We start from the raw sequence: 144,179 nt of genomic DNA on the forward strand, positions 1-144,179 counted from the left end.
CCAGCGGGCAGGGGCACTTGGGTACTTCTGCAACTCACAAACGGTACACTGAGTCGGGTAACAATAGTAAAAACATATTTAACCATCAGATCACAAAGTAATTTCTTCCTATCACACATTGATGGAATGCCATTATTAAGATACCAGTTCCAAGCTATATTTAATAAATGCATAACATCGGCAGGGAACCACCCCAAAGATTATGGGACACACTCATTCCGCATAGGCGCGGCCACGGAAGCAGCAAGAGCAGGACTGTCAGAAACGGAAGTTCAGAGGATAGGGAGATGGCGATCCACGTGTTTGGCGAGATACATAAGACCGGACTTGTTATCCTAACGTGGTTTGTTTCTTTTACAGGTGACGCTAAGCCAACAGTGTGGGTGATAGGCCATTCGTATATATATTGGGCAGAAAAAAGGGCGAAAGTCCGCCCAGGTGGGAGGAAATTAGAGTTTCATAACACATATTTCAACTGGAGAGGTATTAGAGGCCTGCTGTGGCAACAGGTACTAATGGAGGTAATCAAGGTAGGGAGAGAGGCAAGAGGTCCGGTCATCTTAGTTATACAGGCCGGGGGAAACAACCTAGGTCATCACAAGAGCGCATAACTAATGGCAATAATGAAACTAGACACTGAGCGCTTCAGAGAATTTTTCACAAAACTAACTATAGTATGGTCAGAGATTGTGCCAATAGCGGTATGGCAAGGTGCGCGAGACATCACGGCCATCGAACGGACAAGGCGGGTAATAAATATTCGGATGGCAAAATTTAGAAGAGACAGAGGCGGTGTAGTGATACAACACCGACAACTGGAAGGAGATAAAGCAGGCCTCATACGACCCGACGGTGTTCACTTAATGGATATTGGACTGGACATATTCCTTTTTGGACTCCAGGACGGAGTGGAACAAGCGTTAAGAGTGATGGATGGGGGTCAGAGTCCTGCATACGAGTACGCAGGATCCTCCGTGGCCTGGAAATAGAAAGGACATGTTGGAGAGTTACACTTGTTGGCCAACTTGTTGGTGTGGAGACCCAGAGCATGCTGCAACAAGCTGAATTATTTTAGAAATAAAATGCCTTTCTAATGGAATGAGTATAAAGAGTTAATAAAGCTGTGACCGATCCTCACCCATCCAGTTGTAAGAGTTACATTATTGTATTGTCAAGGAAAGGGTGGCGGTAGGGGGGCTGAGCGTCTGGGTTTGGTTGGGGGTCACCACAGTCTGCCTAGGCTAGATGCATTTAAAAATTCTTATTAGACACACAGGCGGTGCAGCTTGCTTCGCAGCTGGGCTACTACGCCCAAAGTATTGCCTAGGCTAGATGCAGTTAAAAATTCTACGCTGACTAGCAGACACTGAAGCTTTGGAGCAGACCTCTGAGTAAACAACTCTTCAGACTCAACCATCTGTGTTACCCCAAGCCATAGTGTATGTAGTTTCTTACAGTTAAAAGGGGGGGGGGGCGACCCCCAACCCACCTGGAATTGACGATGCCAACGTCACGTAAAACACAGCAAGGGGACTCCAAAAAGAGTCTCCACTTTTTCCAAAAATTGTGGCACAGACACCACTTAAGTAGCATCAATTGCCCCAGAGTTGATTAAAACGGTTGGTGAGGTGATTTTACCAAATCCTCAAGCTTTTAGTCTCCCCAGGATGACACAGGGGTAGAAAAGTCCTTGCGGATCCATGATTTGTTCATCTTTATGAACGTGAGTCTGTCTACATTCTCAGTGGACAGCTGCGTGCGCTTATCTGTCAGCACACCACCAGCAGCGCTGAACACACATTCAGAGAGAACGCTGGCTGCAGGGCATGACAAGATCTCCAAGGCGTGAGTGGCGAGCTCCGGACATTTTTCCAGATTGGAATCCCAAAGTGAGCAAGGGTCCAGTGACACAGTCATGGCTTCGATGTTCACTTGGAGATACTCCTGTACCATCCTCTCTAGGTGTTGACTATGTGTCAGACTTCTTGTCTCCTGTGGCCTTGCAAAGGATGGTCTAAAAAAGTGGTGAAACGATTCCACAAAATTGCTGTTACCAGCAGATACCGTGTTACTATTACGGTTTGAGTGATGAAGACTCGACAGTCCCACGGTTTGCAAGTTAGAACTGTGAGATTCACTATGTGCACCACTGGTGTTTTGTGGACAAGCACACGTAAGATTCTGCAACAGCCTCTGCTTATACTCCTGCATGCTTGAATCCCTTTCTATGGCAGGAATTATTTTGGCAAATTTACTTTTGTACCAGGGATCTAAGAGTGTGGCAACCCAGTAGTCGGGATTACTTCGAATTCTGACAATCCAAGGGTCATGTTGCAGGTAGTGCAGCAAGAAGGCACTCATGTGTCTTGCGCAACCAGGAGGACCAAGTCCTTGTTGTGTTGGTAGCGAGGTAAGAATCATGCTTCCTTCCTCTGCCCTCTCCCCCCAACCTCACACAACAGAAATGTGATCAAGGTCTCCCTCATCTGATGAGTCTTACATGCCCACCACTAGTTCTTCCTCCACTTCTTCCTCGGCTCCTGCACCTTCCTCAACAGATTGGCTGCTACCATGCGCCCTGGTTAATCCCTCTCCCCCACCCTCCCATGCCTGCCGCCTTGGTGCTGCCGACCGTCTGGACCTTGGAGATGTTATCCCTTCTGCATATGACTCCTCCTCTACTTCCTCCACCTCCTCTTGTGCCACCACCTGACTCTGAATTCTGTTTAACGTGTGCTCCAGCATGTAAATCACCGGAATAGTCATGCTGATAATGGCATCGTCAGCACTAAACATCTTCGTCGCCATTTCAAAACTGTGCAGAAGGGTGTGTGGCGCCCCTGAGGGTTCAGTCACCACAGAGGTACTGCATCTCACCCAGAGGTGTGGTATCTCACCCTCAGGTAAGAAAGGAGTATGGCTCGGGATCCTAACACCTGCATCCAACACATACCCGCAGTGGGGGTAGGGCGAGATTGCTCCTTAGGGAGAGCACAGTCCCAGGTCCCTAGCTGGCGGGAGAGTCCTATGTAGTGGGTGTGGGTGGAGAAAGCAGCTTAGGGGAGCACATGACAGGGAGAGTATAAATAGGAAGCCATCTTAGAAAGAGCAAGCCAGTCAGAGGAGGAGAAGTGACAGGAGCAGAGGCTCTGCATGAGCTCTGCTCCAGAGACGGGCCGAGCCTGGGAGGACCAGGACTGAAGGAGAGAAGAGAGGAGTGGGAGCAGGAAGGCTCCAGGAACCGAAGGGACCCTAGGGGTACGGACTGTGCAGAAGGCCACCCGTACGCCCACTGCTACCAGGAGGTAGAGGGGTCAGGTCAGATAAGGGGAACCGGTCCCTCAACTAGCGGAGAAACAGCAAGGCTCAACTAGAAACTGGAGGCTGCAGCATTTCATGTACTGCAGGCCAAAGTCCACACCAGTCTCACTAAGAAGGTAGCCACATAGGACCCAGGGGACGGAACACACGTTGCCCGCCAAGGCCCGAGGATACCGGATAGAAGTGTCACTGGGTGTGAGGTGCAGGGAGAAGGCCAGAGAAAGGACACACAGTAGGGGGTCCTGCTAAGTACTCCAGAGCTATCTGGGGGTGGACTGAGCCCCTCACTGAGTACGCACAGTACGACGTGGGAGATTGCTCTGGTACCTGTAATCTGGACTGCAACAACTGTGAGTAAAGATCTTGGGACTGCATCAGACGGACTCTGTGTTCATTACTGACTCCCTGCACTACAACTGTGGCACCCCAGGGGTCTGGTTGCCACAGTAATATAAATATTACGTCAGAGAGCAAGTGGGAGGTTTTCTCTGGTCAGGAGCCCTTAAGCATGCAACATCTCCTGCCCAAGCCTGGGAGGGGGGGAATCTGCCCTATATAAACTGGGTCTGGGGCAGGATTAGTCAGTGAAGTCAGAGCCTGCAGAACAAGCAGACACAGGGAAAGTTACAGCAGGAGCTCTGTAGGAGCAGTAGCTGAAGACCAGGGGCTGGAGCTGAGCAGAGCTCGCCCTGGCAGAAGAACCTAATAACCGGACGCCGGAGTCCGAGGCTGTGGGGACGGATATTCACCCAGCAGCAGAAACCAGCCGGCAGGGGATTCCAGGTCCTCTGGCCATAGAAGCCCGGAGGCTCAGTCACAAGGAAGGGACCAGCACCGCCATCCAGGAGTGGAGGCTAACAGAAGGCCCCAAGTCACCAGCCATACGGGTGAGCACCACACGGTATACTCAGGGACGTGGGCTACTTCTACCCGCTTACAGCAAGGTAGCCAGGAAGAGTGCAGATAGACGCGGAGGCCTACAACTCCACCTGGCCAGGGAAGCTCCTGCTTGCTCACAGACCGACCAGGCCCCTTATGCTAGCCAGTACTCCCGGGAGGGTCTGCCTTAATATCATCAGTAAAGACCCTGAACTGCACTGCAAAGACTCTGAGTCGTTCCTGCTTTCTCACCGCATACAGCTCTACTAGTACTGGGACTCCCATGCACCATCACTCCCATCATCCACATTCTCTGCCCTGGGGCTGCACTCTTCCCGTGGGGAGTCACACTACCTAAGCTGCACACACCATCAGCCCCAGCGGTCTGCCTTGCAGCGGCGGTCCGCACTGACCACACTCCACGGGTGGCGTAGTCGGACAATTAACCTAAAACCCCTAAAAAGACTGCCACTGGTTTGACCACCCTGAGCCACGGGAACGGGTCGCCGCCACGGAGACTACAACCCCCAGAGACCCGGCTCCGGGTATCCGACTCACGTGCACACGAGGCCCAGGGGGCGAGTCACAACCACCATCATCCACCCACACTGCCCTGAAGCTACACTCTTCCTGTGGGGAGTAATAATACCATTGCTGCAAAACCACCAGCTTCAGAGGACTGTTCCGCAGCGGCGGCCCCTTTGGCCGCACTCCACAGGTGGTGTAGTCGGACATTATAAAACCCATATATACAAATTACCCTTGGATTGACCGCCCTGGGTCACGGACCGGGTCACCGCCACAGTGACTACAACCCCCAGCGTCTACCAGCCCGGCTCCGGGTACCCCACGGCCGAGGGGACGCGTCAACTTCATAGGCCCCTGATCTGAGACCACTCCTGCAGCGTGATTTGCCCCACCTCTGGATCTCGTTGGCCGAGGCTATACGTCAGAACTTATTGCACCAGGGCTTGTCGGTGCTGCCACAGTCGCTGCAACATGTGCAGAGTTGAATTCCACCGTGTCGGCACATCGCATTTCAGCCGGTGAACTGGCAGACCCAAAGACTTCTGTAGAGATGTAAGTCGTTGAGCTGCGGGATGCGAACGGCGGAAGTAAGCACACAGTGACCGTGCCCTCTGCAGAAGGCCATCTAGTCCGGGATAGTGGGCTAAAAATTGCTGGACAACCAGGTTCAACACGTGAGCCATACAAGGCACGTGTGTGACATTGCCCCGGCGAAGGGCCGCACCCAGGTTTGCAGCATTGTCGCACACGGCCTTCCCTGGTTGCAGGTCCAGTGGAGACAACCATTCATGAAACTGGGTCTCCAGAACTAACCACAACTCCTCAGCTGTGTGACTCACATTTCTCAGATATTTCAAAGTAAACACCGCCTGATGACGTTGAGCCCTGCTGCCAGCATAGTAAGCAGGTGTGCAGGACAGAAAGCAGATGGCATTACCAGACAGGTTTTGGGTGCAGGTGGAGGACCGAGAGGAGGTTGAGGAGGCAGAAGCAGTGGAGGAACTTCTAGATAAAGAGTATTGACTCACAACTCGTGGGGACGGCAAGACTTGGACAGCAGCCCCTTGTCCTGCTGTCACCATAGTTACCCAGTGCCCAGTCAGCAACATGTAACGCCCCTGTCCATGCCTACTCGTCCAAGTGTCTGTGGTGAAATGCACCCTGTCACACACAGAGTTTCTCAAAGAAGCGGTGATGTTGTGTGCAACATGCTGGTGTAGCGCAGGCACACCTTTCTTTGAGAAGTAGTGCCGACTGGGCATCTGGTACTGGGGCACTGCGACGGACATAAGGTCTCGAAAATCCTCTGTGTCCACCAGGCGGAAAGGCAGCATTTCTGTAGCCAAGAGCTTGCAGATGGTGAAATTCAACCTCTTAGCTTTGTCATGGCTAGGAGGAAATGGTCTTTTACTTGTCCACATCTGAGGGACCGAGGGCTGGCTGTTGTGCTTAGACGGGGTTGAGTAGGGTGTCCCCGGTAAACTGTCTGTGAGGAAGATGCCGGTGGAAAAGTAAGGTTGCCTTGATCCAAAGGTGGTGCTCTCGATGTCGAAGAGCGCTCATCACCAGCTGGTGTTTCCACTTCCAAATGAAATGATGACCTGCCAATCACACTGGCTGTTGCGGGTAAAGAGGTGGCTGGTCTGCGTCCAAAAATATGTGTGACTGCTGTCCCCCCAGTCACAGAGGATGAAGAGGCCGCGGATGCACAAGATGGGGCAGATGGTGGTTGGCCCGGCCCGCTAGGCCGCATTGTAGCACAATGAGCTTCCCACTGCAACTTATGCTTCATATCCATGTGACGGTTCATGCATGAAGTACTCAAACTATGGATTTTTTGGCCTCTACTTAGCTTTTGGTGACAAATATTACAGATAACACGAGTTGGGTCATCCTTATCGATCTAAAAAAATGCCCAGGCTATGCAAGGCTTAGAGCCCATGCGACCTGAAGAGCCACTACGACTTGTGGTCAGAGGCAGAGTTGTGGTTGAGGATGCAGTTGTTGACATGCTTCCAGTACTCCGTCTCTGTCCAGGAAGGCGCAACCTAACCTCGTTGTCAATAGCATCTGTGACGCCCAGCTGCGCTTGGTATCACAGATCCTAGAAGAGTGCATTGATGGAATCCTCCACAAGAGGCCCCCATAAACATTCACACATCTCCACCTTCCACCTCAGACCAGCAGAGGGAGCTCGTTAGGGATATAAATAGGGAAGGTGGAGCTAGGCATTTCAGTTCCTCTGAAGAGTTCCTGCAGTAGAGAAGCCTAAGAGAGGTCAGTCTGCAGTGGAGCTCAGTATAGTCTAGAGGACTCAGTTAATAGTTCAGCAGTGGAGCGCGAGGCTCCTGCTAGCTAGATTCAGGGAGCCCAGTTAGAGCTTAAGGTGTGCCGGCGCCATAAGATCGGTGAAGCGCGGCAAGCTGCCGTTAGTGTGTATAGCCTAGTGAGGGCCCGAGTAGGCCGAAGGTGAGTGGAGAGTTACTACATAGGGGGCAGAGAAGCTTAACCAGCTCACCCCAAAGCATTTACCGGACACCGGATCCGAGCTTACCGGGATCTCTATGACCCAGTAAGGCATAACTGGAATCCCTGGAGAACTACAAGTCCCAGGATCGCTAAGGTGCTGATACGTAACAGAGCCAGGAGACGCTTAGGCCCCGCATACTGGGAGCGTGAACTCCAAGACAAGGCCCTACCACAAGGTCAGCCAGCGCAGGACAGAGACAAAGTTAGGCCTAGCTCCAGGCAGGTCAGAAACTTACTACGCAGAGGCAAGAAACACGAGGCCCTACACCCGCTCATTGGGGAGGATCCTGATATGCACCCTTCACCCTACAGTGCTCCGGGATGTGCCTGAATTTCCACCAGTAAAAGATACTGAAGTGACTACCATGTCCGTTCCCGTTCTTGCTCTGACCCAGCTGGGTCTCGCCTGTCCTGCATTCCCCCTGCATATGCTTTTCTGAGGCCTAGCTCCACCTGTGGGGAGCTATACCATCGAGCTGCCTTATCACTGGCTTCAGTGGACTGCTGCAGCGCTGGTGCTTCTCACTAGATACCACAGGTGGCGTCACGAATTCTTATAAAATTAACAATTATCCACCCTTTTAAAGAGTGACCCCAGGGTACGGGCCCGGGAGCCGACCACCGCGACATCCCCAAGGCCAGGCAAAGGCCCGGGTACCGAGTCATCCCCATCCCCTGGGCTAGTCACATCCTCCTCTACCTCCTCTGCTGACCTCATCGACTGGCTGACTGTGGGTTGACAGTAAGTGGGATCTCCAACCTCGTCATCATCACCCTGTGTGTTCTCACACCCGTCGTCCTCAGAGCCAACCTCTTCCTGCCCTGACCGAAAAGTCAAGTTGTCGCTATAATCAGGTATTTGAGTCTCATCATCGTCTTCATCATTGTCTCCACCAACAGGAGTTACAGTTTGGGAACGAGGGTCTACATTATGCTCAGAACCTTCTTCATCTGGTCCTGGATCCGACTCATAAAGATTCTGGGCATCAGTGCAGATCATTTCCTCGTCTGGATTAACAGAAGCTCTGGAGCAGACTTACGTTTCCCAGGCTATAGTATGAGTAAACAGCTTTGCAGACTCAACCATCTGTGTTACCCCATACTCAGACGGGCAGCTGGAGACTTGGGAGCTGTGAGGAAGCAAGTGCGATTGGGGTGACACCTCTGAGGACTGGAATATTTGTGATGTTGAAGTTGAGGTGGAGGAGAGCCCACTTGAAGGAGCACTTGATATCCGTTGAAGCACCTGCTGTTTTTGTGCCTCATCTGCAATTTGTAGCGATGGGCGTGTCCGTAAGAAAGGGATCGTATCACATTGTCCACGAAAAAAAGTAGACATCTTAGTTTGGCTGGAAGATGGTCTTTCTTCTGCAGATGTTACTCCCCCCCCACCGCGGGGGGGCTCGACCCACCAACGGACAGGCACCAGTATTGGGAGAGGGGGGCTGGCCGTCAGGGTCCACCGCGGCTCTGGCACAAACCCGGCGACACGGAGGTCGCACGGGCAGTAACGGACTGGCCATGTCGGCTTCGCACTCCAGCGTAGTCCCTCTGCCCGCTCGCACCCGTAACCTCAAAGGGATGCGCAAGCGGCTTTTCTTCCCAGGGCTGTTCCCCGCCCAGCAGGAACGTGGGGGGAGCTCAGGTCGGCCTTCCACTGTACTCCCTTACCTCCCTCGCCCTCTTTCCTTCTTCCGTTCTCCATTTAACCCCTCGGCTCTGTGGTGTCCACTCTCCCTTCAGCTCTCTCCTTCTCACAGGTGGACTACCGTGTGTATTCACACTGTGGCGAATCTTTTGGGCCCAGGCATAAGAAGTTGTCGAGGTAATGGATAATATGTGCCCCCTTAGAAACGTCCATTACAACCCATTCGAGGAAGCAACTAAACGCCTCAAATAGTGAGCAGGATCTGGAGCACCCCATGGGCAAACAGCGATCTATATAGTATGCTCCTTCCCAGAAGCAGCCCAATAGGTGGACACTATTCGGAGGCACAGGTAGTAAGTAACCGGAACGCCGCATCAATGTCTGTTTTGGCCATTAGGGTGACCCTTCCCAACTTCTTGATCCGCCTGATTGCCTTGTCAAAGGATGTACAGTATATACCACTGTACTTGGTTCCGCGTCGATGTTGTCATTTACGGACCTGCCCCTTGGATATGACAAATGGTGGATTAGTCCGAATGTATTGGGTTCCGTTTTTGGCACAACTCACAACGGGGATACCACTATGTCTTGTAAGGAAAGTGTTCTGAATAGAACCGCCATTCTACCTAAAGATATTTATTTTTTTAATTTTCTTGTCCCAACGTCTGGGTGTTGGTAGGCTGATTTTAGATTTTTACTCCAGCCTTTCTTGATATTAGAAGGGCATGACATGCCTATATCTGTGTCTCCCCCTCCTTTTACTCCTCCACCTCTTTTCTTTTCGCATGACTATATGTACTTGTCACTTTTCCATGTGTTAGTTGTATCTTCTGAGCGTTTTTTCAGCTTTTGGACACCTTTGAAGTGCTTTCTATGTGTTTCTATGTGTTTTTGTTTGCCTGCCATTGGTTTTAACGGTGTTCGAATGTGTTCGACGAACAGTTCGACGAACAGTTCGGCGAACATACGGGTGTTTGACGAACGGAACCGAACTCGAACACTACGGGGGTGGCTCAACACTTCTCAAGAATCTGCAAAAACCCTTGTTCATGCTCTTATCATCTCACGCTTTGACTACTGCAACCTTCTGCTTTGTGGCCTCCCTTCTAACACTCTAGCACCCTTCCAATCTATTCTAAACTCTGCTTCCCGACTAAACCACCTGTCCCCCTGCTATTGTCATGCCAGGTGTGAGTGCAACACAGAGAGTCACGCCAGGTATGAGTGCAACACAGAGGGGAAAGGGAGCCCAGACACTAGGAAAAGGGGGAAGAGATGACCTCCTAATCTGGACTAGCGTCACCCTGTCTCCCCCTAACGTCCATATAGAGCCTCCGCAGCTGTTGCCGATCACGTGCCTAGCCCTACTATCCCTAGTGTAAGTCTATAGCTGGGGGTGAAAGGAGATGAGCACTCGTCAACATCCGCTAGCATTCTAAAGACAAAAGGGGAAGACAACACAAGGGAATAACAGCTTAGCTTAGAAGAAACTCCAAGAGAGCACATGGCCTAAAGACTCCAGAGAGGATGTAATGCTGCTTCAGCCAAGTTCCAAGTAGAAATGAGTATAACCGGCGACGCCCACCTAGACACACCAGGTATATCTACACCTAGACTAAAGGGAGGTAGTCGCTGGGTCCTAAACACAGCCTCCTATCTAGGCAGCTGTCTGCATTGTCAAATGTGGAGATCTCCTGCAAACCACTGCAGGGCGACTGTCTGTGACCTCTGACACACCTATGACAGCTATTCCCTAGCCTTTCCCCTCTGTTAATCCATTCACTGGCTCCCTATTACCCACAGACTACAGTTCAAAACCCTAACCAATTCATACAAAGTCATCCACAACCTGTCTCCTCCATACATCTGTGAGCTACTCTCCCGGTACTTACCTGCACTCAACCTCCGATCCTCACAAAATCTCCTTTTCTACTCCCCTCTTATCTTCTCTTCCCACAATCACATACAAGATTTCTCCCACGCATCCCCGCTACTGGGATGGATAGCCTGGTTCTTCATCATTACCACATCACCAAAGATAACTGTCACACTGTCACAGAATACTGGAGGTAGGGGGCCTAAGCTGACCCTAAGCTGGGGCCCTGACTAATCCCTCATCCTGGAGGTACTGTTAAAGGTACAGAGGTCCAGGCCGCCAGCGTAACCCCTACCTCCTGAGGATCCCTGCACCACAGTAATCTAGTCCTGAGAAGGACCCCGATCACAACAATTGGGAACCAGCGATAATATGCCCACACACAGTATTTAGACGAACGAGACAGTACAAGGGAAAAACCAAAACCACCTTGCATACAACTTCAACAAAACTACAACAGAGGGAACACCAACGGGAAAGGAGATAAATGATAAAGCGAGGAAAGGGAAATAACACTTTCAAATACACTTATCTCAGCAACTCCAAACACCACGATCCGCTCTGTAAGTCTGAATGAAAAGCTTTCACCGACACCTCACAAACAGACCTGCAGGAATATAAAGGAGTCTCACTAACGAAGCATTGATTGCAGCTGGGCGAGGCTGGACCTCAGCTAGCCCAGAGAGAGAGAGAATTAACTCCTTCACTGCCGAGAAAACACAAAGCACCAACAAGTCAGCTGCGAGAAGTCAGGCTGTGTACTCGTGACGATCTTCGTGGCAACACACCCGTGACAGTACCCCCCCTTCTACGAGGGGCCTCCGGACCCTCAGGGCCAGGTTTATCCGGGTGAGTCGTGTGGAAGGCCCGAACTAATCGGTCTGCGTTAATATCCGACGCAGGAACCCACATCCTCTCCTCAGGACCATACCCCTTCCAATGAACCAAGTACTGAAGGGACCGGCGATTAAAGCGTGAATCAATGACCCTCGATACCTGGAACTCCAAGTTACCATTGACAACCACAGGAGGGGGAGGTAAAGGTGACGGTACCACCGGCGCCACATACCTCTTAAGCAATGATCTGTGAAACACGTTGTGAATTTTAAACGTAGGGGGGAGGTCAAGACGGAATGCCACCGGATTAATAACAGAACTGATTCTGTACGGCCCGATGAACCTGGGACCCAGTTTCCAGGAGGGAACCTTAAGTTTAATATTCCTGGTAGACAACCATACCTGATCGTTCACACTTAGGTCCGGACCAGACACTCTCCTCCTATCAGCCATACGTTTGTATCGGTTCCCCATAGTATTCAGATTCTTCAGCACCCCTCTCCATACTGAAGCGAGAGATGAGGAAAATCGTTCCTCCTCCGGAACCCCCGAAGAGCCCCCCCTACTGAAAGTACAAAACTGGGGGTGAAAACCATATGCCCCAAAAAACGGGGACTTACCAGTGGACTCGCTTCGCCTATTATTGAGAGCAAACTCTGCCAGAGGTAGGAAAGAAGCCCAGTCCTCCTGGTTCTCTGACACAAAACACCGAAGATATGTCTCCAAGCTCTGGTTCATACGTTCCGTCTGACCATTGGTCTGAGGATGAAAAGCCGACGAGAATGACAAATGCATCCCCCGCCGTGCACAAAACGCCTTCCAGAACTTGGACACAAACTGAGACCCCCGATCAGACACCACCTCGGAGGGTACCCCGTGAAGCCTCACAATCTCCCCAATGAACACCTGCGCAAGAGTTTTAGCATTAGGGAGAGCCGGAAGAGCGATAAAATGTGCCATCTTGCTGAACCTGTCCACTACAACGAGTATGACCGTTTTACCCGAAGACGGAGGGAGGTCCGTAATAAAGTCCATAGACAGATGAGTCCAAGGACGCTCCGGGATCTTCAAAGGTAAGAGGGCCCCAGACGGACGGGTATGTGAGGTCTTAGAGCGCGCACAAACCCCACAGGACGCGACAAAAGTTACCACCTCTTTATGTAAGTTAGGCCACCAAAACCGACGCGAGAGGAGATCCACAGTTGCTTTACTCCCCGGGTGTCCTGCAAAAACTGAGTTATGGTGTGCCTCGATCACCTTTTGTCGCAACTGATCTGGAACGAACAGTCTCCCCGGAGGTCCAACAGGGGCGTCCCCCTGAGCCTCCAATATCTCCTCCTCCAGCTCAGAGCATACTGCCGAAACCACCACCCCCTCCTGAAGAACAGGAATCGGGTCGTCCGTATTCCCGGCCCCAGGGAAACTACGAGATAAGGCATCCGCCTTTACATTTTTAGACCCAGGACGATATGTAACGACGAAATTAAACCTGGTAAAAAACAATGACCACCTAGCTTGTCTGGGATTCAGACGTTTAGCGGACTCCAGATATAGCAGGTTCTTGTGATCGGTGATGACGGTGACCGGATGAACTGCCCCCTCCAAAAAATGGCGCCACTCCTCAAAAGCTAACTTAATGGCCAGGAGTTCCCTATTGCCGACATCGTAATTCCTCTCAGCGGACGACAATTTTTTAGAGAAAAAGGCGCACGGATGCCACTTACCAGGGGACGAACCCTGTGACAATACTGCTCCCACCCCTACCTCGGAAGCGTCTACCTCTACAAAGAATGGCTGAGACGCATCAGGTTGAATGAGTATGGGTGCCGAGGCAAAACATTTTTTCAAGGAGGAGAATGCTTGACAAGCCTTGTCAGACCACCTAGAAAAATCCGTCCCCTTTTTAGTCATGTCTGTGAGAGGCTTAACCACGGACGAGAAATTACGAATGAACTTCCGGTAATAGTTAGCAAACCCCAGGAAACGTTGTAGTGCCTTAAGATTCTCCGGCCGATCCCACTCAAGAACTGCCCGCACTTTCCCAGGGTCCATACGAAAACCGGACGCAGAAACCAGGAAGCCTAAAAACTGGAGTTCCTGTACGGCGAACACACACTTTTCCCACTTGGCATACAGTTTATTATCCCGCAAGATCTGTAACACCTGTCTAACATGCTCCTGATGAGACACCAGATCCGGCGAGTAAATTAAGATATCATCCAGATATATGACAACAAACTGTCCCACCAGGTGGCGAAAAATATCATTAACAAAGTGTTGAAACACCGCCGGGGCATTAGTCAGACCGAATGGCATGACAAGGTTCTCATAATGCCCCTCCGGAGTGTTAAAAGCCGTCTTCCACTCATCCCCCTCCTTCATCCTAATCAAATTGTACGCCCCCCTGAGATCCAACTTAGAGAACCATTTGGCGCCCACGATCTGATTAAAGAGATCGGGAATAAGTGGGAGCGGATACGGATCTCGGACCGTAATCCGATTAAGTTCACGGAAATCCAGGCAAGGGCGTAGGCCTCCATCTTTCTTCTTAACAAAGAAGAACCCCGCGGCCACCGGTGAAGATGAAGGTCTAATATGCCCCTTAGCCAGACTTTCAGAAATATAATCCTTCATGGCCTGCCTCTCAGGACCAGAAAGGTTATACAACCTAGCTTTAGGTAACTTGGCCTCAGGGAGCAGTTTTACAGAACAGTCATACTCGCGATGAGGAGGTAGTTCCTGACACCCATTCTCCGAGAATACATCCTCAAAGTCTGCCAGAAATGGAGGTAAGACCCAAGGAGTAACCGCACCGATGACCGTGTTCATGCAGTTTTTATTACAGAATTTACTCCATTGGCTTATCTCTCTGGTTTGCCAATTAATAACAGGGTTATGCTTAGCTAACCAAGGAAGGCCCAACACTATAGGAGTGGGAAGACCCTCCAACACGTAGCAAGACAACAGTTCTTTATGTATTGCCCCCACTTGAAGTTTTACGCCATGCACAGCTTGCAAAAAACTTCCCTGACCGAGAGGCCTGGCATCGATCGAGAATATGGGGATGGGTTTAGCCAACTCACTCAATCGCATACCTTGAACCCGGGCAAACCGAGCATCAACCAGATTAGCCCCGGCCCCACTATCCAGAAGAACAGATATCCTCTCAGTTCTCGTACCCACCACCACCTCCGCCGGTACGAGAAACTGAGACGAACCTAGGGACGAAATACCTACTCCCAGATTGCCGTCCACCACACAACCTGGGATCAACAGTTTTTTCGACGACTCTTTACTCAGCAAGGGGCGGGATGGACACCCCCCAATAAAATGTCCCTTTTTCCCGCAGAGGAAACACCTTCCTGTCTTATGGCGCACCACCGGTCCCCTTCCCCGAAATGATGTCCCTCCTAATTGCATAGGCTCCTCCGGACTGACCAGGGGAACCACCATATGAGGGGACCTTGTAAGAGGTGGAGACATTACAGGGGGTAGAGTTATCCCGCACCTCTCCCGAAGCCGTCTGTCAACGCGAATAGCAAGGGCCATAGCGGCTTCCAGTGACGCGGGAGAGTCATACTGTGCCAACACATCCTGTAATTTGTCGGATAAACCATGACAAAACTGGCTCCTAAGAGCCGGGTCATTCCACTGGGTGTCCGTGGCCCACCTACGGAACTCCGAACAGAATTCCTCCGCCGGACGATCTCCCTGCTGAATCCTACGTAACTTAGACTCAGCAAGGGAGATCCGATCTGGGTCATCATATACGAGTCCCAAAGCAGCGAAAAACCTATCCACTGACTGGAGAACTGGGGAGCTAGGGGGAAGAGAGAACGCCCAAGATTGTGGGTCCCCTTGTAGGAGCGAGATGACAATTCCCACCCTTTGTTCTTCACTGCCCGATGACCGAGGCCGCAGCCGAAAGTACAATTTGCATGCCTCCCGGAAAACAAAAAACTTGTCCCGCCCCCCAGTGAACCTGTCAGGGAGAGCTATTTTAGGTTCTGGTCCGGCTTGCTCCAGAGGATGCAAAACCTTGGACCTAACGTCCGCCAGCCCCATGGACAAACTCTGCAACTGCTGAGCTAGACCGGCTACTGGATCCATGGTAGCTGGAGAAAAACTAAGTTGGTCGGTGAAAATGTCACACTGTCACAGAATACTGGAGGTAGGGGGCCTAAGCTGACCCTAAGCTGGGGCCCTGACTAATCCCTCATCCTGGAGGTACTGTTAAAGGTACAGAGGTCCAGGCCGCCAGCGTAACCCCTACCTCCTGAGGATCCCTGCACCACAGTAATCTAGTCCTGAGAAGGACCCCGATCACAACAATTGGGAACCAGCGATAATATGCCCACACACAGTATTTAGACGAACGAGACAGTACAAGGGAAAAACCAAAACCACCTTGCATACAACTTCAACAAAACTACAACAGAGGGAACACCAACGGGAAAGGAGATAAATGATAAAGCGAGGAAAGGGAAATAACACTTTCAAATACACTTATCTCAGCAACTCCAAACACCACGATCCGCTCTGTAAGTCTGAATGAAAAGCTTTCACCGACACCTCACAAACAGACCTGCAGGAATATAAAGGAGTCTCACTAACGAAGCATTGATTGCAGCTGGGCGAGGCTGGACCTCAGCTAGCCCAGAGAGAGAGAGAATTAACTCCTTCACTGCCGAGAAAACACAAAGCACCAACAAGTCAGCTGCGAGAAGTCAGGCTGTGTACTCGTGACGATCTTCGTGGCAACACACCCGTGACAATAACAGCCTAATATTTTTAAGAGTACAATTTTTATCATTCTATGATGACTTTATATGTTTTCTCTTTCATATGGACACAGCATGAAAAGCCATGGGATTTAGATGGAATAAAGCTTCTTTCTGGATCTCCCAAGTTTAGACTCCTAACTTCTGATATCTGACGTCACTTTTCGTTTGTCTAGAGCTATTAGGATAATGTCTAGCAGAGAAACAATATCATGTGGAAATTGTGTTAACAGAATCATTTTTTCATGCAGTCATTCTCTTTTACGTTGCAGCAAGTGGAGAGGACATCAGATTTTACAAAATTTCAAGAAAAAGCTTTTTGAAAGTTGAATAGACTTTTTTAATAAATTTGCAATAATTTCTACATTACTGGCTGTTTTTCAGTCAAGGTAGAGTGCAGAGTGTACTTTAATGAGAAAAAATGAACTTTTTAGAATTTACCAAACGGCTGCAATGAAGCAAAGATTGAAAATTTTAAAGGGGTCTGAATACTTTCCATACCCACTGTATATATATATATATATATATATATATATATATATATATATATAATATAATATATATATATATTGCCTAAAATACAAAGGAAAATTGTCATCTTTACCTTTAGGCTTTTTAAAGATCATTTCATCTTCAGCTTGCTTAACTGATCACAATAACAGTAATTTTGAACAGAGGTGCCCAAACTTTTACATGTTACTGTAGGAATGTATATATAATATATATATGTATATATATGTAGCGTCGGCGTCCCTGCCTCCTGCCAGACAGGGACGCCGTTCCCCTCACCTCCCGCTCTGCTGGCAGCGCGCGCTGCTTCCCGGCCTCTGTGCTTAGGGCGCGCCATCCTAAGGAGTCCCCGGCCAATGGCCGGAGGACCTCACCATATATAAGGCACCTCCTCCAAAATGGAGGTGCCCGAGCAATGTTGTTGCAAACCTTTCAACTCTGCTTCAGCCCTCAGGTCCCGTTACCAGTTACCTGCCAGTCACCTGCCATATACCTGCCTGATACCTGCCTGATATCTGCTTACCTGCTTGCTATCCTGTGGTCCGACAGTCTGCCTACCAGCACCTGCCAGTCTGTCTATGGATCAGTCCGCCTGCGGACCAGGAAGTACCTGCCAGATACCTGCCTGATACCTGCCTGCCTGTCCAGAGACTCTTACTCGCTCACCTGGGAGCGCTCACCTGCTACCTGCCTGCTAGCCTACCTGGAGGCTTAGCCGTCACTTGGTGTGACCACCTGCCAGTCCAGAGACTCTTGCCCGCTCACCTCGGAGCGCCCACCTGCTACCTGTCTGCTAGCCTACCTGGAGGCTCTGCCGTCACTTGCCGTGACCACCTGCCTGTCCAGAGACTCTTGCCCGCTCACCTGGGAGCACTCACCTGCTATCTGTCTGCTAGCCTACCTGGAGGCTCTGCTGTCACTTGCCGTGACCACCTGCCTGTCCAGAGACTCTTGCCCGCTCACCTGGGAGCGCTCACCTGCTATCTGTCTACTAGCCTACCTGGAGGCTCTGCCATCTCTTGCCGTGTCCACCTGCCTGTCCAGAGACTCTTGCCCGCTCACCTGGGAGCGCCTACCTGCTACCTGCCTCAAGAGACTGTCCCCGTCACTTGCCGTAACCTCCTGCCCTTCTACCCAAGGACTGTCCCCGTCACTAGCCGTGACCTCCTGCCCTTCTACCCAGAGACTGTCCCTGTCACTTGCCGTGACTACCTGCCCGCCTTCCCTGGGAGCCACCCGCTTCCTTACAAGGACTGCCCCTTTGTATAGTTGCTCTGAGGTTCCACCTCCCAGACCCGTTACAGTTTGCTCGGGCCATGGAACCCGGTGGCACCCAAGCTCCCTCGCTCTCGGACCTATGTCATGAACTTTCCCGTCAGAGGTCCCAACAGGAGTCCATCCTGAGCCACCTGCGTAGTGTTAACTCCCGCCTGGACACATTTACTGCCTCATCGGGAGCTGCCTCTACTCGCACACTTACAACCCTGGCACCACCGCTGCCCATCAATACCATGGCATCTCTTCCCGGTCCCCGCCTCTCCGCCCCGCCTCGTTTTGGCGGAGATCCCGTCCAGGCACGGGGCTTCATTAATCAGTGCACTCTGCATTTCGAACTGTTGGCACACCAGTTTTCCACCGACCGAGCCAAAGTAGCCTTCATCATATCCCATCTCACGGGGGAGGCGCTGGCTTGGCTAAATCCTCTATGGGAGAGAGGAGACCCCCTGGTGTCCAACCTGCCAGCCTTTCTCATGGCTTTCCGGAAAGTCTTCGACGAACCAGGACGGAAGACTTCATCCGCCTCATCTCTGCTACGCCTCCGTCAAGGAAGTCTCACCGTGGGTCAATATGCCATACGGTTCCGTACCCTTGCTTCGGAGCTTGCCTGGGATAACGATGCCCTGGTGTCCGTCTTCTGGGAGGATCTGTCCGGCCGTATTAAAGATGAACTCGCTGGTCGGGACATTCCTACCACTCTCGACGACTTAATTACACTTGCCACCCGAATTGACATCCGGTTCCAGGAGCGCACCAAAGAGGCCACCCGTGAGAGGAGGTTTCCACGCCTTGCCCCTACCTTCCAGAGACCCGTTACTTCCTCTGTTACTCCCCCGGCGCACTCACCTGAGCTTATGCAGGTCGACCAGACCAAGATGGTCAAGACCCGTCAAGAATTACGCCGTGCTGAGGGGAGCTGCTTCTACTGTGGCAGTAAGGAGCACCGGATCCGTTCCTGCCCAGAGAGGTCGGGAAACGCCTGTGTCTAGGGTTGCTCAGAGAGGTCGCCCTAGACAGAAATAAACCCTCTCCATCTCTAATGCTGTCGGTCTCTATCATCTGCGGGGAGAACCGTTATTTTGAACTGGCTCAACTCGACTCTGGAGCTGCCGGAAATCTCATTTCTCAGTCCCTGGTAGAGAAATACCGCATTCCCACCAAACCTCTGGCTGTACCCTTATCTGTCGCCGCCGTGGATGGAGGTCTCTTACCTCATCCCATCCAACTCATCACCGAATCCATAACTTTGCAGGTGGGAATGCTGCACTCTGAGAGCATCTTCTTTCATGTTCTGCCTGGACTCTCTCACGCCCTCTTGCTAGGCCTACCTTGGCTCCAGAGACACGCACCCGTGCTTGATTGGCAGACCGGATAAGTTCTTCGCTGGGGTCAGGACTGCCATAAGACTTGTTTAGTTCCCGTTCATCCTGCCCGTCCTTCTCCTACCCCAGCCAATCTACCCGGCCTACCGGTTCCCTATTGGTCTTTTGCGGACGTTTTTAATAAAAGAGAGGCAGAGACATTACCCCCTCATAGACCATACGACTGCCCAATTGACCTGATGCCCGGCGCTACTCCTCCCCGTGGGCGTATTTACCCTTTGTCCGCTGCTGAGACCCGGTCCATGTCTGAATATATTGAGGAGAATCTGGCCCGGGGATTCATCCGGAAATCTACCTCCCCGGCGGGAGCAGGCTTCTTCTTCGTCAAAAAGAAGGACGGCTCACTCCGTCCCTGTATAGACTATAGAGGCCTTAACCAGATCACAGTGAAGAATAAATACCCCCTTCCGCTCATTCCTGAATTATTTGACCGTCTAAGGTGGGCTAGAATCTTCACCAAGTTGGACCTCCGTGGGGCGTATAATCTGGTCCGTATCCGTCAGGGGGATGAATGGAAGACGACATTCAACACCCGGGACGGTCACTATGAATACCTTGTAATGCCCTTCGGTCTCTGTAACGCTCCCGCCGTCTTTCAAGAGTTGGTCAATGACATCTTCCGTGACCTTCTCTACTCCTGCGTGGTGGTGTACCTGGACGACATCTTGGTCTTCTTTCCGGATCTTCTCACTCACCGGAGGGATGTTCGTCAGGTCCTGCTCAGGCTCAGGCAGAACCACCTCTACGCTAAATATGAGAAGTGCCTCTTTGAGCAGACCTCACTTCCCTTTCTGGGCTACATAATCTCTCAGACCGGCCTACAAATGGACCATGAGAAACTGTCTGCCATCCAGAAGTGGCCCCGACCAGAGGGGTTGAAGGCTATTCAGCGGTTCCTGGGCTTCGCCAACTACTACCGCCTCTTCATTCCGCACTTCTCTTCCCGGACTGCCCCTATCTCGGCGCTCACCCGTAAGGGCGCTAACCCCAGAGAATGGCCGCCCGAAGCAGAGGAGGCCTTCCTTTCCTTAAAACGAGCTTTTTCCTCCGCCCCTGTGCTGCATCGTTTGGACGGCAACAAACAATTCTTTCTAGAAGTCGACGCTTCCTCCTCCGGAGCCGGAGCAGTACTTACCCAAAAGTCGTCTTCCGGAAGAATGGTAACCTGCGGCTTCTTCTCCAAACTCTTCTCCTCTTCGGAGCGCAATTATTCTATAGGAGACCGAGAATTGTTGGCCATCAAGCTGGCACTGGAGGAGTGGCGTTACCTGCTCGAGGGGGCTCTTCACCCGGTAATAATTTACACGGACCACAAGAACTTGGCTGTTAGAACCTTGCTGTTAGGTTTTTTTTCCTTTGCTGGTCACATGACCTTGTTGGCCTATTTAATCCTGCTCCGCCCTTCTGGCTTTGCTGGACTTCATTGTATATCTACTTTCTAGCTAGCCTGTGCTCTGTATCTAACTCTGTTAGTTTGCTTGGTCTACGGACCTCTATGTTCTATCTATTTTGTTTGTTCGTCTGTCTGCTACTATTTCTGTTAGGAGGTGTCCCATATTCCTCCCAGTCCTTAGTACTTGTAGGGATTCCCTCCCCACATCTATAGGTCTTCGTACAGACTAGATTAGGACTTTAGCAGGTCTGATCGCAGGATCAGGTTCCCTGTTACATCGTAGGGATTCAGCTGAGTCTCATAGTAGGGACAGATCTCCTCTCTTTCCTTAGCTTTGGTAGCAGAACATAACAGTAAGTCCAGCCAGCAAATTCTCTAAGGAAAGATTTTTCTGTTCCATCATGGTGTCGGTTCAGGATTTGGCTCATCGCCTGCAGGGACTCTCTCTGGAGGTGGCCGAGCTCCGTCAGCACGTGAGTAACTGTCCTGGAGCACATTTCTTGGAGCCTAAGGTATGTTTGCCGGATTTGTTTTTTGGTGAACACCGAGAATTTTTTCATTTAAAAATGCTTGCTTATTGTATTTTCGTTTGAGACCTAAGTCCTCTGGGGATGAATCCCAGCGCGTAGGGTTCATAATGTCACTTTTGCGCAAAGAGCCTCAGGAGTGGGCCTTTTCTTTGCAACCTAGTGATTCATGCTTCAGATCAGTGGATAGTTTTTTTTCTGCTTTGGGACTATTATATGATGATCCTGACCGTGTCGCATCAGCTGAGACTGAGTTGAGACGTCTAAAACAAGGATCGGGTAATGTGGAAAAATATTGTACACATTTTCGTCGTTGGTCCACTCAAACAGGGTGGAACGATTCTGCTCTGAAAAGTCTATTTCTTGCTGGGCTCAGTGAAAGGGTTAAAGACCTGCTAATTGCTTATCCTACACCTGAAGATTTGCAACAGGCTATGCAATTAGCTATACGGGTGGATAGAAGACTGCGTGCTAGGGTTAATGAGAGCAAATCCTCTGCTATGTCAGTTTCTGGTTATGATAATGTGTGTACTAACAGTGGTGAACCGATGGAGATTGGATCGGTGGCACCTCGCTCTCAAGAAAAAGACCGTCGTTTTTCGCAAGGCTTGTGTTTCTATTGCGGAAAATCTGGTCATTTGATTAAAGGCTGTGAGCTTCGTATGAAGAAAGAAAAAAAAATGGTCAGTCACGCCCGTATTGCCTGTTTAAATTCCAAGGGTATATTTTTAGCTGCTTCCACGATTGCTCAGGAAAAATTAATGGAATTTCGGGTGTTTGTTGATTGCGGGTCTACACTGAATGTAATTGATGGGGGATTCGTGGAAAAACTCAATTTAAAACCTGAACCTTTGTCATCCCCCATTGCTGTGGTTTCTGTGGATGGCTCCCCTTTGAAGAATATTACTCTCAAGGTCAGTGAATTTCCTCTCACTATTAATGGTGTTCACCATGAGAAATTGGATTTGGTAGTGTTGAATAACTTGCCTTCTCCAGTAATATTGGGTTTGCCCTGGTTAAAATTTCACAATCCTGTACTGGATTGGTCTACCAGTGAAATTAAATCCTGGAGCCATAAATGTTATGACAAGTGTTGTAACGGGCGTATTGCAGCTTTGGATAGGGGAGAATTGCCTGTTCCTATTCAGGATTTTTGGAGAGTTTTTTCTGAGAAGGAATCGCAGGTTTTGCCTCCCCATAGAGACTATGATTGTTCTATTGAATTTGTCCCTGGAGCGACTCTTCCTAAGAGTCGTTTATTTAACCTTACTATTCCTGAGAGGAAGGCTTTGGAGGAATACATACAGACAAGCTTGGCCGCCGGTCACATTAGGCCCTCTAAGTCTCCTGTGGCGGTTGGATTTTTTTTTGTAAAAAAAAAGGACGGCGGTTTACGTCCTTGTCTGGATTTTCGTGAGATTAACAAAATTACGGTACGCAATCCTTACCCACTGCCATTGATTCCTGATCTGTTTAACCAGTTATTGGGGGCCAAGTGGTTCTCTAAAATTGACCTTAAGGGGGCATACAATCTGTTGCGCATGAAGGAGGGTGATGAATGGAAGACTGCTTTTAACACTCCTGTGGGTCATTTTGAGAATCTGGTTATGCCTTTTGGTCTTACTAATGCTCCTGCATTTTTTCAGAATCTGATTAATGACATCCTTAGACCTTTGATCGGTAAAAATGTGGTTGTGTATTTGGATGACATTTTGATTTATTCGCCAGATCTGGAGTCTCATTGGCGGAGCGTGCGTGAGGTATTACAGTTATTAATGGACAATTCGCTTTTTGCTAAGCTGGAGAAATGTGAGTTCGCTGTACAGAGAATTAGTTTTTTGGGCTACATTATCTCCAGCAAAGGTTTTGAGATGGATCCGGTTAAGGTTCAGGCTGTGCAGGAATGGCCTAGGCCTATTGGTTTGAAATCGATACAGAGGTTTTTGGGTTTCGCCAATTACTATAGAAAGTTCATAAAAAATTTTTCTAGTATTGTCAAACCTCTGACTGATCTCACCAGGAAAGGTGCTGATGCGGTTCAGTGGTCTTCTGAGGCCATTGAAGCTTTTGTGTATCTCAAGGAGAGGTTCACCTCTGCTCCCATCCTTATGCAGCCTGATGTTACTAGGCCGTTTTTGGTTGAGGTTGATGCTTCCTCTGTGGGGGTTGGCGCAGTATTGTCTCAGGATAACGGGGATGGATTACATCCCTGTGCCTTTTTTTCAAAAAATTTTTCGGAGACTGAACTGAATTACGATATTGGTAATCGGGAATTATTGGCTATTAAACTCGCATTTGAACACTGGCGCCACTTCTTGGAAGGTGCGGAATTTCCCGTTCAGGTTCTTACGGATCATAAAAATCTGATATATCTTGATGCTGCCAAGCGCCTGAATGCCCGTCAGGCTAGGTGGGCACTGTTTTTCTCGCGGTTTAATTTCTCCGTTACTTACATCCCTGGTACTAAGAATGTTAAGGCGGATGCCTTGTCTCGCAGTTTTTCTCCCATAGTCGGTGCTGAGAAAGAGGAAAACATTTTACAAGAAGGTGTTGTGATAGCTGCTTTAGACTCCGTTTTGGAAGATGAGATTCTTAAAGCTCAGGAGAATGCCCCATCTAACACTCCTCATGGGAGGTTGTTTGTGCCTGGGACCTTTAGGAGAGATTTGTTTGTTGAGTGTCACGAATCTCGGTTGGCAGGTCATCCCGGGATCTCTGAGACCAAGAGACTGGTGGGTCGCAGTTTTTGGTGGCCTGGATGGCAGAAGGAAGTCATTAAGTGGGTGCGCCAATGTACTATATGTGCTAGATCTAAGTCCTCACATACTCCTGCTGCGGGGTTGCTTTGTCCTTTGGAGGTCCCCAGTGCTCCTTGGACACATTTGGCTATGGACTTTATAACTGACCTTCCCCCCTCTGAGGGTTTTACTGTCATCTGGGTGGTCGTGGACCGTTTTAGCAAGATGTGTCACTTGGTTCCCTTCGTCAAACTGCCCTGCGCTAAAACTCTCGCTAAGGCCTTTGTCAAGGAAATTGTCAGACTTCATGGCGTTCCTACTGACATTGTTTCTGATAGGGGTCCTCAGTTCGTGGCTCGTTTTTGGCGTGCCTTTTGTGACAGGTTGGGAATTCATTTGTCGTTTTCGTCCGGATATCATCCTGAATCTAATGGCCAGACAGAAAGGAAAAACCAGGATGTTGAGCAGTTCTTGCGTTGTTTTGTGGCAGACAATCAAGAGGGGTGGTCTGAGTTTCTGCCACTTGCCGAATTTGCTCTGAACAATCATACATCTTCTTCTGCTGGTTGTTCGCCTTTTTTTTGTTGTTCTGGGAGACATCCGTCGTTTGGGTCGTTCTCCAAGTTGGGATCTGCCGTGCCTGAGGAGGAGAATTTTTCCGGTGATTTGGAAAGAGTTTGGACGGATGTGCGTGGTAATCTTCAGGAGGCCAACAGAAAATCTAAAGACTACTTTGATAGGAAACGACAGGAGGTTTTGTTCGCTGTTGGTGACATGGTTTGGTTGTCCTCTAGGAATCTGCGGTTGAGGATTCCTTCTAAGAAATTGGGTCCCAAGTTTGTAGGGCCCTTTAAGGTGCTTCAGGTTGTCAACCAATCTGCTGTTAGGTTGGAGGTTCCTACCTCCTGGAGAATTAATCCGGTCTTTCATGTCTCTCTGTTAAAAAAAGCTGTTGTGTCGGATGGTGACGCCTCTGCCTCTGTTCCTCCGGTGGTGGAGGACGGGGAATATGAAATTTCTCGCATCCTTGACTCTAGACGGTATAGAGGTAGTTTGCAGTATCTTGTGACCTGGAAAGGTTTCGGACCCGAGGATAACTCTTGGGTGAGGTCAGATGATGTTTCCGCGTCCAGACTTATCAGAGCGTTTCACAGGAGATTTCCTGATAAGCCTGGTCCTAGGGGATCCGGAGGATCCTCTTAGAAGGGGGGGTACTGTTAGAACCTTGCTGTTAGGTTTTTTTTCCTTTGCTGGTCACATGACCTTGTTGGCCTATTTAATCCTGCTCCGCCCTTCTGGCTTTGCTGGACTTCATTGTATATCTACTTTCTAGCTAGCCTGTGCTCTGTATCTAACTCTGTTAGTTTGCTTGGTCTACGGACCTCTATGTTCTATTTATTTTGTTTGTTCGTCTGTCTGCTACTATTTCTGTTAGGAGGTGTCCCATATTCCTCCCAGTCCTTAGTACTTGTAGGGATTCCCTCCCCACATCTATAGGTCTTCGTACAGACTAGATTAGGACTTTAGCAGGTCTGATCGCAGGATCAGGTTCCCTGTTACATCGTAGGGATTCAGCTGAGTCTCATAGTAGGGACAGATCTCCTCTCTTTCCTTAGCTTTGGTAGCAGAACATAACATTGGCTTACCTCCAGAGTGCCCAGAGACTTAGCCCACGCCAAGCCCGGTGGTCCTTGTTCTTCGCCCGCTTTAATTTCATTCTTCATTTTCGCCCGGCTGACAAAAACATCAAAGCTGATGCCTTATCCCGATCCTTTTTGGTCTCTGATCTTGAGGAGGAGCCTAAACACATCATTGACCCCGCCAGAGTAATGCAGGTGGCCCCCGTGCATCTAAGTAGTCCGGTAAGACGTTCGTAACTGTTTCTGATCGTGAGAGGGTTCTACACTGGGGACACTCGTCCAAGCTAGCTGGCCACGCTGGTCAGAAAAAGACCCTCCAGCTTATTTCCCGGCATTACAGGTGGCCTACCCTGCACAAGGACGTAATAGACTTTGTTTCAGCCTGTGTGTCCTGTGCCCGCAACAAGGTTCCAAGACATCTGCCAGCCGGCCGTCTCCTTCCTCTTCCTGTACCTGCTGCCCCGTGGCAACATATAGCTATGGACTTTATAACGGACCTCCCTGTCTCTGCCGGTTGTACGGTCATATGGGTGGTCGCTGACCGCTTTTCCAAAATGTCTCACTTTATTCCCCTGCCGGGTCTCCCGTCTGCATCAGAGTTAGCTAAAGACTTTATCCATCATGTCTTTCGTCTACACGGTCTTCCTCTCCACATCGTATCCGACCGAGGGGTTCAGTTCACCTCTCGTTTTTGGCGGGCCATGTGTAAACTGCTGGGGGTCACCTTGGACTTTTCTTCTGCATATCACCCACAGTCCAATGGCCAAGTAGAACGGATCAACCAAATTTTAACCAGTTACCTCCGGCACTTTGTTAATGCTCACCATTCCGACTGGGTGGATCTTTTACCGTGGGCCGAATTTTCTTACAATAATCACGAGAGCGAATCCTCCTCCAAATCCCCGTTTTTTGTAGTCTTCGGTCAGCATCCTCGGATCCCGTTTCCCGTCTCCACCTCGGTGGACAATCCGGCTGCGGAATCTCTCGTTAGCGAATTTTCCTCCATTTGCGAGAGTACCAGATCCGCACTTCTTCAGTCATCCGTGCGGATGAGAAAACAGGCTGACAAAAGACGTCTGGATCCACCACAATTCCGTCCTGGAGATAAGATCTGGCTCTCGTCCAAGTATGTCCGGCTCAAGATTCCTTCCTACAAGTTAGGGCCTCGGTTCATCGGCCCACTGGAAGTTATCAAACAAATCAACCCGGTGGCCTATAAATTGAAACTCCCGGCCAATTTGCGGATTCCTAACTCCTTCCATGTATCTCTACTCAAACCCGTGGTACTTAACTCTTTTTCCAAGTCTACAGGTACGCCTCCTGCTCCGGTTTCCGCTGAAAACGAGTTTGAGGTAGAGAACATTCTGGCCACCAAAAGGGTAAGAGGAAAGTCCTTTTTTCTAGTGGATTTTAAGGGGTTTTGTCCTGAGGAGAGAACATGGGAGCCCCGGGAGAACATCCATGCCCCTCTCATCCTTGATAAATTTCTCTACGGCCTAAAAAAGGGGGGGCCTAAAGGGGGGGTACTGTAGCGTCGGCGCCCCTGCCTCCTGCCAGACAGGGACGCCGTTCCCCTCACCTCTCCGCTCCGTGCCCGGCGGCTTCCTCCCGCTCTGCTGGCAGCGCGCGCTGCTTCCCGGCCTCTGTGCTTAGGGCGCGCGCGCTCCCCCTCTCTTAGAGGGGCCGCGCGAGCCGTCCTAAGGAGTCCCCGGCCAATGGCCGGAGGATCTCACCATATATAAGGCACCTCCTCCTAAATGGAGGTGCCCGAGCAATGTTGTTGCAAAGCCTTTCAACTCTGCTTCAGCCCTCAGGTCCCGTTACCAGTTACCTGCCAGTCACCTGCCAGATACCTGCCTGATACCTGCCTGATATCTGCTTACCTGCTTGCTATCCTGTGGTCCGACAGTCTGCCTTCCAGCACCTGCCAGTCTGTCTATGGATCAGTCCGCCTGCGGACCAGGAAGTACCTGCCAGATACCTGCCTGATACCTGCCTGCCTGTCCAGAGACTCTTACTCGCTCACCTGGGAGCGCTCACCTGCTACCTGCCTGCTAGCCTACCTGGAGGCTTAGCCGTCACTTGCTGTGACCACCTGCCAGTCCAGAGACTCTTGCCCGCTCACCTGGGAGCGCCCACCTGCTACCTGTCTGCTAGCCTACCTGGAGGCTCTGCCGTCACTTGCCGTGACCACCTGCCTGTCCAGAGACTCTTGCCCGCTCACCTGGGAGCACTCACCTGCTATCTGTCTGCTAGGCTATCTGGAGGCTCTGCCGTCACTTGCCGTGACCACCTGCCTGTCCAGAGACTCTTGCCCGCTCACCTGGGGGCGCTCACCTGCTATCTGTCTGCTAGCCTACCTGGAGGCTCTGCCGTCTCTTGCCGTGTCCACCTGCCTGTCCAGAGACTCTTGCCCGCTCACCTGGGAGCGCCTACCTGCTACCTGCCTCAAGAGACTGTCCCCGTCACTTGCCGTAACCTCCTGCCCTTCTACCCAGAGACTGTCCCCGTCACTAGCCGTGACCTCCTGCCCTTCTACCCAGAGACTGTCCCTGTCACTTGCCGTGAGTACCTGCCCGCCTTCCCTGGGAGCCACCTGCTTCCTTACAAGGACTGCCCCTTTGTATAGTTGCTCTGAGGTTCCACCTCCCAGACCCGTTACAATATATATATATATATATATATATATATATATATATATTTTTTTTTACGTAAAATACAAAGGAAAATTGTCATCTTTACCTTTAGGCCTTTTAAAGATCATTTCATCTTCAACTTGCTTAACTGATCACAATAACAGTAATTTTGAACAGAGGTGCCCAAACTTTTACATGCTGCTGTAGGAATTAGTATTGGAGTAACTCACTCCACTAACAAATTCTATAGATTAAAGGAGAGACATATTATTCTGTCCCTAGCCTGAAAAATTACATAAATATATGTTTTAAATACTTGTATGGTCATTTTCAAGAAATTTGTATGTCCTCCCTGTGTTTGCGTCGATTTTCTTTGGATTCTCTGGTTTCCTCCCACACTCCAAAGTCATACTAATAGGGGATGTAGATTGTGAGCCCCAATGTCAACAGTAATGATTAATGTCTGCAAAGTGATGTGGACTGTCATGGTGCTGTTTAAGTGAGTAAAAAAATATAGAGATGTTGAGAGATGCATACATATACCTGTATTATGTGTGTATATATTCATTACAGAGATATATAGAGATAGAGAGAAGGGCGCTCAATGCTATTGTGTAGTGGCTTTCTTTCTGTGTGTGTGTGTATATGTTTATTAATGAAGCTGATATGGGTAGCACATGCTGTGTTTACTCTTCAGGCCTTTTCTCCTGCTCTACACACAGTATATATAGATAGAAAACCCCTTTAAATACACATTCCATCTTTCTATAATGGAACAGTTTGATCAATGAGCGGTTAAGGTTACTACACTGTTGCTGAGCTGAGGAGCTGCCTAGCTAGCAGCTTGAAATCTCGGGGCGTGTCTCATTAGAACACAGCCTGCTGAGCTGTCAATCCCAAGATGGTTGCTATCATACTCTGTGATTCTCTCATAACATAATTCATATAATTATAATCATTATTCTTCCAAAGGTAATTTTTTTCATACTTAGTTATATATACAGTCTCGTTACTATAATGTACTATAGTATGTGTGAAGGTGATTGGTCCTCTTTAAATAGCTTAAAATTTTAAAAAATGTGCCAATAAAATGGAACAAACTGCCCTTGTATGGTGAATGTGACTTGAAGCTTGTTGAGTGTGAGAAAAAGTTTTTTTGTGTGTGTTAAAATGATGTGAAATCTGTAAATGTAATAATATAGATGTGTAACCTGTATGTGTAATGGATGTGATATTCAATCAAATAACCAATATAGAAATTATCTTTTTTATATGAAAAGTGTAAATATTAAAATTGAGATATAGAAATAAAATAATCTTGTGTGATAGGACAAAAACGATTGTATAATAAATAATAAAGCAGGACATTAACTCAAAGCGTATGTCGAAATTGGCGAAGAAATGGTTCAATGACAATGAAGTAGAGGTACTGGGTTGGCCCCTACAGTCCCCAGATCTCAACCCAATCAAACACTCGTGGGTAGAGTTGAAGACAAAGCTGTATGCACCAACTTTGGGAACGTGTAAAAAAGATTCGGGATCAGATTTCTGTCGAGACATCTTTAAATCTGATCGAGAGCATGCTCAGAAGGATTTAGCAGTGTTGACGACCAAAAGTGGGTTTATTAAATACTAACAAAATAATAAATAATAAAATATTGATTTTTAGGAGCAAAACAGTAACAATGCAGTGACAGGACAAGAATTTGCATAACTAATCATATGGTAAATAGTGGCTAGTCAAATTTATGTATGAGATAGCCAAGATGATTGTCTATAAAATGATAGTGGTCTCACGTTCGAAGCAGCAGTGGATTGTGAGATATAGAGCAAGATAGTCAAAAATTAAAAACATTGCTACCCTTTTGCTTTTCACTGTATACTTGTAATGGAGTGGATCACATGGGAAGGTGACCTCCCCGTGTGGATTCTCTGTTGAGCGTGAGTGTGGACATCCCTGTTATATTCTGCAACTTAGAACTAAGGAATAGGAGGGAAAAGCTGTCCCTGCACTGAAACTCTGCGTAAACCCTACGCTGGGGTGGGTGCCCTATTCCTTGTGAATAGCCCCACCGACAATCCTGCACTGAACTCAAACGAAGACCTAAAGGAAGGGAAAAGGGTGTCCCTAAAAGATCTAAGGACTGGGAGCAAAAACAGGTGACTTCCTAAAAGAAAAGTTAATTGCAGAAACGAAAATTAAAAGAAACAAAACTGGTGGAACAAGAAGTCCTAGGATATCAATTGACCTAAGCACAAAGAACTAACAAGGCAACTTAGCCAAAGCACAAGCGTAACAACACTGATGTCCAGCGAGGAATCGGAGACAGGTGCTGAGTAATAAAGAGTGAGGAGATCATGTGACCAAGACACTCCACACCAGTGGAAAAGACTTGAAGCCAGCAAACCACAAAACGATGGCCGATAGTAAAACAACATAGATTCTAACAATCCCCTCTTTGAACCGGCCATGTGGAGGGAATTTCTTTTATTAACTCAGCTGAATCTAGGTCAGGGTGTGTAGAGCCAGAGGAGGAGTACAGCGACATGAGTGACAAAAAGGGAAGGAGGAAAAAGGAGTGTAAAAAAAGACAACTGTGGGAAAAAGAAAAAAATAATATATACAAAAAAGTGTGGCTAAAAGAAGGGAACTGGAGATGGAGAAATAGTAGAAGAGAAAAAATATTGGGTGAATCGAGAAAAATGGCGGGTCAATATCAAGAGAAATAGTTGGATGGTAGAGGAGTAGAAAGGTAGAAATGAAAAAGATGATAAAGTTGATATGGAGTGGACATTGTGAGGAGAAGAAATAGTGAGAGAGGTAAAGAGGAAGTCTAAAGAGAGTAGGGTGTGTAGGTGCGAAATGGTAAGAGGTAGGTGAGAATGTTAGTACATCAGTATAGAGCTTATAGAGATGATTGTAAGAATAAAAATAAATAATATGGTGTGTTTGTTGCGTTAGAGATAGAGAAATGATAAGTGATAATGTGTTCACTTGATTTTTGGGGGAGGCAAGAAAAAAATTATGTGAGTAGATTTATGAAGTATTCACAGAAGGTGTTCGCGGAAGAGGGCAGTGTAAATTAATTAAATTATTGTGTTTTGTGTTGAAGAAATTATTAATAAATTTGTGTCAATGTTTAATTATTGCGTTTGGTGAAGAGTCGAGGGAACAGGTACGGTTCAAAGTGCTAATTTGTAAACACATTACAAAATACAATACATTTTGTTAAAATTCCCTTCCACTTCACAAGAAAAAAGACATAATCCTTAACTAATCCTTTGCAAGGTCACAGACCTTCACACCTATACTTGGTACATTGAGATTATAGGACTTATCTATTCCTTTTTTGTATGTTTTTTTGTATATGTGGCAGTATCAGATATTATTCTAATAATGGAAGGTCTTGAACATCTATAATTCAATTTATGACTTTTTCTTAGCCATTTAATCCCTTTTTACTGAGGTGTTTGTTGTATACTGTATATCATAAATTGAATATATGAAATTGGTGGTTGTGTATGTGCCGTAAATGGCTAGAAAGCAAATTGCCCAACACTGGTCTTATGCTTAGCTATAATTAATTTACTAAGACCACTTCAAAAACATTTCTTTAATATAAGAGGCACTATTACTAAACTTGAATACTAATAGGCTAAACAAAAAATAATTTTTAGATAAAGTTTAACTGATATTTTCTGATTGTCATTTATTTTGTGATCTATTTCTCTACATTATCTGAGAAGGAAAAAAATATAATTTTAGGACTCTGCATTACATTTTATCTTAGTAGATTGTTACCTCTGAAGTTTCTAGTCCAATAGTCTACTTCTTATGATTTCAATGTACAGTATCTGCAAAATGCACTTGTATTTTTTTTGTTTTGGAGGGGCTGAGAGGTAGGAGGTAAAGTTTAAATTATTTGCAACAAAAATATAAGAGTAAAAAGATACAAAATATAAAAAAGCATTACAAAATTAATATGGAAGTAGAAAGTAAGCCTTTTCATTTGCATTGACTAGTATTTTTGGCAACTTTATTAAAATGTTAAAATTGTTTTGTTTGCTTGACTCATTCACAATTCTGCACTTGTAGAGCCGAATGAATAGATAATAATATTAACAATAATTATTGAGTCTTACTCTTTATCTGTTGATAATGACTATTTTAAGGTAAAAGAAAAATTAAAGCATGTTTTTTTTAAACACATAGATGTATTGATTGTATGACCCCAAAATAAAAACTTGATCATTAATTTAACCAAGCTGCAGTTAGCAATAACAAAATCCAGCCTTCATGTTTTCAAAAGCTTCAGGCAGATGGTGTCCTTCGTTTTGGCAGTATGCACTGATAACACACAAGCAAGAACCCATTTCAAGGATAATAATTCTCCTTCTTCTAGAAAACATGACAAGCCAGCTGTTTATCTTGGCAGGAGGTCTAAATAGTGTCCCTTCCACAGTTTAAGGTCACAGATTGTTTCTTATTTTTTTTTAAGTTGCCACTATCTTATCAATATCTTTAGACAATGGTAGCACTTTACATAGTAGCTTGCATTATACACTCAGTACTGTATGTTGGCTGTATGAAATGAGAAAGAAGATAAAAATAAAATAGTAACACTAATTCAGCCAAGAGTAGCATGGCATTTTCACTCAGGACTAAATATGGATTTTATAAAGTTTATCAGAATATTGAAGATGAATAGCAACAGAGTTTGCCAGCCAAATTTTGGATGGATCCCTGGATGTAAGTAATAGTATTTCTCAACAAATGGCCTAGTAAAATGTATGTTATGACTTCATGTATAATTAAAACCTTTATGTTAAAGAATACCTTAAGCTATAAATCAGAGGTATATGACCCCAAGGCTATAGGGTCTAGGAGAGGGGAAAAGACAGAAAACACAGGCGCAGATCTAAGTGCAGATTATTAGGTTCAGCTATTTTTCAGAAGCTACTTTGCTCACCTTTGATGTCGCTTGTGGCATAGCGTATCGACCTCTTAGGTCTGACTGAGATGCCTTGACTCCTTGGTGTGCAGCTATAGTCTGGATACAACGGATCTCTCAGCCAGGAGACCGTGGAATGAAGGTCAGGAGAAAATGAAAGGATTCATCCAGTCAGTTCAGCGCTCCCAGGAGACAGGCACCAGGCAGAGGTATTAAAAGTCTTCAGAAATTTACTTAGATAAAAATAATCATAAAAAAAGATACATAGAACAACGCGTTTCGGCTATATATAGTCTATATAGGTTCACTTGAATAAATTAATTATGTTAAATGGTCAAGACCTGGTGGTTCTTCATTAGCTTAATTGCTGCTTGTTGGTTTTCAGTATGCAGCTTTAGCTTGTCCTTGGTGAAAAACACACACACATAAAAAACATTACAAACATTGATTTGCGTGTATACAGCATGAGTGGATGTATAAAAAATGTAAATCTATAGCATTATCCACACATACAACATATATTCAATGATCATATTAGGACTATTATATTATACTTCTTTTACTAGAAAAACTTTTCTTATGAGAGAAAGCACAACACAAAAAAAAAAAATAAATAAATAAATAAAACAAACAAAATAAATAAATAAATAAATAAAATATATATATATATATACATAAAAAAAAAATAATAATAAATAAATAAAAAATATATATATATATATAATAATAAAATAAAAAAAAAAATAAAAAAATAAAAAAATAAAAAATAAAAATAAAAATATATAAAAAAATGAGGGAAAGAAAAAAAATAAAAGAAAAAAAAATAATAATCATATTACATTAATCTAGTCATATTGTGAGTTTTTTATGATATACTCTTGGGTTTGCCCATAAATCCCTGACTAGTGAAGCCAGTGTCATGAGGACATCCATAGCATAGAGGTAAATACCAATGAGAGAAACACAAAAGACCCTGGAGTGTGGACTACACGAGTTCAATCCCAGTAGAAAAAACTAACTTATCAAAGAAGTTCCCACAGCAATTAAAGATATAGAACTCACAATATGACTAGATTAATGTAATATGATTATTTTTTTTTTCCCTCATTTTTTTATATATTTTTATTTTTAATTTTTTTCTCTTTTTTTTTTAAATTTTATTATTATATATATATTTTTTTATTTATTTATTTATTTTTTATGTATATATATATATATATTTTTTTTTGTTTGTTTGTTTGTTTTATTTATTTATTTATTTATTTATTTTCTTTTGTGTTGTGCTATCTCTCATAAGAAAAGTTTTTCTAGTAAAAGAAGTATAATATAATAGTCCTAATATGATCATGTTGTATGTGTGGATAATGCTATAGATTTACATTTTTTATACATCCACTCATGCTGTATACACGCAAATCAATGTTTGTAATGTTTTTTTATGTGTGTGTGTTTTTCACCATGTATTTTATCATGTACTGCAAATATACTTGTAACAAAAAAAAAAAAGAAACAAGGACAAGCTAAAGCTGCATACTGAAAACCAACAAGCAGCAATTAAGCTAATGAGGAACCACCAGGTCTTGACCATTTAACATAATTAATTTATTCAAGTGAACCTATATAGACTATATAACTCTAACAGACTGTAAAGCAATATCTTACCTGAAGAAGGCTATTCTGTACCAATATATAGCCGAAACGCGTTGTTCTATGTATCTTTTTTTATGATTATTTTTATCTAAGTAAATTTCTGAAGACTTTTAATACCTCTGCCTGGTGCCTGTCTCCTGGGAGCGCTGAAGTGACTGGATGAATCCTTTCATTTTCTCCTGACCTTAAGCTATAAAATGATTTTAATCTGTAATTACTATTACGCTGCAATGCACGCCTGACACCATTACTGAACAGCTGAAACAACATGTTGAAGATGTAATATTTATCCTAATAATTTGTGTGGTTATCATAATCTTAGTCTCTTCAAGGGGCTTGGTGGCAGACTTTGTACTATTTTCCTAAAAATTAAAACTAATGTATTAAAACATGTTTATATTTAAATTTGCCACTGATTAAAATAGTAACACAATTCACTGTTAAATTTCAAAACAATATAAAATATAATAGCTAAGGATAATTTTTATTAACATTTTTTACCACTTTAGGCCCTGTTTACAAAATATTTTGTCCTATCATACAAGCTAAATGTGAAGACAAAATTCTATTGCCAGACGAAGGCTAGTAAACTGTCATTTTGATCTCTGTCTGTTCAGTTTATGATACGATACTGAAAAAAAATGCTATAGCTTTGTGGGGTGAACTTTTGATATCCTGGAGAAAAGAAAAATAACATATACACAGAGTTTCTTAAAGAAAGCCATAATGTGGCGCCCCTGAGGGTTCGGCCGCCACAGGAATGTTGCACTTCTTTAATGGAGTGTGGTGTTCCTCCTCTGAGGTAAGTCCGATGCGATGGTAGTGACCAAGCTTTTTGCATCCAACACCACATCTCCACCAGAGGCAGCTAGTATGCACTAGTGCTGCTCCCCTGGTGACAGGGAGACTGGGGAACACAAAGTGGTAGGAACCAGTTAGTGGGTGTGGGTGGAGGAACAGTCAGTTAGGGACACTTCTAATTTGATATATATTAGAATGCCATCTTTGATCTTGGGTCTTTTTAGGTCTTTTTCAGTCCTTCGTCCTTTGTTCTTCTGACCTGTGTTGTCTCTGGCAGTCTGACTGTCAAGTGGTCGTACCGTGCTGTCAAACTACTGTGTGTTAAGTGACTTACCTCCGGGAGCGCAGATCCTGTGTGGGCCTGCACCGGCATGGGACACAGCCCTCGTACCCCGATCCTTGGGACGAGAGGTAGGTTGTAGACAGGGAATGTCTCAACCCGGCCAAGGACCAGGATCAAGAAGGCCCGGGAGCTTTAGAGTGTGGTTCCCCAGCAAATGGGTCCCGGGGAGGATGCAGACGGAGCGGAGTACGCCACCTGTCCTCTTCTACCTGATCTATTCAGAGGGATTCCGGCTGCAAGAGGGGTACTGGCCCCCGACACCCGACCTCGTACTCTATGTCCAGGACGGGAAAGCCCGGTTAGGCCCTGAGGATCCCAGCGGGCCTCGGCTGGAGATGAATTGCCACCCGAGCCCTACACCTGAGAGGAGCTCAGAGGGAGACCCGGCCTATCTACACACGCACAGACGGGAGAGGGGAAAGTCTGTAGTGCAGGAACACTCTGGTGTAGGGATCCTACCTCACACTGGACTTCCTCGGAGGTAGTCGGACCCCCATCCCTGGTGGCCGCAGGACTCCGCGAGGAGCAGGGAAAAGCCTTGCGCTGCTTATGAGAACTGTGAGTAAAGCCTTGGAAATTCATCCCTATGGCCTTCGGACTGTTCATTACGCGCCATACCTCGCGACGCGGTGCCGGTACTCCGGCGCCACTACTACCCTATCCCTCCATCCTGTCCTGCCTGCCCTGAGGCCATGCTCCGCCTGTGGGGAGCAGCGAGAACTTTAGCCGCCATGACACCGGGCCTCAGAGGACTGCTAGCTGCGCTGGTGGCCCTTCACCAGACACCACAGGTGGCGTAGTCGTTAATTAAGCCACTCAACCCGGAATAGCCCACACCATCTCTTTCTCATGTGACGGCCCTGAGCACGGGTCGGGCCCGGGCCACGGCTGCATCCCATCTCTTCAACGCAGGGCCCGGCACCGAGTCCCCCATCACCCAGGGTAAAACACGGGCTTTCTGAGTAGAGGCGTCACAACCTGGCGTAGTCGGCAGGATATCGTGCCCGCAGCAACAGAGAAAAGTGGCCATTGCTATCGGGTACTGTGTGCCTTACACCTTGAACTGTTGTTTTGACACTTAAAATAGCGCCCGCCCAAGAAGAACAGGCGCCATGATGCTGTGAAAAGACTGACTTTGTACACCTCCCATCGTGGGCTGGGCTCCCACTTGGCGCCAAAAATGTGGACTGCCCCTTCCATCAGAGACTGTCCACGGGGTAATGCCCGTCAAACAGGATGGGCTGAACGAAGGCGGGCCTGTCAGCATTCCGCCCAGTAACCGCCCCGAAAGAGGAGGAAGAAGAAGCAAAGCAACAAGGTGCGGCCATGTCAGTCGGAGCTTGGCAGTCAACGGAGGCAGTCATGGATGCCTCTGGGGAGCGAGACCACGTAACCACTGAACCCGATTCAGGCCCTTCACCCGGCAGAGAGCAAGGCGGCAGTGTATTAACTCCGGGAGACATCGAGTTTCTCCACAAGGAAGCCCCAGAACTAGCAAGGAGGCAGAAGGAGGCCCAAGAGGCGGCAACGGCAGTGTGGAAAGCGGAGACCGCCGCCGAGGAGTGGAGGTTCCAGAACCAGTCGGCCCGGAGGTCGAAGTCGAGAGTGACCTAACGGCAGGTGAGAGTGCAACCCCTGCCCCAGCTGAGGAGCCCTCGGAGACGATCCTGGACCTCATGGCGGAGTATATACTTCCCCAAGCAGTAACCTGGGAGCAAGCGCTAGCTCCCGAGCTGCAAGCGGCAGCCATCGGTGGGGACCTGCGCTGCCACGAGAGCTCTGTAACGGAGGTGCCTGGAGCTGCGGAGGAGGCTACCGGCTCCAACCCGGACTGGTCCGCGTCGATTGAGGACTTGCAGCAACCCGTCCTAACCCCACTACCTGCACCAGTGGTGACCTGGCCCGAGGCCGAGGAGTGGGCCTGGGAAAACCAGGGGGGTGACCTAATAGGCTTCCCGCAGGAGACCAGATCTGAAGCGCGCAGGAGGAGCCAATGGTGCGGCGATCAGGTCCTCCAGCTTGCACGGGAGCAACGTCGGCGGGAGCAACGCTGCGAGCGCCTCGAAGTCAGGACCAAGGCTACAAAGACTCGGGCGCGACAGGAGGAGGCCACCCTTCCCAGTCCCCGATATGAAGGCAAGGTCGTGCGGTTTCACCACGAGGAGGGGTGGGGGTTTATCCGGTGTCCCCTCTTCCGAGACGATGTGTTTGTCAGCAGGCGGGACGTCGAGCCGCGCCTTAAGAAGGGACACCCCGGCCGGAACCTCTTCCCGGGCTATACTGTGACTTTCGCTCGCCACCAGGGGGAGCGTGGGTGGTACGCCCTGGACGTCCGCAAAGTGTCTGGGAGTGAAGCCACCCCGTCCTCAGCCTCAGGTGACCGGCTAGCCTCTGTCGGGAGGAATGAGCCCTTCCCTCCTCGCGAGCCCCAAGTCTAAAGCAGCCCCGGCTGCTGCAGTTGTTGTTTGAAGTTTAATTATTGCTGCTATTTCGTGTGTATTTCCTTTTTTATAGAGACTTTGGTCCCTGCGGACTATGTCAGGTGGCGGACTGCATTGTAAATAGTTATGCATCTATTTAGGTGCTTCCTATTGTTTTATACAAAACCGTGCCTTTCTTCTACCTCAGACCTCAGAAGCAAAACCTGTCTGGAGTGGCTTGTGTGGGGGTCCAACTCCAGATCTTCATGCCCTGCAGCCACCCCAGGGCCCACGTAGAGGGTTTAGGGCAGGTCCCTCTTGCTACTGAACTGACTGTCGTCACCTTTAACCAGTCCGCAGCCTTGATCAAAAAGTCTCTTGTCCTAATTTATAATTTTGCACTTATATATCTGTATTTTTATAATTTTATACTTTTGCACTTTTGTACTTTTATAACTGTTATGCAACGTTACAAGAAATGTGCCTCCCATAAAGGGATGATAGTTTTGTTTGTTTATATAAAAAGAAACTTTCCTGGGTGTTCCTTTGCAGCCCGCGGACGTGCTGTGTTTTACCAGGGGGGAATGTGGCACCCCTGAGGGTTCGGCCGCCACAGGAATGTTGCACTTTTTTAATGGAGTGTGGTGTTCCTCCTCTGAGGTAAGTCCGGTGCAATGGTAGTGACCTAGCTTTTTGCATCCAACACCACATCTCCACCAGAGGGAGCTAGTATGCACTAGTGCTGCTCCCCTGGTTACAGGGAGACTGGGGAACACAAAGTGGTAGGAACCAGTTAGTGGGTGTGGGTGGAGGAACAGTTAGTTAGGGACACTTCTAAATTCATATATATTAGAATGCCATCTTTGATCTTGGGTCTTTTTAGGTCTTTTTCGGTCCTTCGTCCTTTGTTCTTCTGACCTGTGTGGTCTCTGGCAGTCTGACTGTCAAGTGGTCGTACTGTGCTGTCAAACTACTGTGTGTTAAGTGACTTCCCTCCGGGAGCGCAGATCCTGTGTGGGCCTGCACCGGCACGGGACACAGCCCTCGTACCCCGATCCTTGGGACGATAGGTAGGTTGTAGACAAGGAATGTCTCAACCCGGCCAAGGACCAGGATCAAGAAGGCCCGGGAGCTTTAGAGTGTGGCTCCCTAGCAAATGGGTCCCGGGGAGGATGCAGACGGAGCGGAGCACGCCACCTGTCCTCTTCTACCTGATCTATTCAGAGGGATTCCGGCTGCAAGAGGGGTACCGGCCCCCGACACCCGACCTTGCACTCTATGTCCAGGACGGGAAAGCCCGGTTAAGCCCTGAGGATCCCAGCGGGCCTCGGCTGGAGAGGAATTGCCACCCGAGCCCTACACCTGAGAGGAGCTCAGAGGGAGACCCGGCCTATCTACACACGCACAGACGGGAGAGGGGAAAGTCTGTAGTGCAGGAACACTCTGGTGTAGGGATCCTACCTCACACTGGACTTCCTCGGAGGTAGTCGGACCCCCGTCCCTGGTGGCCGCAGGACTCCGCGAGGAGCAGGGAAAAGCCTTGTGCTGCTTATGAGAACTGTGAGTAAAGCCTTGGAAATTCATCCCTATGGCCTCCGGACTGTTCATTATGCGCCATACCACGCGACGCGGTGCCCGTACTCCGGCGCCACTACTACCCTATCCCTCCATCCTGTCCTGCCTGCCCTGAGGCCACGCTCCGCCTGTGGGGAGCAGCGAGAACTTTAGCCTCCATGACACCGGGCCTCAGAGGACTGCTAGCGGCGCTGGTGGCCCTTCACCAGACACCACAGGTGGCGTAGTCGTTAATTAAGCCACTCAAACCGTAATAGCCCACACCATCTCTTTCTAATGTGACGGCCCTGAGCATGGGTCGGGCCCAGGCCACGGCTGCATCCCATCTCTTCAACGCAGGGCCCGGCACCGAGTCCCCCATCACCCAGGGTAAAACACGGGCTTTCTGAGTAGAGGCGTCACAATAATAGCCTATGGGTGATGAATGTCACTGTATAACATGGCTCATAGGCATCCATTAATGAATTTATATATATATATACCGTATTTTTTGAACTATAAGATGCACTTTTTTCCTCCAAAATTTTGGAGGAAAGTGGGGGTGCATCTTATAGTCCGATATACATAAAATACTGTGGCTGTGGGAGGCGGAGGATGTGGGGGAAGCGACAGTGGTGGAGTAGCGGTGCACAGGAGGCAGCAGCCACCTGCTGCAGCCTACACTGTGCCCACTACTAAAGAAAATTAATATTCACTGATCCCCACTCCCATGGGGTGAATATTAATTTTCCTTAATAACCGGCACACTGTGCCTGCAGAGCAGCTCCTGGTAAGTATGGCACCCTGTATGTATGGCCCCCCTCATCCCTCATCCTGGTATGTATGGCCCCCTTCATTCCTGTATGTATGGCCTCCTCATCTAGGTATGCTTGGCACCCCCTGATTCCCCTCACGCTGCACAGGAAAACAATAAACTGAGTGTGTGGAGAGCAGTGACCATTCATTCTCCCCAATAGCGTGCACGCTGTAGACGCAGCATGGCTCCTTCTGCACTCGACTGTCAGCGTGCCCGCTATTAAAGGCCATGAATATTCACCACTCCCATGGGGGTGGTGAATGCATACCAGGATGAGGGGGCCATGCATACAAGGATGAGGGGGCCATACATACATTGATGAGGCATGAGGGGGGCCATACATAAAGGAATGAGGCATTAGGAGGGCCATGCATACAGGGATGAAAGTGGCCATACATACAGGGATGAAGGGGGCTATACACACCAGGATGAGGGGGGCTATAAATACAGGGATGAAGGGGGCCATACATACCAGGATGAGGGGGCCATACATACAGGGATGAAGAGTGCCGTACATACCAGGAAAAGGGATGAAGGTGCCGTACATACCAGGATGGGTGTAAGGGGGGCCATACAGAACAGGATGAAGTGTGCCATACATACCAGGAAGAGGGAAGAGGGCGAAGTTTGATCAGCTGAAAGAAAACCTTCAACTTATAGACTGGGACAAAGTTCTTAATCAAGGAAATACGAATAGTAAATGGGAAACCTTCAAAAGAATTCTGAATACTCAGTGCGAGAGGTATATACCGTATGGGAATAAAAGGGCCAGAAATAAGAGGAAACCAATATGGTTGAACAAGAACGTAAAAGGGGCGTTAAATAGCAAAAAAGAGGCATTCAAGAGATTAAAACAGGAAAACAGCAAGGAGGCACTAATGTGTTACAAGGAAAAAACGAGAACCTGCAAAAAACAAATAAAAATAGCAAAGGAGGAAACAGAGAGACGTATTGCTAGGGAAAGTAGATCAAATCCCAAACCGTTCTTTACGTAAATAAATAGTAAAAGGATTAAATCGAATAATATTGGACCGATAAAAAGTGATGAAGGCAAAATCATAGAGAAAGATGAGGATAAAGCTAATCTATTAAATTAATTTTTTTCGTCAACTTTCACAAAGGAAAAAGAACTAACAGGCGAAATGAGAAGTGACAAACTTAATCCTCCACTAAGTATGACAAATCTAACCCAAGCTGGGGTACAGAAACGCCTCAGTAACATTAAAATAAACAAATCACCAGGACCTGATGGCATACACCCACGGGTACTAAGGGAACTAAGTAATGTGATAGACAGACCGTTATATCTTATATTTAAGGACTCTGTTGAGACTGGGTCTGTACCACTTGATTGGCGACAGGCGAATGTAGTGCCAATATTCAAAAAGGGAGCGAAAAGTGACGCCGGAAACTATCGGCCGGTGAGTCTGACGTCCGTTGTGGGCAAAATTTTTGAAGGCTTTATTAATGAGGCAATCATGGAGCATCTTGATGCTAATAATCTATTAACCCCGAACCAACATGGATTCATGAGGAATCGCTCCTGCCAAACAAACCTGATTGACTTCTACGAGGAGGTTAGCTCTCGAGTAGATCAGGGGGAACCAGTGGATGTCGTGTATCTCGACTTCTCAAAAGCGTTCGATAGCGTTCCACATAATAGGTTGGTATACAAAATGAGAATGATGGGGCTGGGGGAAAATTTCTGCAAGTGGGTAGCTAACTGGCTAAAGGATAGAAGGCAGAGGGTGGTTATAAATGGAATATACTCAGATTGGGTAAGCGTCACTAGTGGGGTACCACAGGGGTCTGTACTAGACCCAATGTTATTTAATATCTTTATTAACGACATAGTCAACGGGATAAATAGTAAAATATCAATATTTGCAGATGACACAAAGTTATGTAAAACAATTAATACAAAAGAGGATAGTGAAGACCTACAGAGGGATTTGGATAAGCTGGGTAGGTGGAGCATTAAATGGCAAATGAGGTTTAACGAGGAGAAATGTAAGGTCATACATATGGGAAGGAAAAATGGAAGTCACCAGTACTCACTGAATGGGAAACCATTGGGGAATTCAGAGATGGAGAAGGACTTGGGCATCTTGATTGATAGCAAACTAAATTGGAGTGCCCAAAGTCAGGCCGCTGCTGTAAGGGCAAACAGGGTAATGGGATGTATCAGAAGAGGTATAGCTGCAAAGGATGAGAACATTGTTCTTCCACTGTACAAAGCACTGGTCAGACCACACTTGGAATACTGTGCTCAGTTATGGGCCCCAATATATAGAAAGGATATAAATGAGCTTGAAAAGGTACAAAGGAGGGCAACAAAATTAATAAGGGGAATGGAGGGACTGCAATACCCAGAGAGGTTGGCAAAACTAGGACTATTCAGCCTGGAAAAGAGAAGGTTGAGGGGGGACATAATAAATGTGTACAAATATGTTAGGGGACAGTATAGAGACCTTGCCCGGGATTTGTTCAAAAGGAGGGATATTACGGTAACAAGAGGGCATTCACTAAGACTGGAAGAGAAAAGGTTTCAGCACCAGCATAGGAAGGGGTTCTTTACGGTAAGAGCAGTGAGAATATGGAATTCACTGAGTGAGGAGACGGTAATGTCGGATTCACTAAACCAGTTCAAGCGGGGACTGGATGCTTTTGTAGATACCAGGCAGATTTCTGCATATACTTAAAAATAGAATAAAATAGTAGGTTGATACAGGGATTTATTCTGACTGCTGGTTTCAGAGTCGGGAGGGAATTTTTCCTCAGGTGAAGATTGGCTAAATCATTTGGGGTTTTTGCCCTCCTCTGGATCAACTTTAGCAATTACAGAACTAACAGGTCGAACTTGATGGACGCAAGTCTTTATTCGGCTTTACTAACTATGTAACTATGTAGGGATGAAGGGGCCATGCATACCAGGATGGGGGATTGGGGCACCATGTATATCAGGATGGGGATGAGGGCCACGTATAACAGGAATGAGGGGGCCATATACACCAAAATGGGGGATATTAAAAGATTAAGGGGACATTACCCCTATAACAGTATCAGCAGCAGACCCCCTCCCCCTTAACAGGGCATCATGACCATTTTTTTTCTATTTTCCTCCTGTAAAACCTAGGTGGGTTTTATGGTCTGGTGCATCTTATAGTCCGAAAAATACGGTATATAATGTGTGTGTGTATATATACAGTTAGGTACATATATATTTGGACAGAGACAACATTTTGTAATTTTGGTTCTAGACATTACCACAATGAATTTTAAACAAAACAATTCAGATGCAGTTGAAGTTCAGACTTTCAGCTTTCATTTGAAGGTATCCACATTAAAATTGGATGAAGGGTTTAGGAGTTTCAGCTCCTTAACATGTGCCACCCTGTTTTTAAAGGGACCAAAAGTAATTGGACAGATTAAATAATTGTAAATAAAATGTTCATTTCTAGTATTTGGTTGAAAACCCTTTGTTGGCAATGACTGCCTGAAGTCTTGAACTCATGGACATCACCAGACGCTGTGTTTCCTCCTTTTTGATGCTCTGCCAGGCCTTCACTGCGGTGGTTTTCAGTTGCTGTTTGTTTGTGGACCTTTCTGTCTGAAGTTTAGTCTTTAACAAGTGAAATGCATGCTCAATTGGGTTGAAATCAGGTGACTGACTTGGCTATTCAAGAATATTCCACTTCTTTGCTTTAATAAACTCCTGGGTTGCTTTGGCTTTATGTTTTGTGTCATTGTCCATCTGTAGTATGAAACGACGACCAATCAGTTTGGCTGCATTTGGCTGGATCTGAGCACACAGTATGGCTCTGAATACATCAGAATTCATTCGGCTGCTTCTGTCCTGTGTCACATCATCAATAAACACTAGTGACCCAGTGCCACTGGCAGCCATGCATGCCCGCGCCATCACACTGCCTCCGCCGTGTTTTACAGATGATGTGGTATGCTTTGGATCATGAGCTGTACCACGCCTTCGCCATACTTTTCTCTTTCCATCATTCTGGTAGAGATTGATCTTGGTTTCATCTGTCCAAAGAATGTTCTTCCAGAACGGTGCTGGCTTTTTTAGATGTTTTTTAGCAAAGTCCAGTCTAGCCTTTTTATTCTTGTTGCTTATGAGTGGCTTGCACAGTGCAGTGAGCCCTCTGTATTTACGTTCATGCAGTCTTCTCTTTTTGTTAGATTTGGATATTGATACGCCTACCTCCTGGAGAGCGTTGTTCACTTGGTTGGCTGTTGTGAAGGGGTTTCTCTTCATCATGGAGATTATTCTGCGATCATCCACCACTGTTGTCTTCCATGGGCGCCCAGGTCTTTTGCATTGATGAGTTCACTAGTGCTTTCTTTCTTTCTCAGGATGTACAAAACTGTAGATTTTGCCACTCCTAATATTGTAGCAATTTCTCGGATGGGTTTTTTCTGTCTTTGCAGCTTAAGGATAGCTTGTTTCACCTGCATGGAGAGCTCCTTTGACCGCAAGTTTACTTCACAGCAAAACCTTCCAAATGCAAGCACCACACCTCAAATCAACTCCAGGCCTTTTATCTGCTTAATTGAGAATGACATAACGAAGGGATTGCCCACACCTGTCCATGAAATAGCCTTGGAGTCAATTGTCCAATTACTTTTGGTCCCTTTAAAACAGGGTGGCACATGTTAAGGAGTTGAAACTCCTAAACTCTTCATCCAATTTTAATGTGGATACCCTCAAATGAAAGCTGAAAGTCTGAACTTCAACTGCATCTGAATTGTTTTGTTTAAAATTCATTGTGGTAATGTCTAGAACCAAAATTAGAAAAATGTTGTCTCTGTCCAAATATATATATATATATATATATATATATATATATATATAACTGTATGTATATATATATATATATATATATATATATATATATATATATATAGTGGTAAATCGACTCACTCGGCTTCTTAAAGAGGCAGACACAGGAACCGTTTCTATTTAAAGTGATTTATTGCAATCTTCATAAACCACGTCACTAGAAAAAGTAAATACAACCTTTGTCCGGCAGAGGAGTAAACATAAAATAATAAGTCCATACAATGGTGTTTGTTAACCCACCTGGCTTAGGGTTCAGCTTCCATGTACTCTAACAAAGGGATTTAAACCAGGAGACCTGCAATCTCCATACATCCAGTATGTGTAAAAACAAACAGCACAGAGCTTTCACCTCCAGGCCTTCCCCACACCAAATGCTCTGAAAGGCTGTGAATTTTATCCTCTGATGTCCTCCCTCTCCACGGGTGTTCAATCATCCCAGCACCAAAGATGACTGTTTAAACCACTCGTGTGCTGGAACCTTTTTCCTATGTACAATTACTGTAGCTATTAAACTCAATGGTACATATCTCCCTTCTAGTACTTTGCCAGTGACTTTGTCACAATATATATCTATAACCAGGGATGTGTTCTTCTATCCAAAGCTGACCAGGATGGGGAAGCACATAACAAGATGGGGGATCAGGATGGGGAGCACATAACAGGATGGGGGATAAGAATGGGGAAGTATAAAACAGGATGGGGGACCAGGATGGGGGAGCACATAACAGGATGGGGGAGCATATACCAGGATGGAATACCAGGATGGGGGAGCATATACCAGGATGGGGGCACAAATACCAGGATGGGGGTGCAAATACCAGGATGGGGGTGCAAATACCAGGATGGGGGAGCATATACTATGATGGGGGACCAGAATGGGGAGCAAATACTAGGATCGGGGAGAACATACCAGGATAGGGGAGCATGGACCAGGAAGGGAGCATCCAAAGCGCAGCTATGACCAGATCGTGGGCACATAGCCTTATAATGCCCTGCAGTTACCATGTACAGTGATGGTCCATACTTTGGCCATCAGAAATGAGCAATTCCCAATGGAGCACAGTTTGTATGGCAGAGTTATTTTCCATCTCCAGGATCACTGGGTAAGTCTCTCTCTTATGTAATGTGTAAGCTCTTATGGTATGTGGTATCTTCTCTCTCCTTTACATTGTAAGCTTTTATGGCTAGCAGGCTCTTCTCTATCACTTCTATAGAGTGTAAGCTCTTATTATCAGCAGAGTCCTTTCTTTCCTGTAGAGTTTAAGCTCATCTGGTTAGCGCAGCCCTCTTTCTCTCTCACCGTTAAATTGTAAGCTCTAATGGTCCACAAAGTTTTCCCTCTGCTCTCCCCATGTGTTTTTTATAAGCAATTACAAGCTTTCCAATAATGAAATTTATTCACCACAAATCAAATTTTTGGAAACATTTGGTGAAGTTGGCAAATTTGAATTTCAAAAAATTTGCTCATCTCTACTTTCTAGAGAAACGAACTCTGTACTCACCTTAGTACATTGAAACATTAATGTGTGGACAACTACATTTTTATATCAAAGGCAAAAAGAGAATATGTAAATCAAAATTTTCTAAGCAAAATGTAATTAATGAGTAGTACAGTCATCTATTATATCTGTACATCTATTCACAAGTATCTCAGAAGCAATCATCTTTCCAAGCCAATTCATGGTAAATTTAATTTACTTCAAGATTCCATATCCAAAGAGAAATGAAAAAGGACACATAGAATCCTGTTGACTTTGCAACGTGACATTATTGCTTATGAAATGTAAAATAGAATTCAAACCTCATTTCAATTTATCTCTATATCATAGAGATAAGCACAAAGACCAAATTCGACTTTGACTATTCGCAGGGATTTTCCTGTGAAAATTTTGAAAAGAAGTTATTATCTATTAATATTATATCCCTTATTATTCTTTGGTGCCTCTTCAGACCCCAGAGCATAATAAATGTAAGCTGTAAAAAGTACTCACCTGATCGCTTATTTCTCTGGCCCTTTCGCTTATTGCCATCACCTGTCCCGTCCTCACTGCATCTTCTTATCACCGCAATATGGGCATGTGGACAGGAAAGAAAAAAAATTCTATGGCTCTTAAAAGAAGGGGAGAATAAAAAACAAAATATAAAGACAGAAATTGGCCAAGGTGTGAAGGGGTTAAACTACCCAATTGTTTCCAATGTCCATTGTCTTTCTTCTAAAAGAAAAGCTTCAAACTAATTTAATTACTTTTGTACAACCAGAAAGGGTTAAAGAGTAAGGTAATAACCTGATACACAAAGGATCCATTATATTTTTGGAATTTAGTCACTTTCTTTGAAATGTAACTTTTTAAAAGGAATTGATCGAATCTTCCGAGATATCCATGTGTTTCATTTAAAGTAATTCTATTGTAGTGCTGTTGAATAAAACATTTTAATTGATGAGTTTTCTATTATTTTGTACATATAATAACACTAATAAATATTTGTAATATGCTGTTCACAAGGAACTCAAAATTCAACTTGGAAATTCTTGTTATGTAAAGAGTTGTGAATTAGGTATCTGCCATCCAAGCTCTGATCCCCCAACACCGACTAAAGCCAATCTCATAAGATAGTAATTAAGTTTTTAGTATAGGTCATGCACTAGTCCTGAGAGTACCAGCAAATTTAGAAAAATCTTGGCCACGAGGTCGTCCAATGTAGGGATTTCTACGGAGGGTATGGTAAAACTTAAGACTAATAATTCTGTACATTCATCGAATTAACAGGTACATGTTTGTTATTTAACACTTACGGTTTTCGTTTTGCTCGGGTGATGACAAGCTTAAGGACCACCCGGATCCTCTGGCATCACCGGTTAGGGAAAGACACAACACTTCATAGTACATGACAGCCCTATACTTTCCAAGTCGTATGCACCTTACTTTATGTGAAAGAATTACCGGGAGACAAAGCTGCACCCATATCACGGAGTGATGATGTAGGTGACGAGCCTGTAGGTGAGTTGTGCTGCGGCGGCTCTGGGTCACCAGGTGACTCCTGCTGGGCTTCTGGGTCACTACTTGATTCCTGCTGGTGCTCTGGGTCTGCAGGTGCTGAAGAAAAAATAAGTTATTACATAACAAAGGTACTGCACTGTAATTACAGTTGTAACCAATGTGCCGCCATATACTGTACTAAGTGCCGATAAATAGGCCAACTCTATAATAACCTCTTAATTTTAATTACAAAAACCAATGAACACAGATCGAGGTTTCTTAAAAAATAACAATTCTTTATTTCATTCACAATAAAAAACAACAGAAAAAAATATTAAAAAAGGCATAAAAGTATAGCATAAATAGGCATCACATGGCATGACCAAACACTCAATTGCATCTTTATTCAGAAGACAGGATAAACAGTACATAGATCTCTATAGTGAAAGAATGCCAAGGGATGGTGTTACAATATCGCCATCTAATGGCGACAAGCAGCAAGTTTTACATTTAATAAATAAATAGAGAAATTACCTCTTTAATACAACTTGCTAAATAATAAATGTCCATCCATCCTTTGGCATATTGATAGTGTCAAAAGGGCCTTAAACCTCAAATGTAACTTAGCACCTCATAACAGAGTAAACCCATGTCTAAAAGGTACCATCCCTTTAAACAAATTCACTATGGATCTTCATAAATTCATTAAATATCCTATTAAAACATAATTACCAAACAAAGCGCAGTCAGTAATCAGCTATCAGTAGTCAGCCACGTAAGTATATCCCCCTTTACGTACGTTTCGCACGGGCTTCGTCAAGAAGGGGTTTGGTCATGCCATGTGATGCCTATTTATGCTATACTTTTATGCCTTTTTTAATATTTTTTTCTGTTGTTTTTTATTGTGAATGAAATAAAGAATTGTTATTTTTGAAGAAACCTCGATCTGTGTTCATTGGTTTTCATATACTGTACTAACCTATGTTAACATCTTATGTTAACACCTGTGGCGTAAATATAATCTTTATTTGTTATTTTATTCATTTTTTCACAGGTATAATGGTACCCAGGTCTGGATGAGAGTCTTCTCTCCTCCAGACCTGGGTGCCATCCGCACATTGAAAAGCATAAAATCCGCGTGTACAAATGTACTGACACGGATTATATGCGTCTAAATGCAAGTCAATGGCGGCGATTACGCCGCGCTTCAGCAAAATTAATGAACATGCTGGGGATTTTTGAGCGCAGCATAAACGCTGTGGAAATATCCGCAGCATTGGCATTGACAGTGCGGCTTGTCATTGAGGACCATGGGGGGTGGATTACTGCAGCTCAAATGCTTGAAAAACGCTACGTGGGCACACAGCCTAACAACTGTGAGTAAAGACCCTGGGACTGCATAGCATGGACTCTGTGTCGTTACTGCCGCTCACGCGCACAAACACCACCATCATCTACATACGCTGCCCTGAAGCTATACTTCTCCTGTGGGGAGTCACATCACCTAGCTGCACACATATCATCAGCTTCAGCGGTCTGTTCCGCAGCGGCGGAATGCACACACACGCACACGCACACACACACACACACACACACACACACACACACACACACACACACACACACACACACACACACACACACACACACACACCATGTCTGGAAAGTGACAGCACGGGGCCTGATTGGCGGAGCAGCAGCAGCACAACGACCGGACACTGCTGCTGCTGCTGCATGAAGGAGGGCAGGGCTCAGACAACATCGGCAGCCCTGCACAGATGCCGGGGAAGCGACCCGGGCCACGATAACGAGTGGGCCCCTGTGATGGTCCAGGGCCCCGGCATTTACCCGGGTACGCCGGGTGCTGACGCCAGCCCTGACAGTTGGGGTCAGCATACTTTGCCCTGGGATTTGAGGTCGGGTACATTAGGGTCATCATACTGTGCATGTGGAGGAATTCACCATGGGGTGAACATCATACTGTGTTTGGGGGCACTTTTATTGCATCATACTTTATGGGGCAATGCAAAAGGAATCTAGTACTTCAGCAGGAGGAAAATTACTATGTAAAGGCTGGAAAGTTGTGAGATCTGCGCGTCTGTGACCCCGACAATTATTTTCATTTTTTTTTGGAGGGGGGCCCAATTAGAACTTCTGCTTTGTGGCCCCATGATTCATATGTACGCCCCTGATTAACACCACTCACCACGATGGGACTGGCTCTGTGACTGGATGCTGGTGATGCGGTCGGCGGATCTGTACCTCAGATCCGCCAGCTTCTTCCGGATCTGGGTAGCGGAGCGCTGCACCCCAAATCTCCATGCCAGGCCCCGACCGATCCTCTGCAGCACCGCCTGTTTATGGAGCACTGGATGCTCTGAGTGCTCATGGCACTCATAATCCAGGGCATCCAACTGTGCTACAAGGTAGTGCACCTCGGCATCCCCCCATGGAGATGCCCTTCTCCTAGCTGCCATATTACCACCTCTCCTGATCAACTAGGCCGCAACTACATCGTAAACCACGCCCACGATGCATCATCACCGTAAAGAACGCCCACGACACATCAACGTCTCCATAATGGGGCCCGCGCGGCTTAATAGAGGACGCTACTGCGCGCGACAGGTGATTGGTGGTCGCTACTGCGTTCTGATTGGTGGCGGCCTTGCCTTATGAGGCGACATAGTAGTGCTTCCGTCCATTGTTCCTGACCGCGTGCTGATTTACAGATCGTAGTAGGGTTCTCTGGGCTGCGACTCTTCTTTGATTCTTTAACGGTTCTTTTGATCTATACGCTGTTCACGGTAAGTATCGTTTGGGGTCTCAAATGCGTTCCCGTTGCCTCCTTAATTTACAGGACACCTACTAATTATGTGCTATCATTGCTTTGGAGGGAGGGAGGTAGGGAGGACGGGCTTGGCTTCTATTTGTGTACATATGCTTTAGCATGGGCAGCCATTTTAGGTGGTCTCGTGTGCTCACGGTAGTGTGGTTACAACAGTATTTTTTAATTTTTTTCAAATGTTCCATGTATGCTCACTGTGTGCTATTTTTTATTTCAGATGTCTTTCAATACCGAAGAATTTGTTCGAGAACTTATTGAGATGTATCTGCCGACTACAGTAATCGCAATAAAAAAAGGGAGGCATATGGCAAACTAGTAGATCTCTTTAAGCACCATAATCCCAGCGAGAAGGTGGATGAGACAGTTGTTCGGAAAAAGATCCAGTGTATAAAAAAGAGCTGAACAAGGTCGAGAAGTCAACGAAGTCTGGTGCCGGCACAGATCAAGTTTATGTGCCCTCGTTATGGTACTACGACTTACTTGGCTTCACCCGGGACCAGGAGCTGCCGCGGACAACAGTATCTTCCATGCAGCAGACCCTGGATGAAGACCCTTTGATCCCGACTGACACCCCTTTTGGAGATGTAAGTACCTTCTTTGCTTGCTTCCCTGTAAATAGCATTTAATAGAAAGTATTAACTAAGGTTTTACCTGCTTAATTCTGCAGTTTACAAGTTATCCCTTCCTGTTCAGATAAGTACACTCCTTTACTATTTTCGACCCACTCAGTTCTCATACCGTTGAATGGCATTTTATATCCTGTACTGCTATATGATATATCCAATGCCAACACATTTCTGTGGAGTGGTACTGGATGTTGTAAAATAATTTTTGGGTTTAACTTTAACATTAATTTTCTGTTCCCGCAGCAATATCAGCAAGATATGTCAACCACAAGTGACGACATCCTGTGTGATGAACCTAGCCTGGCGGAGGCTACAGAGGGGTCGAGTCAAGACCCTGCACCCTCAACCCTCAACTCAGCTACAGTACCTCGGCGAATAATCAACTCACGTAATAAGAGAAAGGCCGCCATGTCAACATTGACAGAGCTACTCTCCTTGGCAAAGAAAATTTTAAGCCAGCAGACCAACTCGGGCATGGACGGCTTTGCCAACTTTGCCGCTGATCGCCTTCAGAAGCTGGATGCCACACAGAGGATCCATGCAAAGGGTCATTTTCGATATTTTAAATAAAGCGGCAGACGGTCAACTAAATGAAACATCATCAGTACATACAGGGTCGGACTGGGGTGTCTGGGGCCCACAGGGAGAACTGACTCTAGGGGCCCACCTACAGCCATATGCAAATATCTGTTATCCGCTATCCCTGTTATAGTGGAGCATTGACTGGCGGCTCCTGCACATCTACTGTGCACCACTATAACTGGGATGTACAATTACGGTAGTTTGCATTAAAGGGCTTCTTTGGTTAAAACAAGTTATCACCGATCCATGGGATCCACAGGATCGGTGATCACTTATTGATCGTTTGGGTCCGAACATTGGAAAACGCGCCTATCAGAAGAATGGGGAAGTTTCATCCCTGACAGGACACTTATCCTCATTTTAAAATGCAGCTTCCAAAAAAGAGCAGCGCTCACAGTCACTGAGGGAATGACTGGATGAGTGGTCGCATCTCACATGCCGCTCCAGTCTAATGGGGAGAAAAGCTCCACATTCTGCCGATTGTGTCCCAGCAGTCAGACCCCCACCAATCAATATCATCACTGATCCTGTGGAGAGGTGATTACTTGTTTTCACCAGAGAACCCCTGTAAGTGCATCTCTGCCGCTCTGGTCCAAGTATTTAATCTCTAAGGCTGCGGCCCCACTATCAGTATTTGGTCAGTATTTTTTCTCAGGAGTTGGAGCCAAAACCAGGTGAGGAACAATCAGAGAAAAGGTATAATAAAAACAAGTCACCAATTCTGTATTTATCACCCACTCCTGGTTTTGGCAGCTACTCCTGAGAAAAAATACTGACCGAATACTGATGGTGGGGCTGTGGCCTAATGGAAAAAAATCTTTTCCTAGTTAATATCAGCAAGAACAAAATGACTGCCATACACAACACAGTCCACTATATCAACACCAATAATACCACATACAAAAGAGACAAATATCGCCACACCATGACTAGATCACATATTACCACCACATAGTGACCGAATAATACTACATACAAGGAACAAATACGGCCACACCATGACCAGACCACATATTACCACCCCAAAGTGACCAAATACTACAATACTGATCATGAATACAAACCACAATACTAACAACACTGTTATTACCACCAGTGACATTATACACAGGAGCTCTGTATATAGTGTCAGTGTACAGGTAATACAGGGATCACCAGTGACATTATACACAGGAGCTCTGTATATAGTGTCGGTGTACAGGTAATACAGGGATCACCAGTGACATTATACACAGGAGCTCTGTATATAGTGTACAGTGTACAGGTAATACAGTGACCACCAGTGACATTATACACTGGAGCTCAGTATATAGTGTCAGTATACAGGTAATACAGGGTTCACCAGTGACATTATACACAGGAGCTCTGTATAGAGTGTCAGTGTACAGGTAATACAGTGATCACCAGTGACATTATACACTGGAGCTCTGTATTTAGTGTACAGGTATTACAGTGGTCACCAGTGACATTATACACAGGAGCTCTGTATATAGTGTACAGGTAATACAGTGGTCACCAGTGACATTATACACAGGAGCTCTGTATATATTGCACAGGTAATACAGTGGTCACCAGTGACATTATACACAGGAGCTCTGTATATAGTGTACAGATAATACAGTGGTCACCAGTGACATTATACACAGGAGCTCTGTATATAGTGTACAGGTAATACAGTGGTCACCAGTGACATTATACACAGGAGCTCTGTATATAGTGTATAGTGTACAGGTAATACAGGGATCACCAGTGACATTATACACAGGAGCTCTGTATATAGTGTCAGTGTACAGGTAATACAGTGATCACCAGTGACATTATACACTGGAGCTCTGTATATAGTGCACAGGTAATACAGTGGTCACAAGTGACATTATACACAGAAGCTCTGTATATAGTGTATACATAATATAGTGATCACCAGTGACATACACAGGAGTTCTGTATATACTATATACACACGTGGTCAGTATTGTTGGTACCCCTCGTTTAATGAAAGAAAAACCCACAATGGTCACAGAAATAACTTGAATCTGACAAAAGTAATAATAAATTAAAAATCTATGAAAATGAACAAATGAAAGTCAGACATTGCTTTTCTGCTTCCACTGAATTTAAAAAAAAAATTAAACTCATGAAATCGGCCTGGACAGAAATGATCGTACCCCTGAAAATAATGTGACAAAAGGGACATGTTAAATAAAGTTGTGTCCACTAATTAGCATCACAGGTGTCTACAATCTTGTAATCAGTCAGTGGGCCTGTATATAGGGCTACAGATACTCACTGTGCTATATATAGGGCTGCAGATACTCACTGTGCCTGTATATAGGGCTACAGATACTCACTGTGCCTGTATATAGGGTTACAGATACTCACTGTGCCTGTATATAGAGTTACAGATACTCACTGTGCCTGTATATAGGGTTACAGATATTCACTGTGCCTGTATATAGGGTTACAGATACTCACTGTGCTTGTATATAGGGCTACAGATACTCACTGTGCTTGTATATAGGGCTACAGATACTCACTGTGTTGTTTGGTGACATGGTGTGTACCACACTCAACATGGACCAGAAGAAGCAAAGGAAAGAGCTGTCTCAGGAGATTAGAAAGAAAATTATAGAAAAGCATGTCAAAAGGTAAAGGTTATAAGACCATCTCCAAGCAGCTTAATGTTTCTGTATATCCATCCTGGCCTCCATGTGTCCAGCCTGACCCCCATATACCCATCCTGCCCACCCTCCTTTGCTTGGGTCCACCTTGGTTCCCCCTTGTGTGTCCTGCCAGGGCTCCCCCTTGTGTGTCCAGCCAGGGCTCCCCTCCCTTGCGTGTCCAGCCAGGGCTCCCCCATTGCGTGTCCAGCCAAGGCTCCCCCCCTTGCGTGTCCAGCCAGGGCCCCCCCCTTGCGTGTCCAGCCAGGGTTCCCCCCTCGTGTGTCCAGCTTGGCGCCCCCTCGTGTGTCCAGCTTGGCCCCCCCTCGTGTGTCCAGCTGGGCCCCCCCTCGTGTGTCCAGCTGGGCCCCCCCTCGTGTGTCCAGCTGGGCCCCCCCTCGTGTGTCCGTCCAGCTGGGCCCCCCCTCGTGTGTCCGTCCAGCTGGGCCCCCCCTCGTGTGTCCGTCCAGCTGGGCCCCCCCTCGTGTGTCCGTCCAGCTGGGCCCCCCCTTGTGTGTCCATCCAGCTGGGCCCCCCTTGTGTGTCCATCCAGCTGGGCCCCCCTTGTGTGTCCATCCAGTTGGGCCCCCCTTGTGTGTCTGTCCAGCTGGGCCCCCCCTTGTGTGTCTGTCCAGCAGGACCCCCCATTGTGTGTCTGTCCAGCTGGGCCCCCCCTTGTGTGTCTGTCCAGCTGGGCCCCCCCCCTTGTGTGTCTGTCCAGCTGGGCCCCCCACTTGTGTGTCTGTCCAGCTGGGCCCCCCCTTGTGGGTCTGTCCAGCTGGGCCCCCCCCTTGTGGGTCTGTCCAGCTGGGCCCCCCCTTGTGTGTCCTGCTGGCCCCCGCCTTGTGTGTCCAGACCATTACACACACACACACACACACCTCTTACCTTCCTGCGATCCCGTGCGGTGTCCTCCTTCTCCTGAGTTGCGCGCCTCCTTCACAGCAGGCGCATGACGATGACGTCATACGCCGGCCGGCGAAGGGAGACACGCAGCTTCAGCTGCTTCACTGGGACGTGCGCCGCGGTGGTTCAGGTAATGAACGCTGCGTGCGCGCGTCCCTGCATACACTGTGCCTGCGCTTTTAAAGGGCCCATGCCCCTTAAAACCGCAGGATTTTTTTTTGTTCTCTTCTCCCCCCTCTACTCTGCAGCAGGGGCGGGGCCCACCGGGAAATTTCCCGGTATCCCGCCAGCCCAGACCGACCCTGAGTACATAGTAGGATTGTCCGTGATCCTTGTGCAAGACAGTCATGGACACAAATGCCGGAACCACTGCGTAGCACACCAGTGCGACAATTTGTACCTCTACAAAACCTGCCACTTGCCCCCCCCCCCCCCAATATCCCAGGTTTTCAAATTCGTTCCTTGAAGAACTCTCTTCTCCGGCCAGCCAAGGATTCTTGAATGCGGAAAACGAGTGTCAAGAGCTTTAGTGCTGTTTTGTTTGTTTGGTTTAAGTAAAATGTTTAAATTGTTAAGTTATTATTTAATTAATAGTTTATTTTATTGTTTATTTATTAAAATATTTGTTCATAATAAAAATGTTTTTTGAATTAAGACTTGCAGCCTGCTTTACTGACTTCAGCATAAAGTTATTAGCAGGTCTACTAGGCGGGGTAATGGACTCTGGGTGCATCTATACCAGGGGTCTCAAACTCAGCTGGGCATTTGGGCCGCACACGGAAAAACATTTAATTTGGGGGTCCACATTATTTGCATGTCAAAGTTACATTTTTAGTGATACCATTTTATTTTCTATACACCTTTTGAACTGGTCCTCATCTTGCAGACATGGTCTCCCCTCCAGGTCTCCCATATTGCAGACATGGTCCTTATGTTGCAGACATGTCCCCCATCCAGCCCCCCCCCATACTGCGCACAGGAACACCCCCCCCCATACTGCGCACAGGATCCCCGTCCCACCCATACTGCGCTCAGGGTCCCCGTCCCCCCATACAGACCTCAGGGTGCCCATACCCCCCCATACAGCTCTCAGGGTCTTCGTCCCCCCATACTGAGCACAGTGCCCCCCCCCCATACTGAGCACAGGTTCCCTGTGCTGTATTTCACATCACAGAGGGCAAAAAAAAATAATTCTCACCTGTCCTCCGTTCCCTCGGCGTCCTCTGCATCTGTGGCCCGCAGGCACAGATCTTGTAACGTTTAATTGTGCTTGTGTCGCCCCTGCTGCGTCATTACTACAAGACACAACCGCATAGCACACTGCGCGCGGCCATTCCTGAGTACAGAGCCGGTGGGCGGCGGTTAATCAAACAGCGGCAACGCTGCAACGATGCACCACGCTGTGTCAGACAATGGAGCTGGCAGCTTCTGTTATGGTGAGAGAGACGCGCTGCAGAGACTGAAGCAGCGGGGAACGAGGAGCGGTAAGTATGTATTTATTTATTTTTGTAAATCAGTCAGTACTGATAATACTGGAGGACTGGGGCTGCCTTTTACCCTATGGGGGGCTGCAATATACTGTGTGGAGGACCATGACGAGTGCATTATACTGTGTGGATGACCATGGGGACTGCATTATACTCTGTGGAGTGTGGAGAGGTGTGGGGGCCATTATACTGTATGTAGGCCCACTATATTGCATGGAAGGCTGTGTGGGGGTCACAGTTGGTGGATTATATTGTGTTGGGGTCACCATACTTTGCCCTGGGAGTTGAGGTGGGGTACAGTAGGCAGGGCTGTTGAGTCAGTAAGCCAAACCTCCGACTCCTCAATTTCCATGACACCGACTCCGACTGCGACCACCTCATACACGGCTCATGTGTAGTGATAAATTTACTGCTGCACAGATTCAGCTCCGCTAAAAGTCCAGACCCTGAGATCAGGAATAGGACAGACATTATTAGGACATTTCATAACTTTCCCCAATTCTTAAGAATTCAACATTCCCCACAAACTGCATTTAGCAACTGTACCCAATTTATTATATCTTTTAGGAGTCGGTCCATTTTATACCGAATCCCACTCCAACTCCACAGCCCTGACAGTAGGGTCATTAGACTGTGCATGTGGAGGCTAAAGAGGAGGAATTCACCATCGGGGTATCATACTGTGTTAAGGGGGACACTTTTGTTAGCATCACATTTTATGGGGCTATGAAAGAGGAATCCAGGTGTTCAGCAAGGAAGACAATTGCTATGCAAAGGCTGGAAAGTCGTGAGATCTGCTCTTCTGTGCCCCCAACAATTATTAACATTTTTTTTTTTGGGGGGGCCCAATTAGAAATTCTGCTATGGGGCCCCATGATTCCTATGTACGCCCCTGGAGTACACGTATGTGTATACGGGCCCTTACTACTGAAACAATGAGAAACAAAGCTTTTGCAAAGTAAAACACACAGTTTATTACACAAATCATTACAAAACTGAAAGTAGTGTATAAATGTCAGCAGTTGCCCACTATAAGTTCTGATGCTGCCAAGTAACAGCACCAGGACCGCTAAAATACTGGCAGTAGTTGTCGCGGCAGGTCTTCGCATCATGGGTGTTTCTGCCATATCCCACTGGTTGAAGGCCTGCAATTGCAGGATCGTTTGCACGCCATTCACCGAGCTCCACTTCCCCATTGGCTCGGTCCACAGAGTCCACGAAGCCAGGCGGACAGTAAGTAATTGCATCACGTCAGCGAAGAAAGTTGTGAAGCGTGCAACAGGCCAAAACAACAGAGTCTATTGATGTAAGCTTCATGTTAATTGGCGTATGAAAAACTCTGAAGCGGTTGGCCATGATACCGAAGGTATTTTCTACAACAAGACGTGCCCTTGACAAACGATAATTGAAAATTCTTCTTTCCTGGGTAAGACTTTTTTGGGGGAACGGTTTAATAAGATTGGGATGAAGTGGGAAGGCTTCATCGCCGACAAAAACAAAATTAAGGTTGCCTGTAGTCTCTGAGTTGGGAGGCAAGTGTAGGTCACAGTAGGTCGCTCTCCAAAATGTGTGTGCTCTAAAACACCACCATCAGAAACCCTGCCGTTCATGCCAACATCTACATTTATAAATTCGTAATTGGCGTTAACAAGGGCCATCAGGATGATGCTGAAATAGCCCTTATAATTATAAAAATAGGATCCACTATTTGGTGGCTGAGTGATCCGGACATGTTTCCCGTCCAAAGCCCCACCACAGTTAGGGAACTGCCACAGCTGCTCAAAATCAGAGGCAATCTTTTTCCATTCCTCCTCCGTGTTGGGAAACTGTATGTAACTACGTAGACTGTGGAAAATCACATTACATGTCTCCGGAATTAGAACGCTGAGCATGGGCCTTGAAATGGCTGCAGAAAAATGCAAGTCTTGGAATGAGCGTCTGGTGGCCAGGAATCTCAGTGTGACTGCCAATCTTTCATCTGCCGGAATGGCAGCACGCATCGCTGTATCCTTCCGTTGAATATGTGGCGTAACTCTTTCCAGTAACACTTTAAATGATTCCGCTGACAACCTCAGATAGTTGCAGTAATCATGAGGATTGTTCTCCTGAAGCTCTCTTACAAGTTGCATGTGGGACAATTCAGACCTCTTCTGCAGCCACTCTCTGGTCCACATGCGATGCTTTCGTTTGGAACGCCTCTGTAGCTCCCTTGCCTCATCTTGACGCCGAGCTTCCTCAACCAGCAATGCAGCAAACACAATAGCACAATGTCCGTCGTTCATGATGTGCAAACTGCAAACACAAAATGAAAACATGAGAACACTTTCAACAAAACAATTAACGCAAGTATTTAAACTGTACATGCAAAATATCATGGAAAACCGTGTTCCATTCTGTTAGTGAGTGTGACAGAAAAACTCTGAAGTGATTGGCCAGGACAGCATGTCTGTAAACATGCTGTTGTGGGTGTGTGTGCACGAGACCCCTAAAATATCGGCCCATGCAAAAGCATATATATATATATATACAGATAGAAGCCAAGACCTCCCTCCCTGAAGAGCAATGATAGCAGATAATTGTTAGATGTCCTATAAATTAATTAAAAATGGAAACTCATTTGAGACCCCAAACAATACCTACCTCGCTAAAGATGCCTAATTTCTTCAAAGTGGAGTCACAGCCGGACAACGCTACAACGATCTGCAAAATCAGGACTATTCCAATGAACATATATCAACAACCCGGAGAGTTCTGCTAGGATCTGCAATCCAGCACGAGGTCAGAAACAAAGGATGGAATCGCTATTCTGTTGCCTTCTTTATGCACGGCTGGAAATGAGAACGCTGTAAAGACCACCAATAGGGGACGAGGGGCGCGGAAAAGTCCAATTTATGCACGCCTACGTGTCTCAGTTCTGAATTGCTAACGAGGTCTTTGGTTAGGTGTCACATACAGCGATGCACACTGCCCAGCGGGAGCGCAACGACCCAGGAATGGTCCAGGAAGCGATCTCACAGCAGGGGCCTGATCGTTGCTACCTGTCAGACATAACGAGATCGCTAGCGGAATCGCTATTGCGTCACAAAACTCGTGACGTAATAACGATCTCGCTAGCGATCTCGTTATGTGTGACAGGGCCTTAATGTTGTCAATCTTCTGCTTGAACAATGAGGCTAAGTCTTCAGCTGAGATGAGAGGCGAGGAGAGAGAGGGGGAGTTGGTGAACAGAGGAGGAACTTGAAAGTACTGAATAGCTGTTTAGGGTTGTGAGACACGTATGATATGAGAGATGAGAAGTAGGTTTTATTTTGCTGCAGTGAGCAATTGTGCAGCATTTTGAAAACTTCTGTTACTGGACTCCACTCCCTTTCTTGTCAGTCGCACAGTGGTATGCCTAGTAGATGAGGGGCAGGAAGAACATGTGCTCCAGTAGATGACAAGCTTCATCAAGTGGCCTATGCTCCTCTTCCTCCACCTTAACATCACACACAGTACAGACCTAGTGGTACCACCCCAATTAACCTTGTTTTCATCCACGTCACAACTCTCCAACTGGCCAACTGACTATGGGAAAGCACAGATGGGCGAGTTTGCAGAACTGTTCACACATTCTATTCCGGGGCATGAGAGGTCTTCTAGCGATGTCCAAACTTGTTTTCAGTTGATCCAGGCCCGGACGAAGTAGGGTCCGAGAAGAATCCAAACCCTCATCACCCGACGTTAATGGATGGATTGGAGAAAGAAAGAAATACACACCAGAACATGGAGAACTAAACTAATATACAACAGGGTTTGGAGAACTAAACTAATAAGACAACAAGGGTTGGAGAACTAAACTACTTAACAGCTAAGGTTGGAGAATGAAACAAATACACACCAGAACATGAAGAACTAAACTAATAGAAAACAGGGGTTGGAGAACTAAACTAATAAGACAACAGAGGTTGGAGAACTAAACTACTAAACAGTTAAGGTTGGAGAGTGAAACAAATACACACCAGAACATGGAGAACTAAACTAATAGAAAACAGGGGTTGTAGAACTAAACTAATAATACAACAGGGGTTGGAAAACTAACCTACTAAACAGCTTGGGTTGGAGAACTAAACTACTACACACCAGGGGATGGAGAACTAAACCACTAGACACCAAGGTGTCACTAGACAGCAAGTGTTGGAATCCCCAAGGCTTCTGGGACAAACCTCTGTATCTCACACTTCCTCCAGTGCTTCTGCATCCTCCACCTCCTCTAGGGCCTCCACCTGCGCCTCAACCTCTGCCTTACTGAGAAACATGTTCCAACAGTGCAGAGAGAATCCCCCCCACCTCTGTACTGCGCAGCCAGGTCTCACCGCAATCGGGCAGGGTTAAAATTAATATGCTTTGGAGATCGCAGTCATACAGCTGAAGAGTTGTGGACAGCTCTCCAGGTCGAATTTGAGCAATGGCTGTCTCCACTGAACCTGGAGCAAGGGAAGGCCGTGTGCGATAACAGTACAAACCTGGTGGTGGCCCTACGCCGGGGCAACCTCAGACACGTGCCTTGCATGGCTCGCATCCTCAACCTGATGGTACAGCAATTTCTCCGCGACTATCCCAGCCTGGATGCGCTGCTGCAGAAACCATGGTCTCTGCGTGCTCACTTAAAACTATAAAAATGAGCAGGATCTTTAGTATAAAAGCCAGACTACTAGACAACGAGCAAACTCCTTCATGATGATAGAGGCCACCATCTCCTTAGCTTGATGGCACTTTTCTGTGGGAATGAGCTTGTCTCCAACCAGCCAGGAATATCCAGTGAATGGCACGCCATGGTTTGGTATTAGCACCTAGTAACAGAAGCAAAGCCATCCACAATTTCCGTACCTCAGGAATTTTATTTGGTAGACTGGCTGAGCAAACATTAGTTTCTCACATAGGAGCTGAAGACACTAAGTGGCAGTAGGTGCAAATTTCTCCAGCATGACCTGTTTGTTATTGTTAGATATCAGAGAGAGAACATAACTGGGCTTTGCTAAGGTGCCATATTGCATCTTAAGTTTTATAGACCCTGCACTTGTGGCCTTACATTCTATAGGATGGTGGGAAAGGAGACAGTAGGTTGTGGCATTGCAATAGCTCCGATGATGTTGAGGTGAGGTGGCAGCGAGGCAATGGCAGGCTGTAGGCTGTCTTGAAGAAATGGGTTTTCAGGTTGTGTCTGAAGGATCAGAATGTGGTGGCTAATCGGACATGTTGAGGCACAGAATTCCAGAGGATGGGGGATATTTGGTAGAAGCATTGGAGGTGATTGGGTGAGGAACAAATAAGTGTGGAAAGAAGGAGGTCTTGGGAGGACCGGAGATTACGAAAGGGAATATATCGGGAGATTAGTTCAGAGATGTACGGAGAAGAAACTTTATAGATGGCTTTATACATCAGTGTTAGTAGTTTGAACTGTATAGGCTGGGCAATTGGGAGCCAGTGAAGGGATCTTATAGATTACAATCTTATGGATTGCTGGAGCCAGTCCACAGTAAAAAAGCAGCCATAGAGTGTCTGGGAACCTTCCCACACACTTTTCTTAGCCAGGGATGCTTCTCGGCAGGGTTGGACTGGCCCATCAGAGAGCAGGAGAATCCTCCGGTGGGCCCTGGCTTCTCCATCAGGAGAGTGTCACGGGTGTGTCGCCATGAAGATCGTCACGATTACACAGCCTGACTTCTCGCAGCTGACTTTTTGGTGCTTTGTGTTTTTCGGCAGTGAGGGAGTTAATTCTCTCTCTCTCTGTGCTAGAGAGGTCCAGCCTCGCCCAGCTGCAATCAATGCTGCTGTAGTGAGACTCCTTCAAATGCCTGCTGGTCTGTTAGGGAAGTGTCGGTGAAAGCATTTCATGCAGACTAACAGAGCGGATCGTGGTATTTGGAGTTTCAGAGATAAGTGCATTCGGAGAGTTTTTTCCCTTCCTCGCTTTATCATTTATCTCCTTTCCCGTTGGTGTTCCCTCTGTTGTAGTTGTGTAGTTTTTGTATGCAAGGTGGTTTTGGTTTTTCCCTTGTACTGTCTCGTTCGTCTAAGTACTGTGTGTGGGCATATTATTACGTGTCCCCTTTTGTTGTGATCGGGGTCCTTCTCAGGACTAGATTACTTAGGTGCAGGGATCCTCAGGAGGTAGGGGTTACGCTGGTGGCCTGGACCTCTGTACCTTTAACAGTACCTCCAGGTTGAGGGATTAGTCAGGGCCCCAGCTTAGGGTCAGCTTAGGCCCCCTACCTCCAGTATACAGAGACAGCGTGACATTTTCACCGACCACTTAGTTTTTCTCCAGCTACCATGGATCCAGTAGCCGGTCTAGCTCGGCAGTTGCAGAGTTTGTCCATGGAGCTGGCGGACGTTAGGTCCAAGGTTTTGTATCCTCAGGAGCAAGCCGGACCAGAACCTAAAGTAGCTCTCCCTGACAGGTTCACTGGGGGGCGGGACAAGTTTTTTGTTTTCCGGGAGGCATACAAGTTGTACTTTCGGCTGCGGCCTCGGTCATCGGGGAGTGAAGAACAAAGGGTGGGAATTGTCATCTTGCTCCTACAAGGGGACCCACAATCTTAGGCGTTCTCTCTTCCCCCGGGCTCCCCGGCTCTCCAGTCAGTGGATAGGTTTTTCGCTGCTCTGGGACTCGTATATGATGACCCAGATCGGATCTCCCTTGCTGAGTCTAAGTTACGTAGGATCCAGCAGGGAGATCGTCCGGCGGAGGAATTCTGTTCGGAGTTCCGTAGGTGGGCCACGGACACCCAGTGGAATGACCCGGCTCTTAGGAGCCAGTTTTGTCAAGGTTTATCCGACAAATTACAGGATGTGTTGGCACAGTATGACTCTCCCGCGTCACTGGAAGCCGCTATGGCCCTTGCTATTCGCGTTGACAGACGGCTTCGGGAGAGGTGCGGGATAACTCTACCCCCTGTGATGACTCCACCTCCTACAAGGTCCCCTCATATGGTGGTTCCCCTGGTCAGTCCAGAGGAGCCTATGCAATTAGGAGGGACATCATTTCGGGGGAGGGGACCGGTGGTGCGCCATAAGACAGGAAGGTGTTTCTTCTGTGGGAGAAAGGGACATTTTATTGGGGGGTGTCCATCCCGTCCCTTGCAGAGTGAAGAGTCGTCGGAAAACTGTTGATCCCAGGTTGTGTGGTGGACGGCAATCTGGGAGTAGGTATTTCGTCCCTAGGTTCGTCTCAGTTTCTCGTACCGGCGGAGGTGGTGGTGTGTACGAGAACTGAGAGGATATCTGTTCTTCTGGATAGTGGGGCCGGGGCTAATCTGGTTGATGCTCGGTTTGCCCGGGATCAAGGTATGCGATTGAGTGAGTTGGCTAAACCCATCCCCATATTCTCGATCGATGCCAGGCCTCTCGGTCAGGGAAGTTTTTTGCAAGCTGTGCATAACGTAAAACTTCAAGTGGGGGCGATACATAAAGAACTGTTGTCTTGCTACGTGTTGGAGGGTCTTCCCACTCCTATAGTGTTGGGCCTTCCTTGGTTAACTAAGCATAACCCGGTTATTAATTGGCAAACCAGAGAGATAAGCCAATGGAGTAAATTCTGTAATAAAAACTGCATGAACACGGTCATCGGTGCGGTTACTCCTTGGGTCTTACCTCCATTTCTGGCGGACTTTGAGGATGTATTCTCGGAGAAAGGGTGTCAGGAACTACCTCCTCATCGCGAGTATGACTGTTCTGTAAAACTGCTCCCTGAGGCCAAGTTACCTAAAGCTAGGTTGTATAACCTTTCTGGTCCTGAGAGGCAGGCCATGAAGGATTATATTTCAGAAAGTCTGGCTAAGGGGCATATTAGACCTTCATCTTCACCGGTGGCTGCAGGGTTCTTCTTTGTTAGAAGAAAGATGGAGGCCTACGCCCTTGCCTGGATTTCCGTGAACTTAATCGGATTACGGTCCGAGATCCGTATCCGCTCCCACTTATTCCCGATCTCTTTAATCAGATCGTGGGCGCCAAATGGTTCTCTAAGTTGGATCTCAGGGGGGCGTACAATCTGATTAGGATGAAGGAGGGGGATGAGTGGAAGACGGCGTTTAACACTCCGGAGGCGCATTATGAGAACCTTGTCATGCCATTCGGTCTGACTAATGCCCAGGCGGTGTTCCAACACTTTGTTAATGACATTTTTCGCCGCCTGGTGGGACAGTTTGTTGTCATATATCTGGATGATATCTTAATTTACTCGCCGGATCTGGTGTCTCATCAGGAGCACGTTAGGCAGGTGTTACAGATCTTGCGGGATAATAAACTGTATGCCAAATGGGAAAAGTGTGTGTTCGCCGTACAGGAACTACAGTTTTTAGGCTTCCTGGTTTCAGCGTCCGGTTTTCGTATGGACCCTGGGAAAGTGCGGGCAGTTCTTGAGTGGGATCGGCCAGAGAATCTTAAGGCACTACAACGTTTCCTGGGGTTTGCTAATTATTACCGGAAGTTCATTCGTAATTTCTCGTCCATGGTTAAGCCTCTCACAGACATGACTAAAAAGGGGACGGATTTTTCTAGGTGGTCTGACAAGGCTTGTCAAGCATTCTCCTCCTTGAAAAAATGTTTTGCCTCGGCACCCATACTCATTCAACCGGATGCGTCACAGCCATTCATTGTAGAGGTAGACGCTTCCGAGGTAGGGGTGGGAGCAGTATTGTCACAAGGTTCGTCCCCTGGTAAGTGGCATCCGTGCGCCTTTTTCTCTAAAAAATTGTCGTCCGCTGAGAGGAATTACGATGTCGGCAATAGGGAACTCTTGGCCATTAAGTTAGCTTTTGAGGAGTGGCGCCATTTTTTGTAGGGGGCAGTCCATCCGGTCACCGTCATCACCGATCACAAGAACCTGCTATATCTGGAGTCCGCGAAACGTCTGAATCCCAGACAAGCTAGGTGGTCATTGTTTTTTACCAGGTTTAATTTTGTCGTTACATATCGTCCTGGGTCAAAAAATGTAAAGGCGGATGCCTTATCTCGTAGTTTCCCTGGGGCCGGGAATACGGACGACCCGATTCCTATCCTTCAGGAGGGGGTGGTGGTTTCGGCAGTATGCTCTGAGCTGGAGGAGGAGGTATTGGAGGCTCAGGGGGACGCCCCTGTTGGACCTCCGGGGAGACTGTTTGTTCCAGATCAGTTGCGACAAAAGGTGATCGAGGCACACCATAACTCAGTTTTTGCAGGACACCCGGGGAGTAGAGCAACTGTGGATCTCCTCTCGCGTCGGTTTTGGTGGCCTAACTTACATAAGGAGGTGGTAACTTTTGTCGCGTCCTGTGGGGTTTGTGCACGCTCTAAGACCTCACATACCCGTCCGTCTGGGGCCCTCTTACCTTTGAAGATCCCGGAGCGTCCTTGGACTCATCTGTCTATGGACTTTATTACGGACCTCCCTCTGTCTTCGGGTAAAACGGTCATACTCGTTGTAGTGGACAGGTTCAGCAAGATGGCACATTTTATCGCTCTTCCGGCTCTCCCTAATGCTAAAACTCTTGCGCAGGTGTTCATTGGGGAGATTGTGAGGCTTCACGGGGTACCCTCCGAGGTGGTGTCTGATCGGGGGTCTCAGTTTGTGTCCAAGTTCTGGAAGGCGTTTTGTGCACGGCGGGGTATGCATTTGTCGTTCTCATCGGCTTTTCATCCTCAGACCAATGGTCAGACGGAACGTATGAACCAGAGCTTGGAGACATATCTCCGGTGTTTTGTGTCAGAGAACCAGGAGGACTGGGCTTCTTTCTTACCTCTGGCAGAGTTTGCTCTTAATAATAGGCGGAGCGAGTCCACTGGTAAGTCCCCGTTTTTTGGGGCATATGGTTTTCACCCCCAGTTTTGTACTTTCAGTAGGGGGGGGCTCTTCGGGGGTTCCTGAGGAGGAACGATTTTCCTCATCACTCGCTTCAGTATGGAGAGGGGTGCTGAAGAATCTGAATACTATGGGGAACCGATACAAACGTATGGCTGATAGGAGGAGAGTGTCTGGTCCGGACCTAAGTGTGAACGATCGGGTATGGTTGTCTACCAGGAATATAAAACTTAAGGTTCCCTCCTGGAAACTGGGTCCCAGGTTCATCGGGCCGTACAGAATCAGTTCTATTATTAATCCGGTGGCATTCCGTCTTGACCTCCCCCCTACGTTTAAAATTCACAACGTGTTCCACAGATCGTTGCTTAAGAGGTATGTGGCGCCGGTGGTACCGTCACCTTTACCTCCCCCTCCAGTGGTGGTCAAGGGTAACTTGGAGTTCCAGGTATCGAGGGTCATCGATTCACGCTTTAATCGCCGGTCCCTTCAGTACCTGGTTCATTGGAAAGGGTATGGTCCTGAGTAGTGTTGAGCCACCCCCGTAGTGTTCGAGTTCGGTTCGGTTCGTCGAACACCCGTGTGTTCGCCGAACTGTTCGTCGAACTGTTCGTCGAACACCTTCGAACACCGTTAAAACCAATGGCAGGCAAACAAAAACACATAGAAACACATAGAAAACACCTTCAAAGGTGTCCAAAAGCTGACAAACTGCTCAGAAGACACAACTAACACATGGAAAAGTGACAAGTACATATAGTCATGCGAAAATAAAAGAGGTGGAGGAGTAAAAGGAGGGGGAGACACAGATATAGGCATGTCATGCCCTTCTAAAATCCAAAAAGTGAGAAGCCGACACGGCCAGTCCGCTCCTGCCCGTGCCACCTCCGTGTCGCCGGGTTTGTGCCAGAGCCGCGGTGAACCCTGATGGCCAGCCCCCCTCTCCCAATACTGGTGCCTGTCCGCTGGTGGGTCGAGCGAGCCCCCCTGTGGTGGAGGCAGCTCTAAGCTTTTTAATTTAAATTGTCTCTCTAATTTGAATGAATACACTTTAAATCCATTTACAAGGATCTATTGGAGGGCAAGTCTCATGCCAGCAGCCGCGTAATTCCAGCTCCAGTAGCGTCCACTAAAGCTGCTGCAGTTAAAAAGCTTTTATAAGGATCGAGCTCGGCTGTCCACCGCAAGGCATCCTACTGCCAGTCCCAGCCCCTATGCCTTGGGGTGCCTCCTGATGCTCTTCACTGAGTATCCCATGGTCCCGAATAGTGTTGAGCATTCCGATACTGAAATATCGGGTATCGGCCGATATTCGCGGTATCGGAATTCCGATACTTAATTCCGATACTATTGCAATATCGTATACCGGAATCGGAAGTTCCCATAATGCAATGAGACATTTTCATTTTATTCAGCCAATGAGGATCCTAAGAAGTGTGGGCACATCCTGTTAGGCATGTAGGCATCTTAACTAATGGCATGGCTGTGATTGGCTGCTGAAATGATGTCATGATGCACTATAAAAGCCACCGCCGCCATTTTGAGCTCACTCTGCTGTGAATTCAGTTAGGGATAGGACGCTGTTGTTCTGAGGGACAGTTTTAGCTACCTATTTGCTCTATACTGCTTTACCCAAGCTACTTTCTAAATCACTGTGCCTTGCAGTGCTAGTGCACAGTTCCCTGTGCTGTTCACCGCTATCTGCAAGGTCTGTGTGTGTGAGTGCAGCTCACCCTGTAGTGTGTGCTTCAGCCAAGTCTGGTTGTAGTGCACTCAGTGTGTGTCACTGCCTCATACATTGTCCTTTTTTGCCAATTCATAATTTTTCCTGATATCTCCTATTAGTGTGGTGGTTCCATCTGTATTCAGCTAAATTGGTTCCAAACACACTATATAGGAGTAGATAGAGAAATTTTTTTCCATCTTGCAGCACTAGTGCACAGTGCTCTGCATCTGTACTGTTCACCGCTGTCTGCAAGGTCTGGTGTGTGAGTGCAGCTCACCCTGTAGTGTGTGCTTCAACCCCGTCTGGTTGTAGTGCACTCAGTGTGTGTCACTGCCTCATACATTGTCCTTTATTGCCAATTCATAATTTTTCCTGATATCTCCTATTAGTGTGGTGGTTCCATCTGTATTCAGCTAAATTGGTTCCAAACACACTATATAGGAGTAGATAGAGAAATTTTTTTCCGTCTTGCAGCACTAGTGCACAGTGCTCTGCATCTGTACTGTTCACCGCTGTCTGCAAGGTCTGGTGTGTGAGTGCAGCTCACCCTGTAGTGTGTGCTTCAACCCCGTCTGGTTGTAGTGCACTCAGTGTGTGTCACTGCCTCATACATTGTCCTTTATTGCCAATTCATAATTTTTCCTGATATCTCCTATTAGTGTGGTGGTTCCATCTGTATTCAGCTAAATTGGTTCCAAACACACTATATAGGAGTAGATAGAGAATTTTTTTTCCGTCTTGCAGCACTAGTGCACAGTGCTCTGCATCTGTACTGTTCACCGCTGTCTGCAAGGTCTGGTGTGTGAGTGCAGCTCACCCTGTAGTGTGTGCTTCAACCCCGTCTGGTTGTAGTGCACTCAGTGTGTGTCACTGCCTCATACATTGTCCTTTATTGCCAATTCATAATTTTTCCTGATATCTCCTATTAGTGTGGTGGTTCCATCCATATTCAGCTAAATTGATTCCAAACACACTATATAGGAGTAGATAGAGGAGCCTTTCTGCAGCATTGGGCCCTGCAGCCCCAGCCAGATTAGTATTAGCCTATTTTTTGCAGCCTCATCTATTGCATTGTAGGTTACCTTCCTACATTGTAATAGCTACAAAAAGTTTGTGATACTATCGTTATTACATCTTTAGGCACATCCAGTGTCTTTTTGTGACAAAAAAAACCTAAATAAAGTTCACCAAACACTCCACTTTACAGTTGTGTAGGCCACATTAGCTCATATTAAAGTCTAGTCCACACTTTATAAAATTAGTGTTTCTTATACCTGTTAGCAGCTGTTCAGGAATAAGCACACTAAGCCCTTAGTACTTTTCTGCCTATCTTTATCAGTCTACCAAGATGAAGAAGGCAGGGAGTAAGGCATGTGGTCGTGGTCGTGGGCGTGGGCGTGGAGTTTCTGCAGGGAGAGGACGTGAGGATTCTGTGCCTGCAGGGAGAGGACGTGGGGATTCTGTGCCTGCTGCGGGCACCAGTGACTCAGCATCCCCCAGTTTTACCAGGGAACAGTCCTTTATGCGCAGCTTTGTAGGAGCTAGCCGTACCCCACTGCTGCGCGAGGACCAAATTGAAGCCGTTGTCGGATGGATGGCAGCTAACGCATCGACTTCAATTAGTTCCAGATCCTCTCAGGTCCTGAGCACTGAAGAGCACCCATCTGTCTCTTCACCACCTGCCAAATTGCCCAGGCAGTCAGAGAGCCCTGGACAGGAGCCATCTCTACTTCTGTTCTCTGAATCTCTTGGCTTGGAAAGAGGGGGCCAGCCAAGCAGAATTCGAGAATTTGAAGAAGAGGTAGTATGCAGTGATGCGCAACCGTTTTGTCTCTCTGAATCTGAAGAGGCGGGTGGGCCAGTGCCTATGGTCAGCAGCACACCTCAGTACGCATCTGATGATGAGACTCAGGTGCCACTTTCTGGTGCGTACTGTGCTGTCGAGACTACCCAGGAGAAGCAGTTGTTTGAAGAGGGTGGTGTAGATGATGAGGTCCTTGACCCATCATGGCGTGAGGGACAGGAAGGTGGTGGGAGCAGCTCTGAGGAAGAGATTCCCCGAACGGCCCAAAAAGGAGGGAGAGGGAGGGGGCAGACTTGGTTGCCTGTAGCCTCCACTTCGGCACCCATTAGGAGCATGGCTCTTCCAAAATCCAAAGCGGGCGCTCCCAAGACTTGCAGTGCCTGGTCCTTTTTTGACACAGTTGCAGATGACATTTGCTTTGTCAAATGCAAGCTGTGTAATCAGAAGGTGAAAAGAGGGAAAAGTGTCAGCAACCTCAATACCACAAATATGTGGAAACATGTGCGGACCAAGCACGTGGTGGAGTTACACAAACACACTGAAGACCTAGGCCAACCTACAGCGCCACCTACCACCTCTTCAGCTCGTGTTGTAGCCTCTTCCTCCAGCTCACACACAGCTGGTTCGGCTTCCTCACAGGATCGCCATGGAAGAATCTCTGGCACTGTTGTACAGAGACACAGTGTAATTCCACCCACAGCACCACTTTCCCAGTCATCCTCACACTCCCAGGCCAGTCTACAGCCATCGTTAGCACAGGCATGGGAGAAAAGGCGCCCATACTCGGCAAACCACCCCCGAGCACAGGCTCTGAATGCTGGCATTGCTAAACTACTGGCCCTTGAAATGCTATCATTCAGGCTGGTGGAGACTGACACATTCCGTAACTTTATGGCATTGGCAGTCCCACAATACAACGTGCCCAGCCGCTTTTATTTCAGCAGGCAAGCCGTCCCTGCCCTGCAACATCATGTGGAGGGAAAAATTAAACATGCGCTACAAAACGCCGTCAGTAGCAAGGTCCACCTGACCACTGATGCGTGGACCAGTAAGCATGGACAGGGACGATACCTTTCCCTCACTGCCCATTGGGTAAATGTTGTGGAGCCGGGTACAGATCTTGAGAGTGGCGCTGTACGTGTTCTGCCAACTCCAAGGATTGCAGGAATCCAGTCTGTACACATTGACTCCTCCTCATACTCCAGTTCCTCTGAATCAGCGCTGCAGGAGCCGTCACGGTCTACCTCCACATCGACCCGTGAACGGTTACCTGTTATGATGACCGATATGAGCACAGCCGTGGCCAAACGTCAACAGGCCGTATTAAAATTAATTTCTTTGGGGAATCGAAGCCACACAGCGCAGGAGCTCTGGAATGCCATCAAGCAGCAGAGTGACGTGTGGTTTGTGCCAGCGAATCTCCAGCCAGGCATGGTAGTGTGTGACAATGGCCGAAATCTGGTGGCAGCTCTGGGCCTAGGCAACCTCACTCACATCCCATGTCTGGCACATGTGCTCAACTTGGTCGTGCAGAGTTTTTTGAGGGACTATCCGGATCTTGATGCACTGCTTCACAAGGTCCGCATAGAGTGCGCTCACTTGCGGCGTTCCAGCAATGCAAGATCACGCATTGCAGCTCTGCAGCGCCGATTATGTCTTCCGGAACATCGCATCATATGTGACCTACCCACCAGGTGGAATTCAACGTTACATATGTTGGAGAGGTTGTGTGAGCAGCAGGCAGCAGTAATGGAGTACCAGCTGCAGCAGGCGCAAACAAGTCGCAGTGCGCGCCGTTCACACTTCACCACCACTGAGTGGGCCTCTATGAAGGACATTTGCCACGTTTTGCGTGCCTTCGATTATTCCACGCGGATGGCGAGTGCAGATGATGCACTAGTCAGCATGACTATCCCCCTTATCTGCCTGCTTGAAAAAACACTGCAAGCACTAAGGGACGAGGTTTTGGAAGAGGTGGAGGATGAGGAGTCACAAATGCCATCTGCTTCTCTACAGTCTGCGCAATGTGGTTCCTCACAAAGGCCTAGGCAGGGGACACTTTGTGAGGAGGATGAGGAGGAGTCAATGGATGAGGAAGACATCTGTCCAGAGGAGGGAGGTACACAATGCTCTAGTAGTCAGTATCTAGAGCGAGGGTGGGGTGATGCAGAGCAGGCAGAGATCACGCCTCAAGCAGGGGACAGCGTTTCTTGGCCAGTTGGCAGTCTGCAGCACATGGTTGATTTCATGCTGCAGTGCCTCAGAAACGACCGCCGCATCGCCCACATTCTCAACACGGCTGATTATTGGGTGTCCACCCTCCTAGATCCTCGCTACCGGGACAACTTACAAAGCCTCATAACACCATTGAACCGGGAGCGTAAAATGCGGGAGTACCAAGACGCACTGGTGCATTCCATCATGTTCTCCATTCCAACCGAGAGCAGTGCTGCTAGTGCTTTACAAAGCAGCTCAGTGCGTCGAGGCAGTGGAGGAAGCTCTGCACAAAGAGGGAGCAGAAGCAGCGCCTCAGCACAAGGCAAGACCAGTATGGCCGAAATGTGGCAAAGTTTTGTGTCCCCGCCGCCACAAATGTCTACACCATCACAGACAGCTCCAGTCAGCAGGAGGCAACGTTTCCGTCAGATGGTGACAGACTACATGTCTTGCCCTCTTAGTGTACTCCCAGACGGCTCTTCTCCCTTCAAGTTTTGGGTCTGTAAGCTGGATACATGGCCAGAGCTTAGTCAGTATGCACTGGAGGTGCTAGCTTGCCCTGCTGCTAGTGTATTATCGGAACGCGTCTTTAGTGCCGCAGGTGGTGTACTAACAGACCGTCGCATGCGACTATCCTCCGATAACGTTGACCGGCTTACTTTTCTCAAAATGAACAAGGCCTGGATCTCTCATGAATTTGCCAGTCCTCTTCCAGAATAAATAATTGGTTGGCAACAGTATCCAGGTCTCCTGTTCTGTTCATGTTTCTACCACCTGAACTGTAATCCCTGAGCTCCAACACCGCCAGTTGGCGCTCGGAAGTGCCGTCTGCACAGTCAACACTTGCTGCCGTGTTATTGGGGTTCAGTAACGTCAGCTGTTCTCCTGCTGTGCGGACGGCAATTTCTCCTGATTTGTCCACATCCACTGTACTACACATTTTAAAGTTGCTCCAATTACTCCTCTGGCTCCTCTGTTTTCATTCTTATCCCTGGGCTCCAGCACCGCCAGTTGGCGCTCGGAAGTGCTGTCTGCACAGTCAACACTTGCTACCATGTTATTGGGGTTCAGTAACGTCAGCTGTTCCCCTGCTGTGCGGACGGCAATTTCTCCTGCTCTGTCCACATTCTCACTACTACAGATTTTAAAGTTGCTCCAATTACACCTCTGGCTCCTCTGTTTTCAGTATTATCCCTGAGCTCCAACACCGCCAGTTGGCGCACGGAAGTGCCGTCTGCACAGTCAACACTTGCTGCCGTGTTATTGGGGTTCAGTAACGTCAGCTGTTCTCCTGCTGTGCGGACGGCAATTTCTCCTGCTTTGTCCAAATCCACTGTACTACACATTTTAAAGTTGCTCGAATTACACCTCTGGCTCCTCTGTTTTCATTCTTATCCCTGGGCTCCAGCACCGCCAGTTGGCGCTCGGAAGTGCCGTCTGCACAGTCAACACTTGCTGCCGTGTTATTGGGGTTCAGTAACGTCAGCTGTTCCCCTGCTGTGCGGACGGCAATTTCTCCTGCTCTGTCCACATTCTCACTACTACAGATTTTAAAGTTGCTCCAATTACACCTCTGGCTCCTCTGTTTTCATTCTTATCCCTGGGCTCCAGCACCGCCAGTTGGCGCTCGGAAGTGCTGTCTGCACAGTCAACACTTGCTACCATGTTATTGGGGTTCAGTAACGTCAGCTGTTCCCCTGCTGTGCGGACGGCAATTTCTCCTGCTCTGTCCACATTCTCACTACTACAGATTTTAAAGTTGCTCCAATTACACCTCTGGCTCCTCTGTTTTCATTCTTATCCCTGGGCTCCAGCACCGCCAGTTGGCGCTCGGAAGTGCCGTCTGCACAGTCAACACTTGCTGCCGTGTTATTGGGGTTCAGTAACGTCAGCTGTTCTCCTGCTGTGCGGACGGCAATTTCTCCTGATTTGTCCACATCCACTGTACTACACATTTTAAAGTTGCTCCAATTACTCCTCTGGCTCCTCTGTTTTCATTCTTATCCCTGGGCTCCAGCACCGCCAGTTGGCGCTCGGAAGTGCTGTCTGCACAGTCAACACTTGCTACCATGTTATTGGGGTTCAGTAACGTCAGCTGTTCCCCTGCTGTGCGGACGGCAATTTCTCCTGCTCTGTCCACATTCTCACTACTACAGATTTTAAAGTTGCTCCAATTACACCTCTGGCTCCTCTGTTTTCAGTATTATCCCTGAGCTCCAACACCGCCAGTTGGCGCACGGAAGTGCCGTCTGCACAGTCAACACTTGCTGCCGTGTTATTGGGGTTCAGTAACGTCAGCTGTTCTCCTGCTGTGCGGACGGCAATTTCTCCTGCTTTGTCCAAATCCACTGTACTACACATTTTAAAGTTGCTCGAATTACACCTCTGGCTCCTCTGTTTTCATTCTTATCCCTGGGCTCCAGCACCGCCAGTTGGCGCTCGGAAGTGCCGTCTGCACAGTCAACACTTGCTGCCGTGTTATTGGGGTTCAGTAACGTCAGCTGTTCTCCTGCTGTGCGGACGGCAATTTCTCCTGCTTTGTCCACATCCACTGTACTACACATTTTAAAGTTGCTCGAATTACACCTCTGGCTCCTCTGTTTTCATTCTTATCCCTGGGCTCCAGCACCGCCAGTTGGCGCTCGGAAGTGCCGTCTGCACAGTCAACACTTGCTACCATGTTATTGGGGTTCAGTAACGTCAGCTGTTCCCCTGCTGTGTTCACGGCAATTTCTCCTGCTCTGTCCATATTCACTGTGCTACTTATTTAAAACTTGCTCCAATTACACCTCTGGCTCCTCCGTTTTTAGTATTTACCCTGGGCTCCAACACCGCCAGTTGGCGCTCGGAAGTGCTGTCTGCACAGTCAACACTTGCTGCCGTGTTATTGGGGTTCAGTAACGTCAGCTGTTCCCCTGCTGTGCGGACGGCAATTTCTCCTGCTCTGTCCACATTCTCACTACTACAGATTTTAAAGTTGCTCCAATTACACCTCTGGCTCCTCTGTTTTCATTCTTATCCCTGGGCTCCAGCACCGCCAGTTGGCGCTCGGAAGTGCCGTCTGCACAGTCAACACTTGCTGCGGTGTTATTGGGGTTCGGTAACGTCAGCTGTTCCCCTGCTGTGTTCACGGCAATTTCTCCTGCTCTGTCCATATTCACTGTGCTACTTATTTAAAACTTGCTCCAATTACACCTCTGGCTCCTCCGTTTTTAGTATTTACCCTGGGCTCCAACACCGCCAGTTGGCGCTCGGAAGTGCCGTCTGCACAGTCAACACTTGCTGCCGTGTTATTGGGGTTCAGTAACGTCAGCTGTTCCCCTGCTGTGCGGACGGCAATTTCTCCTGCTCTGTCCACATTCTCACTACTACAGATTTTAAAGTTGCTCCAATTACACCTCTGGCTCCTCTGTTTTCATTCTTATCCCTGGGCTCCAGCACCGCCAGTTGGCGCTCGGAAGTGCCGTCTGCACAGTCAACACTTGCTGCGGTGTTATTGGGGTTCGGTAACGTCAGCTGTTCCCCTGCTGTGTTCACGGCAATTTCTCCTGCTCTGTCCATATTCACTGTGCTACTTATTTAAAACTTGCTCCAATTACACCTCTGGCTCCTCCGTTTTTAGTATTTACCCTGGGCTCCAATACCGCTAGTTGCTGCTCAGAAGTGCCGTCTGCACAGTCAACGCTTGCTCCAGTGTTATTGGGATTCAGTAACGTCAGCTGATCCCCAGCTGTGTGTCCGGCAAATTCTCCTGCTTTGTCCACATCCACTGTAGTACGGATTTAAAACCTCCTCCAAATACACCTCTGGCTCTTCTGTTTTTAGTATTTACCCTGGGCTCCAGCACCGCCAGCTGGTTCTCGGCAGTTCCATTGGCTCTTGTACCTTCTGCTACCCATCCGGGTTCCAGTACCGTCAGCTGGTTCTCGGCAGTGTCTTTGGCACGGGTACTCCCTCCTGCCCAGCCTGGTTCCAGCACGCCAGCTGTTTCCGGGTAGTGTCAACGTCACTTTGCCTCCAATGCGTTGTCCTGTCGTGTTGCGGTCGGGTTAGCCGACTCTATGGTGCCTGCAGTTTAGGTGACTCCTATGTGGGCTGCGGGATCTGGCAATGAAGGCTGGTTCCATAGTGCCAATAGGACAAGCACCCTCTGTAGGACTGTGGGTTTTGGTAACTGCGGCCGGCTCGCGGCCTTGAACTTTTTTTTTACATGGGTACCTTCTGCTACCCATCCGGGTTCCAGTACCGTCAGCTGGTTCTCGGCAGTGCCTTTGGATTAGGTGCCTCCTTCTCGGTATCCAAGTTCCACCAACGTCTGCTGGTCCTTGGTAGTGCTTTCTGGCACAGGTACCTCCTGCTTAGTAACCGAGTTCCAGTAACATCAGCTGGTCCTCGGTAGTTCCATTGGCTCTTGTACCTTCTGCTACCCATCCGGGTTCCAGTAACATCAGCTGGTCCTCGGTAGTTCCATTGGCTCTTGTACCTTCTGCTACCCATCCGGGTTCCAGTACCGTCAGCTGGTTCTCGGCAGTGCCTTTGGATTAGGTGCCTCCTTCTCGGTATCCAAGTTCCACCAACGTCTGCTGGTCCTTGGTAGTGCTTTCTGGCACAGGTACCTCCTGCTTAGTAACCGAGTTCCAGTAACATCAGCTGGTCCTCGGTAGTTCCATTGGCTCTTGTACCTTCTGCTATCCATCCGGGTTCCAGTACCGTCAGCTGGTCCTCGGTAGTTCCTCAGCTTTCTTGTACCTTCTGCTACATTTCCAAGTTCAAGCTTTTTGAAATGGTTCTTGGTAATCACTCTGGATCTCCCTGACGAGGACCCTGAAGACGAGGACCCTGAAGACCAACCCTAAGAAGACGAGGACCCCGAAGACAATGACCCTGAAGACGAGGACCCTGAAGACCACCCCGAAGAAGACGAGGACCCTGAAGACCACCCCGAAGAAGACGAGGACCCTGAAGACCACCCCGAAGAAGACGAGGACCCCGAAGACGAGGACCCAGAAGACCAACCCGAAGAAGACGAGGACCCCGAAGACGAGGACCCCCGAAGACGACGACCCTGAAGACCACCCCGAAGAAGACCAAGAAGATGACCCTGAAGAAGTTGACCAAGAAGACAAAGAAGAGAAGACAAGCACCAAGATACAGAAAAACAAGAGACAGAAAACCAAGAAGCAGAAATACAAGAAGCTGCAGAACAAAAAGCGGAAGAACATTAAGCATAAGACTAAAAATCAGAGCAAAAGATAATATCTAAATTATAAGCAGAAGATGACTAAGCAGTGTATGGGGGTGAGTCCGTTCCTCCTCGTGGTGCCCCTGGAAAAGACCTGCTGCTGCAGGCCAAACTGAACGCGGACAAATCCTGTTGTAAATCTTTTGTGACGGGCAGAACGAAAGGTGTAATGTCCAACCTTTTATAGATAACAACTACAGGAATGCCTGTCACAAATAAGAATATGATGAAGAAGAAGAATATGAAGAAGATGAAGAAGTAGAATATGAAGAATGTAAAAAAAAGAATAATACGAAGAAGGTGAAGAAGAAGAAGGTGAAGAAGAAGTGGATGAAAAAGATGCTGAGGATGATGAAGGAGAAAGTGTGGGAGAAGTAAAAAAGAAGGTGAAGAGCATGGAAGTAGTGAAACATAAATATCTGACAAAATATAAAAATACTTAACATAGTTAATATTTCCGTAACTCAGAACATAATAAAAAAATATTAATTCCTGCTATTCCATTTGACTGGGCTAAACCTCTATGCCTTTATTGTCTCCCCCACCTCCCCCAATACATTCTACATTATTCTTAGTTGTTTTCCTTCATGTAGAAATAACCTACAAGGAAAGAAAGGGTTTATTTTAATTCCGATATTTATGTCCCATTGACTTGCATTGGTTTCCGGTATCGGAATCGGCGATATCCGATACTTTTTCGGTATCGGTCCGATCCAATCCGATCCGATATTTCCCGATATCGGAAGGTATCGCTCAACACTAGTCCCGAAGCATTTCCTTTGAAAAAATTAAGTGTCTAAACTACAGGTGGTGTAGCTTGCTTAACAGCCGGGATAATCCGCTGACTAGCAGACACTGCTACTAGGCACAAAGTATTTCCTGGGCTAGATGCAGTTAAAAATTTGTAATTAGATACTCTCGTTGGATGCTGAGAAAGCATTCCATAGAGTCTCCTGGCACGCCATATATGATTCTCTTAAAAAGCTTGGGGTAGGGGTCTAGGGGACCCTTTTATAGCCAAAATCACGGCCCTGTATCGCAATACGTCACCTAGGCTGAAGATAAATGGAACTGTAGCACCCTGAGGGCTCGGTTGCTACAAATGTATTGCACCTCACCCAGAGGTGTGATATCTCACTCTCAGGTAAGGATGGAGTGTGGATCAGGACCCGACACCTGCATGCATTACACCACATTGCCGTGGGGCAGGGCGACCAATATGCCCCTGAGATGGGCACGACAGTCCCTGTCCCTGGCTGGAGTGGGGGGAGGGAACACTGAGGAAGGGGAACCCTGTAGTGCAGGAGCAGGGAGGAAGCAGTTCCTGGGTGCATTGAGAAGGGAGTATAAAAGGTGGGCACCATCTTAGTTCAGTGCAGAGAAGTCTGAGCAGAAGTGGCAGGGAGCAGGGGCTCTGCATGAGCTCTGCTCCGGAGGCGGGCCTAGTAACAGAGGCCCAGGCCTGGAAGAGGGAGAAGGAAGGAAGAGGAGCGGAGAAGGCTCCAGGAACGAGGAATGAAGGGATCCCAGGGGTGCGGACGGGCGAGTCGCCACCGCACGCCCGAATCCACCTGCGTGGAGGGGTCAGGCCAAAGGGGGAGACCGGTCCCCGAACTAGTGGAGGCAGGAAACGACCCTCAGCTAGAAACCGGAGGCTCTGACTTTTTTTATGTGGCGCAGCCCCTCGCTACACCCGCTAGGAAGGCACCACATAGGGTCAGGGAAACTGGCGCCAAGTTTACCAAGAGGAGGCCCGAGGCAGCCGGACAGAAGTGTTGGTAAGAAAGGCCAGACAAAGGACATACAAAGGGGGTCCTGTGAAGTGCTCCAAAGTTATCTGGGAGTTGTCTGAGCCCCTCACCTGGTGAGCACAGTACGACGTGGGCAGCCGTTACCTGCAGACGTGGTCTGGATAATAAGAACTGTGAGTAAAGGCCCTGGACTGCATCACTGACTCCGTGTCGTTACTGCTGCTGCCCTGCACCATCACCCCCATCCTCCGCATACACTGCCTTGAGGCTATACTCCTCCCGTGGGGAGTTATGCTACGCTCTGCTGCACCCACAACACCAGCCTCAGCGGTCTGCCCTGTAGCGGCGGTTCACTCTGACCGCAATCCACGGGTGGCGTAGTCGGACATTTAAACATCAAAACCACATAAATAGTTCCGCCACTGGTTTGACCGCCCTGAGCCACGGAACTGGGTCGCCGCCACGAAGACTACAACCACCAGCATCCACCAAAAAGGGTCCGGCTCCGGGTGTCCCAAGGCCCAGGGGGTGCGTCAGAACATTTTCATCACCTTTCACAATCACCAATGGGACAAGGCAGGGATGTCCTCTGTCCCCTCTCTTATACATCCTAGTGACGGAGCACCTGCTCTCATCAATTCGCCATAACCCCAATATTAGGTGGATTGAGGTGGGAGGCACCGAGTACAAGTGCTCTCTATTTGCTGATGATGTCCTAGTATATATCACTCAATCACATATATCCATCCCTGCTGCTATGGCTGAAATAGATCACTTTGTTACATGGTAAAATTTTAAAATCAATGCAGCGAAGTCTGAGGCCCTCGATGTCTCCCTCCCCAAATCCATATAGGATTCCATCCAGTCCAACTTTCCCTTTGCCTGGCCCTCACAGGGTATCAAATACTTAGGAATTCCTATTCATAGAGACCTCTCCCATCTATGTTATCTTAATTTTGGGCCCTTTATTGAACAATTCCATACAGACCACGGTTGGCAAGTTAGAACTGTAAGATTCACTACGTGAACCGCTGGTGTTTTGTGGAAAAGCACATGTACACCGCGTTCCAAATTATTATGCAAAAAGTGTTTAGGAGTGATAAGGGAAGAATTTGTTTGTTTGTCAGTTAAACTCATTGATGGTGATGTGTGTCAGGGCTCTTTATATCACTGTAAGCAATTGCAGACACCTGTGCTAATTAGTTTGGCAGGTGTGTCCAATGAAAGGCAAGACTACTTAAGAAGGCTCTCTCACATTATTAAGCAGCCTACATTTTCTGCCAAAATGGGAAAGAAAAAGGATGTGTCGGCTGCTGAGAAGCAACAAATTGTGGAGTGTTTAGGTCAAGGCATGACTACAATCAACATTGTGCGATGATCAGGATGAAGTGTCTTGGCAATCAAGAAGTATGTAGCTGATTCACAGTACACACGTGTGCGTGCTGATAAGGGCAAATTGAGGACTCTTTCCTACAATTACGTCAGGTTGAAAGAGCAGCGGCAAAAAAACCTTGTCATAGCAGCAGACAAGTTTTTGAAGCTGCTTGTGCCTCCAACGTCCCCCGAACAACAAGATGCAGGGTCCTTCAGAGGTTTGCAGCTGTGCATACGCCATCCTGTCGACCTCCTCTATCCACTTCACACAAGCAGAAACGGCTCCAGTGGGCCAAACATTACATGAAGACTGATTTCAAAACTGTTTTGTTCACGGATGAGTGCCGTGCAGCGCTCGATGGTCCAGATGGATGGAGTGGAGGATGGCTGGTTGATGGACACCCCACGCAAACACGGCTACAGCGCCAACAAGGAGGAGGTGGAGTAATGTTTTGGGCTGGAATCATGGGGAGAGAGATTGTCGGCCCCTTTAGGATCCCTGAAGGCGCTAAAGATGAACTCCATAATGTATGTGGATTTTCTCAAACAGCACTTCCTGCCATGGTTCAAGAAGAAGAACCGTGTATTTCACAGCAAGATCATTTTTCTGCATGATAATGCACCATCTCATGCTGCACATAAAACATCTGCATCTCTGGCTGATATGGGCATAAAAGGGGACAAACTTATGGTGTGACCCCCATGCTCCCCTGACCTCTACCCCATTCAGAACCTTTGGAGCATCATTAAAAGGAGTGTCTATGATGGCGGGAGGCAGTTCACATCTAAGCAACAGCTCTGGGAGGGTATTCTGTCCTCATGCAAAACAATTGAAGCAGAAACCATCCAAAACCTGACAAATTCAATGGACGAGAGAGTTCAGAAGCTCCTTTCGAACAAGGGGTCCTATGTGAAAATGTAACATCACCTAGAATAAAGTTTTGAGTTGAAAACTGTTTGATTTCAGTTTCTAACAACCTGCTAATGCTTATAATTTCAAAAATGACCATTTTTTTGGTCTTCATTAAAATGAAAAGGTTGATCGAAAAGTTTGGGGGATCTAAGAGTGTGGCAACCCAGTAGTCATGATTACTTCGAATTCTGACAATATGAGGGTCATGCTGCAGGTAGTGCAGCAAGAAGGCACTTATGTGTCTTGCGCATCTCGGAGCCCCAAAATTATTTTCCGGGCTAGATGCAGCTAAAAATTATTTTTAATTTTAAATCTGGTGGAGCTTATTATAGATGGCCTAATAGGATCAGTGCTGCACACTGCTACAAAGCCCAAATTATTTTCCAGTCAAGATACAGATAAACATGATTAGTAATTTGAAAGCTTAAAACGTTTGGTAGGGTGATTTTAACCAATCATCAAGCTTTTACTCTCCCCAGGATGACACAGGGGTAGAAAAGTCGTTTCGGATCCATGATTTGTTCATCTTTATGAACGTGAGTCTGTCTACATTATCAGTGGAGAGCCGCGTGCGCTTATCTGTCAGCACACCACCAGCAGCGCTGAACACACGTTCAGACAGAACGCTGGCTGCGGGGCATGACAAGATCTCCAAGGCGTAAGTGGCTAGCTCCGGCCATTTATCCAGATTGGAAGCCCAAAAAGAGCAAGGGTCCAGTGACACAGTCGTGGCTTCAATGTTTACTTGGACATACTCCTGTACCATCGTCTCTAGGCGTTGACTATGTGTCAGACTTCTTGTCTCCTGTGGCCTTGCAAAGGATGGGTTAAAAAAGTGGTGAAATGATTCCGCAAAATTGATGTTACCAGCAGATACTGTGGTTCTGTTACGGTTTGAGTGCTGAACACTTGACGGTCCCACGGTTGGCAAGTTGGAACTGTGAGATTCACTACGTGCACCACTGGTATTTTGTGGAAAGCACATGTAAGATTCTGCAACAGTCTCTGCTGATACTCCTGCATGCGTGCATCCCTTTCTATGGCAGGAATAATTTCTGCAAATTTACTTTTGTACCGGGGATCTAACAGTGTGGCAACCCAGTAGTCAGGATTATTTCTAATTCTCACAATTCGAGGGTCATGTTGCAGGTAGTGCAGCAAGAAGGCACTCATGTGTGTTGCGCATCCAGGAGCACCAAGTCCCTGTTGTGTTGGTGGCGAGGTAACAATCATGCTTCCTTCCTCTGTCCTCTCCCCCCAACCTCGCACAACAGAAATGTGATCAAGGTCTCCCTCATCTGATGAGTCTTCCATCAGTTCGTCCTCCACTTCTTCCTGGGCTCCTGCACCTTCCTCACTAGTTTGGCTGCTACCATGCGCCCTGGTAAAACCATCTCCCCCACCCTCACATGCCTGCCGCCTTGGTGCTGCCGACCTTCTGGACCTTGCAGATGTTAGCCCTTCCGCGTACAACTCCTCCTCCTCTACTTCCTCCACCTCCTCTTGTGCCACCACCTGACTCCGAATTCTGTTTAACATGTGCTCCAGCATGTAAATCACCGGAATAGTCATGCTGATAATGGCATCGTCAGCACTAAACATCTTCGTCGCCATTTCAAAACTGTGCAGAAGGGTGCATAGGTCCCTGATCTGAGACCACTCCTCCAGCGTGATTTGCCCCACCTCTGAATCTCGTTGGCCCAGGCTATACGTCAGAACGTATTGCACCAGGGCTTGTCGGTGCTGCCACAGTCGCTGCAACATGTGCAGAGTTGAATTCCACCGGGTAGGCACATCGCATTTTAGCCGGTGAAGTGGCAGGCCCAACGACTTCTGTAGAGATGTAAGTCGCTGAGCTGCGGGATGCGAACGGCGGAAGTGAGCACACAGCGACCGTGCCCTCTGCAGAAGGCCATCTAGTCTGGGATAGTGGGCTAAAAATTGCTGGACAACCAGGTTCAACACGTGAGCCATACAAGGCACGTGTGTGACATTGCCCCGGCGAAGGGCCGCACCCAGGTTTGCAGCATTGTCGCACACGGCCTTCCCTGGTTTCAGGTCCAGTGGAGACAACCATTCATGAAATTGGTTCTCCAGAGCTGACCACAACTCCTCAGCTGTGTGACTCACATTTCCCAGACATTTCAATGTAAAAACCGCCTGATGACGTTGAGCCCTACTGCCAGCATAGTAAGGAGGTGTGCAGGATCCCTTCTGCGCAGTTAGAAAGCTTGTGGCATGACCAGACAGGCTTTGGGTGCAGGTGGAAGACCGAGAGGAGGTTGAGGAGGCAGAAGCAGTGGAGGAACTTTGACATAAAGAGGATTGACGCACAACTCGTGGGGACGGCAAGACTTGGACAGCAGCCCCTTGTCCTGCTGTCACCATAGTTACCCAGTGCCCAGTCAGCGACATGTAACGCCCCTGTCCATGCCTACTCGTCCAAGTGTCTGTGGTGAAATGCACCCTGTCACACACAGAGTTTCTCAAAGAAGCGGTGATGTTGTGTGCGACATGCTGGTGGAGCGCAGGCACACCTTTCTTTGAGAAGTAGTGCCGACTGGGCATCTGGTACTGGGGCACTGCGACGGACATAAGGTCTCGAAAATCCTCTGTGTCCACCAGGCGGAAAGGCAGCATTTCTGTAGCCAAGAGCTTGCAGATGGTGAAATTCAACCTCTTAGCTTTCTCATGGCTAGGAGGAAATGGTCTTTTACTTGTCCACATCTGAGGGACCGAGGGCTGGCTATTGTGCTTAGACGGGGTTGATAAGGGTGTCCCCGGCAAACTGCCGGTCTGTGAGGAAGATGCAGGCGGACATGTTAGGTTGCCTTCATCCAAAGGTGGTGCTATCGATGTCGGACAGCGCTCAACACCAGCTGGTGTTACCACCTCCAAAGAAAATGATGACCTGCCAATCACGCTGGCTGTTGCGGGTAAAGAGGTGGCAGGTCTGCGCCCCAAAACAGGTGTGACTGCTGTCCCCCCAGTCACAGAGGATGAAGAGGCCGCGGATGCACAAGATATGGCAGACGGTGGTTGGCCCGGCCGGCTAGGCCGCATTGTAGCACACTGAGCTTCCCACTGCAACTTATGCTTCATGTCCATGTGCCGGTTCATGCATGAAGTACTCAAACTATGTATTTTTTGGCCTCTACTTAGCTTTTGCTGACAAATGTTACAGATAACACGAGTTGGGTCATCTTTATCGATCTGAAAAAATGCCCAGGCTATGCAAGGCTTAGCACCCATGCGACCTGAAGAGCCACCACGACTTGTGGTGAGAGGCAGAGTTGTGTTTGAGGATGCAGTTGTTGACGTGCTTCCAGTACTACGTCTCTGTCCAGGAAGGCGCAACCTGACCTCGTCGTCACTAGCATCTTCCTCCACCTCCTCTGCTGACCTCATCTCTTGGCTGACTGTGGGTTGACAGTAAGTGGGATCTCCGACCTCATCATCATCACCCTGTGCGTTATCACACCCGTCGTCCTCAGAGCCAACCTGTTCCTGCCCTGACAAAAAACTAAAGTTGTCGCTCCAATCAGGTATTTGAGTCTTATCATCGTCTTCCTCATTGTCTCCACCAACAGGAGTTACAGTTTGGGAACGAGGGTCTACATTATGGTCAGAACCTTCTGCGTCTGGTCCTGGATCCGACTCATAAAGATTCTGGGCATCAGTGCAGATCATTTCCTCGTCTGGATTCACAGAAGCGCTGGAGTCGACCTCTGATTCCCAGGCTATAGTATGAGTAAACAGCTCTGCAGACTCAACCATCTGTTCTACCTCATACTCAGACGGGCAGCTGGAGATTTGGGAGCTGTGAGGAAGCAAGTGCGATTTGGGTGACACCTTTGAGGACTGGAGTATTTGTGATGTTGAAGTTGATGTGGAGGAGAGCCCACTTAAAGGAGCACTTGATATCCGTTGAAGCACCTGCTGTTTTTGTGCCTCATCTGGAATTTGTAGCGATTGGCGTGGCCGTAAGAAAGGGATCTTATCACATTGTCCGCTAAAAGAAGTAGACATTTTAGTTTGGCTGGAAGATGGTCTTTCTTCTGCAGATGTTACTGTTGCTTTAACACCTACCCCACGGACACAACCTTTTTTCCCCTTCCCAACACGCCTATTCCCCTTTCCACCAGCAGCAGGCCTTTTTCCACTCATTTTGGTGGTTAACTAATTCACAACTCTGGAGTTGTTTGCACGAAAAAACAATGGATGGTAACCGAGCAGAGCTGAGTGGCCAAACTGTGGTATTAGGCCAAAACTATTGGCTGGGTTAGATGCAGAAAAAAATTATTTTGAATTTGCAACCTGATGGAGGTCAGTATAGATGGACTAATAGAGAAAGTCCGACACACTACTAGAAGGCCAAATATTTTTTCAGAGGTAGATGCAGAAAAAAATATATTCAGTTTGCAACCTGATGGAGGTCAGTATAGATGGACTAATACAACAAGTCCCACACACAGCTAGAAGCCCAAATATTTTTTCAGAGGTACTGTAGATGCAGAAAAAAATTAGTTTTAATTTGCAACCTGATGGAGGTCAGTATAGATGGACTAATAGAGAAAGTCCGACACACTACTAGAAGGCCAAATATTTTTTCAGAGCTAGATGCAGAAAAAAATTATATTCAGTTTGCAACCTGATGGAGGTCAGTATAGATGGATTAATAGGACAAGACCCACACACAGCTAGAAGCCCAATATTTTTTCAGAGGTAGATGCAGAAAAAAATATATTCAGTTTGCAACCTGATGGAGGTCAGTATAGATGGACTAATAGAACAAGTCCCACACACTGCTAGAAGCCCAAATATTTTTTCAGAGGTACTGTAGATGCAGATAAAAATTAGTTTTAATTTGCAACCTGATGGAGGTCAGTATAGATGGACTAATAGAGAAAGTCCGACACACTACTAGAAGGCCAAATATTTTTTCAGAGCTAGATGCAGAAAAAAATTATATTCAGGCTGCAACCTGATGGAGGTCAGTATAGATGGACTAATAGAGAAAGTCCGACACACTACTAGAAGGCCAAATATTTTTTCAGAGGTAGATGCAGAAAAAAATATATTCAGTTTGCAACCTGATGGAGGTCAGTATAGATGGATTAATAGAACAAGACCCACACACAGCTAGAAGCCCAATATTTTTTCAGAGGTAGATGCAGAAAAAACTATATTCAGTTTGCAACCTGATGGAGGTCAGTATAGATGGACTAATAGAACAAGTCCCACACACTGCTAGAAGCCCAAATATTTTTTCAGAGGTACTGTAGATGCAGATAAAAATTAGTTTTAATTTGCAACCTGATGGAGGTCAGTATAGATGGACTAATAGAGAAAGTCCGACACACTACTAGAAGGCCAAATATTTTTTCAGAGCTAGATGCAGAAAAAAATTATATTCTGTTTGCAACCTGATGGAGGTCAGTATAGGTGGACTAATAGAGAAAGTCCGACACACTACTAGAAGGCCAAATATTTTTTCAGAGGTAGATGCAGAAAAAAATATATTCAGTTTGCAACCTGATGGAGGTCAGTATAGATGGATTAATAGAACAAGACCCACACACAGATAGAAGCCCAATATTTTTTCAGAGGTAGATGCAGAAAAAACTATATTCAGTTTGCAACCTGATGGAGGTCAGTATAGATGGACTAATAGAACAAGTCCCACACACTGCTAGAAGCCCAAATATTTTTTCAGAGGTACTGTAGATGCAGATAAAAATTAGTTTTAATTTGCAACCTGATGGAGGTCAGTATAGATGGACTAATAGAGAAAGTCCGACACACTAATAGAAGGCCAAATATTTTTTCAGAGGTAGATGCAGAAAAAAATATATTCAGTTTGCAACCTGATGGAGGTCAGTATAGATGGATTAATAGAACAAGACCCACACACAGCTAGAAGCCCAATATTTTTTCAGAGGTAGATGCAGAAAAAAATATACTCAGTTTGCAACCTGATGGAGGTCAGTATAGATGGACTAATAGAACAAGTCCCACACACTGCTAGAAGCCCAAATATTTTTTCAGAGGTACTGTAGATGCAGATAAAAATTAGTTTTAATTTGCAACCTGATGGAGGTCAGTATAGATGGACTAATAGAGAAAGTCCGACACACTACTAGAAGGCCAAATATTTTTTCAGAGGTAGATGCAGAAAAAAATATATTCAGTTTGCAACCTGATGGAGGTCAGTATAGATGGACTAATACAACAAGTCCCACACACAGCTAGAAGCCCAAATATTTTTTCAGAGGTACTGTAGATGCAGATAAAAATTAGTTTTAATTTGCAACCTGATGGAGGTCAGTATAGATGGACTAATAGAGAAAGTCCGACACACTACTAGAAGGCCAAATATTTTTTCAGAGCTAGATGCAGAAAAAAATTATATTCAGTTTGCAACCTGATGGAGGTCAGTATAGATGGATTAATAGAACAAGACCCACACACAGCTAGAAGCCCAATATTTTTTCAGAGGTAGATGCAGAAAAAAATATATTCAGTTTGCAACCTGATGGAGGTCAGTATAGATGGACTAATAGAACAAGTCCCACACACTGCTAGAAGCCCAAATATTTTTTCAGAGGTACTGTAGATGCAGATAAAAATTAGTTTTAATTTGCAACCTGATGGAGGTCAGTATAGATGGACTAATAGAATGATGCTATGCCCAAAAGATTTTACTTCACTAGGTGCAGTAAAAAAATTGGTATTCTATACACAGGTGGTATATCTTGCAACACAGATAGGCTACTCCACTGACTAACACACTCTGCAATAGGCCAAAAAGGATTAGCTTTGCTAGATTCAGCCAAATGCTGTGAAAAAAACTTGCACAGCACTGGCACAGACCTGCCTGGCAAAAACTGATAGGAACTCATGTAACCTAGTCCTGAAAAGGACTCCAATTACAATTAGTCTTTACTCCCACAACCTATCTATTTAAGAGCACAGACCTCCCTGATAAAAGTCGTAGGAAATGCTGTAACCTAGTCCTTAAAAGGACTGCAATCACAACTATTCCCTACTCCCAAGCTATCTGTAGATTTGTGCGAAAATTGGCTTGAAATTAACAAGGTATAGCGCACACAGCAACAGCGGTGCCGTCTAACACGCAGCTGCAGCAGTGAGAAAATGGTGGCGACGGGGAAAATGGCTTGGTCTTATAGGGCAAGGACATGTGACAATGACAATGACACATGCCCTTGCTTGTGTGAAAAAAAGCACTTCGCTCCGTGTGTGCGCTGCTGATAGGCTGACAGATTGCACCTCCCCACTGTAAATGCGGGAAAGAGAAAAAAAAATGGAGATCTTCATTGTTCCTGCAGAGATCCATCCCCTGCCCCTCCCCCCACCCCGCTGTACACTCAAACTGCGTATTAACATTAATTTTCATCATTACTGAGAAAAAATCCAGTTATGATTTTGGTGCACGAACAGTTATCGAACATAACCTCGAACAGCCGAATTTTTCTCAAATTGTTCGTGTTCGCCGAACGGCTCGAACACCGCCCAAAACAGCTCGAATTTGAGATTGGCGAACAGTTCGAGTAGAACAACGCTCATCTCTAGTCCTGAGGAGAGGATGTGGGTTCCTGCGTCGGATATTAACGCAGACCGATTAGTTCGGGCCTTCCACACGACTCACCCGGATAAACTTGGCCCTGAGGGTCCGGAGGCCCCTCATAGAAGGGGGGGTACTGTCACGGGTGTGTCGCCACGAAGATCGTCACGATTACACAGCCTGACTTCTCGCAGCTGACTTTTTGGTGCTTTATGTTTTTCGGCAGTGAGGGAGTTAATTCTCTCTCTCTCTGTGCTAGACGAGGTCCAGCCTCGCCCAGCTGCAATCAATGCTGCTGTAGTGAGACTCCTTCAAATGCCTGCTGGTCTGTTAGGGAAGTGTCGGTGAAAGCATTTCATGCAGACTAACAGAGCGGATCGTGGTATTTGGAGTTTCAGAGATAAGTGCATTCGGAGAGTTTTTTCCCTTCCTCGCTTTATCATTTATCTCCTTTCCCGTTGGTGTTCCCTCTGGTGTAGTTGTGTAGTTTTTGTATGCAAGGTGGTTTTGGTTTTTCCCTTGTACTGTCTCGTTCGTCTAAGTACTGTGTGTGGGCATATTATTACTTGTCCCCTTTTGTTGTGATCGGGGTCCTTCTCAGGACTAGATTACTTAGGTGCAGGGATCCTCAGGAGGTAGGGGTTACGCTGGCGGCCTGGACCTCTGTACCTTTAACAGTACCTCCAGGTTGAGGGATTAGTCAGGGCCCCAGCTTAGGGTCAGCTTAGGCCCCCTACCTCCAGTATACAGAGACAGCGTGAGAGAGAGTTCTTAGCACAAACCTTGCAGGTTGTGATGATGATGAGGCCATCCATCTCCTTAGTTTACTGTTACCTGGAATGCAAGCGCAAGTATGCAGCCAGCCAGCCACCCACCCACCCACAGGCCGCAATACTAAACTGCCACATTTCTGGACAGCTGCTTGCACTTGAAATGTTGCATTTTAGGCAAGTGGAGGTAGAAGCTTTTCACAACCTCATGCCGGCAGCGGCTGGGTCTCCATACTCGGTCCCCAGCCACCACTATTTCTTCCGGTTTCGTCCCCGACTTCCACAACCACGGGTCCCAGAACATTACTGCTGGTACTTTTCTGTGCGAATCTGCTTGGCTCCTACAAGCCTGGAATATTTACAGTGAACTATGGTACGACGCCATGGTATTAGCACTGCCCCCAGTACGAGTAGCAAAGCCATCCCTAATTTTATTTCAGGAATTTTATTTGGTAGACTGAGTGGCTGAACAAATACATTAGTTTCTCACAAAGGAGCTGAAGATAGAGTGGCAGTAGGTGCAAGTTTCTCCAGCATGTTAGATATCAGAGGGTGAACGACAGCACAGGGGCTCAGTGGTTAGCACTGAAGCCTTGCAGCACTGGGGTCCTGGGTTGAAATCCCACCAAGGACAACAGCTGCAAGGGTTTTGTATGTTCTCCCCGTGCTTGCGTGGGTTTCCCCCTCAGTAAAAAAGCAGCCATAGAGTGTCAAGGAACCTTCCCACACACTTTTTTTAGCCAAGGCTGCTTCTCGGCAGGGTTGGATGGGCCCACCAGAGAACCGGAGAATCCTTGGGTGGGCCCTGGCTTCTCCATCAGGAGAGTTCATAGCGCAAACCCTTCAGGTTGTGATGATGATAAGGCCATCCATCTCCTTAGTTTTCTGTTACTTGGAATGCAAGCACAATTATGCAGCCAGCCACCCACCCACAGGCCGCAATACTAAACTGCCACATTTCTGGACAGCTCCTTGCACTTGAAATGTTGCCTTTTAGCCTCGTGGAGGTGGAAGCTTTTCACAACCTCATGCCGGCAGCGGCCAGGTCTCCATATTCGGTCCCCAGCCGTCACTATTTCTCCCGGTGTCGTCCCCACCTTCCACAAGCACGGGTCCCAGAACAGTACCCGTGCCCTCCCTAGTGCACTTTCTGGGAACGACTGCCAAATCCCACAAACAGGTGAACAAGTGAATGTGGCCAGGGATAGTATGGGGCCAGTCCACAGTAAAAAAAAAACAGCCATAGAGTGTCCAGGAACCTTCCCACATACTTTTCTTAGCCAGGGATGCTTCTCGGCAGGGTTGGACGGGCCCACCAGAGAATCCTCCGGTGAGCCCTGGCTTCTCCTTCAGGAATGTTCATAGCACAAACCTTGCAGCTGCTATGGGGCTCTTTAGTGAAGGAGAAAGGTGGTCCCTCAGAATCAAATCCTCTGGTGGGCCCAATGTTCTTCAGTCGGACACTGCTTCTCGGTGAGAGTTGTATTTCACCACAGCCATATTCTTTAGCTCAGTGAAAGGGCTGGCATAGGGGGAAACCATATCTACTTCGGCTGTCATTTCTCCCAGGAAGTCCTCTAATGCAGCTTGTTGTATAAGAAATGGCAGCCCATCCAACATCAGCTCACACTCCTTGGTGGTGCTTAGTCACAGACAAAGATCTTTCTTTACTCCTTGAATTTAATCACTACAGAACAATTGCCTGATCTGCAATGCATTTTGAGAAATAATGTGCATAAGCAAAGCCACTGTTTAGGCCACTGAAGGTCATTAAGCAAAACTCATACAGCTTTCCGACAGACTGAAAGAGGGGTATCAAGACAGCCAAGACTTCCCTTTCCTCCCCAAGAAGACGACTGTTCATGTTCTCCTCCTCATCCTCCTCCTCCTCATTATCACCCAATCCGCATTGAGATGAAGCTGGGCTGCATAGTTCCTTTCTCCGCCTGCAATTAGTGATGAGCGAATGCGCTCGCCACTGCTCGGTACTCTCCCGAGCATCACTGTTCTCAACGAGCTTGGTGCTCGGCGAGTATTTCCGGATTGCTCAGGCAGGAACTCGGGTCCCCTCCCTGCATGTTTGACGCTCTTTAGAGAGCCAATGAACATGCAGGGATTGCCTGCCATGCACTGTAATGCCGTAGCCATGTTGGTTGTGGGCATTACAGTGATTGGCTGGCCGCACAGCATCATCAGGTCTATAAGACTGGGTGCCACCATGCGCGTCACAGTCTAAATAGGCAGAGTAGGGAGAGCTGCTGCTGCGTCAGGGAGAGATTTGCCTGTTCATAGTTAGTATAGGTCTTCCACAACATACAGTGGGTATGGAAAGTATTCAGACCCCTTTACATTTGTTACTCTTTGTTTCATTGCAGCCATTTGGTAAATTCTAAAAAGTTAATTTTTTTTCTCATTAAAGTACACTCTGCACCCCATCTTGACTGAAAAAAAAAACAGAAATGTAGAAATTTTTACAAATTTATTAAACCCTAAGGGGTCTGAATTAGAGATGAGCGGTGTTCGACTAGAACTGTTCGCCAATCTCAAATTCGAGCTGTTTTGGGTGGTGTTCGAGTTGTTCGACGAACCCGAACGATTTGCAAAAAATTCGGCTGTTCGAGGTTATGTTCGATAACTGTTCGTGCACCAAAAGCGTGTCCTGCATGTCTGGCGCTATTTAGAGCACCAATCATGCAGGGATTGTCTGCCACTCACTGTAATGCCACAGCCATGGTGGTTGTGGCATTACAGTGATTGCCCAAATCGATGGGAACAGTGCCAACAGTGAAACATGAAAAGCCGGCAATTCAGCAGCGGCATACACCGGTACCCGACAATTTAAAACCGAAAGAATAGAGCTTCACACATAGATTAGATAGATATAAACATGTCAGCCACATATATACGAAGTACAGTGAAAGTGCTGCTTACTGTACTTGTCATTTAGCGTAAAGGATTTATCAAAAAAAATAATAGTGTTTTCATGCACTGTCTCTTTAAAAAAGCCGGCCGGCAATTCAGCAGCGGTACCCGACAATTTATAACAGACAGAATAGAGCTTCACACATAGATTAGATAGATAGAAACATGTCAGTCACACATATAAGAAGCACAGTGACAGTGTTGCTTACTGTACTTGTCATTTAGTGTAAAGGATTTATAAAAAAAAATAATAGTGTTTTCATGCACTGTCTCTTTAAAAAAGCCGGCCGGCAATCCAGCATCTGTACCCGACAATTTAGAATAGAAGGAATAGAGAATCACACATAGATTAGATAGATAGAAACATGTCAGCCACATATATACGAAGTACAGTGACAGTGTTGCTTACTGTACTTGTCATTTAGTGTAAAGGATTTATTAAAAAATATTAGTGTTTTCGTGCACCGTCTCTTTAAAAAAGCCGGCCGGCAATTCAGCAGCGGTACCCGACAATTTATAACAGACAGAATAGAGCTTCACACATAGATTAGATAGATAGAAACATGTCAGTCACATATATATGAAGTACTGTGACAGTGTTGCTTACTGTACTTGTCATTTACTGCAAAGGATTTATTAAAAAAAATAATAGTGTTTTCATGCACCGTCTCTTTAAAAAAGCCGGCCGGCAATTCAGCATCTGTACCCGACAATTTATAACAGACAGAATAGAGCTTCACACATAGATTAGATAGATAGAAACATGTCAGTCACATATATAATAAGTACAGTGATAGTGTTGGTTACTGTACTTGTCATTTAGTATTAAAATAAAGGATTTATTATTAAAAAAAATTGGCGTGGGGTTCCCCGTAATTTTAGTCTCTAGCGGAGGTTAAGCAGACAGCTGGGGCAGATGTTTGAAGCCTGGGAAGGGGGTAATACCCACGGAGCTTCCCAGGCTACTAATATCAGCCCCCAGCTGAATACCTAGCCTTTACTAGCTATTAAAATGGAGGACCCCCCCCCAAAAAAATGACGTGGGGTCCCCCCTAATTTAATAGCTAGCAAAGGCTAGGCAGACAGCTGGGGGCTGATATTAATAGCCCAGGAAGGGAGCCATGAATATTGGCCCCCTCCCAGGCTAGAAACACCAGCCGTCAGCCGCCCCAGAAATGGCGCATCCATAGGATGCGCCAATTCTGGCACTTAGCCTCGCTCTTCCACGCTGCCCTGGTGCGGTGGCAGGGGGTAATAGGGTTGGGGTTGATGTCAGCTTATAATGCCAGCTGACATCAAGCCCAGGTTAGTAATGGAGATGCGTCTATAAGACACCCCCATTACTAACCCCATAGTCAAAGTTAAAAGAAAACACAAACACCCAGAATAAAGTCCTTTAATTGAAATAAAGACACATTCCTTTATTGTTCTAAATTAAACCATACTTACCATCACGCCCATTCCAGCTGAAGCCAACGATCTCCTGCAATAAAAGAAAAATAATAAAGCAACCTCATCCTTACCTTTCCATGGTTCCCAGGACAGCTTCAGCTCTGCTACATCGAGATAACAGGCTGGACCGCAGCAGAAAGCTGCCATCCAGCCTGTCATCCCGCAGACACTGAGAAGCGCAGGCATGCTTGCGCTCCTCAGTGTCTGACTGTGACGGCATCCAGATGAGCCGACAATGAACTCGGCTAACCTCATGTACGTCACTGACAGCGTGGGAGAATTCTCCTGCACTCAGCACTTCAGCGTGAGAATTCTCCCACGCTGTCAGTGACGTGCATGAGGTCAGCTGAGTTCATTGGACATGAATGAGCTCACCTCATGCACGTCACTGACAGCGTGGGAGAATTCTCACGCTGTAGCGCTGAGTGCAGGAGAATTTTCCCACGCTGTCAGTGACGTGCATGAGGTGAGCTGAGATCATTGGACATGAATGAGCTCACCTCATGCACGTCACTGACAGCGTGGGAAAATTCTCCTGCACTCAACGTTTCAGCGTGAGAATTTTCCCACGCTGTCAGTGACGTGCATGAGGTGCGCCGAGTTCATTGGACATGAGCTTGTCTCATCTTTATGCCGTCACAGCGAGACACTGAGGAGCGCAAGCATGCCTGCGCTTCTCAGTGTCCGCGGGATGACAGGCTGGATGGCAGCTTTCTGCTGCGGTCCAGCCTGTCATCTCGATGTAGCAGAGCTGAAGCTGTCGTGGGAACCATGGAAAGGTAAGGATGATGTTGCTTTATTATTTTTCTTTTATTGCAGAAGACATTGGCTTCAGCTGGAATGGGTGTGATGGTAAGTATGGTTTAATTTAGAACAATAAAGAATTGTGTGTTTATTTCAATTAAAGGACTTTATTCTGGGTGTTGTGTTTTTTTAAATACTTTACTAGAAATTCATGGTGGTCATGTCTAATATTGGCGTGACCCCATGAATTTCGGGCTTAGGGCCAGCTGATAATGCCAAGCTGGCCTTAACCCCTTTATTACCCAGTGAGCCACCGCACCAGGGCCCTGGATGAGTTGGGTACAGCGCCAGTAGATGGCGCTTCTATGAACGCGCCATTTTCTGGGGCGGCTGCGGACTGCAATTTGCAGCGGGTGGGGCCCAGAAAGCTTGGGCCTCCCTGCGCTGCGGATTCCAGCTCCCAGCTGCCTAGTTGTACCTGGCTGGGCACAAAAATAGGGCGAAGCCCCACGCATTTTTTTTTTTAATTATTTCATGAAATTCATGGAATAATTAAGGAAAAAAGGGCTTCCCTATATTGTTGTGTCCGGCTAGGTACAAATAGGCAGCTGGTGGTTGGGAGCAGCCCGTTCCTGCCTGCTGTACCTGACTGGACACAAATATAGGGAACCATGGAAAGGTAAGGATGAGGTTGCTTTATTATTTTTCTTTTATTGCAGGAGATCGTTGGCTTCAGCTGGAATGGCGTGATGGTAAGTATGGTTTAATTTAGAACAATAAAGAATTGTGTCTTTATTTCAATTAAAGGACTTTATTCTGGGTGTTTTTTTTTTAACTTTGACTATGGGGTTAGTAATGGGGGTGTCTTATAGACGCCTCTCCATTACTAACCTGGGCTTGATGTCAGCTGGCATTATAAGCTGACATCAACCCCAACCCTATTACCCCCTGCCACCGCACCAGGGCAGCGTGGAAGAGCGAGGCTAAGTGCCAGAATTGGCGCATCCTATGGATGCGCCATTTCTGGGGCGGCTGACGGCTGGTGTTTCTAGCCTGGGAGGGGGCCAATATTCATGGCTCCCTTCCTGGGCTATTAATATCAGCCCCCAGCTGTCTGCCTAGCCTTTGCTAGCTATTAAATTAGGGGGGACCCCACGTCATTTTTTTGGGGGGGTCCTCCATTTTAATAGCTAGTAAAGGCTAGGTATTCAGCTGGGGGCTGATATTAGTAGCCTGGGAAGCTCCGTGGGTATTACCCCCTTCCCAGGCTTCAAACATCTGCCCCAGCTGTCTGCTTAACCTCCGCTAGAGACTAAAATTACGGGGAACCCCACGCCAATTTTTTTTAATAATAAATCCTTTATTTTAATACTAAATGACAAGTACAGTAACCAACACTGTCACTGTACTTATTATATATGTGACTGACATGTTTCTATCTATCTAATCTATGTGTGAAGCTCTATTCTGTCTGTTATAAATTGTCGGGTACAGATGCTGAATTGCCGGCCGGCTTTTTTAAAGAGACGGTGCATGAAAACACTATTATTTTTTTTAATAAATCCTTTGCAGTAAATGACAAGTACAGTAAGCAACACTGTCACAGTACTTCATATATATGTGACTGACATGTTTCTATCTATCTAATCTATGTGTGAAGCTCTATTCTGTCTGTTATAAATTGTCGGGTACCGCTGCTGAATTGCCGGCCGGCTTTTTTAAAGAGACGGTGCACGAAAACACTATTATATTTTTTAATAAATCCTTTACACTAAATGACAAGTAAAGTAAGCAACACTATCACTGTACTTCATATATATGTGACTGACATGTTTCTATCTATCTAATCTATGTGTGATGCTCTATTCCTTCATGTCTAAATTGTCGGGTACCGGTGTATGCCGCTGCTGAATTGCCGGCCGGCTTTTTTAAAGAAAGCGTCTTCTGAGCAGTTTGTCAGCTTTTGGACACCTTTGAAGGTGTTTTCTATGTGTTCCTATGTGTTTTTGTTTGCCTGCCATTGGTTTTAACGGTGTTCGACGGTGTTCTAAGGTGTTCGACGAACAGTTCGACGAACAGTTCCTCGAACATCCCGGTGTTCGACGAACCGAACCGAACCCGAACACTACGGGGGTGGCTCAACACTAGTCTGAATACTTTCCGTACCCACTGTATATCTATATTCATCTGAACTAACAGTCCTTCTGAGGACTAATACAGCTGCATATAATCAGTGCTAGGCAGCCAGGTAGTTTATGTAGCAGACTGCAGTGTATGATACAGCACAAAAGGGTCCATTGAACGTCCTGTTAGTCTAGGTATTCCACAACATATTGTAAGGAATACCACTTAGCGGTTAGTCATCATACTGGGGGACACTCGCTGCACTGGGTTAATTAAAGCATACATGCCATGTCTCTCCGGTATTGCATAATGCAGCAGTTTATTATTTTATCATAAACCGCATATCACACATATAATGTCCACGAGCCTTTCCAGTGGCAGCTACGCCCACTTGGCTCCAGGTACAGCCTTCAGCAAGGTACTAACATAAATGTCCACAATAAGCAGTGTCTTTACCTTTGACGGGTTACAGCTGCTTCAGTCCATTTGGTTTGCCACCACTGTGGCTTTGCGGCTTCCCAGATGGGGGTCTCTAGCCATCATCCCGTCCAAGGCTACTGGTATGTTTTCTCTCCTACAACATCCAGCCTTCGCCTTCCAGGACTCTTGCCTTTCAAGCCGGCTTTCCCTCCAAGGCCACTGGCATCTACACAAGATCCAGCCTCGACCTTTCAGGCTACGCCAGGCCTCACCCTATAACGGTGTCCCACACGGGAACAGGCCTCACGCCTTACACACTCACCCCCTGTGTCAAGACTACCAGTGTTTATATATCCTGTAGCACACACCCACAGGACCTGTGCTGATATCACAGTCATGTGATCAGACATTCTGTGTGCACAGGACCTGCACTATGTCACAGTCATGTGACCAGTCACCTGAGGGGGAAGGTACATAGTCAGGTAAAACACATCCTGGACCATTACCATAATGCCAAGCAAGCCACTGCATTACATATCCCCCCCTCTGTTCAAATTTGAACCCTAACCCTAGTATACACAATTACCTCATAACCCACAGTTCACACCGAGATCATGTACTTGACAATTGCGCTGTTCAGCGCCTGGAACATTAGTCAACGACATTAGCCCATTCCTTAGGGACCTACCATCTGTCATTGTCACTGACTTCGTCAAGTCACATTTCCGGGTTGTAACTTTGTCAGACCTTCCCCCGCTCCGAGCGGTCAGTCGTAACCTTGTCAGACCTCCCCCGCTCCCAGCGGTCAATACAGCAGTGTGACTCACATGCCCTGGTATCTAAGGTCCGGTTCGACTCTGTACTGTCCCGTCCTCTATTGGGTCGTTTGTATGGGCCACTCAAACCTGAGTTACTGGAGGTCTCACTACCTCTAAACCCACGCCCACTACTCTCAGGACATCTTGAAAGGTCCCTAACTTCAGCTGTAGCTGTTCTGTTACTTAGGGGGCCCTTTCTCTGTCTGGTCTCACAATTTCTAGACGGCTGCCATCTTCTGCTGTTCAGATGATGCTGTCTATCCACTTGCAGTCTAGCAAGATTCAACTGCTCTACCTCTCTCAGGTAGGTCACTCGGTACTCCATCAGCATATATTCCAGGCTTTCTTCCGCTCCTACAGCGGAGAATGACACCATGCCGTCTTCATCTGGTATCCAGTCCTGACGATCACGTGGACTGCTTACTTTCACCACCCCAGACTTCTTTACCATCATCTGCATGGCTCGGCCATTTCTCCCAATGAGATTTCTCACCAGAACATGAGGCACCCGGATGACCTCTTCCTGCAGACTGTGAGCTTTTCTCATAAGCTCCAGTTGTCTAACAGCTTGTTCCGTCTTCAACTGGAGAAACCACTTCGTGCGAATACATCGCCAGTGCATGTCACTTAGGATCGCCACCCTCTTCACGGTGACTTCGGTCGTGGACAGGACCACCAGCTGTTTAGCTTCTGAGGTCAAGTACACCTTACAGGCTCCCACGGCCTTCTTAAACTCTTCATGCACGGACTCACTGGTGCATTCTTCCCTCAAATCCTCGGGTACATCTACGAGGCATTTGTAACGAGACGTTTCTGTCTCACCAGTGGTTTCCAGACGATCAACCAGCTCAGGTTTCAGGGACAACTGACTTTCAGCTTCTTCACCCTGTATGCTTCCCCTGAGCTGACTCACAGCTACAAATTCAAGAATTTCCGTCTTGACCACTTCCATTTCATATTTATCATCTGTTAACACTCTCTTAGCTCTCCTCAGGTCCACCTCTCATGGTATAAGGGAGTGAGTGCAACGTGTTTGCCCTTTTCCTTCTCCAAGGAGGCCTTGTTCACTGAGTGATACTTTGCCAGGCGACTTTTGAGCCCGGAAACCTCTTCCTCTAGCTCCGCTACTCGCCTCTCAGTAGCCCATCTCCGAAGCTCTTCCTGCTTCAACTGCTCCTTTAACAGTAGAGTGCTCTCAGACCTCTCTGTCTCCAATGCGCCCACTCGGCTCTCAACAGCCAGTCTCTCAAGCTTCTCTTGCTTCAAATGGGCCTGAAGCAACTCTTTGAGCTCCCCGATCTCGGCTCTTACTTCCACCTAATCACCCGAGCTTGTATTATTGGAGGAGGCATCTGTTTCATACCTCCCATCTCCAGTGGCCAACTCCTGGCCCTGGTCTGTGGCTTCTCCGATAGACTCCTCCATCTTTTCCCGCTCAGCTTCCATCTTGCTGAGTCTTTCCTTAAGGCACGTCTCTGCCCTCTGGAGAGTATCACAGAACATCTGCAGCTCCTTCACCTGAGCTTCCAGACCTAGGGTCTTTCTGCAGAGATTGCCATTTTCATCACGGGTGTCCTGCAGCGTGGTCTCAACCACTTGGCGCATGTGTTCTGCCTCCGCCTTATCATCCTCTAGTTTTTCTTTTACCCTGAGGAGATCCTCATAATCTCTCTTAATTTGTTGCAGTTCCTCACTGTATTCACCATATTCCTTCTCGGAGTCACACAGCTCCTGGTTGAACTGTTCGCGCAGTCGTTCTGGGTTTTGTTCACGCCCAGAAACTTAATCCTGCAGCGCCTCTATGAGGGCAGACAGCTCTAACTTACCAGGGATAAGCGATCTTTCACCTCGCATAACTCATCTTCACACTCCGCTTTGTCAATCTCTAATTGAAACACCTCCTCCTTGATTTTGCGGCGGTCCTCCTCTATTTCGTAGAACGCTTCCTTCCATTGGTTAACCTCCTCGTTGCTTCCCTCCAGGTTCAGCTGGTCTGAGGACACGTTCCCCCGGTTTTCCCTTAGTTGCTGCACGTCCCTCTGACACTGCTGCCTTTTAGGCTCCAGCTCTTGGTCAGGACTGGCCGCCTCCTCTTTCAGGGCTGTCAGATCCTTCTGACTCAGTACTGTACCGTAAGTTGCTACTGGCAACGTCACCTCCTCTTCTGCCTCTAAAGGAGAATCCACACTTGAAACAAAGGCACACAGTACTACATTTTCTTTATTTTCACTTGCAACAAAGACTACCGGAGCAACCTTTTTGTGGCCCTTGCGCCATCTACAACGAGAGGGGGACTCTCTCCCCTCGTCTAGCCCCTCCTGACTGAACTCTCTTTCTACTTTTGTAGTGTCACCGTCAGTTGTGGGGTCTGCGTCACTCCCTATGGTGTCGTGGACCAACAAGTCACCTCCCACCTTGACGTCATCCCCTTCTACTGGAGCTACTCCATTATCAACCCTCACATTGTCATTTTTAAGCGGTACCAACCCACCATCAGTAAATTTTTTTGATTTTCTATACTCCACGCTGTTTTGAACAACCGCCCCTTTTTTAGACTCCGCCCCCTTTTAAACAACCACACCGGTAGGGGAATTTTTACAAGAAAAATCAACAATAGTCTTAGGACTCAGTTCACAACAGCTCTTACCACCTCCCCGGGCACTCTAGGCAGGACAACAATGGCGCCCCTGGAGAGTTCACAGAATGGTCCACTGCCGCCATTCTATACGGTGCCCACTGCTCCTGCGGTTCCTGCACCATGTCCAATAGAAGTTTCCCAAATACCTGCTGCGGTTTTAACCAGCCCTTTAATCGCTCAATAGCTTGAGACACATTTGCTGCTTCGTTCACAGCCATCGCGGTACGCTGTTCACACTAGAACTTCACCGCTCTCCCCGGAAAATATTCGTGGCCCCGCTGAGCCACAGCAAACCAGGTTTGAGTGCGAGGACAATTTTCGTAACCCCTGCCGAGTTACCGCAAGATGCTTTAATCTTCGTGACCCCGCCGAGCCACAGCAAAACCGGGTTTGAGTGCGACGACAATCTTCGCAACCCCACCGAGTTGCAGCCAGATGCTTTAATCTTCTTGACCCCGCCGAGCCACAGCAAGATGCTTTATCCACACTCGTCGTCCTGTGCCGTTGCCCCTAGCAACCGGGTGGCAGTTGCCCCTAGCAACCGGGCTGCAGTTGCCCGCATTCTCGAACCACATGTAAGGCAGCGCTAGTCATCATTCTGGGGGACACTCGCTGCACCGGGTTAATTAAAGCACACATGCCATGTCTTTCCGCTATTGCACAATGCAGCAGTTTATTATTTTATCATAAACCGCATATCACACATATAATGTCCACGAGCCTTTCCAGTGGCAGCTACGCCCACTTGGCTCCAGGTACAGCCTTCAGCAAGGTACTAACATAAATGTCCACAATAAGCAGTGTCTTTACCTTTGATGGGTTACAGCTGCTTCAGTCCATTTGGTTTGCCACCACTGTGGCTTTGCGGCTTCCCAGATGGGGGTCTCTAGCCATCGTCCCGTCCAAGGCTACTGGTATGTTTTCTCACCTACAACATCCAGCCTTCGCCTTCCAGGACTCTTGCCTTCCAAGCCGGCTTTCCCTCCAAGGCCACTGGCATCTACACAAGATCCAGCCTCGACCTTTCAGGCTACGCCAGGCATCACCAGGCCTCACTAGGCCTCACTCTATAACGGTGTCCCACACGGGAACAGGCCTCACGCCTTACACACTCACCCCCTGTGTCAAGACTACCATAGTTACATAGTTTATAAGGCCGAAAAAAGACAAGCGTCCATCCAGTTCAGCCTATTTCTTGTGCACTGCAGCTATTCCGCAGCGTTGATCCAGGGGAACGCAAAAAAAAACAAAACAAAAAAGAAAAAAACATGCGGTATAGGCCAATTGACATCATTGAGGAAAAAATTCACTTCCCGACACCAATCTGGATTAATTAACTATCACTAAGCATAAGATGTAATTTTATTGTTCTCAAGAAAGGCGTCCAGGCCTATCTTGAACTCATTAAGTGAGTTGGACATCACCACTTCCTCTCCCAGAGAGTTCCAGAGTCTCACGGCTCTGACCGTAAAGAATCCCCTTCTATGCTGGTGCAGGAACCTCCTTTCCTCCAGACGCATAGTGTGCCCCCTCGTCTTTGTCACCATCCTTGGTATAAACAGGTCATGGGAGAGATCTCTGTACTGCCCCCTGATGTATTTATACATGTTTATGAGGTCTCCCCTAAGCCTTCTCTTTTCCAACGTAAATAGGCCTAATTTTGACAACCTCTCTGGGTATTCTAGTCCCTCCATTCCCTTTATTACCTTAGTCGCCCTCCTTTGTACCCTCTCTAGCTCCAATATGTCTTTCCTGAGCACCGGAGCCCAGAACTGTGCACAATATTCTAAGTGCGGCCTTACCAGCGCTTTATACAGAGGAAGAACAATGTTCTCATCATATGCCCCTATTCCTCTTCTGATGCATGCCATGACTCTATTTGCCTTCGCAGCTGCTGCCTGACACTGGGCACTCCAATTTAATTTGCTATTAACCAAGACGCCCAGGTCCTTCTCCATGTCAGATTTCCCCAACGTTTTCCCGTTTAATATGTATGGGTGACTGCTGTTTTTCTTTCCCATGTGCATGACCTTACATTTATCGGCATTAAACCCCATTTGCCATTTTTTGGCCCAACTCCCCAATTTATCTAAATCCTCCAGTAGCTGTGCCCTATCCTCATCTGTGTTAACTACTTTACAAAGTTTAGTATCATCTGCAAATATTGCTATTTTACTATGCAACCCTTCCACTAGATCATTAATAAATATATTAAATAATATAGGGCCCAAGACAGACCCTTGAGGCACCCCGCTAGTAACCCTGACACCCCCTGAGCTTACTCCATTGATAACCACCCTCTGCTTTCTATCACTCAGCCAGCTATTTACCCACTTGCACACATTATCCCCCAGACCAAGCATTCTCATTTTATATACCAACCTTTTGTGTGGCACGGTATCAAACGCTTTGGAGAAGTCAAGGTATACAACATCCACTGACTCTCCCCGGTCCAGCTGTGAGCTCACCTCCTCGTAGAAGGCAATCAGGTTTGTTTGGCAGGAGCGATCTCTCATGAATCCATGTTGATATGGAGTTAGACAGTTATTATCATTAAGATATTCTACAATAGCATCTCTAAGAAATCCTTCAAACAATTTACCCACAACAGACGTTAAGCTGACTGGTCTATAGTTCCCAGGGTCACTTTTAGACCCCTTTTTGAATATTGGTACCACATTTGCTTGGCGCCAGTCTAGTGGGGCAGTCCCTGTCCATAAAGTGTGCTTGAATATAAGATACAGCGGTCTGTCTATCACATTACTTAATTCTTTTAGTACCCGGGGGTGTATGCCATCTGGGCCTGGTGACTTGTCTATTTTGATATTATTTAGGCGTTTCTGAACTTCCTCCTGGGTTAGGTGGGTGATATTGTCTCCTCTTTTGCTATTCTTATTTGTTTCTTACAGATTTTGTTTTTTTCCCTATAAGTTATTAGCGCTTCCTCGCTGCCTTCTTGTTTAAGTTTACCGAAAGCCCTTTTTTTGTTTTTCATTGCCCTCTTGACTTCCTTATTTAGCCACATTGACTTCCTCCTATTCCTAGCCCTTTTATTCCCATAAGGTATGTACCTTCTACAGTGACTATGTAGGACTGTTTTGAAAATTTCCCATTTTCTATCCGTGCTCCTATTACTGAAGATACTATCCCAGTCTATAAGGTGAAGGGCATCTCTTAGCTGATCAAACTTTGCCCTCCTGAAGTTCAGTGTTTTTGTGACTCCCTTGCTGGGCACCCTACTGAAGCACATGTGGAATTGTATAATGCTGTGGTCACTATTTCCCAGGTGCCCCCCGACCTGCACCTCAGTTATTCTGTCTGGCCTGTTAGTTAATATTAAGTCTAAAAGGGCCGTCCCTCTAGTTGGTTCCTGCACAAGTTGTGACAAATAATTGTCTTTGATAATTGACAGAAACCTGTTTCCTTTCTGAGATCTACAGCTTTCGGTTTCCCAGTCTATATCGGGGTAGTTGAAGTCCCCCATAATAATCACCTCGTTATTTTTTGCTACTTCGTCTATTTGTCTCATTAATAGACTTTCCGTGGCTTCTGCTATATTTGGTGGTTTATAACAGACTCCTATGATAATTTTATTATTGTTTTTTGCCCCATGTATCTCCACCCATAAGGACTCGACCTCCTCATTTCCCTCCCATACATCCTCCCGTATTGTAGGCTTTAGACACGTCTTTACATATAGACAGACTCCACCCCCTTTCCGATTTCTTCGATCCCTTCTAAACAGACTGTAACCCTGTAAGTTAACTGCCCAGTCATAGCTTTCATCCAACCATGTCTCGGTTATTCCCACTATGTCATAGTTACCTGTAGATATTTCTGCTTCCAGTTCATCCATCTTGTTTGTCAGGCTCCTGGCATTTGCTAGCACGCAGTTTACACGATTTTGTTTTGTTCCAATCTTCTCCCTGTGGATTGTATTAGAAATTTTCTTACCTCCCTTCCAAGTATCTTGTCTTGGACCTTCTTTGTCGCACTTCATATCTTTCATTAGTATGTCCTCTGGTTGCATGTTCATGTCCGGCGTTTTTCTTCCCATCCCCTCTTCTTCTAGTTTAATGCCCTCCTGATGAGTGTTGCGAGTCTCCTGGCGAATGTGTGTTTCCCGGGTTTGTTGAGGTGTAGTCCGTCTCTGGCAAGGAGTCCATCATAGAGGTAATTCACACCGTGGTCCAGGAATCCAAATCCTTGTTGTCTGCACCATCGTCTCAGCCAGCTGTTCACATCAAGGATCCTGTTCCATCTCCTGACGCCATGCCCGTCTACTGGAAGGATAGAAGAAAAAACTACCTGCGCATCCAGTTCTTTTACTTTCTTCCCCAATGCTTCAAAGTCCTTGCAGATTGTCGGTAGGTCCTTCTTTGCCGTGTCATTGGTGCCAACATGTATCAGAAGAAATGGGTGGACATCCTTGGGACTGATGAGCTTTGGTATCCTATCGGTAACATCCTTGATCTTCGCCCCTGGGAGGCAGCATACTTCTCTTGCGGTTATGTCCGGTCTGCAGATAGCTGCTTCTGTTCCTCTCAGTAGTGAGTCTCCCACCACCACCACTCTTCTTCCCTTCTTGGCTGTCCTTTTTCTTGTCGCTTCTGGGTGTTTCTGGGTACTCTTTTCTTTTTTGCTTGCTGGTAGTTCCTCATCCTTAGGTGTGCCATCTTCGTCCTCCACAAGTCCTTGGAATCTGTTTCTCAGTTGTGTGGTTGGTGGTGTCTCCATGGTCTTCTTGCTTCTTTTGGTCACTTGCCTCCACTTGTCTGCCTCTGGAGGTTCTCTGACGCTTCCTTCACTTTCTGTGACCAGTAGTGACGCTTCTGTTCTGTCCAGGAAGTCTTCATTTTCCTTGATGAGTTTTAATGTCGCAATTCTTTCTTCCAGTCCCCGCACCTTTTCTTCTAAAGGAGCCAGTAGTCTACACTTCTGGCAGGTGAAGTTGGTTTCAGCTTCTGGTCGATCTGTGAACATGTAGCACATGTTGCAGCTCACCATGTAGGTTGTCACATCTGCCATGCTGCTCCTTGTCCCTGCTGACTTGATGTCTGTCTTCTTTCTTGTGATACCCCAACGATCTTCTAGCTGAAGGAGACTCTTCACTTTTCCCAGAAGGCACCTGGAATATGCAAATTGCCCTCTTCAAGCTTCAATCCCTGGTTTGGCGATGCTTTCCAAGCAGCTGGTCCCGGCTGTACCCAACGATCTTCTAGCTGAAGGAGACTCTTCGCTTTTCCCAGAAGGCACCTGGAATATGCAAATTGCCCTCTTCAAGCTTCAATCCCTGGTTGGGCGATGCTTTCCAAGCAGCTGGTCCCGGCTGTACCCAACGATCTTCTAGCTGAAGGAGACTCTTCGCTTTTCCCAGAAGGCACCTGGAATATGCAAATTGCCCTCTTCAAGCTTCAATCCCTGGTTTGGCGATGCTTTCCAAGCAGCTGGTCCCGGCTGTACCCAACGATCTTCTAGCTGAAGGAGACTCTTCGCTTTTCCCAGAAGGCACCTGGAATATGCAAATTGCCCTCTTCAAGCTTCAATACCAGGGTTTATATATCCTGTAGTACACACCCACAGGACCTGTGCTGATGTCACAGTCATGTGATCAGACACCTGAGGGGGAAGGTACATGGTCAGGTAAAACACATCCTGGACCATTACCGTAATGCCAAGCAAGCCGCTGCATTACTATATATATATATATATCAGAGGCAGACAGGCGGTGTATGTGGCAGACTGCAGTGTATAATACAGTACAAGAGGGTCCATTGAACTTCCTGTCTGCTGCTGCTGTAATAATTACAGATATTTCTAGGCATAGCCTCAGATATCAGGGGCCAGGGCAATTTTTTTTTTAATCTTAATCCTTGTTATTTGCTTAAAAAGCAATCCAGAGTACACCATTTTTCTGCTCACTGCAGAATAAAGCCAGATCTATTCCATATTAAAGCGATAAAAATCCAGAAATTTGAACTGAACGTGGAAATTATTGGCCTCCTTTTCCATTCCGTTGTAGTGGGTCGGTGAAGCAATTCACACTAGGTCTCCGTGTAGAATAATATTAGTAAATTACAGGCCCACAATTTAAAGCCGTGGTTCTCTGTCAGATATATTACCTATAAGACTATTCAAAAATCATACATTTCTTCCATTTTCAATCCGTTGCAGTGTGTCGGTGAAGCTATTCACACTACTTCTCCGTGTAGAATAATATTAGTAAATTACAAGCCTACAATTTAAAGCCGTGGTTCTCTGTCAGATATATCACCTAAAAGACTATTCAAAAATCATACATTTCTTCCATTTTCAATCCGTTGCAGTGTGTCGGTGAAGCTATTCACACTACTTCTCCGTGTAGAATAATATTAGTAAATTACAGGCTTGCTATTTAAAATCGTGATTCTCTGTCAGACATATCACATATAACTGCATTCCAAAATCAGCCATGTCTCGGGAATGTGGAAAATATTGTCCTCCATTTAAAATGGGCAAGGTTAGGTTTAGTGGCAAGGGATGGGGAAGTGGACGTGATGGTGATGGTGCATGCAGAGGCAGAGGACGTGGGCAAGCTGAAATTGTATCACAACAAACACCCACATCTTGTCGCTCGACCTTCCTGTCCCAATTACTAGGAACCGCAGAGCAACACTATTGAACACAGCCATGTGAAAAGGTTATTGGTTGGATAGCAGATAATGCTTCCAGTCACTTGGCCACCACAACCTCCACTCTGTCTTCCACATGGTCAAGTTTCAGTAGCCGTGAGTCTGGACCGCATATTCCTCACCCTGATCCTCCTTCCTCCCACCATGCCGAATGCCCGGAGAAAACTAATCCCACACTTGGACACTCAGAAGAGCTGTTCACTTTTCCATTTGTAGATTCGGGCCTCTCGCCTGGCCAGCTTCAAGCGAGTCAAGAGGAGAACGTGTGTAGCAATGCCCAGATATTTGAGCAGCCACGGTCACGGTTACTGTCGCAAGAGGTGGATGATGATGATGAGACACAATTGCCATAAAGTCAGGAGGAGGACCAGGGTGCGGAAGTGGAAGACGAAGTGGTGGATGATATAGTAACTGATCCAACCTGGCAGGGGGACATACAGAGCGAGGACAGCATCACACAGGGGGAGGGAGGCGTAGCACCACAACAGGCAGGAAGAAGCAGTGTGGTGGCCGAAGACACAAGGTGGAAAAGCGTCCCTCGTAATGCCAACATGACGGAAGTTGCCAGTACTGTTAGGTCATCCCGAGTCTGGTTATTTTTTAAAGACTGCAGATTACCCAAAAAAGGCCATTTGCACCTCCTGCCAGGCCAGCATCAGCAGGGGTAGCAAAACTACCAGCCTGACCACCACCAGCATGATCAGTCACATAGCAGAAAAGCACCCGACTAAGTGGGCCGAACCCCAGGGTCCAGCAACAGTGTCTGCGGGTGACACCACTGATTCTTCTGCTGTTGTCAGCTACAGCTTCCGCAACCCTAACCCTTCAGCAGCATTTGCAGCTTCTAGCTCACCGACTGATCTGTGATGTCCCCACGCATTGTAAATTGCAGTTGTTGGGAAGTATTTGTGAACAGAAGAGGGCAGTTGTTGACTACCAGCATCAACAAGTCCGTCAGTATTTAGGTTAGACTCCACACATAAAACCTCAGGAGTGAACATGGTCAGGCATCTGTACCATACTCCAAAACTTTGAGAAGTCTGCCAAGATGGTGAGCGGCGAAGATGCAATAATTAGCGTCACCATCCCGCTTCTCTGTCTTCTGAAACGCTCTCTGCTCTCAATTAAAGAAGATGCATTGCAGGCGGAGCACAATGAGATGGAGCAAGGAACCATCAGGGTGATTACACACAGCCCAGCCTCATCTCATCCCAACGTGGATTGGGTGACAATGAGGAAGAGGAGGAGGAGGAGGAAGGACAGGAGCTAGTTTCCTGCGCTATAGACGGTACTATCTGTACAACTGTCACACCGTCTGTTCAGCGTGGATGGCCTGAGGACACGGAGGAAGAGGAGGAGGATGAGGAGGAGAGCATGGTCAGTCGTCCTCTTGGTGAGGACATGGAAGTCTTGCCTCTTTGCAGTCTCACACACATGGCTGAGTTTATGTTACGCTGCCTTTCCCGTGACCCTCGCGTTGTCCAAATTTTGGGTGACAGTCATTACTGGTTGGTAATGCTTCTAGACCCACGCTACAGGGAGAACTTTATATCTCTTATTCCCTTGCAGGACAGGCCTAATAAAATGATGAAGTACGAGAAGGCCCTTGTTGTGGAATTATTAAAAAAATTCCCATCTGAAAATGCTGGCGGCAGAGGTCACAGTTCGTTGGACAACCAAGGAGTACAGGCAAGAGAGCCACAAATGCAATCCAGCAGAAGCAGAGGTACACTGTCAAAGTTCTGGGACCGTTTTCTCAGACCCTCCCAACGCACAGTTCCTGAGGCCCGGGGTACTCTCCCAAGGAGTGCAAAGTTTCGGAAGATGGTGAGGCAGTACCTTGCCGACCGTACCAACGTCGTCCATGATTCCTCTGTGCCTTGTAATTATTGGGTATCCAAGCTGGACACGTGGCATGAACTGGCTCTCTATGCCTTGGAGGTCCTGGCCTGCCCTGCCGCTAGCATTTTGTCAGAGCGGGTTTTTAGTGCCGCCGATGGAATTATAACCGATAGGCGCATCCGTCTGTCAACTGAGAATGCTGACAGGCTGACTCTTATAAAAATGAACAAGGGCTGGATTGGGCCAGACTTCTCAACACCGCCGAATGATAGCAGCGTAACATAAACTCAAATACAGTGTCTTTTTTATGGGAGGTCTAACTCTATTCCCATGCACCTCTGTCTTCACACCCAGACATGGGTATACACTTCCTGATTTTGTCTATTTGCTCTTGTCCTCCTCCTTCTCTGCATCCTCATCCTCCACCACCATATCACAACCATATGTACCATATCAACATATCTACGTCTCTTGCAAGGGGCATTGAAGTTCCTCCAAATTTTTGGTAGCCGTTGCTTCAGTGCATAGGCAAACAGTATGGGAGACCCACTTCCTAATAATGGGAACATTGTTTTCAGGAGGCCCTCCGACCTCTACGTCTCTTGCAAGGGGCATTCGAGTTCCTCCAAAATTTTGGCAGCCATTGCATTCACTGCATAGGCAAACAGTATGGGAAACACACTTCCTAATAATGGGAACATTGTTTTCAGTAGACCCTTTGACCTCTACGTCTCTTGCAGGGGGCATTGGAGTTCCTCCAAATTTTTGGCAGCCGTTGCATTCACTGCATAGGCAAATAGTATGGGAGACCCACTTCCTAATAATGGGAACATAGTTTTAAGGAGACCCTCCGACCTGTATGTCTCTTGCAAGGGGCTTTGGAATTCCTCCAAATTTTTGGCAGCCGTTGCTTCACTTCATAGGCAAACAGTATGGAGACACTTCCTAATAATGGGAATATTGTTTTCAGGAGGCCCTCCGACCTCTACATCTCTTGCAAGCGGCATTGGAGTTCCTTCACATTTTTGGCAGACGTTGCATTCACTGCATACCCTTTAACTAGTAATAAATACAATTCAGGGAGAAATGGTAGTCTATGTACCCAAAGGGGAACATATATTAAAATGTATTATAACCTGTCTATGTGTATACATTAAATTCTCAACTACCATAGTACGAACCAAGTCAGGACCAAATCGTCAGTAACACAAAAGGGCAAACAAAAATAACGAAAAATAGGCCACTAAATTTAGGCAAAAGAGTCAAAGTTTATTAAGGGGTAATAACAAGCACAAAAGAGGGGGTAAAGTGCAAAGTGCAGACGGTAAAAACCTTAAAGATAGCTCCACGCGGCAGCTGACACAAATGATATATATGTAATGTAATTATACCCAATTTGCAAGCATGCTCGATGGGTGGTACAAAAAGCAGATATACAATCAGGAGAGTGTGTATCACTTAATACATATTGTTCAACTCGATGTACCAAATAGTGTTACCTATAAAGCCCTGTACAAGTGCTAAAAATGGTTAAAGACATAATAAATTGCCCTACATACTTGATTTTGCATAGTACCATCCACACTCATATATCAGATAGTAGAGAGCTCTCCATGGCCCTGTATATACATACCAGGGGATAAAGCGTGGAAAGGCAAGGCAGGTACAGGATCATATAATGTAAGCTGCACACGTGGAGGGATCGCGCCGACGCGTGTTTCGGTTTCCCTTCATCAGGAGGCATGGGGAAGTGAGCGGTGCAGGAATATATAAAGACGCTAGAGGACGCCGCAGACCGGAAGTGACTCATAGCGTAGCCATAGAGACCGGGACGCCAGCCGGCATCCGTGTCACGTGACAGCTGACGGCAGGACACACAGCATGTGACCTGACGTCGGACGCCACCATAGATACGGAGAGCCGGTGGGGGCCCCGGAGCACATAGCACGCATGCGTACAAGGTCACAGTCACAGTATATAGCAATGTACATGCTAGACCCGTACGTTCATATAGAACAGCAAGAATGAATTGGAATGCATCTATATGGGCCAGGATGCAAAAATAGAGAAATAGATAAATAGAGGGGAAGAACATAATCCCTCCACCATAAATACATATTAATATACACTATTCCAAAACCATCACACGTAGACCCCATCTTAGTTACTCTCAAAAATATGATAAACATGATAAATCACAATCATATTATAAATTTGCATACAAATAACAGCAAGTAATGAAAACCATATACAGAGAAGTACCATAGGGTAAGTATCAGAGCTGTAATACATCACATGATTATTTAATATAGACCAGGGAACAATATATAATGCATAATGCATAGCATTTCCACGGGCACATACAGTGACAGCAATGTACATACATTATGATATATTATAATATGCAGTTCTTTCAGATTGTTCATAAAGATGTTGAAAAGGTTCATTGCATCCAAAGCAAATGAAGTGACCAGGAAAAAGGTCCTAAATAGCATAGAAAAGATGAACATAGTCAATAAATGAATAAAAACAAGTAAAACCAAGGTTAAACCATCAAAACCTGCACAGACGGAAAAGATTAAAATGGAACGAAAAATGGTGGATGATCAAAGGAAGGGTACATAACTAATGTTTTCGTTTAATCCATTCGGATAAAGTGTATTCAAAGTCCATATCCAACGGGATTCCAGTTGGGCCAATTTTTGTCCAACCTTACCTCCACGTATATTAGGTATGATAGAATCAATACCCCTAATCTTGAAGAGAGAGGCATCACAGTTGTGGTGGGTTTTAAAGTGAAGTGGTATTGTCTTCAATGTGGATGCATCCGTGTGGTCGGTTGTAGCAATAATCCCAAAAACATGTTCGCGGATCCGTATCTTTAATTGATGAGTCGTCATACCTACATAAATAAGTCCACAAGGACATGTAGCGAAATATATCACATTTTTGGTAGTACAAGTGATGAATCTATTGATTTTATAAGTTTTGGATCTATCCGACTTAGAGAACGTATCGCTATGCTCCACATTGGGACTTGCTACACATCGACCACATGGAACGCATCCACATCTCCTGGTCTGCCCGTCAAGGAAGGTAGTACCCACAGAACGCTCGTAGTGAGACCGCACCAAATAATCACGTAAATTTTTGGAACGCCTGATGGTGATAGATGGTCTATTAGGGATATATCTGGAGATAACAGGATCGGCCTTCAGAATATGCCATGATCGAGCCAATATACCTCTCATCCAGGGAAATTGTGAGTGGAAATTGGTGATAAATCTCACCTGTTCATTGTCACTCCTTATATCTCTACTATAATATAATAGGCTATGCCGAGAAGTAAATCTGGCCCTATTATATGCCCTTTTCACCATGCGGCGGCTGTAGCCATGGGCATAGAACCTCTCCTTGAGTTCTTGGGCCTGCCTCTCAAAATCAACATCAGTTGAGTAGATCCTTCATAAATGGAGGAACTGCCCCACTGGTATTGATTAAATCATATGCTTCGGGTGTGCCGACGATGCATGCAACAGCATATTGGTAGAGGTTGGCTTTCGGAAAATATCCGTCTGGTATGCAGTTAGTATCATCCCTCCTCAAGGACACATCCAGGAACTCAACGTGATGTTCATCAAATTGATAGGTAAGGTGGATATTATGGTCATTGGTATTCAGATAAAGCATGAATTCTTGCAATGATATCGTAGATCCCTGCTAGATCAAGAGGATGTCGTTGATGTATCGCGTCCAAAAGAGGACGCGGCACATCGACTCATCGCGATCCGAGAGGTAGAGGTCCCTTTCCCACAGCCCCAGAAACAGGTTGGCATAGGCCGGGGCGTATGCCGCGCCCATGGCTGTTCCCTGGAGCTGCAGGAAAAAGGAACCCTTAAAGACAAAAAAATTGTGACTGAGTGTGAATTCAAGTAATTCTAGAATAAGGTCCCTTAGTGGCCCAGGTAGATCTGATGTCCCCCAAAAAAATTTCACACCGGCTAAACCGTCTGTATGCCTAATGTTGGTATACAGCGACTCCACATCTGCAGCCACCAAGATGGTATCACTGTCAATATATAGATCATCAACTTTTCTCAGTAATTCGCCAGTGTCTTTTAAGAAAGAGGGTAAACATTCAACTAGCGATTGCAGATGAGAGTCAATCCATCTATTAATATGCTCCAAGAAATTCCCCCCTCCCGAGATAATAGGAAGGCCAGGAGGAATAACGGCATTTTTGTGGATTTTGAGTAATAGATAGAATGTAGGGATCGTTGGTTCGGCTACACAAAGGGCTGAGGCCAGTTCTTTAGTAATAATTTCATTGGCTAATGCCTTACTGATAACAGATTTTAGTTCAGCCACATAGGAGATTAGGGGATTATACGTCAGCTTTTTATAACAGGCCTTATTGTTGAGCTGACGATATGCCTCCTTCTCATACATTGACCTAGGCCAGATAACAATATTTCCCGCTTTATCTGCCGGTTTTATTACTATATCAGGCAGCCTTTGTAAGGCTTGTAGCCTATCCCGTTCATCCTTCGACAGATTGTCACGGGGAGCACGACAGGGGAGAGACATCAGCCCATCCGAGACAATCCGTACGAAGAGATCCACATTAGTGCAGGTCGCTAGAGGAGGGAATTTCTTGGAGCGGGGACTTATGGAGTCAGGAATCTTACCTCCAACAGGAGTGTTATGTTCAGATGAGAGGTCCTCTAATACCCTTAACGCAGCCTGTTCTTCCTCTGTGGGAAAAAGATCATGGAGACTACCATCAAAGAAATGCTTCTTAAAAATTAAAGCCCTCGCAAAAATATGCAGATCTTTGATTGCCGTAAAGGCATCAAAGTGAGCTGCTGGTGAAAAGGATAACCCTTTACTGAAAAGAGAGAGGTCCGACTGGGTCAAAACATGATTACTCAAATTAATTACCTTAAAATCATTCCTTTTGGAGTTGGGTGATTTCTGTTCCTGGCGTCTATACGGGTGAAAATTCACCTCACGCATTCTCTTGTTAGATGTGCCGGACCTTGTCATCATAGACGAGGAAGAAGCCTCAGAGTGATCAGTGAATGATGTAGTTGATGAATTAGAAAATTTACGTGGAGGATTAGGGGCTTGCACTCCAGATTTGCACCAGAGATACACCTTTTTCTGATGGTACTCTCTCATGTCTCTACTGAATTTCACCATTTGTAAGTCGTGAATTTTTTTCACTGTGGAATCCAGTGTCTTATCAATTTGAGAATCCAAATTTTGTAATTTCTCAGATGGGCAGTTGGACCTAAGATCCACCTGTGCGATGTCAATCTGTCCAGTCAGATCAACGATAGACCTAGAATTGAAATCGACCAGTAATTGCATAATTGATAGCGAGCACCTTGTGCATGCTTCTTCCCATTTAGTAACAAATGATTCATCATCCACTGGGAATGGAATAACACGTACCCGTAAGCCTCTTGGGACCATTTGACGACTGATGTATTTTTCTAAGAAGGCTCGGTTCCACCAAAGTTTGGTTCTTTTAACCAATAGATTTTGAATCAACATGGACTTATCATCCCATCCTTGATCATCCACCACTTGTCCATCCGTCACATTACCCCCAAAGGCCTGTTCAATCTGCGACAGCCAGGATTTCTCCTTGGCCTTGTAGTCCGTAATACCAAGAATAGACCAACCTGTGCAAAACACAGCATATATATAGTAATAAATACAATTCATGGAGAAATGGTAGTCTATGTACCCAAAGGGGAACATATATTAAGATGTATTATAACCTGTCTATGTGTATACATTAAATTCTCAACTACCATAGTACGGACCAAGTCAGAGCCAAATCGTCAGTAACACAAAAGGACAAACAAAAATAACGAAAAATAGGCCACTAAATTTAGGCAAAAGTGTCAAAGTTTATTAAGGGTAATAACAAGCACAAAAGAGGGGGTAAAGTGTAAAAGTGCAGACGGTAAAAACCTTAAAGATAGCTCCATGCGGCAGCTGACACAAATAATATATACCAAATAATCACGTAGATTTTTGGAACGCCTGATGGTGATAAATGGTCTATTAGGGATATATCTGGAGATAACAGGATCGTCCTTCAGAATATGCCATGATCGAGCCAATATAGCTCTCAACCGGGGAAATTGTGAGTGGAAATTGGTGATAAATCTAACCTGTTCATTGTCACTCCTTATATATCTACTACAATAATACTATAATAGGCTATAATGTAAGCTCCACATGTGCAGCTTACATTATATGATCCTGTACCTGCCTTGCCTTTCCACGCTTTATCCCCTGGTATGTATATACAGGGCCATGGTGATCTCTCTACTATCTGATATATGAGTGTGGATGGTACTATACAAAATCAAGTATGTAGGGCAATTTATTATGTCTTTAACCATTTTGGCACTTGTACAGGGCTTTATAGGTAACACTATTTGGTACATCGAGTTGAACAATATGTATTAAGTGATACACACTCTCCTGATTGTATATCTGCTTTTTATACCACCCATCAAGCATGCTTGCAAATTGGGTATAATTACATTACATATATATTATTTGTGTCAGCTGCCGCGTGGAGCTGTCTTTAAGGTTTTTACCGTCTGCACTTTTCACTTTACCCCCTCTTTTGTGCTTGTTATTACCACTTAATACCCTTTAACTGTATAGCAGACCCTCTCCTTTCTAATGGGAGCATGTCGTTACTGTGGCCGAGTTCTATGCGTCTTTAAATTGTTAGTTGGGTTTTTCCCAAATTTTGGCAATCCTTGCAGTCACAGCATGGTCATTACCACTATAGGAGACCCGCCCCTTTATAATCGGAATATTTTTTTTACTGAGACCGTCCTCTATGTCTCTTCAAAGGGGGTATTGGGTTGCGTGGAAATTTTTGGCAGCCCTTGCAGTCACTTCATATGCAATTACAGTATAGGAGACCCACTCTTTAATAATGGGAACAACAAAGCATAGCCGGCTGATGGCTCTCTAATAATAGCGAGGGCCAACCGCTGGCCCTTTAAGAATGGTAAGGGCCACCTGATGACTCTATAAAAAAAGGCTTTGTGACTTTCAGAGTCCCTCCATCATAAAGGAAACAGGATATGTCTGATGATGTGTCACACACCACATGGAGCTCAATAAAGTCAGATTTATTGGACAATATCCACACTGGTGAACATCACCAAAATAGATCATAAATCATAAGGAAGGGGAAAAAGGGGAAAAGAGTGTGAATAGATATAAAATATAACTTTTAATATTAATTCAATTAAAATACTAATATTTTTATATGGTATAAAATCAAATTCTTACATACATCCAAATGGATGCATATGGGGTCGATATTAAATTGTAAGCTCAGACCCTATAAGTCCTGTATTGTGTGTCACAGCCAATAAATTTATACAGATCCACCACCCATGTCCCTCAAAGTTAGAGGTGGGGAATTATATTGTGTTGTCCCTATTAGGTGTATATTTCCCTATTAACTCCACATAAATAATTGTAAGAAATAATTGTGGGTCACCGCTAAATTCTATTTGAGATGAATATAAATAAATATACAGTTTGGACACTGTGGATTACCGTGGATGTGACAGCTGTAACTGTTATAAGAATATCTACTGTCACATATTAATAAGGGTCACTCTTATATTACAAGTGACTCCACAGGTGAATGAAGCGGGATCCCCGCAAAAATCAACCCAAAAGATATTACGGGGGTGTATTGTCCCCATTAATAACGGTGTACAGCACCCTTATAATCAAACCCCGCAGCGGTGTGAGGAGCGGACAGCGATCTGTCAAGGCAGCTATGTGCAAGGCTGCACTGTCACTCCTCAATCTCCGCAACGATGTTAGGAGTGAGCAATGGTCTATCAGCAGCAGCTATGATCGTAGCTGCATTCTCGCCCCTAACACCGGCAAGCAGTCTCGCACGCTGACCGCGTACACGTGGTATGCACGTGGTCAGTGTAATCATCTGACTCAATGAGACGCTATGCTATGCTGCCAGACGGGGACATAGTGGGTGGATAGGGAAGGGAGCAGAGGATTTCAGGCTGGCATGTCAATACGCAGGACATAGACGTCCCTGACGCGCGTTTCACCGGGGGTACCGGCTTTTTCTAAGGGCGGGATCGGCCGCCTTCTCAAGTTATTTATACATCCTGCCATGACTGACAGGTATAGCAGCCAATTAAATTAAAGATACGAATTTGTTAAGACCAATTGATACAAGGTGCAACAAACAAAATTATGAACCAAATGAACATTTCATTATAAATTCTAAGCATAGAAAAGTTATTAATCAATTTAGTAGATATATAAAAATAGTTCATTTGATTGTTTGTATAGGGAAAGAATAAATAATCTCAGGATAGATTATATATGAGGAAGAGATGTAAAAAGGGATATGTAATAGCTGTTAAATATATATCAAAGGAAATGACAAATTGTAGCAAAATCATGAGGTAGGCTATGAATTCTACAAGGATTCAAATGGAATTATCAGCAAATAGATTCCTAATTCAAGGAGAATATTCTCCAAAGGACATGCAATACATATCATACATATATGGTTTGATTATACTCTCAAAGTAAAACTGCCAAAATAATCACATATCAAAGAGATGGCGAGTAATCTAAAGATATGTCATAAAAGAATATATCATAAATAGATATGTGATGTATATTAATATATATTTATATAGTGGACAGATAAAATCAAAACCAGTCATATCAACAAAATACCCTGATCTCATGAACGAGATCAGAGAAAGCAACCAAAATTAAAGTTCTCATTGAGTCCGTGGGGTCGGACCGTGTTCAAACTGAAAATCCATTCACTTTCCTTCTTTAGAAGGATTGAATCCAAATTGCCCCCTCTGATATCCATTTTCTGTTGGAAAATAGCCCACCCTTTCAGTTCTTTCCACCTTAGGGCATGTACATCCTTGAAATGTCTGGCAAAAGGGGTGGGTGCAAAAACTTTCCATTGTTCTTGATTTGTGTGTTCATCCTTATCATAATTGACGATGCTTCTAATATGTTCTCTCATCCGGGTTTTCAAATCTCTCGTAGTTTTCCCCACATATTGTAGTCCACATGTACATTCCAAACAATAAACCACTCCAGCAGAGGAACAGTTAAGATTTTGACGCAAGATAAAGGTTTTTCCAAAGGCATCTTTAAGAGACCTCTTGGGAACTAGAATTTGGCAAGCCTTGCATGTCTTACAAGGAAAAAAGCCCGGATCTCGAACTGTCAAGGGTTTATTATTCCGTTTGAAATGACTGCTCACCAACAGACTCGAGATAGAGGTAGTTTTGCGATAACCTGCAGATGCCTGTGGTGTAAGGCAACAATTGAGATCTCGATCCGATTTCAGGATACCCCAATGTCTATTGAGGATATTCATCATCTCGGACGAGTCCTCGTGATATTCAGTAATGAATCTCACATTGTCATTACCCAGTTCTTTCCGTTTCTTCGGGGTCAAAAGGTCTCTCCTTTCGGTTCTCAAGGCAATATTGTACGCTCTTTTAATATTGCTCTTAGAATAATTCCTTTCCAACAGTCTTTCTTTGAGGTCATCAGCTCTTACTTTAAATCCCTCAAATGTGGAACAGTTGCGGCGTAACCGCAAAAATTCCCCCTTGGGAATGGCTCTGATGGTTGTTATGGAATGGGCACTTCTGGCGTTCAAAATGCTATTGGTAGCAGTATCTTTCCTAGAGAGATCAGTTTGAATCATGTTATCTGCATCTCTCTTGATCATGATATCCAAAAAAGGGATATTATCTTGATGATATAGAAGTGTAAGCTTCAAATTGTACTGATTATCATTAAGGACGTCAATAAAATTTTGTAAAGTTTCTCCTGTGCCTTTCCAGATGATCAGAACATCATCAATATAGCGTTTCCATGTTACGATCTGATCCACATAGATAGACATGTCCTCCGCAAACACAATTTCCTCTTCCCACCATCCCAGGTAGAGGTTGGCGAATGTCGGTGCCACTGCCGCCCCCATCGCGGCGCCCCGCGTCTGGAGGTAAAATCGACCATCAAACACAAAATAATTCCTCTTCAAAATGAACCTAAGAAGGCCAAGAAGGAATTGTTTTCTAGTTGGATTGTAATTTTGATCCTTGGAGAGGAAAAAATCTACCGCCTTACATCCCATGTCTTGGTCTATACTGGTATATAGACTTTCGACATCACATGTCGCTAAAAGTTCGTGCTCATCCAGTCTGCTACCTTGTAATTCTTGAAGAACCTGCATAGTGTCCCTGGTATAGGAGGGAAGATCGTATACATATCCCCTTAATTCCTGGTCAATCCACTGGTTGCCCTTTTCAGTTAAATTTCCTATACCAGAGAGAATGGGTCTCCCTGGTGGATTATTGATGTCTTTATGAACTATGGGTAGCATATAAAATGTGGCTATCCTGGGATTCTTCACCTCAAGAAAGTCTCTCTCATTTTTAGTGATTGCCCCGTTTTCCCAACCCTGGAATATGATATCTTTATACTCATTCAGGAATTGGTCCGTGGGATCACTCCAAAGGGACTTGTAACACTCCTTGTTATTGAGTTGCCTCTTAGCTTCCTGAATATATTCATCTTGTGGCCAAACAACGATATTACCACCTTTGTCACTGGGCTTGAAAACGACATCATCCAGTCGTTTCAGTTCATTTGTTGCCCGTCTATCTTCAAAATCCAAATGTGGTCCTGAGGTTTTATCAGGTAAAGCTAATATATACCTTGCAACCATATCTATGAAGACTTTAACAGCTGGACAAGTTTGTAATGACGGCATGTTAGTAGACTTAGGCTTCAAAAGTTTTTTATGCCAAGTCGACCCTGTTCCTTCCTTAGATTCAATCTTTTCCATTCCATTATCCATGTCAAGTTCCTCAAGTATTTTCAAAATCTGCAGATCTTGGCTAGAGAAGTTAGGAATTATGTCCATTCCTGAAGATAAGATTTCGTTTGTAGACTCCTTTGAAAACATCTTTTTAAATATCAATTTTCTCCCAAAAAGATGTAAATCTTTAACAATGTTGAATTTATTAAGATGGGTTGGGAGACAGAAATTCAAACCCTTCTTTAAGACATTTGCTTGAGACCCAGTAATAGTGTGTTTAGATAAGTTAATAATTCTGAAAGAGTTAGATTTAACACCAAATGACTCTGTCAATTTCTTTTGTTCCTGCTCTTGGTAGAGCCCCTGAACCCCCATCTGCCTCTGTCCCTTAAAAAAGGCCCAGTGGGGTTATGATTATTATCCATGTCCTTCCTTCTAGTACTATGGGAAGGTTGTTCGGAGTCAGACTCTGACAGATTGCTACTTTCTGCGTCAGTCCCAGAAAATTCACGTTTTTGGTAGTCTTGTCTACTCGAGGTTTGTTTCCTAACACGTTGGGATAATTTTTTTCCCCAATTATAAACCTCACCTTTGGAATGATCCATTTTATCCCTTAAATATTTCTTTCTCTTGCGCATCTTAATTTTAGTTTCAACCTTGTCAATATATTGCAATGTCTGGTTAAAGCCTTCTTCAAATTCAGGTTTGCCCTCCAATTTGTCCATATTGGGGGAAATTTCCTCCAATTCCTTCTCCAACTTCTCTGAAATATATACCTCATCCTCAACAAGAAGTTTCATTAATTCACGAGAGCATTCAGTGAGGGTTGCTTCCCATCTGTCCTTCAAGTTTGGTTTAGTAAGGTCATAAGAGGGAAATATAGATACCCGCAGCCCTCTAGAAATTAATCCTTGTTCCAAGTATTGTTCTAGGCTCATCTTAGTCCATGTTGCCTGCATATGCTTAATTTGGATATCCCTAAATCTTTTTAAGAGATCATCCACTTCTAAGCTCTCTGTGAATACTTCTCTCTCATTTGGAGATTTTTCATTAAAAATGGTTCTCATATCATCTTTTTGACGTGCTAATCTAGACTGCAATTGGCTGGAAATTTTTGATGTAGCCATATCGGAGGGTTAATGCACAAATCCCTATACAGACTGTCATAAAGGTTAATTACACTCAAAATAGGGTCCAAAAAGCGGACACAGAAATGTCCTAGCAGGACACAAAGTCAGTTGAACTCAATAAAGTCCGATTTATTGGACAATATCCAAACTGGTGAACATCACCAAAATAGATCATAAATCATAAGGAAGGGGAAAAAGGGGAAAAGAGTGTGAATAGATATAAAATATAACTTTTAATATTAATTCAATTAAAATACTAATATTTTTATATGGTATAAAATCAAATTCTTACATACATCCAAATGGATGCATATGGGGTCGATATTAAATTGTAAGCTCAGACCCTATAAGTCCTGTATTGTGTGTCACAGCCAATAAATTTATACAGATCCACCACCCATGTCCCTCAAAGTTAGAGGTGGGGAATTATATTGTGTTGTCCCTATTAGGTGTATATTTCCCTATTAACTCCACATAAATAATTGTAAGAAATAATTGTGGGTCACCGCTAAATTCTAATTGAGATGAATATAAATAAATATACAGTTTGGACACTGTGGATTTTTCCCCTTCCTTATGATTTATGATCTATTTTGGTGATGTTCACCAGTGTGTAATTAACCTTTATGACAGTCTGTATAGACTGGATGAGCACGAACTTTTAGCGACATGTGATGTCGAAAGTCTATATACCAGTATAGACCAAGACATGAGATGTAAGGCGGTAGATTTTTTCCTCTCCAAGGATCAAAATTACAATCCAACTAGAAAACAATTCCTTCTTGGCCTTCTTAGGTTCATTTTGAAGAGGAATTATTTTGTGTTTGATGGTCGATTTTACCTCCAGACGCGGGGCGCCGCGATGGGGGCGGCAGTGGCACCGACATTCGCCAACCTCTACCTGGGATGGTGGGAAGAGGAAATTGTGTTTGCGGAGGACATGTCTATCTATGTGGATCAGATCGTAACATGGAAACGCTATATAGATGATGTCCTGATCATCTGGAAAGGCACAGGAGAAGTGCCCATTCCATAACAACCATCAGAGCCATTCCCAAGGGGGAATTTTTGCGGTTACGCCGCAACTGTTCCACATTTCAGGGATTTAAAGTAAGAGCTGATGACCTCAAAGAAAGACTGTTGGAAAGGAATTATTCTGAGAGCAATATTAAAAGAGCATACAATATTGCCTTAAGAACCGAAAGGAGAGACCTTTTGACCCCGAAGAAACGGAAAGAACTGGGTAATGACAATGTGAGATTCATTACTGAATATCACGAGGACTCGTCCGAGATGATGAATATCCTCAATAGACATTGGGGTATCCTGAAATCGGATCGAGATCTCAATTGTTGCCTTACACCACAGGCATCTGCAGGTTATCGCAAAACTACCTCTATCTCGAGTCTGTTGGTGAGCAGTCATTTCAAACGGAATAATAAACCCGTGACAGTTCGAGATCCGGGCTTTTTTCCTTGTAAGACATGCAAGGCTTGCCAAATTCTAGTTCCCAAGAGGTCTCTTAAAGATGCCTTTGGAAAAACCTTTACCTTGCGTCAACATTTTAACTGTTCCTCTGCTGGAGTGGTTTATTGTTTGGAATGTACATGTGGACTACAATATGTGGGGAAAACCACGAGAGATTTGAAAACCCGGGTGAGAGAACATATTAGAAGCATCGTCAATTATGATAAGGATGAACACACAAATCAAGAACAACGGAAAGTTTTTGCACCCACCCCTATTGCCAGACATTTCAAGGATGTACATGCCCTAAGGTGGAAAGAACTGAAAGGGTGGGCTATTTTCCAACAGAAAATGGATATCAGAGGGGGCAATTTGGATTGAATCCTTCTAAAGAAGGAAAGTGAATGGATTTTCAGATTGAACACGGTCCGACCTCACGGACTCAATGAGAACTTTAATTTTGGTTGCTTTCTCTGATCTCGTTCATGAGATCAGGGTATTTTGTGGATATGACTGGTTTTGATTTTATCTGTCCACTACATAAATATATATTAATATACATCACATATCTCTTTATGATATATTCTTTTATGACATATCTTTAGATTACTCGCCATCTCTTTGATATGTGATTATTTTGGCAGTTTTACTTTGAGAGTATAATCAAACCATATATGTATGATATGTATTGCATGTCCTTTGGAGAATATTCTCCTTGAATTAGGAATCTATTTGCTGATAATTCCATTTGAATCCTTGTAGAATTCATAGCCTACCTCATGATTTTGCTACAATTTGTCATTTCCTTCGATATATATTTAACAGCTATTACATATCCCTTTTTACATCTCTTCCTCATATATAATCTATCCTGAGATTATTTATTCTTTCCCTATACAAACTATCAAATGAACTATTTTTATATATCTACTAAATTGATTAATAACTTTTCTATGCTTAGAATTTATAATGAAATGTTCATTTGGTTCATAATTTTGTTTGTTGCACCTTGTATCAATTGGTCTTAACAAATCCGTATCTTTGATTTAATTGGCTGCTAAACCTGTCAGTCATGGCAGGATGTATAAATAACTTGAGAAGGCGGCCGATCCCGCCCTTAGAAAAAGCCGGTACCCCCGGCGAAACGCGCGTCAGGGACGTCTATGTCCTGCGTATTGACATGCCAGCCTGAAATCCTCTGCTCCCTTCCCTATCCACCCACTATGTCCCCGTCTGGCAACATAGCATAGCGTCTCATTGAGTCAGATGATTACACTGACCGCGTGCATACCACGTGTACGCGGTCAGCGTGCGAGACTGCTTGCCGGTGTTAGGGGCGAGAATGCAGCTACGATCATAGCTGCTGCTGATAGACCATTGCTCGCTCCTAACATCGTTGCGGAGATTGAGGAGTGACAGTGCAGCCTTGCACATAGCTGCCTTTACAGATCTCTGTCCGCTCCTCACACCGCTGCGGGGTTTGATTATAAGGGTGATGTACACCGTTATTAATGGGGACAATACACCCCCGTAATATCTTTTGGGTTGATTTTTGCGGGGATCCCGCTTCATTCATCTGTGGAGTCACTTGTAATATAAGAGTGACCTTTATTAATATGTGACAGTAGATATTCTTATAACAGTTACAGCTGTCACATCCACGGTAATCCACAGTGTCCAAACTGTATATTTATTTATATTCATCTCAATTAGAATTTAGCGGTGACCCACAATTATTTCTTACAATTATTTATGTGGAGTTAATAGGGAAATATACACTGTAGTGCCGGCGTCCCTGCCCTCTGCTAGGCAGGGACGCTGCTCCTCTCACCGCTCTGCTCCGTGCCCGGCATCCTCCCCCCGCTCTGCTGTCAGCGCGCGCTCCGTCCCGGCGTCCTCCTCCTGCTCTGCTCTCAGCGCGCGCTCCTTCCCGGCCCCTGTGCTTAGGGCGCGCGCGCGCGCGCTCCCCTCCTCTTAAAGGGGCCGCGCGCGCCGCCCTAAAGAGTCCCCGGCCAATGGCCGGAGGACTTCATCATATATAAGGCACCTCCTCCAAAATGGAGGTGCCCGAGCAATGTTGTTTGCACCTGTGTCTCACCTGTGCTTCAGCCCTCAGGTCCCGTTGCCAGTTACCTGCCAGTTACCTGCCAGTTACCTGCCAGTTTCCTGCCAGTTTCCTGCTAGTTACCTGCCTGCCTGCCTGAGGTCCGACGGTCTGCCTTACAACTCCGGTCAGTCTGTCTAAGGACCAACTTGTCCGCTCACCTGGGAGCGCACATCAGCTACCTGCCTGCTTGCCTGAGGTCCGACGGTCTGCCTTACAACTCCGGTCAGTCTGTCTATGGACCAGCTTGCCCGCTCACCTGGGAGCGCTTCTCCGCTACCTGCCTGCTTGCCAGCCCGGAGGCTCCGTTGTCACGTGCTGTGACCACCAGCTATCTCAGAGACTCTTGCCCGCTCACCTGGGAGCGCATCTCCGTTACCTGCCTGCTTGCCAGCCCGGAGGTCCCGTTGTCACGTGCGGTGACCACCAGCTATTCCAGAGACTCTTGCCCGCTCACCTGGGAGCGCTTCTCCGTTACCTACCTGCCTGCCAGCCCGGAGGTTCCGCCGTCACGTGCCGTGACCATCTGCTATTCCAGAGACTCTCGCTTGCTCACCTGGGAGCACACATCTACCATCTGCCTGCTAGCCTACCCGGAGGCTCTGCCATCACAGGTCGTACCTACCCCTTACCCAGAGACTGCCCTGATCACTTGCCGTAACTCCCTGTCCGTTCACCCAGAGACTGCCACCCGCTCCCTTACAAGGGCCGCCCCCTTGTATAGTAGCTCAGAGGTTCCGCCTCCCGGACCCGTTACAGTTTGCTCGGGCCATGGAACCCGGTGGCACCCAAGCTCCCTCGCTCTCGGACCTCTGTCTTGAACTGTCCCGTCAGAGGTCCCAACAGGAGGTCATCCTGGGTCACCTGCGGAATGTTAATACTCGCCTGAACACTCTGTCTGATCCACCAACAACCTCCGCCAGTGCCATATCTTGCAATCCGGCAGCTCCGCTGCCCACTAATACTATGGTATCCTACCCCGGACCCCGGCTCTCTGCACCTCCTCGCTTCGGAGGCGACCCCGTCCAGGCTCGGGGCTTCATAAATCAGTGCACCCTGCACTTTGAACTTTTGTCCCATCAGTTTAATTCCGACCGGGCCAAAATTGCCTTTATCATGTCCCATCTCACCGGGGAGGCCCTGGCCTGGCTAAATCCTCTATGGGAGAGAGGAGACCCCCTGGTGTCCAACTTGCCTGCTTTTCTCTCGGCTTTCCGGAAAGTCTTCGACGAACCCGGACGGAAGACCTCATCCGCATCCTCTCTGCTACGCCTCCGTCAGGAGGGTCTCACCGTGGGCCAATATGCCATACGGTTCCGCACCCTTGCCTCGGAGCTGGCCTGGGATAACGACGCTCTGGTATCCGTCTTTTGGGAGGGTCTGTCCGGTCGTATTAAAGATGAACTTGCTGGTCGGGACATTCCTACCTCTCTCGATGATCTAATAACCCTTGCCACCCGGATTGACCTACGGTTCCAAGAGCGTGCCAAAGAGGTCACCCGTGAGAGAAGGATTCCACGTTTAGCTCCTACTTTCCAGAAACCCGTCATTCCCTCCGTCTCTCCCCAGGTACACTCTCCTGAGCCTATGCAGGTCGACCAGACCAAGATGGTCAAAACCCGTCAGGACTCACGCCGTGCCGAGGGGAGCTGCTTCTACTGTGGCAGTAAGGAGCACCGGATCCGTGCCTGCCCGGAGAGGTCGGGAAACGCCTGTGTCTAGGTTCGCTCAGAGAGGTCCACCTAGACAAGAATAAATCCTCTCCATCCCTGCTGTTGTCTGTTTCGATCATCTACGGGGAGAACCGTTATTTCGAACTAGCCCAACTTGACTCTGGAGCAGCCGGGAACCTTATTTCACAGTCCCTGGTTGAGAAATACCGCATCCCCACCAAACCTCTGGCTGTACCCTTGTCTGTCGCTGCCGTGGATGGGGGCCTCTTACCTCGCCCCATTCAACTCATCACCGAATCCATTACCCTGCAGGTGGGAATGCTGCATTCTGAAAGTATCTCCTTTCATGTTCTGCCTGGACTCTCTCACGCCCTCTTGCTAGGTCTGCCCTGGCTCCAGAGACATGCACCCGTGCTAGACTGGCAAACCGGAGAGGTCCTTCGCTGGGGACAAGACTGTCATAAAACCTGCCTGGTTCCCGTCCATCCCGTCCGTCCTTCTCCTACCCCAGCTAATCTACCTGGACTTCCGATTCCTTATTGGTCTTATGCAGATGTCTTTAATAAAAAGGAGGCAGAGACATTACCACCACATAGACCATACGACTGTCCCATCGATCTGCTACCCGGTACTTCTCCTCCCCGTGGGCGTATCTATCCTTTATCCGCTGCTGAGACCCGGTCAATGTCCGAATATATTGAGGAGAATCTGGCCAGAGGATTCATCCGGAAATCTACCTCCCCGGCGGGAGCAGGCTTCTTTTTCGTCAAAAAGAAGGACGGCTCTCTCCGTCCCTGTATAGACTATAGAGGCCTAAACCTGATCACGGTGAAGAATAAGTACCCCCTTCCGCTCATTCCAGAATTATTTGATCGTCTGAGGGGGGCTAGGATCTTCACCAAACTGGACCTTCGTGGGGCGTACAACCTGGTTCGTATTCGTCAGGGGGATGAATGGAAGACGGCATTCAACACCCGGGACGGCCACTATGAATACCTGGTAATGCCCTTTGGTCTCTGTAACGCTCCTGCCGTCTTTCAAGAGTTGGTCAATGACATCTTCCGGGACCTTCTCTACTCCTGCGTAGTGGTGTACCTGGACGACATCTTGGTCTTCTCTCCGGATCTCCAGACTCACCGGAGGGACGTTCGTCAGGTCCTGCTCAGGCTAAGGCAGAACCATCTCTACGCTAAATTTGAGAAGTGCCTCTTTGAGCAGACCTCGCTTCCGTTTCTGGGCTACATTATCTCTCAGACCGGCCTACAAATGGATCCTGATAAACTGTCTGCCATCGAGAAATGGCCCCGACCGGAGGGGTTGAAGGCCATTCAGCGATTCCTGGGCTTCGCCAACTACTACCGCCTCTTCATACCACACTTCTCTTCCCGGACGGCCCCAATTTCTGCGCTCACCCGTAAAGGTACTAATCCCAAAGAGTGGCCACCCGAAGCAGAGGAGGCCTTTCTTTCCCTTAAACAGGCCTTCTCTTCCGCCCCGGTGCTGCATCGCCCAGATGGCAACAAGCAGTTCTTCCTGGAAGTTGACGCCTCCTCCTCTGGAGCCGGAGCAGTACTTACTCAAAAATCATCTTCCGGGAGGATGGTAACTTGTGGCTTCTTCTCAAAACTCTTCTCCTCCTCAGAGCGCAATTATTCCATAGGAGACCGAGAGTTATTGGCCATCAAACTGGCATTGGAGGAGTGGCGTTACCTGCTCGAGGGGGCTCTTCACCCGGTAATAATTTACACTGACCACAAGAACTTGGCTTACCTCCAGCATGCCCAGAGACTTAACCCGCGCCAAGCCCGGTGGTCCTTGTTTTTTGCTCGTTTTGATTTTGTCCTTCATTTTCGCCCGGCTGACAAAAACGTCAAGGCGGACGCCTTGTCTCGATCCTTTCTGGTGTCTGATCTCGAGGAGGATCCGAAACACATCATCGATCCCGCCAGAGTAATGCAGGTGGCTCCCGTGAGTCTAAATCGTCTTCCTCCTGGTAAGACGTTCGTACCAGTACCTGATCGGGAGAAGATCCTACACTGGGGTCATTCGTCTAAACTAGCTGGCCACGCCGGTCAGAAAAAGACCCTCCAGCTTATTACCCGGCACTACTGGTGGCCTAACCTGCACAAGGATGTAATTGACTTTGTTTCTGCCTGTGTGTCCTGCGCCCGCAACAAAGTTCCGAGACACCTGCCGGCCGGCCGCCTCCTACCTCTGCCAGTACCTGCTGCCCCCTGGCAGCATATAGCGATGGACTTCATAACTGATCTGCCCGTCTCTGCCGGTTGTACGGTCATTTGGGTGGTCGCTGACCGCTTTTCCAAGATGGCTCACTTCATTCCACTGCCAGGTCTTCCGTCTGCACCCGAGCTGGCTAAAGACTTTATCCGCCACATCTTCCGTCTTCATGGCCTGCCCCGTCACATCGTGTCGGATCGAGGAGTACAGTTCACTTCCCGTTTCTGGAGAGCCACTTGTAAATTGCTGGACGTCACCCTGGACTTCTCCTCCGCTTACCACCCACAGTCTAATGGTCAAGTGGAGCGGATCAATCAGAACCTGACCAGTTACCTTCGGCACTTCGTTAATGCCCACCATTCTGACTGGGTGGATCTCCTGCCATGGGCCGAATTCTCGTACAACAATCACGAGAGCGAGTCTTCCTCCAAATCCCCGTTTTTTGTAGTCTACGGTCAGCATCCTCGGATCCCGTTTCCCGTCTCCACCTCGGTGGACAATCCGGCTGCGGAATCTCTTGTTAACAAATTTTCCTCCATATGGGAGAGTACCCGGTCCGCACTCCTTCTGTCATCCGAGCGTATGAAAAGACACGCTGACAAAAAACGTCTGGACCCTCCTCAATTCCGCCCTGGGGATAAAGTCTGGCTCTCGTCCAAATATGTCCGGCTCAAGATCCCTTCCTATAAGTTAGGGCCTCGGTTCATCGGCCCACTGGAGGTCATCAGTCAGATCAACCCGGTGGCCTATAAATTGAAACTCCCGGCCAACTTACGGATCCCTAACTCCTTCCATGTGTCTCTCCTCAAACCTGTGGTGCTTAACTCTTTTTCCAAGTCTACAGGTACGCCTCCTGCTCCGGTTTCTGCTGAGGACGAGTTTGAGGTAGAGAACATTCTTGCCACCAAAAGGGTAAGAGGAAAGACCTTTTTTCTGGTAGATTGGAAGGGGTTTGGTCCTGAGGAGAGAACGTGGGAGCCCCGGGAGAACATCCATGCCCCTCTCATCCTAGCTAAATTTCTGTCTGGCCTAAAAAAGGGGGGGCCTAAAGGGGGGGGTACTGTAGTGCCGGCGTCCCTGCCCTCTGCTAGGCAGGGACGCTGCTCCTCTCACCGCTCTGCTCCGTGCCCGGCATCCTCCCCCCGCTCTGCTGTCAGCGCGCGCTCCGTCCCGGCGTCCTCCTCCTGCTCTGCTCTCAGCGCGCGCTCCTTCCCGGCCCCTGTGCTTAGGGCGCGCGCGCGCGCGCTCCCCTCCTCTTAAAGGGGCCGCGCGCGCCGCCCTAAAGAGTCCCCGGCCAATGGCCGGAGGACTTCATCATATATAAGGCACCTCCTCCAAAATGGAGGTGCCCGAGCAATGTTGTTTGCACCTGTGTCTCACCTGTGCTTCAGCCCTCAGGTCCCGTTGCCAGTTACCTGCCAGTTACCTGCCAGTTACCTGCCAGTTTCCTGCCAGTTTCCTGCTAGTTACCTGCCTGCCTGCCTGAGGTCCGACGGTCTGCCTTACAACTCCGGTCAGTCTGTCTAAGGACCAACTTGTCCGCTCACCTGGGAGCGCACATCAGCTACCTGCCTGCTTGCCTGAGGTCCGACGGTCTGCCTTACAACTCCGGTCAGTCTGTCTATGGACCAGCTTGCCCGCTCACCTGGGAGCGCTTCTCCGCTACCTGCCTGCTTGCCAGCCCGGAGGCTCCGTTGTCACGTGCTGTGACCACCAGCTATCTCAGAGACTCTTGCCCGCTCACCTGGGAGCGCATCTCCGTTACCTGCCTGCTTGCCAGCCCGGAGGTCCCGTTGTCACGTGCGGTGACCACCAGCTATTCCAGAGACTCTTGCCCGCTCACCTGGGAGCGCTTCTCCGTTACCTACCTGCCTGCCAGCCCGGAGGTTCCGCCGTCACGTGCCGTGACCATCTGCTATTCCAGAGACTCTCGCTTGCTCACCTGGGAGCACACATCTACCATCTGCCTGCTAGCCTACCCGGAGGCTCTGCCATCACAGGTCGTACCTACCCCTTACCCAGAGACTGCCCTGATCACTTGCCGTAACTCCCTGTCCGTTCACCCAGAGACTGCCACCCGCTCCCTTACAAGGGCCGCCCCCTTGTATAGTAGCTCAGAGGTTCCGCCTCCCGGACCCGTTACATACACCTAATAGGGACAACACAATATAATTCCCCACCTCTAACTTTGAAGGACATGGGTGGTGGATCTGTATAAATTTATTGGCTGTGACACACAATACAGGACTTATAGGGTCTGAGCTTACAATTTAATATCGACCCCATATGCATCCATTTGGATGTATGTAAGAATTAGATTTTATACCATATAAAAATCTTAGTATTTTAATTGAATTAATATTAAAAGTTATATTTTATATCTATTCACACTCTTTTCCCCTTTTTCCCCTTCCTTATGATTTATAATATACACACCACATGGCCAGTTAAGGTTGTAAAATGTTAAAATGACATTTCCCGGTGAATGCATTTGTCTTAAAAAATAGCGTAAAAAAATAAAAAATAAAAACACAGTAGGATCTTTGTAACCTCAATGTAATTACATTGTTCAGCTCCTGCACCTCCTCCTCCAGTTCGGCCTCCATCTCCGAAATAACCACATCAGTCACAAGCTGGAAGCACAGCAGCACTGCCTGGGCCAAGCGGCAACAGGCTGTGCTGAAGATAACATGCTTAATGCTTAGGGGACAAACCACCCACCGCTGCAGAGTTGTGTGTGACAATGGGCAGAACCTGGCGACGGAGTAGATACGGTTTCCCTCTATGCCAATCCTTTTACCGAGCTAAAGAATATGGCTGTGGTGAAATACAACTCCCATTGAGAAGCAGTTTCAGACAGAAAACATTGGGCCCACCAGAGGATTTGAGTCTGAGGGCCCACCTTTCTCCCCCGCTCAAGAGCCCCATAGCAGCTGCAAAGTTTGCGCCTATCATGAACTCTCCTGATGGAGAAGCCAGGGCCCACCCGAGGATTCTCTGGTGGGCCTGTCCAACCCTGCCAAGAAGCAGCCCTGGCTAAAAAATATGTTTGGGAAGGTTCCCGGGCACTCTATGGCTTCATTTTTAATGTGGACTGGCTCCATACTGTCCCTGGCCACATTCACCTGTTCACGTGTTTGTGGTTAGGCAGTCCTTCCCAGTAAGTGCACTGGGAAGGGCACGGGTAATGTTGTGGGGCCCCTGCTTGTGGAAGGCGGAGACAACACCGGGAGAAATAGTGGCGGCTAGGGACCGAATATGACACCCGTCCGCCACCATGAGGTTGTGGACTGCTTCCGCTTCCATGAGCCTAAAAGGCCACATTTCAAGTGCAAGCAGCTGACAAAAATTTGGCTGTGTAGTATTGCAGTCTGTGGGTGGGTGGCTGGCTGCATGCTTGCGCTTGCATTCCAGGGAATGGGGTAAGGACTATTGAACGCTGCGCTGGGACAAGGACGTGGATGGTGATTGTTGCAAGTCTGCAATGACAGGTGCATGGCGGGAGGCATCTTTGCATGCGCCAAGGATCACTTATGATGGACACACTTTTAGGCAGTGACCTAGGAGTCAGAGATGCTTCCAGGGATCTTCCCCATGTTGTTTCCATGTCTTTTCAGCACTGTATGAATGTGTCTGATGATGTGTCACACACCACATGGCCAGATAAGGTTGTAAAATGTTAAAATAACATTTCCCAGTGAATGCATTTGTCTTGGTTGAAAGTAATGCAAAAATGCATCAAAAACGCTACGTGTGAACATAGCCCAAGGTGTGGAGGAACATTTTTGTTTTTGTTTATTTATTTTGCCTTATATACAAGTCATTACCCTGGAAAGGATGTTCCTTAACATTTTTCCCAGGAAAATTCATTTTGGTTTCTTTTATGTATGTTTTATTGTGAGTCCATAAAAGTGGCGTAATACCTCTGACAAAACTGTTGATAGCAGTGACCTGGGCATCCGAAATGCTTCCAGGGGTCTTCCCCATGCTGGTACCATGTCATTTGAGCACTGATCCCATTGATTTGGACAATTTTTAGGCCCTCTGCAGACCGCCGGTGGGAGCCGCCGGAAAAATGCTCGAGCTTCCCATAGACTTACATTGGGTTCGTTACACGATCTGAGCACTCGAGCATTCAAATTTGCTCGACTCGAACGAGTACCCGAGCATTTTAGTTCCCGCTCATCACTACCTGCAATGCCTCCTCTTTAACTGTGAGCACCAAGGGTTTCAGTAGACAGAGAAGCGAGATGGTGACGCTAATTATGGTGTCATCGCCGCTCACCATTTTGGTGGAGTCCTCAAAGTTTTGGAGGACGGCACAGATGTCAGACATCCATGCCCACTCATCAGTTCTTATGTGCGGAGGCTGACCTGAATGCCGATGGGAGTGTTGAAGCTAGTACTCAACAACTGCCTTCTGCTGCTCACAAATCCTTCCCAACATCTGCAACGTTGATTTCCAACATGTGGTGATGTAGCGCCCCGAGGGTTCGGCCGCTACAGGGGTATTGCACCTCTGCCAGAGGTGTGATATTCCACTCCCGGGTAAGGATGGAGTATGGACCAGGGCTCAGTTAGCTGCATGCATCACACACACCCCATTTCCGGGGGACAGCTCAACGGTGCTCCCATTTATACAGTAATGCAGGCACGACAGACCATGTCCCTGGCTGGAGTGGGGAGGGGGGAGGAAAACGCAGTGATGTAGGAGCAAGAGGGGACGGTTTCTGAGCATAGGTAGGAGCTCATTGGGCGCTGGTCACCTGAGCTCACACTCAGGGGGGTATAAAAGGTGGGCACCATCTTAGGACAGGGTCAGTCAGTCAGTCAAGTCAGTTCAGAGTGGGAGGAGAAGACAGGGAGTGGAGGCTCTGTAGGAGCTCCGCTCAAAGGCTGGCCTAGGTTGAAGGCCGGAGCCTGGGAGGAGAAGGAGAAGTGGGCCTGGAGAAGAGGCCGAGGGAAGGAGAAGAAGAAGGAACAGGAAAGGAGGAGAAGTGACAGAGAAACAGAAGGGCTCAGAAACAAGAAGGCAGAGAGGACCCTAAGGACCAACGTGAAATCGGGTGACGGGTCAGGCAAGAAAAGGGTACCAGACCCCAAATTGGTGGAGGTAAATTATCCCTTAGCCAAGAACCGGAGGTCGTGATCATCACTTGGTGTGACCCCCTGCTAAACCTTGCTAGGAAGGCACTCCCAGCATTGCCCTGAAGTCCGGTCTCGAGTGCCCCACAGCCCAGGGGGCGAGTCAGCTTTGGCGTAGTCGGCAGGATTGTGACCAACTCGCCACAAACGGGTATTGCGTGCCTGAAAAGAGACTGTTTCACTGTATTAAAGATGGCGCCCGCCCCAGAAGAACAGACACCATAATGTGCGCGCCAAAAGACAACAGGGAGCCACCTCCCATCGTGGGCCAGGTCCCAGAATGGCGCCAAAGAAGGAGACCACCCCCAACAGCCATGAGTGCAGCTGTAGAGATGTCCATCAGGCTGGGGGGGGTGCCCCTGAAAGTGATTGTCAACAGATTGCCCCAAGACCACCCCCAATGGGGGCGGAAAGAGAAGAAAACTGCGGGGTCGGGGGTGGTTTGGATCAGTCTCACCGGACCACACCCAGAGATGGAGAGAGGAGCCAGCTCCAGTACTCTGGCGAGGGCCTTGCTACTAGTGTTGAGCCACCCCCGTAGTGTTCGAGTTCGGTTCGGTTCGTCGAACACCCGTGTGTTCGCCGAACTGTTCGTCGAACTGTTCGTCGAACACCTTCGAACACCGTTAAAACCAATGGCAGGCAAACAAAAACACATAGAAACACATAGAAAACACCTTCAAAGGTGTCCAAAAGCTGACAAACTGCTCAGAAGACATAACTAACACATGGAAAAGTGACAAGTACATATAGTCATGCGAAAAGAAAAGAGGTGGAGGAGTAAAAGGAGGGGGAGACACAGATATAGGCATGTCATGCCCTTCTAAAATCCAAAAAGTGAGAAGCCGACACGGCCAGTTCGTTCCTGCCCGTGCCACCTCCGTGTCGCCGGGTTTGTGCCAGAGCCGCGGTGGACCCTGACGGCCAGCCCCCCTCTCCCAATACTGGTGCCTGTCCGCTGGTGGGTCGAGCCCCCCCGCAGTGGGGGGGGGGGGTAACATCTGCAGAAGAAAGACCATCTTCCAGCCAAGCTAAGATGTCGACTTCTTTTCGTGGACAATGTGATACGATCCCTTTCTTACGGACACGCCCATCGCTACAAATTCCAGATGAGGCACAAAAACAGCAGGTGCTTCAGCGGATATCAAGTGCTCCTTCAAGTGGGCTCTCCTCCACCTCAATTTCAACATCACAAATATTCCAGTCCTCAGAGGTGTCACCTCAATCGCACTTGCTTCCTCACAGCTCCCAAGTCTCCAGCTGCCCGTCTGAGTATGGGGTAACACAGATGGTTGAGTCTGCAAAGCTGTTTACTCATACTATAGCCTGGGAAACGTAAGTCTGCTCCAGAGCTTCTGTTAATCCAGACGAGGAAATGATCTGCACTGATGCCCAGAATCTTTATAAATCGGATCCAGGACCAGATGAAGAAGGTTCTGAGCATAATGTAGACCCTCGTTCCCAAACTGTCACTCCTGTTGGTGGAGACAATGATGAAGACGATGATGAGACTCAAATACCTGATTGGAGCGACAACTTGACTTTTCGGTCAGGGCAGGAAGAGGTTGGCTTTGAGGACGACAGGTGTGATAACACAAAGGGTGATGATGACGAGGTTGGAGATCCCACTTACTGTCAACCCACAGTCAGCTAGTCGATGAGGTCAACGGAGGAGGTGGAGGAGGATGTGACTAGCCCAGGGGATGGGGATGACTTGGTACCCGGGCCTTTGCCTGGCCTTGGGGATGTCGCGGTGGTCGGCTCCCTGGCCCGTACCCTGGGGTCACTCTTTAAAAGAGTGGATAATTGTTAATTTTATAAGAGTTTGTGACGCCACCTGTGGTATCTGGTGAGAAGCACCAGCGCTGCAGCAGTCCACTGAGACCCGTGATAAGGCTGCTCGATGGTATAGCTCCCCACAGGTGGAGCTAGGTCTCAGGGCAGCGTATGCAGGGGGAATGCAGGACAGGCGAGACCCAGCTGGGTCAGAGCAAGAACGGGAACGGACACGGTAGTCACTTCAGTACCTTTTACTGGAGGAAATTCAGGCACATCCCGGAGCACTGTAGGGTGAAGGGTGAATATCAGGATCCTCCCCAATGAGCGGGTGTAGGGCCTCCTGTTTCTTGCCTCTGCGTAGTAAGTTTCTGACCTGCCTGGAGCTAGGTCTAACTTTGTCTCTGTCCTGCGCTGGCTGACCTTGTGGTAGGGCCTTCTCTTGGAGTTCACGCTCCCACTATGCGGGGCCTAAGCGTCTCCTGGCTCTGTTACGTATCAGCACCTTAGCCATCCTGGGACTTGTAGTTCTCCAGGGATTCCGGTTATGCCTTACTGAATCTAGTTAGCAGGAGCCTCGTGCTCCACTGCTGAACTATTAACTGAGTTCTCTAGACTAGACTGAGCTCCACTGCAGACTGACCTCTCTTAGGCTTCTCTACTGCAGGAACTCTTCAGAGGAACTGAACTGCCTAGCTCCACCTTCCCTATTTATATCCCTAATGGGCTCCCTCTGCTGGTCTGAGGTGGAAGGTGGAGATGTGTGAATGTTTATGGGGGCCTCTTGTGGAGGATTCCATCAATACAATCTTCTAGGATATGTGATACCAAGCACAGCGGGGCGTCACAGATGCTATTGACGACGAGGTTAGGTTGCGCCTTCCTGGACACAGATGGAGTATTGGAAGCACGTCAACAACTGCATCCTCAACCACAACTCTGCCTCTGACCACAAGTCGTAGTGGCTCTTCAGTTCGCATGGGCTCTAAGCCTTGCATAGCCTGGGCATTTATTCAGAATGATAAGGATGACCCAACTCGTGTTATCTGTAATATTTGTAACCAAAACATAAGTAGAGGCCAAAAAATCCATAGTTTGACTACTTCATGCATGAACCGTCACATGGATATGAAGCATAAGTTGCAGTGGGAAGCTCACTGTGCTACAATGCGGCCTAGCAGGCTGGGCCAACCACCGTCTGCCCCATCTTGTGCATCCGCGGCCTCTTCATCCTCTGTGACTGGGGGGACAGCAGTCACACATGTTTTTGGACGCATACCTGCCACCTCTTTACCTGCAACAGCCAGTGTGATTGGCAGGTCAACAGTTCATTGGGAAGTGGAAACACCTGCTGGTGTTGAGCGCTCTCTGACATCGAGAGCACCAGCTTTGGATCAAGGCAATCTAACATGTCCGCCTGCATCTTCCTCACAGACCGGCAGTTTGCCGGGGACATCCTACTCAACCCCGTCTAAGCACAACAGCCAGCCCTCGGTCCCTCAGATGTGGAAAAGTAAAAGACCATTTCCTCCTAGCCATGAGAAAGCTAAGAGGTTGAATTTCACCATCTGCAAGCTCTTGGCTACAGAAATGCTGCCTTTCCGCCTGGAGGACACAGTGGATTTTCGAGACCTTATGTCCGTCTCAGTGCCCCAGTACCAGATGCTCAGTCGGCACTACTTCTCAAAGAAAGGTGTGCCTGCGCTCCACCAGCATGTCGCACACAACATCACCGCTTCTTTGAGAAACTCTGTGTGTGACAGGGTGCATTTCACCACAGACACTTGGACGAGTAGGCATGGACAGGGGCGTTACATGTCGCTGACTGGGCACTGGGTAACTATGGTGACAGCAGGACAAGGGGCTGCTGTCCAAGTCTTACCGTCCCCACGAGTTGTGCGTCAATCCTCTTTATCTCGAAGTTCCTCCACTGCTTCTGCCTCCTCAACCTCCTCTCGGTCCTCCACCTGCACCCAAAGCCTGTCTGGTAATGCCACCTGCATTCTAACTGCGCAGAAGGAATCCTGCACACCTCCTTACTATGCTGGCAGCAGGTCTCAAGGCATCAGTGTTTACTTTGAAATGTCTGGGAAATGTGAGTCACACAGCTGAGGAGTTGTGGTCAGCTCTGGAGACCCAGTTTCATGAATGGTTGTCTCCACTGGACCTGCAACCAGGGAAGGCCGTGTGCGACAATGCTGCATCGCCGGGGCAATGTCACACACGTGCCTTGTATGGCTCACGTGTTGAACCTGGTTGTCCATAAAATGTTAGCCCACTATCCCGGACTAGATGGCCTTCTGCAGGGGGCACGGTCGCTGTGTGCTCACTTCCGCCGTTCGCATCCCGCAGCTCAATGACTTACATCTCTACAGAAGTCGTTGGGCCTGCCAGTTCACCGGCTGAAATGCGATGTGCCGACACGGTGGAATTCAACTCTGACCATGTTGCAGCGACTGTGGCAGCACCGACAAGCCCTGGTGCAATACGTTCTGACGTATAGCCTGGGCCAACGAGATCCAGAGGTGGGGCAAATCACGCTGCAGGAGTGGTCTCAGATCAGGGACCTATGAAGTTGACGCGCCCCCTGGGCCGTGGGGTACCCTGAGCCGGGCCGGTGGACGCTGGGGGTTGTAGTCACTGTGGCGGTGACCCGGTCCGTGATCCAGGGCGGTCAATCCAAGGGTAATTTGTATATATGGGTTTTATAATGTCCGACTACGCCACCTCTGGAGTGGGGCAAAAGGGGCCGCCGCTGCGGAACAGTCCTCTGAAGCTGGTAGTTTTGCAGCAATGGTATTATTACTCACCACAGGAAGAGTGTAGCTTGAGGGCAGTGTGGGTGGATGATGGTGGTTGTAGTGCAGGGAGTCAGTAATGAATACAGAGTCCGTGTGATGCAGTCCCAAGATCTTTACTCACAGTTGTTGCAGTCCAGATTACAGGTACCAGAGCAATCTCACCCGTCGTGCTGTGCGTACTCAGTGAGGGGCTCAGTCCACCCCCAGATAGCTCCGGAGTACTTAGCAGGACCCCCTTCTGTGTGTCCTTTCTCTGGCCTTCTACCTGCACCTCACACCCAGTGACACTTCTATCCGGTATCCTCGGGCCTTGGCGGGCGACTTGTGTTCCGTCCCCTGGGTCCTATGTGGCTACCTTCTTAGTGAGACTGGTGTGGACTTTTACCTGCAGTACATGAAATGCTGCAGCCTCCGGTTTCTAGTTGAGCCTTGCTGTTTCTCCGCTAGTTGAGGGACCGGTTCCCCTTATCTGGTCTGACCCCTCTACCTCCTGGTAGCAGCAGGAGTACGGGTGGCCTTCTGCACGGCCCATAGCCCTAGGGTCCCTTCGGTTCCTGGAGCCTTCCTGCTCCCACTCCTCTCTTCTCTCCTTCAGTCCTGGGCCTCCCAGGCTAGGCCCGCCTCTGGAGCAGAGCTCATGCCGAGCCTCTGCTCCTGTCACTTTTCCTCCTCTGACTGGCTTGCTCTTTCTAAGATAGCTTCCTATTTATACTCTCCCTGTCATGTGCTCCGCTAAGCTGCTCCCCTAAGCACCCACTACATAGGACCCTTCCACCAGCTAGGGACCTGGGACTGTGCTCTCCCTTAGGAGCAATCTTGCCCTACCCCCACTGCGGGTATGTGTTGGATGCAGGTGTTAGGGTCCCGAGCCATATGCCTTCCTTACCTGAGGGTGAGATACCACACCTCTGGGTGAGATGCAGTAACTCTGTGGCGACTGAACCCTCAGGGTCGCCACACACCCTTCTGCACAGTTTTGAAATGGCGACGAAGATGTTTAGTGCTGACGACGATGCCATTATCAGCATGACTATTCCGGTGATTTACATGCTGGAGCACACACTAAACAGAATTCAGAGTCAGGTGGTGGGACAAGAGGAGGTGGAGGAAGTAGAGGAGGAGTCGTATGCGGAAGGGATAACATCTCCAAGGTCCAGACGGTTGGCAGCACCAAGGCGGCAGGCATGGGAGGGTGGGGGAGAGGGATTAACCAGGGCGCATGGTAGCAGCCAAACTGTTGAGGAAGGTGCAGGAGCCGAGGAAGAAGTGGAGGACGAACTGGCGATGGGCATGGAAGACTCATCAGATGAGGGAGACCTTGATCACATTTCTGTTGTGCGAGGTTGAGGGGAGAGGGCAGAGGAAGGAAGCATGATTCTTACCTCACTACCAACACAACAAGGACTTGGTCCTCCTGGATGCGCAAGACTCATGAGTGTCTTCTTGCTGCACTACCTGCAACATGACCCTCAGATTGTCAGAATTCGAAGTAATCCCGACTACTGGGTTGCCACACTCTTAGATCCCCGGTACAAAAGTAAATTTGCCGAAATAATTCCTGCCATAAAAAGGGATTGACGCATGCAGGAGTATCTGCAGACGCTGTTGCAGAATCTTACATGTGCTTTTCCACAAAACACCAGTGGTGCACGTAGTGAATCTCACAGTTCTAACTTGCCAACCTTGGGACTGTCCAGTCTTCATCACTCAAACCGTAACAGTAACACAGTATCTGCTGGTAACAGCAATTTTGTGGAATCGTTTCACCACTTTTTTAGACCATCCTTTGCAAGGCCACAGGAGACAAGAAGTCTGACACATAGTCAACGCCTAGAGAGGATGGTGCAGGAGTATCTCCAAGTGAACATCGAAGCCATGACTGTGTCACTGGACCCTTGCTCATTTTGGTATTCCAATCTGGAAAAATGTCCGGAGCTCGCCACTCACGCCTTGGAGATCTTGTCATGCCCTGCAGCCAGCGTTCTCTCTGAATGTGTGTTCAGCACTGCTGGTGGTGTGCTGACAGATAAGCGCACGCGTCTGTCCACTGAGAATGTAGACAGACTCACGTTCATAAAGATGAACAAATCATGGATTCGCAAGGACTTTTCTACCTCTGTGTTATCCTTGGGAGACTAAAACCTTGAGGATTTGGTAAAATCACCTCACCAACCGTTTTAAGCAACTGTGGGGCAATTGATGCCACTTAACCCTAGAACGCATGACCATAAAAATCTACACTTTCATATACCTGGGGCCTTTTAGGCTCGTGTGCAAATAACATGGAATAACTCAAACTCAAATGACAAACAACTATATACATGAAGAATACCTAGAGTTTCAAAATTCTAACTAAAGTAATCTTGCAGAAAATAGAAAACAATTAACAGGGCGGGCCTGCGAGGCCCCAGGTATGCGTTTTAGGGTTAAGTGGTGTCTGTGCCACAATTTTGGGAAAAAATGGAGACTCTTTTTGGAGTCCCCTTGTTGTGTCTTACGTGACGTTGGCATCGTCAATTCCAGGTGGGTTGGGTCGCTCCCCCCCCTTTTTAACTGTAAGAAACTAGATACACTATGGCTTGGGGTAACACAGATGGTTGAGTCTGAAGAGCTCAGAGGTCTGCTCCAAATCTTCAGTGTCTGCTAGTCAGCGTAGAATTTTTAACTGCATCTAGCCTAGGCAATACTTTGGGCGTAGTAGCCCAGCTGCGAAGCAAGCTGCACCGCCTGTGTATCTAATAAGAATTTTTAAATGCATCTAGCCTAGGCAGACTGTGGGGACCCCCAACCAAACCCAGACGCTCAGCCCCCCTTTCCTTGACAATACAATAATGTAACTCTTACAACTGGATGGGTGAGGATCGGTCACAGCTTTATTAACTCTTTATACTCATTCCATTAGAAAGGCATTTTATTTCTAAAATAATTCAGCTTGTTGCAGCATGCCCTGGGTCTCCACTCCGGCAAGTTGGCCAACAAGTGTAACTCTCCAACATGTCCTTTCTATTTCCAGGCCACGGAGGATCCTGCGTACTCGTATGCAGGACTCTGACCCCCACCCATCACTCTTAACGCTTGTTCCACTCCGTCCTGGAGTCCTGACAGGAATATGTCCAGTTCAATATTCATTAAGTGAACAACGTCGGGCCGTATGAGGCCTGCTTTATCTCCTTCCAGTTGTCGGTGTCGTACCACTACACCGCCTCTGTCTCTTCTAAATTTTGCCATCCGAATATTTATTACCTGCCTTGTCCGTTCGATGGCCGTGATGTCTCGCGCACCTTGCCATACCGCTATCGGCACAATCTCTGACCATACTATCGCTAGTTTTGTGAAAAATTCTCTGAAGCGCTCAGTGTCTAGTTTCATTATTGCCATTAGTTATGCGCTGTTATGATGACCTAGGTTGTTTTCCCCGGCCTGTATAACTAAGATGACCGGACCTCTTGCCTCTCTCCCTACCTTGATTACCTCCATTAGTACCTGTGGCCATAGCAGGCCTCTAATACCTCTCTAGTTGAAATATGTGTTATGAAACTCTAATTTCCTCCCGCCTGGGCAGACTTTCGCCCTTTTTTCTGCCCAATACATATACGAGTGGCCTATCACCCACACTGTTGGCTTAGCGTCACCTGTAAAAGAAACAAACCACGTTAGGATAACAAGTCCGGTCTTATGTATCTTGCCAAACACGTGGATCGCCATCTCCCTATCCTCTGAACTTCCGTTTCTGACAGTCCTGCTCTTGCTGCTTCCGTGGCCGCGCCTATGCAGAATGAGTGTGTCCCGTAATCTTTGGGGTGGTTCCCTGCCGATGTTATGCATTTATTAAATATAGCTTGGAACTGGTATCTTGATAATGGCATTCCATCAATGTGTGATAGGAAGAAATTACTTTGTGATCTGATGGTTAGATATGTTTTTACTATTGTTACCCAACTCAGTGTACCGTTTGTGGGTTGTAGAAGTACCCAAGTGCCCCTGCCCGCTGGAACCGTTTTCGATTTGTGTATGCGTAGACGTATTGCATTATTGGCTATGACTACGTCCTGGTGTAATAAGCCTCCACTGGTGGTAATTTTGGATTGAGGGACTAATTCGCTTATGCATAGCGCCCCGAAGAAGGCGATCACAAATGCAGT

This window comes from Phyllobates terribilis, unplaced genomic scaffold (assembly GCF_046119375.1).
Source record: "Phyllobates terribilis strain yellow unplaced genomic scaffold, ASM4611937v1 Scaffold_318__1_contigs__length_2195899, whole genome shotgun sequence".
Taxonomy (NCBI): Eukaryota; Metazoa; Chordata; class Amphibia; order Anura; family Dendrobatidae; genus Phyllobates; species Phyllobates terribilis.